Here is a 142,407-nt window from a genome sequence, read left to right as displayed (position 1 = left end):
GACTTTTTGAACACTGTCTCTAAGGGCTTATGGTCTGATTCAACGTGCACAGATTTGCCATAAAGGTACTTGTTGAACTTCTCACAGCCAAAGACAATAGCGAAAAGCTCTTTCTCTATCTGAGCGTATCTTTTCTGACACTCAGTGAGCGACCTCGATCCAAATGCTATGGGGTGTCCCTCTTGCAGTATCACTGCTCCTAATCCTTCAGAACATGCGTCTACTGACAGCGTAATGTCTTTGCTGACATCAAAGTATCTCAACACTGGGGTGTTACTCACCAGTGACTTCAGCTTTCGGAAGCTCTCTTGTTGTTCAAAGTCCCAATGCCATGCTATGTCACTTTCTAGCAGTTTTCTCACAGGTGCACTCACCTCTGCCAGATTCGGTATGAATTTCGCCAGATACTGCAGCATTCCCAGGAACCTCATCAGAGCTGCTTTATCCTCTGGTTCAGGCATGTCCTGTATCGCTCTGACCTTTTCTGGGTCGGGTTTCAATCCGTCTGCTGACAAGACATGTCCAACATAGCTGACTTCAGTCATTCTGATCTTGCACTTAGCTCGATTCAGCTTCAGTTTGATGCTTCTGATTCTGTCTAACAGCTGTCTCAGTCTTTTGTCATGCTGCTCCTTATTTTCTCCCCAAACAAGAATGTCATCAACAATGTTCACGACTCCCTCCAGGCCTTCTAGACGCTGCGCGATGCACTTTTGAAACACCTCTGGAGCGGACGAGATGCCGAAAGGTAATCTCAGGAACCGATACCTTCCATACGGAGTGTTGAAGGTACACAGTTTGGAGCTTTCGTCGTCGAGTTGCACTTGCCAGAAGCCATGGTTGGCATCCAGTACAGAGAACACTTTGGCATTTGGCATTTCTGCGACTATCTCTTCAACTGTGCGTAATGGATAATGCTCTCGGCGTATCGCTTTGTTGAGATCTTGTGGGTCAATACAAATCCTGAGTTTGTTTGGTTTGACTACAGTCACCATGCTATTTACCCAGTCAGTGGGCTCTGTTTGTCTCTCAATGACCCCAATGTCTTCCATTCTGTCTAATTCTTCTTTAACTCTGTTTTTCAATGCTACAGGTATTTTGCGCGGTGCATGGATGACTGGTGGAACCTCTTTGTCCAGTTGGATATGGTTGATCCTGGAACACATCCTAAGCCTTTGAATAAATCTTCATATTCACCTAAGATGTCGTCATTTTCTTCATTTCCTATTTTGAACACTCTTTTGATCAGGCCTAGCTCTGTGCATGCATCTCTGCCAATAATTGCAGGTGAATTGCCATCAACAACTTGGAATTCAAGCTCATATTCCTTGTCTTTGTGGTAGCACTTCAGCTTTGCCTTGCCTTTTGGCTCCATCGTGTGGCCAGAATAGGTAACAAGCCTACAATTGGATTTCAGCAGTGCTTTCTTGTTAACTACTCTCTCATATTCTTTGTACGGCAATACATTGCACTCTGCTCCTGTGTCTAGCTTAAATGTCAATGCATGGTTATTTATTTTCAGTGCTTGTGTCCATTTCTGATTTTCTTTTTCATTTGCAGAGACTGTATCCAGACGCTTGATTGGTACATTTTCTTCCATCTCAATGCAACCTAGAAACATTTCAGCATTTTGTTCCTGTTCTAATTCATGAACTTTTCTCTCTGTTTTCTTTACGTATCCCTTTCGTTTCGGTGTTTTGCACATCCGACCAAAGTGATTCTTCCCTGAACACTCGTTGCAAACTTTCCCGAATGCAGGACATTTCTTTGGCTCGTGTGTGTATCCACATCTAGTGCATTCCTCACCGTCTTTCCTGTCACGTTGCACACGCATGCTATCTTGCTTAGCTCTGGGCTTTGTTCTGGTTATTTTATTCACGGCAATGTCTGATTCCTCTTGCAGAGCCTTCATGTGACTTTGTGTAATTTCATTAGCTCGACAAATGTCTAATGCTTTTTTCAAATCCAACTCATCTTCTCGCAAGAGTCTTGCCCTCACTGTGTCATTGTTAACTCCACACACTATGCGGTCTTTTATCAGTTCATCATTCAACGCTCCAAATCCACAATCCTTAGCTTTATTTTTCAGATCTGTCACGTATGCGTCAATGGTTTCATTTTTTCCTTGCGCTCTCATGAAGAAGATATGTCTCAGGTAAGTTACATTCTTCTTTGGTTCACAGTATTTCCTAAAGCTTTCTTTCAATACAGTCATATCCAATTCTCCCTCACCAAACTCCATTGTGTAATATACCTTCAAGGCTTCATCTCCCGCCACATGTAGAAACGTTGCACACTGTCTTTCTTCACTCTTCTCCGCCAACCCAGATGCGATGAGATAGAGGTCGAATTTCTGAACCCATGTTCTCCAGTTTTCAGCGACGTTCCCCTCGAAGCTCAGACTATTTGGAGGTTTCAGTTGCTCCATTTCTTCTAGTTCACTTATGACACCATGTAATATTAATAAATCACGGAGACCGATGTAGCATGACTGTCTGTTTACTGGTAGTCTTCAACACAACACAGATTCACTTGTACAACTGTACTTGACTTAGGTTTCAACTGACACGGACGCCACCCAGTGGTAAGGAGGTGAACTACAACTAATGTACAATACATCACACTTTTATGACCAAAGAATGAATTATGATTTTTTTTAACTAAAAAAACATTTTTTTTATATATATATCAAGGCACCGTATATATATATTTATACACCGGTATGGCGGTGTATACAAAATATCATAACGAAAATGCACACCGTTATTCGGTTTTGAACCGGTATACCGTCCAGCACTAACGCAAGTTGACGCCGCAACACCATGGGGCGGGGCAGGGGGCGCACCGTTATGAGGCACCGAAATGTGGGTTCTTATTCAATCTCGTTACTACCGTTTACGTCGGAACCGGTGCCCTACTGGAACCAAGTTTCGGTGCTCAACCCTACTCGCCATCTGACCAATTTCGGAACACATCCCAAGAGGGCGTCAGGCGAACAGAAACCATGCGTGAATTACATTCGGACATTAACCATGTCAACAAATAATCTGGGGTTTTAAGAAAACTGCCAAATCCTTTAAGTAGTCAAAATACAAAATGACCACGGATTAGCTCGGCTAAAGTAGCAATTAAAAAAATACCCAAAAGTAATCAAAATGCGTATTTCAAATAGATGTAGCTGTGATCATGCTAATCTCTGTCAATTATTAACACAATCAATTGCCCAATGACAGTTGTGCAATCAAAGCAGGGAAAGGAAAGAGATATAAAAATCAGAACCAACAGAACACAGAGAGTAAACACTGCCGTAAGATTTCAGGAGAAGCAATGGCAGCTGACATGCTTGTAGACAAGGTATTCTTTTGTTTATTGGTTTTATGCGTAAGAAAATACAGAAAAGTTTTGAATTCTCCCAAAATGTTATCTTTAAAAATAGTTTAATGTTATCTAAAAGGTAACAGATCTAACGATAGTTATTGCTGGTTTATTCAAAAGTCAAGTTAAAATGAACCTCCTCCGTTTATTTCGCTCATCTTTTCCTCAGACAACGATGCTGCATCGGCCGAGTCTATTTGATTTCCACGGAGTCTCAATGACTCATTTTTTCACGGACAACTGGGAGAAAGTTCAAAACTTCGAAGCCAGACCAGATGATATCCTCATCGCAACGTACCCAAAAGCAGGTTTGTGAGCCCAACAATCGAAGTTGAGGAGATTTTGACTGTATAATTGTACATTTTAGTAATGTTTGTCATCGTTACTTGTGCAACAGTGTTAAAGTGTCAATCTTTTGCAGTATTATTACAATATTGGTGTCAGCTGGAAAACGTTGTATCTTCGGGAAAGATAACAGTACTGGCCAAAGGTATTGCCTTGGAGAATGAAACCGAAATCTTCTAAGACTCTCTCTCTCTCTCTCTCTCTCTCTCTCTCTCTCTCTCTCTCTCTCTCTCTCTCTCTCTCTCTCTCTCTCTCTCTCTCTCTCTCTCTCTCTCTCTCTCTCAGGAACTACATGGGTCTCCTACATTCTTGACCTCCTGTATTTTTCCCAAACACAGCCAGATCGTCAGCCATCCACCCCTATTCATGATAGAGTACCTTTCCTTGAGATGGTGATCCCAAACCATCCTTCTGGTTAGATTGTGAATATGTTCATGTCGGTCTTTTAATGAAAAATAAAATCGTTTAACATTTTTCTATTTCCCTATAATATTTTGGTAACTCACATTCATTATGGAAAACTTCTTTAAAATAGCATAGGTTGGCCACATGATACTGATATTTTTTAATGATATGGTCAAAAGTAGATAATGCCTTTTGTGAGCAAACTATCCCAAAAGTGAACAGTACAAAGTACACAGATGAGTTAATGGTTCATCTTCCCATTCAGGAACCGATCTGGCAGACAGTCTGGATACTTCTCCTCGTCTCATAAAAACTCACCTGCCGGTCCAGATGGTTCCCAAGTCCTTTTGGGAACAGAAATGCAGGGTGCAGTATTCATTTTAAGTATAAAAGCTGAAGGTCGGCGTTAGGTACATTTTTACACCCTATTTTAAGCAAATTGTACACAATTGTAGAGCTGTACTGTTTATTCTGAATATGTATTTTTTTTTATGACATTTCAATCGAAATCTGTGATAGTTACTTTGAGATTTATATCATATGTATATTGGTATATCTTTGTAGTTATTTACAAAGGATGCCTTGCCAATAAAGACCTAACAAAAATTGTTTCACAGATAGCGATGTAAATGCAGAAGTCCTAATGGGGGTTCTGTCTGTGCAGGTAGTGTATGTGGCCCGTAATGCTAAAGACAATGCAGTGTCTTTTTTCCACTTTGACCGCATGGACTTATGCCAACCAGAGCCAGGAGACTGGAACAGCTACCTACAGAGATTTATGGACGGAAAGAGTCTGTAGCAAAATATACATAATCAACCGAATACAGGCCTACATTTTTCTCTGCTTTACCTTCATTAGAAGTTTCTGATGGATTCCTCTCTGGGTTTAGTGTTATTTGGATCCTGGTATGACCATGTGACTGGCTGGTGGGAGAGGAAACAGTCCCATCCTGAAATCCACTACATGTTCTTTGAAGATATGGTTGAGGTAAGTAGGGTTTGTGTAAAGGTACGGCCACACTGAACGCGTTACGCGCGTAAGATTACACGAGTAACGCGCCTAACCTGACGCTTGATCGTGTGTCACAAAAATGGTTCAACGCGCCTAACGCGCCTACGCAGCTAGATGAGCCCGCCCAGCGGCGGTGTCTTGCCGCTGGTCTATTTCTTTTAACTTTTTACAATTTATTCGTTACCAGCATTCGTAGTGTTGATTAGCCGAGAAATAGTCAGCAAAAGATGTTGACGTCGCTTAGCAACCGAAGACGCTGGGGTTGACAAGTTTCCGGACTACTACCCATGCAAGTGAACGGAGCGTAGGCATCCTCGGGCTCGGGCAGAGAATCTAACCTCTTTCACCAACTCCTCATCGTTTCAGCACACACTGAAACAGTGACTTGGTCGTCCATGTTCTTTCTGCTTCTGTGCGTCCTCCGTCTCTCTGCCAGTGACATCGGGTCAAGCTCAACGCTGATTGGCTATCGCGGCTAAGCGTCACGCGTAGGCGCGTCAAAAGTTCAATTTTTTGAACTCCGCGCATTGGTGCGTTGGGCGCGTTGGTGCGTTGGGCGCGTTATTTAGGTGCGTAAATCGCGTCTAACGCGCCTAACCCGCTGCTTTAGCGCATGTAACGCATCTACGCGCCTAAACCAATGGTTCCCTATGCAAAAAAATTTAACGCCTCTAACACGCGTAACGCGTTCAGTGTGGCCGTACCTTAAGAGCAGCAGTTCTTAACCAGGGGTATGTGTTCCCAAGATGAAAAAATAGAACCTTGAAAAAATGTGGTCATGGTGTAGGGTTAAAGTGTGTGTGTGTGTGTGTGTGTGTGTGTGTGTGTGTGTGTGTGTGTGTGTGTGTGTGTGTGTGTGTGCGTGTGCGTGCGTGTGTGCGTGCGTGTGTAGGACACTGGACGAGAGATAGACAGGTTGAGTTCCTTTCTTGGTTCAAATTCGACAGACGCAGAGAAGGAACAGATCAGACATCTCGTGCAGTTTGATAACATGAAGAAGAACGACATGACCAACTACTCATCATTTGACGATATGGACTTTAATATCTCTCCCTTCATGAGAAAAGGTAAGACTTATAATAACTTTAAAGGGCTCATGTCATGCCACCAGGTGTGGTGTGATTAACTAATCACACCCACACCTGGTGGCATGACATGAGCCCTTTAAAGGTTAAAGTTCACAACACCTGTGTTCAAAATCGTTCCCTATCACGGAAATAGTGCACTATATATGGTGCTTGCCATTTTGTAGTGGTGTGCGAATTCTCAGTGGTTAATTTCATGCACTATATATTGGACTTAAAATACCCGAAAACTCATACATTTAATGATGGAGTCTCTGGCTTTCGTTTAGAACTGTCAACAATTTATTTGGGATTTAAAATAGAAAATGTAACATTCAAAATTAATTAAAAAAACCTTGATCAAGGAAATGTAACATTCAACATCAATACAACCTCCAGCCTTCCTCGTGAGTGCCCGGTGTGGGTACCAGATTGACTCGGCTGCCAGATCGACTCGGGGTCCTGCGCTTATAGAAAACAAAAGGAGATTGTTAATACTTGGGAATAAAATGGGAATGAATGAAACGCTTGTGCGCATTTAAAAGACAGCGTTTACAGGAAGTGCGTCATTATTGCGCATCTAGGACCCCGAGTCGATCTGGCAGCCGAGTCAATCCGGTACCCACACCTGTTTGTTTACATGATGTGGGCACATCTCTCTGCGTCACGCAAATACCCGGCGCATTTTCTGAAGCAAATGATGTTGAGAAATGTTCAGCGTAGTGTCAGAATTCTCGTTTGTTCGTTCCCTATATAGTGCACTGTATCATGAATACTTTATAGGGAATAGTGAGTGAGTGAATAGGGAACGATTTCAACACAGCTATTGCCCTCACTTTTGACACATTAGCTGTGTTCGAAATCGTTCCCTATCACAGATATAGTGCACTATATAGGGTGCTCGCCATTTTGTAGTGGTGTTTGAATTCTCAGTGGTTAATTTCATGCACTATATAGTGGACTTAAAATATCCAAAATTTGAGTGTACATACGATGTTCCCTACATGTTACTTCCGTAAACCACAATGCAATGCGGTCGTGTTTTTCCGGAGGAGAAGAAGAAGCTGAATAACCGCGAAAACGAATACATTTAATGATGGAGTCTCCGGCTTTCATTTAGAAATCTCAACAATTTATTTGGGATTCAACATAGAAATTGTAACATTCAAAATTAATGAAAAAAACCTTGATCAAGGAAATGTAACATTCAACATCAATACAACCTCCAACTTTCCTTGTGAGTGCCCGGTTTGTTTACATGATGTGGGCGCATCTGTCAGCGTCACACAAATACCCGGCGCATTTACTGACGCAAATTATGTTTAGAAATGTTCAGCGTAGTGTCCGAATTCTCGTTTGTTCGTTCCCTATATAGTGCACTATATCATGAACACTATATAGGGAATAGTGAGTGAGTGAATAGGGAACGATTTTGAACAAAGCTAGTGTATTTCACAGGGAAGGTTGGTGACTGGAAAAACCACTTCACCATATCCCAGAATGAACAGTTCGATGAAGACTATAAGAAGAAGATGAAGAATACATCACTGCAGTTCCGCACTGTAGTCTGAAGTCTGGCCAGGCTAATCTGGCATCATGATTAAACCTGAGTGGCTGATGAGGATATGTATGATCTTTCTACAAGGACATAGTTTACAGTGTCTTGTTGGCCTTTATATATTCCTAGTCATAATCATCAATCGAAAGTAAGTGCGTTTTCAAAAATAAAAACATCCCCACTCAACAATAAAAATATGTCTCATTGTTTTTAATTATATAATGTGTTCTTCCTGTGTACAAAAAAATAAATATAAATTACATTATACTCAGAAAAAAGCCTACAATACTCTGTAGCAATTTCGGTGGCTACACTCCATAGGTGGCGGCAGCACACCTTGGTGGCTTTTCTGAGCACCTCCAACGACAAGGATGTAGGGCGGTGTTGTTGAAAGACGTTTTATTGTTATTTTGTTTGTGACCTCTCCCTGAGTGTCTATGGAGACGGCTGGTTTAACAGGTATTCAGCCTTACCCAGCCAAATTACCCCGTCCAATCACACTCTGGAGAAAAAGAGGAAGAATGCCAAGTTCTGCACAAAAGTTTGAAGACCATGCAGGCTACTCCGGCATCATGATTGACGTGATGGACACAGAAGACACAGATGATCTCTACATGTTGGTAGATAAACAGTGTCTGGATGGCCTTTCTTGGGTCTTAAGAAACGGGCCAACACCTTTAAGTAATCAAAATACAAAATGACCTGGATTAACTTGGCTCAAATAGCAATTCCAAAATACCAACAAGTTATCAAACTACGTATTTCAAATAGATGTAGCTGTGATCATGCCAATCTCTGTCAATGATTAACAGAATCACTTGCATAATGACTGTTGTGAAATCAAAAAAGGGAAAGGGAAGAGATATAAAGATCAGAACCCACAGACCACAGAGGGAGTAAACTCTACCGAGAAGCAATGGCAGCCGACATGCCTGCAGACAAGGTATCTTTTTGATTATTGGTTTTATGCCTAACAAATTACTTCAACAGAAATGTTTTGAATCCTCCCAAAATGTTATCTTTAAAAATAGTTTCATGTTATCTAAAGGGCAACAAAGATCTAACGATAGTTTTTGCATGTTTGGTCTAAAGTCAAGTTAAAATGAGTAACCTGTAGGGTATATCAAACTTTTTTCAAATAAGAAAAGATCACTTATGCATCCATCCAATGCATTTATCAATGTATTTAATTTGCTAATCTTTTCCCAAGAAAACGACGCCGCCTCGGCCAAATCTATTTGATTTCCATGGAGTCTCAATGACTCATTATTTCACAGACAACTGGGAGAAAATTCAAAACTTCCAAGCCAGACCAGATGATATCCTCATTGCAACGTACCCAAAAGCAGGTTTGTGAGCCCAATGAGGTTTGTCATTGTTACTTGTGTAACTTGTGTCACTCTGACTCTGACTCTCTCTCTCTCTCTCTCTCTCTCTCTCTCTCTCTCTCTCTCTCTCTCTCTCTCTCTCTCTCTCTCTCTCTCTCTCTCTCTCTCTCTCTCTCTCTCTCTCTCTCTCTCTCTCAGGAACTACATGGGTCTCCTACATTCTTGATCTCCTGTATTTTTCTCAGAAAAAGCCAGATCGTCAGACATCCACCCCTATTCATGAGAGAGTACCTTTCCTGGAGATTATGATCCCAAACCATCCTTCTGGTTAGATTTTGATTATTTTCATGTCAGTCTTTAAGGAAAAATAAAACTTATTTATATTTTTCTATTTCATTATGTTTTGGTAACTCACATTCATAATGGTGAAAAAAAAAAAATAGTGACGGTTAGTCAGAAGTAGATTATGCCTATTGTTCCGAATACATCCCAGAAGTGTAATTCACAGAAATTTTAACTGTGAAAACTCTCAGTGAGTTAAAGATTTGTAAATGTTTCATCTTCCCATTCAGGAACCGATCTGGCAGACAGTCTGGATTCTTCTCCTCGTCTCATCAAAACCCACCTCCCCATCCAGATGATTCCTAAGTCCTTTTGGGAAAAGAAATGCAGGGTACAGTATTCATTTCAAGTATAAAAGGGCACACATGAATCAATATACCAAACACTTAAAGCTAATGGTCTGAGCTAAGATAATTGCCAAATTTTGACATTATTGTACAACATTTTCTACAACAGATGTATTGACTAAGATGAATATTTTGAGCTTGTTGTTGACATTTCCATCAAAATCTGTTACTTTGACAGATTATCTTTGATTTATATATTGATTTATCTTTGTGGTTATTTACAACAGATACCATTGCAAATAAATACATAACAAAAACTGATAGCGATGAATATTGTTTAACAGATAGCGATGTAAATGCAGAAGTCCTAATGGGGGTACTCTCTGTGCAGGTAGTGTATGTGGCCCGTAATGCTAAAGACAATGCAGTGTCTTTTTTTCACTTTGACCGCATGACCTTCATCCAACCAGAGCCAGGAGACTGGAACAGCTTCCTACAGAGATTCATGGACGGAAAGAGTTTGTACATAACATATTTAAGCCAAATATACGTAATCAACAGGATATAAGCCGACAGTTACCTCTGCTTCACCTTCACTATAAGTTGTCTGATTAATTCCTCTCTGGTTTTAGTGTTATTTGGATCCTGGTATGACCATGTGACTGGCTGGTGGGAGAGGACACAGTCCCATCCTGAAATCCACTACATGTTCTTTGAAGATATGGTTGAGGTATGTGGGGCTTGTGTAAGAGCAGCAGTTCTTTACCAGGGGTATGTGTTCCATACACATTTTCTGAAGGTTATATCTTTTCATCTTGGAACACAGGGGGTGTTCCAAGATGAAAAGATATATCCTTCAGAAAATGTGGTTAATGTTTGTTGTGTTAAAAGTGTGTGTGTGTGTGTGTGTGTGTGTGTGTGTGTGTGTGTGTGTGTGTGTGTGTAGGACACTGGACGCGAGATAGACAAGTTGAGCTTATTTCTCGGTTCAAATTCGACAGCCGCAGAGAAGGAACGGATCAGACATCTAGTGCAGTTCGATAACATGAAGAAAAATGACATGGCCAACTACTCAACATTTGAAACAATGGACTTTAGGATCTCTCCCTTCATGAGAAAAGGTAAAACTTATTATAACTTTAAAGATTAAAGTTTATGATGTCCTTACTTTCGACTGACATTGTATACATACATTGTATTTCACAGGGAAGGTTGGCGACTGGAAAAACCACTTCACCGTAACCCAGAATGAACAGTTTGATGAAGACTATAAGAAGAAGATGAAGAATACCACGCTGCAGTTCCGCACTGTAGTCTGAAGTCTGGCCAGGCTAATCTGGCATCATGATTAAACCTGAGTGACTGAAGAGGATATGTATGATCTTTCTACAAGGACATAGTTTACAGTGTCTTGTTGGCCTTATATATTCCTAGTCATAATCATCAATCGAAAGTAAGTGTGTTTGTCAACAATAAAAACATCCCCACTCAACAATAAAAATATGTCTCAATGTTTTTAATTATATACTGTGTTCTTTCTGTGTACAAAAAATAAATATAAATGACATTATACTGAAAAGGTCAGAAAAGGTGGCTTTGAAAGTGTCTTGATGGCCTTTATATATTCCTAATCATAATCTTCTTTCACACTGTTTGTCAAAAATGAAAACATCCCCACTCAGCAATAATGTTTGTCATAATTAATACATCTAAAAATATGTGACATTGTTACTAATTATATACTGTGCTCTTTCTGTGTACAAAAAAATAAATATAAATTAAATTATACTGAAAAGGTCAGAAAAGGTGGCTTTTCTGACCTCCTCCAACTACAAGGACGCAGGGCGGTGTTGTTGAAAGCCGGTTTATGTACGGTTTGCAGATAATCAGAAATGACACTGGTGCTCCATGTTGTCATGCAGGAGATCTTTCCTTGAGTGTCTATGGAGATGTCTGATTTAACATGTATTCAGCCTTACCCAGCCTCAAAGTCAAATCACACTCAGGCCAGGTGAGTCCAACGTCTATATTTGTTTATACATTATTGATCCTGGTATATTATTCAACCGGTAGGGAGGTAGATGTCCTTTTCTCAAAGGCAGAAGATAATATAATGACCATTAATTTTGTTAAACCTACATTTTGATACATCTTTACCGTACTGATAAGCTGTCTAAACAATGTTGAAGTCTTTACCGTACTGATAAGCTCTGTCTAAACAATGTTGAAGTCTTTACTGTACTGATAAGCTCTGTCTAAACAATGTTGAAGTAAAAAGTTTCCAAGAACAAATCATCCATCAATAAGTTCATTCATGATTTTTTTTTTTCTGTAAATATAAATCGATTGTTGGTAACAGCTTCAAAGATAAACGACGTGGACTGGGACGTCGTTTCCCCTCTCACCCCCATCTTTCCCCGCAACCTTACACACTAGATTTTGTTTAACCCTTTTAAAATACTCTTATACTTCTCCTGTAAACTTTAAAATGTCAGCTGTTCTGAACACTTTATATACAGTATACCCATACACATGAAATAAAGTAAAATTTGCAATTTGTTTACATTTGTTTGTTCATTTATGTATTGCTTATATTTACATTATAGGTTTATCATCCGTCCATCATATTTACTATTTTTAAAAAAGATTTAACTGTACTTGGCATCTCTATTTTCGCGAGTCTTCCTGCTGCTGTTAAACATCACAACTGCCCTGTCTGGGATCAATAAAGTCTTATCTGAACTTATGAAGTTGAATTTACAGTTCTGTGTGACCACATTTGTCTGCATTCATCCTTCCATGAAAAAATGTTTCATGTATTGTATAAAAATAAAACATTAGTTTATGATCAGTGGTTTAACAGCAGTATTGTACTAGTGCAGGGGTCAGGGGCCCAATGTTTTTTTTCTTGGAGCCCTTACCGTGTGGCTCCTGGGTATGCCAAACAAATATTTTTATTAATGAATATATTTTTTGCTTCATCCCCGAAAGGTGCCCCTGGGCACTAGCAGTGGCCAAATGGTTAATCCGGCCATGGGAGACATATAGTTCTATAGATAGGCCTAGCTGTAGACTGGTAAAAAAAAAGTTAAGTGAAATGTATTAACCTTTAGGCTATGTCAAACATTTATGATCAACTTTATGTAACTAACCGTAAACTGAAAACAAATAGCCTATATTGGCATATGTTACTGTAACGGGTCCACAGAAAGGCGAGCAGGCAGGTGTCGTCCCTCAGCGGGAGATCGCTTTTATTGTTTTTAAACCGAGAACACAAAAACTCTAAGGACAACGTAAAGGGGTCCGTCCCAACAACGTCTCTCAGGCTTCGGGTGGGTTTCCCTCGTTCGGGATCTCAGGGGTCCGTGCTCCGGGGTTTTCCTTCCTTTACTACAACACAAAGCAGGCACATAAGTACACCCTCCCTGATTGGCCTGAGTGCAGACACCTGCCAGTGTTGCCAACTCTCGCGAGACAAATAAGCAACTCTCACATCAAAAAGAAGCACAAAAGAAGCCCAATGCCTAAAAAGGCGCCCAAAGCCGCTGTAACCTGTCACAGCCTTAACAGCATAGCCTATTTGTATAATGAGTGAAATAATTACTTTTCCAAAGCCAAAACTTACTTTATTTTTCAAGTTTTACAAAAAAGAAATCTAAACATCATTGTACAAGACACACATTTGTGTGTGTGTGTGTGTGTACGGGGGGGGGGGGGGGGGGGAGAGAGAGAGACAGAGAGAGAGAGAGATCCTCCTGTGCTACTGAGAATCCAATATCCGTTAATCTTGATGATGACAATGGTTTAGCATTCCTTCTACGCTTCTCTGTGCTAGCATGCTGCTTAAGGTCTGCATGGTGTGCTCGAATTTCTGCCTTACAGAACCTGCAAAGAGCCTTACTGTTATCCCCTGTAACGGGACGAATCCAATCCTTGAGCTCTCTCTCCCTCTCCCAGTCAGGATTGTATTTTTTTCCATACTTCGACCACTTTGTGGGCATTACGCCAATTCTCACTATGAACCACTATCGCTAAAACACACTCGGTAACTTGCATGCTATGCCAGCCAGCTTGACTTTGTTTGTTGTTGAAATTTACCCGCGTCGCGTTAGTTATCATGCACGAGCGAGTTTGCGTGCGCAGTAACGCGCGAATGAGAACTGGATGGATGGATGGATGGATAGATGGATAGATGGATAGATAGATAGATACTTTATTGATCACCAAGGGATTAAATCCTAACCTAATAAATATGCCTACTGTTCACCAGCCTACAAAAATGTGACGCACCGAGTCGCGTATTATTTTTGGCTTTAAGCAACCAAGTTTCTAAAAATAAGCCCAAACTACTGCAACCCGCGACTCCACATTTTTCCAAGCGACTTCTTGTAAATACAAGCCCAAAGTCGCGTATTATTAGCGGACTTGGCAACTATGACACCTGCTCGCAATCAGATCCACCCCCCGAGCCAATCCCGTGCGCTCCAGGTTAGCCAGGTGCTTATCCACACAATCAATCATCAGCGATGAGAATAAATGAATAGACACATAGAATACTAATATATCCTCACTAAATGTACCGAAATAAATTACTAATTTCTTGTGTGAGCAAATGTATTTGTATTTAAAAAACGTAGGTAAACTGACATTAACTGTAATCATCTCTGTCACTGAGACAATCAAGCATAAGCTGTTAATGTAGCTGCCGCTTGAAATACGGCAATGTGTTACTATGGCAACACCGGAAGTAAGTGTACAATTATTTGATTTCTAACTGTTATTTTATTGTTTTTTATTTTATTACGTTATATAAGTTAATAATGAAAACTAAATGCAGTGTAGTTCATGGTTCTGCTGTTAAAATTGAAATGTTCAAAACAAATTGATGGAGAGGTCACTTCCTGGTCAAAGTTAGACATGAACAGGAAATAGTCAGTGAGAGCGGGAGAGGGAGACGAGAGAGGGCTGTGTACTACTGGCTAAGCAGGCGTATACGGTAATTATTCTCAATATTGTGACTTATGTACCCATGTATTGGAAACCAATCTGTGAAAATAATGTATGTGAAATGTGTTTTATTTTGCAGCAGTCACGGTGTTCCGTAACTTTTGAGAGAATAAAGTGGTTGTGGACATGTATGTATGTATGTATGTATGTATGTATGTATGTATGTATGTATGTATGTATGTATGTATGTATGTATGTATGTATGTATGTATGTATGTTGAATGCTCTGATAACTGCAATTGTTTGTTGTTTCGCTAAATTGCATTAGTTGATGAAATTTAATCTCAAGTGCTAATTAGGTATTAAGGGTGTCATTATGTATTAGGTGTTATTTGGTTAATAAATGCTAATTAGAGTCATCATAATTTACCTTACTTACCTTGCTTTCTCCATACGCTAATTCTAGAAGGTTCAAAATGTCTAAAAATGGTGATAATCAGTCTAAAGTCATGTCACAAGGGCAAGATGCAGGGGAGCTAGATGAGGGACAAATTAGAAAATCCTCTCGTGAAAGACGATTAACACCTAAAATGCAAGAACTGAAAGAACAAGAGTTAATTCAAAAGGAGAAGAAATTTAAAGCAACATATGAAAATTGGGGAAATAATGTCAGACATTCGTACAAGGTTGAAGCAAGACTGCTCTGAAAGCGACATGTATGACATGATGGATGAAGCTGAGAAGCTTGACTCAGAGCTAAAGGAGCTGTATGATGGCATCCAACTCCAAGTCGCACCAAGTCAAGGAATTCGGAGAAAAGTTGATGCATGCGCAGCTGTGACAGCAGACTTACTGCAATTGATGAGAGTGCGCCTCACTGAAGGAGGAGGTGAGTTTGATGCTGAGGTAGAGAGATCAAGGTTACACATGCTACTTGATAATGAATATGCTAGGTCCATATATGGATCCGAAGCCTCCTGAGTTACTGCACGCAGCTGCCACCATTCAGAGCATCTCTCAGAATCACCTAGCATTTCGGCTAAGAGGGCTGAAACAGCAGCTCAGCTGGCTGCAAAGAGAGCTGAAATTGACATGGAAGCTGCTATTGAAGCTCAGCGTTGGCAGTTGAAAAAACTTGGAAATCAGAGAGATATTGATGTTATTCAAGCAAAGCTAAATGTTTACACTGAAGAAGAAACAAAAGGAAAGGATGGATCATGCAGTCCTGTATGCAGCAAAGTTGATGATGCAAACTCATTCACTCACTGCATCTCAAGTCAAGAACGGCAAGCTGTAAAAAATGAGACATCCTTAGTCCAGGCATTACAGGAATCATTAGCTCTCACTCGCCTTCCAACCCCAGAACCTACCGTATTCTCAGGTGATCCTCTGAAGTTCATTGAATGGAGCACAAGCTTTGAGGCTCTTATAGAGAGACGATGCTCCAACCCTGCAGACAGGCTGTTATACCTGCAAAGGTACATAGCAGGGGAGGCTGAGTCCTTTCTAGAAGGCAGCTTCTACAGGAAAGATGAGGAAGCCTATCAACAAGCATGGGATAGGTTGAACGCAAGATATGGTCATTCCTTTGTAGTGCAACGAGCTTTCAGAGAGAAATTAAATACGTGGCCAAGGATTGGTGGAAAAGAGTTTGTCAAACTGAGAGAATTCAGTGATTTCCTGCAAACATGTAGTAGCGCCATGTCTCACATAAAGGGCCTACAAGTTCTGAATGATTGTGAGGAGAACCAGAAAATGCTAGCCAAGCTTCCCGAATGGGTGACGTCCAGGTGGAACCGCTACGTCATGGAGCAGCTGGATCGAGGCCAGGACTATCCGAGCTTTCATGAGTTTGCTTCATACATCGCTAAAGAGGCACGTATTGCATGTAATCCAGTGTCATCCTTGCATGCTTTAAGGCACTCCACAGAGACACCAGTAAGAGAGGTGAAGCGCTCAAAAGCAAACACGTTTGCCACAAATATGAAAGCTCCAGTTCTGTCAAGCTTCACATCCAAACCAGTCCTTGGTGAAATCCAGTTGAGAGACACAGAGGAATCAAAGAAATGGAGCACACCAGTACAAAACTCAAACATGACCAAGTGTATTTGTTGTGGAGAAAACCACTCCATACATAGATGCAGAAAGCTAACCGAAATGTCTTTAGAAGAAAAGAAAACATGCATACACGAAAATAAACTGTGTTTTGCATGTCTAAGAAAAGGTCACAGCTCTAAAGACTGTAGAAACAGAGCCATGTGTGGCATATGCAGAAAGAATCACCCAACTCCACTGCATGAGGATCGTTTCTCAGCAGACTCAAGGCGAAGTGCAGTTGAGGAAAGTACATCCTCATTATCGTGCTGCGTGAATGGAGAAGGTGGGAGCACATCTATGATTGTGCCAGTGTGGATTTCAGCACCTAACACTCCTAATAATGAAACCCTAGCATATGCCCTACTTGACACTCAAAGCAGTCACACATTTGTGGATCAAGAGGTGTGTGAAAAGCTTCAGGCAGCGATGGAACCTGTGAAGCTGAAGCTCTCCACCATGATGGGGAAAGATTCAGTTGTGAAGAGTCAAAGAGTATGTGATCTCAAAGTTAGAGGTCTCTCCTCAAACATTTCCATCAGCTTACCTCCAGCCTACACAAGAGACTTCATTCCTCTTGAACGCACACATATCCCCACTTGTCAAACAGCCCAAAAATGGAAACACCTTGTCAACATGGCCAAGGAGATACCCCCATTAATGGACTGTGTTGTGGGATTATTGATTGGCTATGACTGCTCCAGAGCGCTAATACCAAGAAGGGTCATCACTGGGGGTGACTATGAGCCCTACGCCATCAAAACCGACCTCGGTTGGAGCATTGTGGGAAGCGTGCAACAGAGTGTGAATGCTAAAGATGTGACTGGACTTTGCCATCGGGTATCTGTAAGAGAGCTACCACCTGTAATGCCATCTTCTATCATCAAGGCTCTTGAGTCCGACTTTGCAGACACCAAATCAGGCGACAAAGCATTTCTCAAGAAGATATTTGCTTCCTGCAGATCTTAAAGGGAGGAATCCAGCAAAACGAGCTTGGCCACCTGGAGATGCCTCGTCCCTTTTAAAGTACGTCCTAATCTACCAGATAACAAGAAGCTGGCTTTGGCTCGGTTGAAGCACCTCAAAAGGAAGCTGGACGGAGCAAAAATCAATCCTCACGTAGTCAAAAATGACTACGTGAGGTTTATGGAAGGTGTTTTCAAAGATGGTGATGCAGAGAAAGTAGACATCCAACCAGAGCCTGGGAAAGTCTGGTACATCCCAAATCAAGGAGTTTACCACCCCAGGAAACCAGAGAAGATTCGGGTGGTTTTTGACTGCTCTGCAAAGTACGAAGGCACCTCATTAAATGATCATCTGCTAACAGGACCCGACCTTACAAATGGTCTCACAGCTGTACTGTGTCGCTTCCCTAAACATCCCATTGCAGTCATGTGCGATGTGGAAAAAATGTTCCACAGGTTTCATGTCACCAAAGAAGACAGAGACTATTTGCGGTTTCTCTGGTGGGAAAATGGGGACACAAACTCAGAACCCTCAGAGCACCGCATGAAGGTGCACCTGTTTGGAGCATCGTCTTACCCTGGCTGTGCCAACTATGGCATGAAACACCTCGCCAGTCAAAATAAGAAAGAATGCCCCTCTGCAGCTAGCTTCATCAGGAGGCATTTCTACGTTGATGATGGCCTCATAAGCCTGAAATCAGTTGGTGAGGCAATTTAGTTAGTAAAGGAAGCTCAAGCTCTGTGTGCCAAGGGAGGGTTGCAGCTTCACAAATTCCTTTCCAATAACCGAAAGGTACTGGACTCCATCAACCTTGAAGAACGCGCTGTAGAGGTGAAAAATGTCGATCTCAACCATGATGAATTACCAGTGCAAAGAGTGCTTGGTGTAAGATGGAACATTGAAAGCGACAGCTTCTCCTTTTAAGGTGACACTCGATGAGAAGCCAGCAACACGACGAGGGATTCTTTCAATCGTGGCCTCTCTATACAACCCTTTAGGGTTTTTAGCGCCATTCATCCTTGAGGGTAAAAGAGTGCTGCATGAGATGTGTCAGAGAGGTACGGGGTGGGACGAATCACTGCCCAGGGCTTTGAAAGTAAGGTGGGAGACTTGGATGAAGGATTTGGAAAACCTTAAGAGGATCGAGATACCAAGATGCTTCACAACTGACGGCTTTGGTGAGGTCCAGAGAGCTGAACTGCATCATTTTTCTGATGCGAGCAGTCAAGGGTATGGCCAGTCCTCTTACATCAGGCTGCTGAGCAAAGATAAAGTGCATTGCTCCTTGGTCATGGGCAAAGCAAGAGTCGCGCCAACCAAAATAGTCACCATACCGAGGTTGGAGCTAACTGCTGCAGTAACCTCAGCAGCAGTGAGCAACATGTTGAGGGAGTAGCTAAAGCTCAAGATTGATGAAGAATATTATTGGACTGATTCTCAAGTGGTTCTCGGCTACATCAACAATGAAGCGCTAAGGTTTCATGTTTTTGTCGCAAACCGCGTCCAGAGAATTCGAGAAACCACTGACGCAAGACAATGGCACTACGTCGACACAGGAGAAAATCCCACCGACCATGCCTCTAGAGGCCTCAAGGTGGCCGACCTCATCAATTCAAATTGGCTCTCTGGTCCTAAGTTTTTATGGGAAAGAGAGATAGCCACAAATCAGGTTACATCAGATCTACTGGTGGGAGATCCAGAGGTTAGGATTACACAGGTGCTAAAAACTGAGGCTGCGAGGCAATTTGACATCCAGGGACACCTGTTACGGTTCTCAAGATGGACCATCGCAGTCAATATTATTGCTCGTATCCAACGGTTGGCTAAGAGAATCAAGACCACAGAACCTTTAAACATCGAAGAGAGAAGGCAAGCTGCACTGACTCTTATCAAGACTCTTATCACGCTAGCTTCCAAGAGGAGATGAACATGCTCAGCCAGAAATCGGGAAACCTGCCTTGCAACCATCAACTCTATCCGCTTGACCCGTTCCTCCAAGATGGAATAATGAGGGTGGGAGGAAGACTGAGGAAGGCATCTGCGCCTCTGGAGTTGAAACACCCAGTAATCCTGCCTAAAGATGGCGCTGTCACAAAGCTCATCATTGCTCATCATCATGACAAAATACAACACCAAGTTAGAGGACAAACTCTCAATGGATTAAGAGCCAATGGTTACTGGATAGTTGGTGGAAGTAAAGCGGTAGCCCAACACATCAGGCAGTGTGTACGGTGCAGGAGGGTGCGTGCACCGCCAGAGGAACAACGGATGGCAGACTTACCGAGTGACAGTGTTGAGCCTACACCACCGTTCACTTACTGCGGCATGGACTGCTTCGGTCCCTTTCACACCAAGCGGGGTCGTTAAGAACAAAAACGGTATGGCCTCCTCTTCACATGTCTTTGTTCCAGGGCAGTGCACATCGAGATGTTAGAGGATATGACGACCGACGCGTTCATCAATGCCTTACAATGCTTTGTCGCCTTACGATGCTTCCTTAAGAACATTCTTTTACGAGGCTATGGCCATTGTAAATAATCGTCCACTCACTGTCGACACCATCAAGTGATCCCACAAGTTTGGAGCCACTCACGCCGAATCATTTGATTATAAGGAAATCTTCGGTTCCACTTCCTCCGCCAGGAAAGTTTGTCAAGGAAGACCTGTATGCTAAAAAACGGTGGAGAAGGGTCCAATATCTGTCCGAGCAATTTTGGCACAGATGGAGGAAGGAATACCTGTCAAATATTACTCTGCGTCAGCGATGGCATGCGCCAAGGCGTAACGTGGATGTGGGTGACATTGTGATCATCAAGGAGGAGGACGTCGCTCGCAATGAATGGAATCTTGCCAAGGTTGTCGAAGCACATGAGGACGATGATGGACTGGTACGGAAAGTGACAGTGCAAGTTGGAGAACGGAAGTTAGGAAAAAAGGGTGAACGTCTCAATCAACCATCCATCGTTCAAAGACCTATTCAGAAGTTAGTGGTTCTAGTGAAGAGTAGCGAATAAGGGAAGAAAGGTCAGATATTGATTAGATGTGTCCTTTCTAAGTTAAAGGTAGTCGTTATACTGTGGTTCATTTTCAAATGAGTATTCTTAAGTGTTGGGAGGTGAATTATATTGATTATCTGTGTTGTTGAATTGTTGTAACATTGAATTGTTGTTGAAAACAGTGATTATGGTCACATGGTTCATTTTCAAATGTCAGAATGTTATGGGAATAACAGACCAGAGCTTGGAAATTACCATTAATGAAGAGTGTAAATGTATTTCACATCTCCATTTGTGTTATTGAAGGTAATTTGGTGGGAGTGTAGCTGCCGCTCGAAATACGGCAATGTGTTACTATGGCAACACCGGAAGTTAGTGTACAATTATTTGATTTCTAACTGTTATTTTATTATTTTTATTTTATTACGTTATATAAGTTAATAATGAAAACTAAATGCAGTGTAGTTCATGGTTCTGCTGTTAAAATTGAAATGTTCAAAACAAATTGATGGAGAGGTCACTTCCTGGTCAAAGTTAGATATGAACAGGAAATAGTCAGTGAGAGCGGGAGAGGGAGAGCGGGAGAGAGAGAGGGAGACGAGAGAGGACTGTGTACTACTGGCTAAGCAGGCGTGTACGGTAATTATTCTCAATATTGTGACTTATGTACCCATGTATTGGAAACCAATCTGTGAAAATAATGTATGTGAAATGTGTTTTTATTTTGCTGCAGTTTTCACGGTGGTCCGTAACTTTTGAGAGAATAAAGTGGTTGTGGACATCAGTAAGAGGCGAACATCGTTTTTAACCAGGATAGATACAGTTAACAAAGCCCATTTTGTAGTTAAATTGGATATTTATCACACAACTTGATGCATGTCAAGACTTGAATGTGTCAGCAGGCTTTTATTAGTGCTTATCACTCAAGGCTAAAGTACAGGGTGTGTTTTTTAACTGATTGTATTGTAAAGTTAAGCATTCTGTGTTTACACGCCACCTTGTATCCTCCTTGTGTGAGGCAAGCAGTTGGAATTCTTGAATGTTAAATGTCCTGGTTGCTTCGGCCCACCATTTGCAATGACCTGGCTCAGTGGGGAAAATGGGACATATTTAAATGTTTCTATGCAGTAAGATTTCAGAATTATCAGACTGCCTATCACAGCCACTATCCTCGCAAAGAATTTGAACAGCCTTCCTCAGTTTCTTAGTCTGTGAGCATGCGCAGTGGCAATTTAACACAGAACCATAACTTGTAGATTGTTCCTTAAGGAAAAAAACAAGGCCATAATTGACCATCATAAAATGACCCCCTGGGATACCAAAGTGTATTAAGAAGCTGGTTCTCCGTCTGTGGTACACCCTTTGTAAGGAATATTATGTTTTTTGAAGCCTTATTGATAACATTAATAATAATAATAACTATAGAAATGTTTTATTTTAATCTTTATTTTAGCTTTGCTTTGATTTGGTTGGTTTATCTAGCTATTTGTTAACCAGTGTTATCTGTCCACCCCATTTATTATCATAAAGCCTGGCATGAAGGGAACAGTAGGGGCAGTCGACTCAACATCTGCTGCTTGTCTCCTGGAAGTCGCGACCCCCTGATGCATAGATCTGCTTGGGGAATATGCAGGAAGGTTTGGACAATAGACAAAAGTCTTCTGGAGAGGGGTGGAAACCGTTTGGCCCAAAAGTAATAGAAAGACGTATTTCATGTTATGGTCATAATTCCTATCTCTATCAGCCTGTCAAACGTTAATGCAGTTATTGTGGTCACATGACAGTTGTGTAACCCAAAGAGAGGAAGGAAGGGATTTCAACGGGACATAGAAGTGGAAAACAAGGGGCTTGCAACACTGCCAGAAAAGTTAGGGGGAAGAAATGGCAGCTGACAAGGTAATGTTTGGATTGAATGTTTCAGGTCTTTTCCGAATCCTCCCAGAGAGTTGTCTTTAACAAAAGTATCATGTTCAAAATGCATTTATCCATTTATTTGTTTTGTTGATCTTTATTTCAGACAATGATGCCGACTAGGCCAAATCTATTTGATTTCCATGGAGTCTCAATGACTCATTATTTCACGGACAACTGGGAGAAAATTCAAAACTTCCAAGCCAGACCAGATGATATCCTGATTGCAACATACCCCAAAGCAGGTTTGTGGACTAGAAATCGAGATCTGAGATTTTGAGAGTGGTAATTACAAGGTTTAGTAATGTTTTTTTTCGTTTTTTTCAGGAACTACATGGGTCTCCTACATTCTTGATCTTCTGTATTTTTCTCAGACACAGCCAGATCGTCAGACATCCACCCCTATTCATGATAGAGTACCTTTCCTGGAGATTACGTCGATTCCAAACCATCCTTCTGGTTAGATTGTGAATATTTTCCAGTTCACTCATTTAATGAAAAATGAAATGCATTTAAACATTTCACACACGTCTTACCATTCAGGAACCGATCTGGCAGACAATCTTGATACTTCTCCTCGTCTCATCAAAACTCACCTGCCGGTCCAGATGGTTCCCAAGTCCTTTTGGGAACAGAAATGCAGGGTACAGTACTCATTTAAAATATAAATGGGCACACATGAAACAACATGCAAAAACAGTTTATAGTGCTGCACAAATTGGGGAACATGACTTAAGTAATTTTTTTTTACTTAAATAGCAGTATTGTGTAATATGAATATAAGTAGTTTTATTATTTAAATCTGCAATACTTACTTTTACATTTACGTCACGTGTATATGTATCTTTGTATTTAGTTTTGAAAGATACCTTTGCCAATAAATACTGAACAAATACTGATAGCGTTCTTAGTGCACAGTCCTAATGGGGGTTCTCTCTGTGCAGGTAGTGTATGTGGCCCGTAATGCTAAAGACAATGCAGTGTCTTATTTCCACTTTGACCGCATGAATGTTGTCCAAGCCGAGCCAGGAGACTGGAACAGCTACCTACAGAGATTCATGGACGGAAAGAGTCTGTGCCTCAAAATAAACCTAATCAACAGAATAGGCCTTATTATTCCTCTGCTTCACCCTCACTATAAGTTATCTGATGGATTCCTCTCTGGTTTTAGTGGTTTTTGGATCCTGGTTTGATCATGTGACTGGCTGGTGGAAGAAGAAACAGTCCCATCCTGAAATCCACTACATGTTCTTTGAAGATATGGTTGAGGTAAGTAGTGTTTGTGTAAGAGCAGCAGTTCTTAACCAGGGGTCTGTGTTACCAAGGGGTACTTGGAAAGATGAAGCATACACTAATATGACCAATACACCCAGGGTTTATAGGGTTAAAGTGTGTGTGTGTGTGTGTGTGTGTGTGTTTGATTGTTTCTGCACAGGACACTGGACGAGAGATAAACAAGCTGTGCTCCTTTCTTGGTTTGACCTCGACAACCAAAGAGAAGGATCAAATCAATAATCTAGTGCAGTTTGATAATATGAAGAAGAACGACATGGCCAACTATTCAACTGTGAAAGCTATGGACTTTAAGATCTCTCCCTTCATGAGAAAAGGTAATTTAGATAACGGAAATGATGAAAGTTTATGTCCTTACTTTTGTCTGACACATTGTATTTCACAGGGAAGGTTGGTGACTGGAAAAACCACTTCACCGTAGCCCAGAATGAACAGTTTGATGAAGACTATAAGAAGAAGATGAAGAATACCACGCTGCAGTTCCGCACTGTAGTCTGAAGTCTGGCCAGGCTAATCTGGCATCATGATTAAACCTGAGTGGCTGAGGGAATATGTAGGATCTCTCTACAAGGACGTAGATTTAGTGTTTTGCTGGTCTTTTTCCCTAATGCTATCCATAAACCAAATAATAGTCTTTATTATTAATAATAGTTTTTATTATGACGGAAGTCATGTAATTTGAAATAGTAATTAATCGTGAAATTATGATTTGAGTTAAATCAGCAGGTGTATATTTTTATGTTAGAATTTAAATGTATTACATAGAATACATATTTTCAAAATGAATGGGATATCTCTGCAAACCGAAGTGGAAAACCAACCGATGTAATGAGATGTTTCTTGGAAAATGGTTGCATGTGGCACCTTTGTGTTACTTCTGTAATTACAGACTAGCTCAGTTTCAAAAGTATCGAACTAGAAAGTTTCTCAAGAGTGGAACATATCCATCAATAATTTCATTCATGTTTCTTTTTTACTTTCTGTAAGTAGAAAGTGATTCTTGTTAACGGCATCAAAAATAAAGGCTGAAATACATGCCTATTCCCCTGCCACCCCCACCATCTTATTTGACCCTCTTCTACGTCACATAAACACATTTAGTTTAATTTGGACCCTTTAAAAACATAAACCCATAAACTTGGAAAACCGCTCATTCTGCAGTTACTTTTTTTTTTTTGCGCGTCTTTTTTTGTTACTTCTTTTGTTAACAGCCAACTGTCCCTGCCTGGGGTCAATACAGTTGTATCTTATCTTATCTAATCTTATGAAGTTGAATTTACAGTTGTGTTCATCACATTTGCAAAGATCCAACCTCAGAGCCACTCACGACAGACCACGGATCCTAGCAGAGCTGCCTTCCTTTATTTATCATTCAACCTAAAATATTTAATATGTTCTAAAAAAGAACGTTATTTTATGATCGGTGGTATAACAACGTTATTGTACTAGTGCAGGGGTCAGGAGCCCGAGGTTCTCGAGCTGGAGGCCCCTCCCCTGTGGCTCCTTGATACGCCAGTGTAATATTTTTAAAACTAATGTTTAATGAATGTATCCTTCTATATTCTTCAATCTAAAAATTTGTTTGAAAAAAATAAAATAATTATGAATTAATAAACAATGAATTTCTCAACTGTATCTGAAGGTTGTTATGGCAACTAGGTGCTGGCTTGCGCACGACAGTCATCCAGGTCTTATGGATACTTTAATAACATAAGCCCATACACTTGGAATACAGCTCATTTTGCACTTTTCCTCCCTTTATTTTTGTATATATATTATGCACTGTATATAATACTTATTTACAATATGTAGGCCTATGTAAATATATAGGAAAGAATTGATCAACTGTTCAAATGTATCTGACGGTTGCTATGGCTACTAGGTGCTGGCTCGCTCATGCCTGACAATAACAGTTATAGCTTTGTCACAATACACGACAAAGTAATCAGATTACTGTACTGTTCACACAACAAGTTCAAATAAACTTGGTGAGGCCACTGCAGAACTTTGTTTAAATGCAACCATACATTAAGGGAATGTATGAGCAGCAACACCGGACAAGAAACAGAGACACAGAAACATCTTTGTCATCGAAAGACAAACCGCTAGCTTTCCTGTTATTTTTCCAACACTCCTATTAGAGAAGAATTTAACATGTACAACAACCAGGTTGGCTGTGATAGCCCATTTGCACACATTACATTCTTAAGTATATTCTACATGGGGAGGGGTTCCTCTTTCACGGACGCCGCCATGGTTCTACAGTAGCCAAGAATGGACAAACGGCTTGAGATCGAACGAGTAAAAGAAAAAATAATCAGGCTTAGAGTTTTAGGGGTGCGGCGTGCTATCCCCATGACTATAAATACCCTTTGTGATTATCTTTAGGAATTTCATGAATCTATCAAATATTTTCATCACTAGACACTTGGCTACTTGATGCTGTCGTAGGCAATTACACCATTTTGTGATTTATATATAAATTACTCTCTTCTCACAAATACATTTCAATGCACAAACAAATGGATATCGGTATGTATAAATGTAAAATAAATCCATTAACAAAAATAACTTTCACAAACACATTTCTGATCCACACACATATGTGTCTTGTTTTAAATAAATGTAATATAAATCCATAAATATATGAATTACAAAACTATTTGCAATTTTCATCGAATATGTATTTGGATGTTGTAACATTTATCTACAAACTGTTAAACTTGAATTAACAAGGCACTTTCCATTAGTGAACTTGTTTGCATTTGCGTGTGAACTGGTGGATTTTTGAGACTCTCCTGACGTGGCTGGATTCACAAATGCATTTTTTTCAACAAGGAACTCTCTGTAGCCAATCAGATGCCTCCGCCGTTTTCAGCCAATCACATGACTGCAGTCCCGACCCCTGAAGAATAGAGTGGCGAAGTCATGCCCCTTCCGGTAGAGCCCATGGGACCTATGAGATCGAAAAATGTGAATGGGCTTCAATGGAGAGAGAGTAATTATTTTCTGGTCCCAGTCTTTATATGCCCTGGATTACACATATGTTGTTTGGGCAAAAGAGGTAGCTATTTAATCAATTTATCCCTGGAGATACCTTCACAGCTTGCAAAGTCAAGCTAACAAACCAGCAGGCAACCGGTCGTCTACTAAGATAAATATACGGTATATATAATTACGCTGTGCATATACAAATACATTTCAGGTTATAATAATAATAATTATAATAATAATAATAGATCAGTTTTTTATAGAGCTTTTCTAAGTAATCAAAGACACTTTACAAATAAGAAAGGAATACATACAGACAGTACAGACAATCAAACAAAAGGGAAAAAAATAAACACTACAACAATAGGCAACACATTAAGAGAGCGGGAGAGAGTGGAAGATGGTGGAGGATGATTTGTCAAATGTTGTAGGTGGTCTTGAAGAGATAGGTTTTAAGTTGACACTCGAATGAACAGAGTGTATCAGAGTTTCGGATGGCCAGAGGGAGGGAGTTCCAGAGGTGAGGGGAGATACTTGGTCTTGGTGATGGAGGTGAGACAGTTGGCATCAGCGGAGCGTAGGTGGCGAGTGGGGGAGTGGCGATGGAGGAGATCTGCTATGTACGAGGGTGCAAAGCTGTTTAGCACTTTGTAGGTGGTGAGGAGAATCTTGAAATTGATGCGTTGTTTTATTGGAAGCCAATGAAGTTGACGGAGGATGGGAGTAATGTGTTCTCTGGAGGGGGAGTTAGTAAGCAGTCGGGCAGCAGAGTTTTGAACACGTTGCAATTGTTGAAGAATAGTGGAGGGGAGGCCATACAGAATGCTATTGCAATAGTCGAGTCTGCAAGTGATGAAGGCATGGATTAGTGTTTCGTGATGATGTGACCTAGTGGGAGCATGTAGAGGATGAAGAGGATGGGGCCAAGCATCGAGCCTTGTGAGACAGGGATGGTGTGGGATTTGTGGTTGTTGATGGAGATAATCTTTCAGACAGGTAGGAGGTGAACCAGGAGAGGGTGGAGTCAGTGATGCCAATGGATTGCAGACGGCTGAGGAGGATGGAGTGATTGACGGTGTCAAAGGCAGCACTGAGGTCGAGGAGGAGGAGAATGGTGAGGGAGCTGGAGTCAGAGGAGAGCAGGAGGTCGTTGGTGACTTTAAGTAGGGCTGTTTCAGTACTGTGGTGGGTTCAGAAGCCGGATTGGAATGTTTCGTATAGGTTATTGGAGAGGAGGTATTGCTTGAGTTGTGTTGCGACGGCTCTTTCCAGTAGTTTTGAGAGGAATGTGAGGTTGGAGATGGGTCTGAAGTTGTTGGGGTCGTCGGAGTCAAGGCCAGGTTTTTTTTAAGGAGGGGGTTGAGAACAGCAAGCTTAAGAGGTGGGTCCGTGTACTTTGCGGCCAATGGATTTTCGTTTTGAAATGAGAAAACCAAAATCGGGAAACGAGCTGTTTCCCGATTACCATATAGAGATAGGAAAACAAAAATCCGAAAATGACCCATTTTCCGAATTTTGTTTTGATAATAGAAAACGGAAAACGGTAAAACGACCAGTTATCTGATTTTCTTTGATGTGCTTATACATGGACATCGGGAATTAAAATACTGCGTGGAAATCTTCTTTCTCAATTTTGCGAAGATTTTTGTGTTGTGACCCGGAAGCTATCAGTAGTTGGCGGTGTATTTAATTTGGAGCCAAGCTATCAGTAGTTGGCGGTGTATTTAATTTGGAGCCAGACATCCTTGAGACGCACCTCAAAATGGCATTGCACGAATATGCAGGTTTTATTTCAGAACACCGAAATAATGGAATGTCCTGTGGGGATATCGCCACTGCGTTATGCACCCAGTTTGGAACTACACGGGGGTTTTCCGAGAGGAATGTGCGGAGGTGGTGTGCTGAGCAGGGGCTTGTCAGGGACTTCTGCCCTGATAGTCAACTTGAAGTTGAAGTCGCTGAAGGTATTCTCGAGGTAGGTTTTTTTTTATCATCCACCTTTCACGATTACCGCTTTTGTTAAACATACAAAGGAATGCTACTCTTACATAAAAAGCTGACCACAGTTATATGCAAAGTCGGGCATCTGACTGGTGCTAATGCAATTTTTGGATTTAATTCATAAACACGTTGGTTGTTAATCAACAGAAAATATTTCTGTATTTTTAAAAAATGCACGTCTTAATCACATTATTATCAAATGTAACATTTAGTATAAAATTTACATTTAAACTAAGATGATTTATTATTTATAATTAAATATATATATTTAAGCAATATAGTAGGCTGCGAGTGGGGTAGGTAAGGGATATTCCCACGGGTGGTGTTTGGCCGTAGGTAACAGCAGGTAACAATATCCCTTACCTACCCCACTCGCACGAGTACTATATTGCTTTTATAAAACAATTTTATATTCAACCAATTAACATTTCAACACGAAGTTATGATTTAAAAAATGTTAATTTCACCATTGTTTCTCCGCAACAAAAAATAGTTCCAGTCAACGTCTTGGTTTGGAATTACAAGAACTAACAGTTATCATCAACGCGCTTTAGAATGTTTCATCGCAGAGTGATTTATTATTAGCTGTGAAAGTCCGAGTTGGGATGTCCTGGGATATTCCAACTCATGGAACGTCTCTCGTCCAATCAGAAACAGCTTAATAACTCGATAGAACCCAATTGTTTTATAATATGTATATATATTATATATGCTAAACATCATACCTACCCCCCCCCCCCCCCCCCCCCCAGACTGGATCGTCTTTTGGTCGAAAAATGATGACTGGATATCTATCCGCAAAAGGGGTTAAAGCTTCTGAAGGCAGAGTGGGCAATGTGTTGAGAAGTATTCATCAACCCTACCACATTGCAAGACAGCAGGTAAGGTCAAATAGCATTGTGTTTTCTACATTTCAATAGAACATACGTGTTGAGATTCTAATCATACGAATGAAAGATTATTGAGTTTTTATTATAATGTAATTCTTATATTTTAGGGTGCCCGGAATCTGAACCCCATACCCTACAATGCAGAATACATGGGTCACAAGCTGCACGTAGATCAGAATGAGAAGCTTGTTATGTTTGGAGTGACTCATGTTATGGCTATCGATGGTTTCAGCAAGAAGGTGGTCGGTCACTCCACCATGCCAATAAAGAACAACATCGTGATTTATGAGGAAGTGTACCGGTAAATTAACTTCACAGACTTTGTAAGGTGGAACCCAAAGTTGTCTCCTTAGGAGGACCCAGACTTGAACAAGTACATTAAAAAAGGTTAAAACCTAGATTTGTAATATGGAAATAATTAATTTGGAAAAAACAAAAAACTTTTTCCCTCTTCCAGTTTCTTAGTTCATTTTCCAGTTTTACTATGATTGATATCATTCCATTTTTGACAAAAAAATGTAATTGTCACTTTAGCTGGCCATGGCTAAGAGACTGATGCTGTTTATGTATATTTTATGTTTGTCGGTGATTTATCTTCAGGCCTGCTGTTCTTTCCTATGGACTATGGGACCAGGTCAGAGTTGACTGTGGGAAAGAATTCTATCTGGCTTTATTCATCCAGGAAAAACTGGCAGAACATCGACACAATACTCAAAGGCAGCCCTACCTTCAGACACCTTCTACAAGGGTAAAATAAATGTGTTGTTAAAAATGAATCCTGGTTTCTTGCCATTGAGGCGTATTTCTATTGAGGGCAGGCAGACTGACACTATCCTTATAACCTGCACAGAACCATGTGATAGAGAGAATGTGGTCGGAGGTGAATGCTCGAGTCAACTACCCTTTGAAGACAGCTCTGGTACAGCTGGTGGACCAGGAGGAACTGGACATGGAGGACAACACATCCAGGTATTGTGTGTCAAACCTGACATGCCAGCTGGCTAGGATTGGCATCACAAATGTCGTACAGGCATGGAATGCACACAGGATCCCAGGTATGATTAATTTCATTTTACTGGCTGTATTACAGGCATAACTTGCTAATAAAGCAGTGTAAATTAATTTTGATGTTCTATTGTAGAGTTCAATCTGAAATGGATTCACAAATGTGTAGCTCAAATTGCAACACTGCAAATCCAGTACTTACTGTAGAGGGGCAGATTCAATTAGTAAAACATGTTATTAGTTAGAATCAAGTTTTTTGGACGTTGACCATGTTCTTGCTATTTTAGATGACTTCTACAGGTTTGGAGTTGAATGTAAATGAATACATGCTCAAAGCACAGACATTCATCTTTAATTTGAGGGCATTTACATTGGGTGAATTTTGTAGGAATGACCCCAATCTGAATGAAGCTTAGTCATTATTGTCAACTCCAATATGCTGTGAAAGACAACTAAAATTACAAGTCAAAACATCATTGGCAAAATGATTACCTCCCCACAAGTGTAACCCCTTTAATCTCACTACTCACTTTACTGTCTTGCAGGAAGGGGAATACCAAACGAACTGGCTAAAGAAGGGTGTCCTGCAAAACTTTGAGGACCTTCTGCCAGTCGGTGCAGTTGCAGCTGACCTGTATCAGCAGGAAATGGGATCAGCCTTGAAAAGAGAATCCATTTTTTGAAGTGATCCTTTCCCCTCTGAAGAAGCCCAACAATGGACTGAAACTGAGTTTGGTTCTCTCTTTGATTTGCTATCCCTCTACCAAAATGTGGTTAACCATAACTATGGCCCTTTTAAAAATGCAGTGAGGTCTCTGATTGATATCACCTCAAGACATGTGCGACCTGTTACACAGTGACCTGCAATGGTCAATGAAGAAGCAGTATACCAAAAATAACATTTTATTACAACAATGATAAAGTGGAGGTGTCTTTTTTTTCTTCTTTTTTAAAACGGTCACACACAATATAAACATTACAACAAACATCTTTCTGGTCATGTACCCATAATAACATCCAACAAACAAACTGAGGTAGTTCCAGTAATGTAAACATAACAAACAATAACAAACAATTATCTATCAAATCTATTCAATTATTCTCTCCTTGAAAACTGACAAGGCAGCAGAGAGACCCTTCACTTCATGTATTTTATTTTCAAAGTCTCCTGCCCTGCATTTCAAGCAGTGGTCTGATGTGACTAACCACAGCTCCACACAGGTACGACATCCAATTATCGATCCACAGCATGTGGCGAACATGGGATCTGCCATTACAGCTGCAAGGTTAAAAAAATATATATTATAAATTGATGCAGAAAATAACATTTAATTGTTAGTTGCAATATAGAAGGAAATTAACTGTAAGCAATCAGAAGTGTGTTCTATCGCCGAGTGAATGTTGAAGATGGCGATGAACACCCGTGACAGCTGGTCAGCGCAGCGCTTGAGGGTGGCAGGCGGCTATGTTTTGTACTGTAGAATGGCCTACTGTTACATATCTTACACGTACCTTTACACACAAGACATGCAAAGGCTTCCTTTAAGGGCTGCAAACCGACATTTGCCATGATCTCCTCCTTTTGAGACTTGGCCAGCTGAGACAGCTGGTTGATTGAATTAGTGACCTCTTGGAGACTCCCAGCGGCTTGCTTCAGCTGGTCAACACGTCCAAGGACCTCCTGCAGGCTTGAATCTCCATCCCTTCGACTTAAATGTATGAACAGAAAAGAGGATTAAAGATTTTTTTCAAATGGTGCATATGAACAAATGTTTGAATATCTTTCTGAATATTTTATAAATCTTTATTTTACTCTGTAAAAGCGTCAACCTATGAGACATTGTTGTCATATAATTGAATCATAATGACTTCATTCATGATCATCACTCAAAAAAGCAGACCAAATTAAGTTCAAATAATAATTATTCTTCCACTCTACTTTCTTTTCTTTTTCCTTTCTTAACTTTTGCATTACACTGGTATTTCCTTCAGGAAGTTTTAGTTCATATGAATTTGCCTACAGATCAAATGTTGTATTACCTTGTTTTAGCTCTTCTCCAATTCTGAAACTCCACAAAGTCACTTTCAGGCACAGCATATATTTTTCTTGAGTTCTGTTTCCAGAACTGGGAACCTAAGAAGTCAGAAAACATTAACTTTACTTCTGTTTTTAAAAGGGGTCATTGACTTTTTGGGGTATTTCACACGGTTCCTTACGGTCACCGAATAGGGTATGTAACATTGGTTGGGCTGTAAACAAACACGTGTTATTTATTTGAATGAAACACAGTCAGGGACATGAAATAACGTTAGCCACATTGCCAATAAACTAAACCATCACATCTACCGATAATAGAAACAGGGAGGATACGTTAGCAACAACATAATACTACAGCTTGCGGTTTTAATGAACAAAGGGTCAGAACAGCACCTTTTCAGCTACATCTTCTTAGCAAATCCTGCTTTACATACCTACCGGTTTTTAATTATGAGATTTGCATATGAAAGAAGTGTCAATGGACTTTAAGGGTTCATTGTATGTACATTTTACCCACTGAACTGTCGTTCACTCAACTGTGACAAGGTAAATTTGTTTTTTGCAATCAATGACTCCTTTAAAATCAACATTAAGGTTTATTAGAAACCACAAATTAGAAGCAAGTTTCTGATCATACAACTTACTTCTTGTGCCCTCAGAGTCCATTATTTCGTTTCCTTGGGTGTCCGTCAAGATAATAGGCTCATCAGAGCCCACGGCATCTTGAACTTTGGCTGAAATTCGTTCAACGCAGGCCTCAGCTTCCAAAAAGCGCACAACTACTGTCCTGGAAGGACTGAGTTTCTCATTAACAATTTCTGCCAGATGGATTGACCTGGGGATAAATCAGACCGTCTTAAAATCACACCTATGGGCCTAAAATGATATTTATATATTAAAGGACGAGATTTTAGCAGCAGAGATCAGTTACATATTTAACAAGTAACCTTTGGAATGATCTTCCCTGGAACAAGCTAGCTCCACTAGCTCCTGGACGTCCAGCTCGTGGTGGTGGTGTTTCAGTGGAAAAACCAGACGCAGAAAAAGATGTGGCAGAAGCAGAAGCCGGTGAGGGTCGGCACATGAACCCAAAAGCAGGAGCACCAGCAGCGGGTGGAAGGTGCTCTGCATCGCCGTGGACCTCATAATGACTGCGATTAGTTAGATTAATTATTGAAAAATGGCCTGCTGGCTCTGGAAATATTGCCGTGTTGGAGTCGTCCGTGATATAAAGACTGCTGCAACTGACCTGTTTAATAGAATTAAATGAAAAATACCATAAAGGATTAAAAAACATTGTAATTAAATAGTACAAAGACTAATGCTAATCCCGTGTTTCCATAACAAATATACATCACAGGTCAACATACTTAAAACAATTCATATATATATATATATTAGGGCTGGGAAATGATTAAAAAAAAAAGTGTGGATTAATCTGTGGATTAATCATGATTTATCACATATTACCGATTTTCTCTGTATATTAATTATGACAAAAGACGGATATATACATTTAACATGTTTTCTTTTTTCATTAATGAAAAACTAAAACAATGGTGCTGCAACTCAGCAGTTCTTTAATAATAATTATAATAATAATTTTATTTGTAACGCACTCTTCATTAGTTTGTTCAGAAGAATCTCAGAGCGCCAAGTCTTTAGCAGTTCTCTTTGCTTTTCCATATGGAACATTAATATATCATCATCCCAAAAAGAATTCGGGATTTTTAGCTATTGTTTGGTTGAATACAAATGTTTCTTATCTTTTCAAATCAAACAGAAATGATTTGGGCTTCTTAGCCATTGTTTTAGTGGATGGTTGAAAATGTCTCTTTATTGTCAAACAACCATTGACCACACCATGACACAATCTAGTCTTCCTTTCGCCAGCTGGTGTGGCAAACTACCTTGTTCACATTCCCTGACAGTAAAGCTGACGGCTTCTTTAGCACCATGTGTCCTGTGACTGACAAGTGACAACAACGTCTTTCACACGGCATCGTGGATGAAGGAGTGGCTAGATATTTGCCAGCCCTGGCAGTTAGATATTTAGCGAACTATGCTAACTAATCAATCTAGTTGAGAGAACATCCCTAAACAGTTATGTCATGTCAACTATTATTATTACCACTACTAGTACATCACTAGTCTCTCCAACAAATGAGTTAATGTTAAAATCAAAATGTTAATGTTACCGTTTGTAAAATTGCATGTGGGAAGTCAAAAAACTATTTTGCGCTCAAAAAATAGCCGCGGCTATGCTAACATTAACTCATTCTACCTGTCGTAGAATGACATGCCACCAAGCTAAGGCGCTGTGAACTGTGTGAGCATTTTTTTTGCAATGGATAAAAGTGTCAATTATAAGTTGAAAAGTAACATCACCTGAAAAATCCTGCAAATTTTGTCTGCAGACATGTCCTCTTGCTTCATAGTCAGCCGTTTGGGTCCGCGAAACAATATGAAGCTCTCCATTTCCATTCCTTGCTTAATTAAATGTAACGGTTAAGCTTGTGAGAGCAACTTCCGGGTCACAACACAAAATCTTCGCAAAATTGAGAAAGAAGATTTCCACGCAGTATTTTAATTCCCGATGTCCATGTTTAAGCACATCAAAGAAAATCAGATAACTGGTCGTTTTACCGTTTTCCGTTTTCTATTATCAAAACAAAATTCGGAAAATGGGTCATTTTCGGATTTTTGTTTTCTTATCTCTATATGGTAATCGGGAAACAGCTCGTTTCCCGATTTTGGTTTTCTCATTTCAAAACGAAAATCCATTGGCCGCAAAGTACACGGACCGAGGTGAATGAATCCTTATGGATCATAAAGGGCCTCTGATAAAATATAGACAGTTGAAAATTCAAAAGAGGTAGCTATTTAATCAACTTACCTCAGAAGTAACTCGGCGGCCAGCAATGGAAATGAATGATGTCCAACGCCTTAGAATGGATGTTTGGAACTATGTGAGGCTCCATACCCCGGAAGTACGCGCTACAACAGAGTCCAATAGAAGTGGTTAAAGGCTGTAGAGAAAACAAAAAAGCTGTGTTCGAAATCGTTCCCTATTCACTCACTCACTATTCCCTATATAGTGTTCATAATATAGTGTACTATATAGGGCGTTCCAATTCAGATCGGGCGAAAATAAGTGTACAGAAAGGACCCGGATGGTGTGCACAAAACAGTCAAATCGCGAAGTGTGAATCGATGTACACTTTTCGTACTCAACGGCAGTCACATTAACTACGTAGCGGAAGAGGGCGGAGCCAAGCTGGGCCAAAGTCGGCGCATTTTCCACATAGCCTGCATTAATAAAGTCATTTTGTAGTTTATATAGCTTTTATAGCTTTTTTATATATCGCTAGGCGTAAAGAGTTCACTGTTCAAGGCGGGATGTTAATTGCGGGGGAGGAGCCGCGGCGGCAGTCGTGATCGTAATTTCCGGTTAGTGCACCACGGAGTATTCGATTTGGAACAACACTGACGTCTGCAAATTAGCGCACTTAGTGAGTGCGGATAGTGTGCTACGTTTAAGTGTACTCATAGAAGAATCACGAGGAATGCTGGAGGTTGTATTGATGTTGAATGTTACGTTTCCTTGATCAAGGTTTTTTTTTAAATTAATTTTGAATGTTACATTTTCTATGTTAAATCCCAAATAAATTTTGACATTTCTAAACGAAAGCCGGAGGCTCCATCATTAAATGTATTCGGTTTCGCGGTTATTCAGCTTCTTCTCCGGAAAAACACGACTGCATTGCATTGTGGTATACGGGAGTAACACATAGGAAACATCGTACTACACTCAAATTTTGGGTAGTTTAAGTCCACTATAGAGTGCATGAAATAAACCACTGAGAATTGGACCACTACAAAATGGCAAAAATTATAGTGCACTATATCCGTGATAGGGAACGATTTCGAACACAGCAAAAGGCTACATGTCTCGTATGTGATGTCACGCTCCCTGCAACTGGCGTGGACAAGACCAACAATCTCCCCATCAGCATAACTGAAACTCTCCACATGTCCCGACTTATAATGATTTTCACCTCTTTCGATGCTTTTATCCTCTTGGAAAAAAGCGGTGAAGTGGAGCAGAGAGATCGCCATGTCTGTAGTACCGGAGTTCCGAGTGCGGGCAGTGACGTATATCATTCGCGTTGGGAGCAGCGAAGAGCTGTAGTTCACAAAGCGGCCTCACACAGAACCTAACATTATCAAACTTCTTCACGAAAATGTTTAGTTTTCTTTGCATGAAAAATGATCATTTAAATCTACAAACAACATTTGTGTAATCCAGGGCATATAAAGACTGGGACCAGAAAATAATTACTTTCTCTCAATTGAAACCCATTTATATTTTTCGATCTCATAGGTCCCATGGGCTCTACCGGAAAGGGCGTGACTTCGCCACTCTATTATGGAATAAATAGGGCATTAAATAAATGTGGAATTATTAAATAAATGCGGCATTTAATAAATAAATGTGGCATTATGAAAAAAAGGTTACCTGAAACAAATAAAATAAGTCATTTTGAAAAACGTCCTTGTGAAAATAAAAATGAATCTCGCTAGAAAGGTTATGAAAACGCATTTTAATGCAAAGAAATCATTTTAAATATAGCATTTTCAACTTGGAATAAAACCAATATACACGTTTTTAGGGGCAGATAGAACCATGCGTGACTTTTTGCTGTTTCTCCGACCACTCGATAGAGGGCGCTGTTCCAGCAAAGGCTCATATGGACAAACAACCTATTTAGTGGGGGGAATTAAGCACATTTTCGCGCAAATTTTTTTAAAAGGGCCAAATTTGGCAAAGACGTAGCTCAGGTCATACTGAAATGATTCAGTTAGGGCGACGGAGCCAGTGACCCTTGGGGCCAAGATGGCGGCCAAATCAAATATGGCCGCTGCCTGAAAAGGGTTCCGGTGTGAGTACCAAATGTGTTCGGCTGCCAGATCGGTTCGGGGGTCCTGGATGCGCAATAATGACGCACTTCCTGTAAACGCTGTCATTAAATGCGCATGCGCATACTAAACATGTCAGCGTTACTAGTACTGTACTGTATTAACGATCTCCTTTTCTTTTCTAATCTATGAATAAAAGAGGCGTTTTTATGTGACTAAACACGCCACAAACTATTCGAAGCAGCATACTTGAGAAATAAAACAAAATAACTACAGCCAACTTATAATAAAGCAAAAACAATATAAATAAAATATAGAAATTTTAAAAATGAACTAAATTTGTATGAAGTTGTGTGTGTGTGGGGGGGGGGGGCTTTTGTAGGTGATAATTACCCTTAACCTAATACCATTGAATTAATTGTTTTCTGGCCTTAATTCTGAAAACTGCCTTTGTCTTTGTTTATTTCATTTATTTTCACAGAAATGGAAGGGGATACAAATCCTTGACGAGACTAATTGTATGAAGTTGAAGGTCTCAAGATAAATACATCTGCACACCTCTGCTTCTTTCAGATGGCATTTCCACCCCCCCCCCCCCCCCCCCCCCCCCCCCCCCCCCCCTTCCCGTCGAGAGGAGTGGAGATATGGCTTGATGACTGTTGTTTTCAGAGCCTGTGGGAATACACCTGTGCGATATCGCCACTGCAGGCCACATGAATAAAAAAAATAATAATAATATACAAACATGTCAGTGTGTGTGCCCGTGTGTGTATCCAAACACATACACTGCAATTCACATACAGCTCAATGTAAATCCATAAAAAACTGCATGTTTTGATCCCACGGCCAATTGAGGATATATTCATGAATTATATACATTCTTATAGGCCTACCTTGAATTTTTTACTATTTTACAGATGTTTGTTAAATTGTAGAGCAAAGATACCCCTAGTGGAAACGAGGAAAATGTTACATTTTATATTGTTATTAGTTGTATAGACAAGTCAGTGAACATCTGGAAAATCATTTAAAAAAAAATCAATTTTCAAGGACTAGGATGAATATCTAATATGAACACATTCATGAATTCATCCTCAATTCAACATGGGATCTAAACATGCCGTTTTATTATGGATTTACATTTAGCTGTTCCTCAGTTGTATGTATTGTCTTATTTATTCTGTTTTGTATGAGCAAATAAAATCTCATCAATCATATGACTGTGCAAGCTCTTCATTTTCAGTAAATAGAAACTATAAAATGTATATAGAAAATATTAATTCTGTACTTTTGTCATTACAGAAAATACTGTCTTAATATCTAACTTTAACAATGGCAATCCTTACTTTAACATATGTGAAAATAAAAATATGCATTCATCAGCGCTTATAGACTTATTTCCAATGGCTTTGTGAGAGAACGGGCTCCATTCAATGAATTCAAAACCAAAACTGATTGAGCACCGTTTATAAACAACCCTTCCGAGTTTTGTCCGTTGGCTTGTGTCGATACGTCATCTGTAAGCGCAAGACCCCGAACCGATCTGGCAGCCGAACACATTTGGTACTCACACCGGCCATAACTTTTGAACCACATGAGTAACAAATTAGGGCTGTCAAGCGATTAAAATATTTAATCGCATTAATGTCACAGTTAACTCGCGATTAATCACACTTTTTTTTCTACTCAAAATATCCCTTGATTTCGTGCTGCTAGCCTTTTAGTGAGATCAGAGAGTGTTGAGGACAGTAAGTGTTAGGCCTACCGTAAAACTTCAATGGCCCAGGCTTTTATTCTTTTCGATCACTGAACTTTCGAACAAAACTCTTGCTCAGCAAAGATGGGAAATACTATAAAATTTATTATTTAAACCAGTATGAATATTCCTACCGTATGTAGGCCTATACACATTACCAAGCTATCAAATAACGCCTACACACACACATACACACACGGTGGCGGAGTGGTAATCAGGAGAGTCGGGAGAATTCCTGGTGGGCCGTTAACGTTTCGGGGCTGTCGGGCTGATTACTGCGAGATAACAATGTTGCGTTTATAAAAGTTCCTTGCAGCGCTGTCCTTTAGCCTGAGCTGTGTGCCCGCAACCTCTCACTCACTCAACAGACGCGCACTCACAAACTGTCAACATCGCAACCAAGTCGATTTTGTCTAGAGGGGAGTAACTGGGCGGCCCCTCCCGAAGGGGTACAGCCCAGGTGGGCCTTGAACTGCGATTGGTCGGAAAGACGTTACAGCTAATGACAACATTGAACTCTCGTGCAGGCTCGAACAGAGTGACACACAACACACACACACACACACACACACACACACACACACACACACACACACACACACACACACACACACACACACTTTTAAGGAGTTTTTCACCCGCTCCGTATCCTTGCTTGCCCCAAGAAGTTTGTGCGGCGTGCTTGTTGTTTTGTTTCCGGTGTAGATCCGGTATGGTGTTGTTGTTTTTCTAACATGACTAGTTGTTGCTAGACAGCAGGTGAAAAAACTACAACTGTTCGCCAAGCCAAAGAGCGTTAATCGCGCAAATTTACGCCGTTAAAATTGGTTTGCGTTAACGCCGTTAATAACGTGTTAAACTGACAGCACTATAACAAATACAAACTTTATATCTTTTTCAGCTTAATTGGTCATGGGAAACACATAGGAATGTTAATATTTATGACCTGGTGCATCGTGACCCCTTATTCCTCCAATTCCAATATGACCGCTGTCCAAAAAAGCAGTTTTGGCTGTAGTATGGGGCCTTGCATCCCATTGTTCGAGCAAATTCATCTACATGCACCAAATTTGGCACAGATGTAGCTGAGGGCATACTGAAATGATTTAGCCAGGGCGCCCGAGCCAATGGTCCCTGAGACCAAGACGGCTGTCAAATCCAATACGGCCGCCGCCTGAAAGGGATTCGTCCATAGCTTTTGAACCAGATGAGATACAAATACAAAATTGATGTCTATTTTACCTTTTTTGACCATAGGAAACCAATTGGAATACTTACATTTATGATTGGATATATCAGGAACCCCCAAATTCCCTAAATTCAATATGTCCGAAAAAGGGTTTTGGCTAGAAATTTTGAACCAAATGCGCTACAAATGAGGATGTGGTGTCTATTTTATGTATATTGACCACAGGAAGTCCATTGGCATTTTTACATTTATGCTTGTGTAAGTCTGTCACCTGTATTCTTTCAAGACTGTGGTTGAAAACCCTTTTTTACCACAACTTTGAAGGTTATTCTCAGTGTTGATTAATTTCCTTATAAAAGTGAAATGCTTTCAGTGTACCAAAGGTGAATACATTCAAAGTGTAATCCTATATGAAAGAATAAGACACAACTATTATTGCAAGGCAATATCTATATTATGTCAAATTGTTAAAAGAATAATATAGTAAATTTGTCCAAAACTCTTAAAGGTTTGCTTACCATAACAAAAAAACAGCCATAACATAAAAAAAACAGTGAATTCTCATGGTCTCTCACATGAATTAACATTATCACTCACAATCACCGGATCACTCATCGTCTCTACCATCATTGTTTGTACAAGCACCCTCACATGCTCATATAGATGTGCAACGAACTCCGGCTTTACAGCACTTGCAGTGCCCTCTACATGCTTTCTTGCAGCCACAGTGGGGGAGAATGGTGCAGGCTTTACTGGCGTCTCTGTGATTAGTCCAGTAAGGTTCCCAAGTCTTGCTCGTAGATTCCCGATACCGGCCCCATGCATTGAACTCTGGGATATCTTGCTGGACAGCAGTTGGCTGATTCCAGTAGAAGCTTGCCCACAGCAGTGCTCTTTTAATGTGCTGAATCAGTGCAGCTTGGGTGGGAGGCAAGTTCTCGAGAGACTTGGTACCATTCGAGAAAAGGTGTTGTCTAGCTTCATCTATGCGGATGGAGCTCTTGCTGTACATGATGACAACCATACGCTCCAGTCTTTGGACATGGACATCATTGTTGATCTGTTCAGGGTCCAAGGTGAGGGTAACCAGGGATTCTGTGAGATCTGGTGTTGCCTCCCAAGCTGCCCATGCACTCTTTTTCCCATGGCCCAGGAATGCTGAGGTCGTGTCACAGCCTGTTAAAGCATGGAAGAGTGGTAAGGCCAGTGACTTCTGGGGACCAAGATTCCTACTGATTTCATGAGCAGGAATGTCCTTATAGTTTTTTCCACCTGCAAAGCCGATCCAGAGCTCTGTGAGGCCGAGTGTGTTGAAGAAGAGGATGGCAAGGATGACAACATCGCTGTCGACAGTCCGGACAAATACCTTTTTATGGCCATTGGCCCCAGCATGTGCAAGATGCAGGAATATTCTTGTATCTGCTTCGCGATGATTAGAAGGCTGAAGGGCAGACATGTCATACCCTGGTCTGTTGGAGAGTACAGCATCTTTCTTGGTGGAGAGGAGGAATTTACCTGACATGCCATGCTTGGTTATATCTTCACTGATATATACAAATAGTTCTTCCCTGTTGTCCTCATTTTTCAGGAAGTCACTGTTCCAGTTACGTTTTGGAATTGGAGTTCTCCCATTTACTTTAGTTCTTGACCTGGTTCATCTGCGTTGGTGAGTTTGTGCTTTGAGGTTCTCTTCTGGATATGTATCAAACACAATATCCAATCGCTTGACAGATTCATTGCTCATGTGTGACCTCAGAAACCCAGCAATATTGGTGTTAACATAGTCATGGAATGTTTTTGCAGTAGTTGGCCGGACCATTACAGCACCATCAAGCACTACAGTTGCATCTCTAGCTAATGCTACATGTTTTATTTTCACCTTCACGCATTCAAGAATGTCTGACTTTGTACCACTGCGTAAACGCCCCTGGTTGGAAATGCTGGGTGACATAAAGCAGGATATTTTTTTCTATTTTGCAATTGTAGTCAGATTAAGAACAAAAGACTTGCAGAAAAAAGTACATCAGGTTACTTACACGAGGAAGGAAGTTGGTAGGAAAGGAAGTAATTGCTTAAACACTGTTGTTGGTCATCTTCCTCTTTCACCGTTGTTGTCCATCTTGCTCACAAGCATGGAGTAGCACAAAACAGCTGCTCCACCACAGTCCATACAGTCAACTAGTATTCTCAATATTTGCTCAACATTGCCCAAATCTATGCTGGAATTCTAACAATCCCTCATATATGCCTTTCCTACATCCTCAATTAGAAAATTGGTGGGAATATTAGGAAAGTATGAATTATCAGGTAGTTGTTCTCTTGTAAATGCAAATGTGGGGTCTAAACATAGGCAATCACAAATGTAAGCATTCCTGTGTGTGTCATCGTAAATAAAATTAAATAGACATTAAGTTTTCATCTGTAGCTTATTTGGTTCACAATTTGTAGTCAAAACCCTTTTTCATACAGTAGCCAGATTGGATTTGGGGGTCCACATATACCCAATCATAAATATAAATATTGTTTTGTGTTTCCCATAGCCAGAAAAGGTGAAATATATATCAACTTTACATTTGTATCTCATCTGGTTCAAAATATGCAGCCGAAACCCTTTTCAGGTGGCGGCCATATTGGATTTGGAGGATTAAGGGGTCCAAATATACTGGATCATAAATATAAACATTCCTATGTGTTTCCCATGATCAATTAAGCTAAAAAAAGACTTGTATTTGTGGGTCATGTGGTTCAAAAGCTATAGTCTGAACCCTTTTCGGGCAGCAGCCATATTGGATTTGCCCACCATCTTGGCACTGAGGGTCGCTGGCTCCGGCGCCCTAGCTCAATCATGTCAGTGTGACCTGAGCTACATTTGTGCCAAAATTGGTGCTTTTAGATGAATTTTCGCGAAATGACATATTCATGTGCTTAATTCCCCCAACTAATTCTGTCGTTTATGGCGCTTTTCCACCGGACCCAGCACGCCTCAGCCCAGTAGTGAGGGTGCGGTATAGCCCAGCTCAGTTGATTGGAGCAGAGTGGAAGACCACGTTGACTTGGCAGCGAAAGCCTGGCTCCCTTGGTATACATATCATTCATGTCAGACCTATTCAGATTGAGATACAGTAAGTAAATAATAAAAGTAAATGATAAGCGACATTAGAGTCATAGAATTATGTTCAGAAAGTTAGGTCAAACATTGATAGGGCGATAATGCAATAGGCTCTGCCCACCTCTGCGAACCAATGGTTTGGGTCATCGAATGTTACCTAATCCAAGTGGGGGAAACTCAGGGATTCCAGCAACAAAACCCATCGAACGCAGAGGAAGAAAACAAGTGGACTAAAAACTTCAGGAGAAGCAAAACTAGGCTGCCGACATGCCCGTAGACGAGGTAATTTGGGATTGTTGGTTTTTAAGCAATAGATGACTAATAGGCTGCAGAGATGCTGTGCAATCACCCACTATTTAGCATAAATAGCATGTTATTTTAGGGTAACATAGATCTAGTAGATCACATTTTAGTTGATTAGTTGAGTTACATTACATACATACATTACTTTTCAAAATTGGGGTCAAAGTTATTAACTGTATAGCCAATAATGGTCAACTCGATGTAATAGGACGGAGGTCAACAGAAGCCTTTATAGGCCTAAAAAATATTAAAATATGGTTTGAAGAAAAGAAGAAGAGAAAATTTATGCTTTTGGCATCCTCACAATTTTTTCTTTGTCTTTACTTAGACAACAATGCCGCCTCGGCCAAATTTGATTGATTTCCATGGAGTTTCAATGGTCCATTATTTCACGGACAACTGGGAGAAAATTCAAAACTTCAAAGCCAGACCAGATGATATCCTGATTGCAACATACCCAAAAGCAGGTTTGTGTATAAAAATCAAGGAGCTTTTGAGTGTGGTATTACTATAAGTTTTAATTATGTAATGTTTGTTGTTTTTTCAGGAACTACATGGGTCTCCTACATTCTTGATCTTCTGTATTTTTCTCAGACACAATCAGATCGCCAGACATCCATCCCTCTTAATGATAGAGTACCTTTCCTGGAGGTTACGAGCCCAAACCAATCTTCTGGTAAGATTGTGATGTTTTGATGGGCAAAAATATGACGTAAACAATTCACTTTTTCACATTCATTATAGAAACTTCTTCAAATTATTAAAGGTTGGCCATGTGTTAACCTGATAATATTTCTTAATGATATAGTCAGAAGTAGATATGCCTTTCTTGTACAGTATATTTCAATTGCGTTATTTCATTCACAGTAGTATCAACTGTGAATAATGTAAATAGGTGAAAGAGCAGTTTGGTTTTCATCTTTCCATTCAGGAACTGATCTGGCAGATAGTCTTGACACTTGTCCTCGTCTCATCAAAACTCACCTGCCAGTCCAGTTGATTCCAAAGTCCTTTTGGGAACAGAAATGCAGGGTACAGTATGTTTGCATCCAATGTTATCTTCAAAGACACCCATGGCACAATATGCAAAACACTGGAAGCTGAAGGTGAATTTCCTGAGCATCTTAAATTACCACATATTTGGGCAAATGTATTAATTAACTGTTAACTCAGATTTACGCAATTGACTGTACTACTTTTTTGTGCATTTAAAAACACTACATATTTAAATCAACATTGGTAATAATAACTTTTACATTTATGTAAAGTGAATATGGTTTTATCTATGTAGCTATTGACAAATTATACCTTTTTCAATAAATACAAATAACAAACATTGTTTCATATTCTCTCCGTGCAGGTAGTGTATGTGGCCCGTAATGCTAAAGACAATGCAGTGTCTTATTTCCACTTTGACCGCATGATCTGCGTCCAACCCGAGCCAGGAGACTGGAACAGCTACCTACAGAGATTCATTGATGGAAAGAGTCAGTGTAAAACATAATAAAGCAAAAATAGACACCCAAAATAGAATAGGCAAACATTTTCCTCTGCTTCACCTTCACTTTAAGTTCTTTGATGGATTCCTCTCTGGGTTTAGTGGTATTTGGATCCTGGTATGACCATGTGACTGGCTGGTGGGAGAAGAAACAGTCCCATCCTGAAATCCACTACATGTTCTTTGAAGATATGGTTGAGGTAAGTAGGGTTTGTGTAAGAGCAGCAGTTCTTAACCAGGGGTCTGTGTTACCAAGGGGTACTTGGAAAGATGAAGCATACACTAATATGACCAATACACCCAGGGTTTATAGGGTTAAAGTTTTTGTGTGTGTGCGTGTGCGTGCGTGCGTGCTTGCGTGCGGTTGTTTCTGCACAGGACACTGGACGAGAGATAAACAAGCTATGCTCCTTTCTTGGTTTGACCTCGACAACCAAAGAGAAGGATCAAATCAATAATCTAGTGCAGTTTGACAATATGAGGAAGAACGACATGGCCAACTATTCAACTGTGAAAGCTATGGACTTTAAGATCTCTCCCTTCATGAGAAAAGGTAATTTAGATTACGTGAAAGATTAAAGTTTATAACGTCCTTACTTTTGATTGACACGTTGTATTTCACAGGGAAGGTTGGCGACTGGAAAAACCACTTCACCGTAGCCCAGAATGAACAGTTTGATGAAGACTATAAGAAGAAGATGAAGAATACCACGCTGCATTTCCGCACTGTAGTCTGAAGTCTGGCCAGGCTAATCTGGCATCATGATTAAACCTGAGTGGCTGAGGGAATATGTAGGATCTCTCTACAAGGACGTAGATTTATAATGTTTTGCTGGTCTTTAAAACATTTGTATGTATAAATATATATATATATATATATATATATATATATATATATATATATATTTTGTAAGACCATAAGTCGTCCTAGACAAGCCAGGGGTCCCTAATAGTGCTCTCTATAAACCAAATAATAGTCAGATATAATGCTTGACCAACATAGCCTCTATTTTGGAAGCATAGGAGCATTCAAATGTTGGGTTTTATTATGTTGGAAGTCATGTATTTTGTAATAGTAATTAATCGTGAAATTATGAGATTATCTTTTGTAATTATCGTAAGAGTGGAACATATCCATCAATGATTTCATTCATGTTTTTTTTTCTTTCTGTAAATAGAAAGTTGTTCTTGTTAAAGGCATCAAAACTAAAGGCTGTGGCAATGCAATACATGCCTATTCCTGCCAGCCCCACTATTTTATTAAACACTCTTCTACTTCACATAAACACATTTAGTTTAATTGATCAACTTTGGACACTTTAAATACATAAACCCATACACTTGGAATACAGCTCATTTTGCACTTCCTGTGATTTTGTCCTCCCTTTAATTTTGCACGTCTTCCTTCTTTTGTAAACAGCCAAATGTCCCTGCCTGGGGTCAATACAGTTGTATCTTATCTTATCTAATCTTATGAAGTTGAATTTACAGTTCTGCATTCATCACATTTGCAAAGATCCAGCCTCAGAGCCACTCAGACAGACCACGGATCCTCGCAGAGCTTCCTTCCTTTATTTATCATTCAACCTAAAATGTTTAATATGTTATATAAAATAAAACATTATTTGATGATCGGTTGTTTAACAATGGTATTGTACTAGTGCAGGGGTAAGGAGCCCGAGGTTCTTGAGCTGGAGGCCCCTCCCCTGTGGCTCCTTGATACGCCAAAGTAATATTTTTAAAACTAATGTTTAATGAATGTATCCTTCTTCTATATTCTTCAATCTAAAAATATGTTAGAACAAAAATAAAACAATAAATATGTATTAATAAACAAAGAATTTCTCAACTGTTCAAATGTATCTGAAGGTTGCTATGGCTACTAGGCGATGGCTCGCTCACGCCTGACGATAACGACAAAGTCATCAGATCGCTGTACTGTTCACACTACAAGTTCAAATAAATTTGGTGATGGCACTGCAGAACTTTCTGTTTAAACACAACCATACATTAAGGAAATGTATAAGCAGCAACACCGGACAATGAAGAAACAATCTGAGCAGCTTTGTCATGGAAAGACAAATCGCTAGCTTTCCTCTGTTATTTTTCCAACACTCCTATTAGACGATAATATAACATGTAGATCTGTGATAGCCCTTCGCACACATTACATTCTTAACTATTGTAGCGCCGGGCCTATGTTTGTTGTATTGTTTTATACCACTGCTATTGGTTGCTTATGTGTTCCCATCATGTTTTCCTTTAAGAGGACAGTTGAAGACGGTTAAGAAGACAGGAAGACAGTTAGTGAGGAGAGTTAGTGAAGACGGTTAGTAAATGTTAAGCTCTCGGTTAAGTTAGGTCTTGGTGTACTCTTGGAACGTTACAATAAAGTCACCGAAAGAATATCAAACCTCTGCTTTTTGATATTCGCCACATTGGTGTCAGAAGTGGGATTTAATAAAAAGAATAACCCATACGAAGATGGCGATGTCAAGAAGCTATCTCGTGAAGAAACTTTTCAAAATTGAAGAACTTACCAGCGTCGAGAGGGCGTTGCTGATCGTCGCCGCTGATCATCGCCGCTGATCGTTGGCGTTGAGGGGACGTCGCTGAACACCACGAGAGGGCGCTACCGACCGCCTCACCGCGGGCCGCTTCTGCGTGAATTCCCATCGCTAGCCCGGACCACATTCAAGCTCCCACGATACGCCGGCATCACAACCCTGGAGCCGTACCTAGCGCAAGTTCGGCTGGCTGCAGCGAATAACAATTGGAGCAACCAAGACACTGCTGCCCACGTTGCTCTAGCAATGGAGGGGAAGGCGCTGCAGGTGTTGCTCAACCTAACGCCCACCGAGAGGCTAGACTATGTGACGCTGGCGGCTGCATTGGAACGACGCTTTGGCCAACTGGTTTCAATGGACAACATGCGGGACCAGCTGATCCGCCGGCGCCGCCAAGAGGGTGAGACGCTGGGTACTTATGCCGCAGATGTGCGCTTCTATGCATGTCGTGGCTACCCCATGTTTGAGAAAGCAGCCCATGAGGAGCCCTTGGCGCCTTCATCTCTAACCTCACACCAGAGAGACTGAGAGAACACCTCTGCATCAAGGCACTGACCAGCCTCAGTACCATTCTGGAGGAGGCAGAGAGGGTGGAGGCCGTTATGACCCCATGCAAACAACCAGGTCCCCGGGTGTGCCAGGCCAACGTCAGCGATGAGGAAGGGGACGTCGAGGGAAGGGTCGTCTGCCAGGCTCGTCCGTCACCAACTCGACCAGACCAACATCGATCAACCCACGGGTCCTGGGAATGCCGTTTCAACGACCCATGCTGGCGCTGTGGAGAAGCGGGGAACTGGTCCCCGAACTGCCTCGCCCCCGCCCCTGCACCAAAACACAACAGAGCCCCACAGTCGGGAAACTAGTTCAATCGACCATAGACCCCATTGAGAACAATGAAAAGATTGGTATGCTACGTATTTTAAGAACATAAGCTGCCCCCACATAGCCACAAGGAAGCAGGATCAAACATATAAGCTGTAATTACTATACATAGCCACAAGGGGAGCAGGACCAACATATAAGCTGCAATAACTACTCCAGCCACAGATGGCAGCAGCTTTAGACAGGTGAGGAAGCCGGAGCCAATACGTCACATAGGCCACGCCTACTTCACATAGGCCACGCCTACTTGATACAAACGGGGAGCGGGAGTCAGATGAGGTCAGAGACATATGGCAGACCCGTTGAGAGCCCCGGGGAAAGCCCCCCAGGGCTGGAAGATAGCTTTGCGGTATTTCTCTCCACGAGTGTTAAATACAATTCCCTCCTTTTGCTTCATAGTTACCATACCGAAATACTAAATATAATAAATATAACAAATTAAGTGAGTTAAAAGCGACCCGGATTGAACTACTTTCTTCAAGAACACGACAGGTAGAGTAGGCCACGCACACTGCCTCTACCTCCTCTGTTCCATCAAGGGACACCCCTGCTGGGCCCTCGTGGACACGGGTTCCACCATCTCCATTGTGCGCCCAGGGGTGCTTCCAGAGACAGGATGGACGGCCACCGACTGTAAGATCCGAACAGTGACCGGAGAACTAACTGGGATGCTGGGGAAACTCCTGCTGCCAGTGAAGGTGGGGAACACCGAAACCACCCACGAGTTTTGGTTGGCCGAAATTCTAGACCCCTGCATCATCGGGCTGGATCTGCTGACTCATTGGGGGGATAGGGTGGATGTGTCGAGGAACGCCATTCACCTCAGCATGAAGACGCTGACCCTCCAGCGCCGTCAAGGGGGGAAGGTAGGGTGTACACAAGCCCAGCTGTGTCCACCAGGCGCCGCACCACCTCCGTCTCCGCCGCCTTGTCCGTCTACGACAACAGCATCCTCCGTGGGGACTAGGACTCCCCAGCCCCATCGTCAGATGTTGACAAAGCTATCCAGGAACTATCCAGCGGAGCAGCGAAGGACTCGATACTCAGCCGAGCCAGGGTCTCTTCAATGCTCCCGCCACGTTCGAGAGACTTATGGAGGGGGTTCTGGCTCACATTCACAGAAAACAGTGCGTGGTCTACCTTGATGACCTTCTGGTCCATGCGAAGGACTTCGAGCTGGCCCTGGAGAACCTCTGCCAGGTCTTCCAAGCCATTCGGGGCGCAGGCGTCTTTTTGGGGTGTAGCCTGCGTCAGAACCCCAAAAAATGCAACCTGCTGCAGCGCGAGACTAGGTTCCTGGGCCATGTGGTGGGGCCAGAAGGCGTGGCTACGGACCCTGCCAAGGTGGAGGCGATAAGGAACTGGCCCATCCCCCGAAATGTCAGTGAGGTGCGCAGCTTCCTGGGGCTCGCCTCATACTATCGACGGTTCATCCGCGACTTCGCATCAATGGCCACCCCTCTACACCGTCTCACGGACAAAGGGAGAGAGTTCAGCTGGGAGGACGACTGTGCCGCGGCCTTTGTCCAGCTCCGTGCTACTCTGACAACCGCACCCATCCTGGCCCTTCCTGACTCTGGCCGCAGCTGCATAGTGGACATTGATGCCAGTGATGTGGGACTGGGGGCAGTCCTGTCACAGGAGGGAGCAGGGGGCGAGAGGGTGGTGGCTTACTACAGTTGCTCCTTGTCTCGCCCCGAGCACAACTACTGCGTCACCCGACGTGAGCTCCTGGCAGTGGTTGTGGCGTTCAGACACTTTCGCCCCTACCTCTACAGTCAGCGGTTCCTTCTGCGGACGGACCACGCTTCCCTGACCTGGTTGCTCAGCTTCAAGGAGCCTTGAGGGTCAGGTGGCCCTGTGGTTCGATCGATTTTGAGATCCAACACCGAGCTGGGCGTCTGCACAGCAATGCAGATGCCCTGTCCCGATGCCCCTGTGAGGACTGCAGACACTGTGAACGCCAAGAGGAGCGAGACGGAGCTACTCTCCAGGTAGCTGCCACAGGACTGGTCGGGCCAGATGAAGGTTGGTGACTGCCATGGAAGACCAGGAGTGGCAGGCAGCACAGGACAGTAACCCCACTCTGGCCAGGGTGGGACAGTGGGTTGACAACCAGGCACGCCCCCCCACCCCCCCCAGCAAGCTGTCTCTGCCTTGTCCGTGGAAACCAAGACCTGCTTTTCCTAGTGTGTGCCACCTTGGCACGGTGGGATGGACTGCTCTACAGGGTCTGGTGTGCACCAGGCTGGGGGAGTGATGTGTGGCAGTTACTAGTGCCCAAGGACTCGCACCAACGGGTGCTACATGCAGTCCACAGTTTGGTGGGGGCAGGACACTACAGGGTTCACTGCTGTGACCCCTGCACTGCTAAGAAGGGGCCGACTGGACATTCCCATGCCCCTTTGCAGCAATACCGTGGGGGGGGGGGGGGGGGGGGGGGGTTGGACAGCAGGAACCGCTACGTCCTCGTGGCCATGGACTATTTCACTAAGTGGCCAGAGGCGTATGCGGTCCCCGATCAGAGTGCATTGACCACAGCCGAGCGCCTGGTGTGTGAGATGTTCTGTCGGTTCAGGGCACCTCAGGAACTGCATAGCGATCAGGGGCGGAACTTTAAGGCTCAAGTCTTTGCTGAGGTGTGCAAACGCATGGGGGTAAGCGAGACCAGGACGACGCCCCTCCACCCCCAGTGTGACGGGCTAGTGGAGAGGTTCAACCGGATGCTTGCCACACAACTGGCTATCTTCACCTCACGACACCAGCGAGACTGGGACCGCCACTACCCCTTGTCCTGTGGGCTTATTGCTCAGCAGTGCAAGAGAGCACGGGGTGCACACCAGCCACACTTATGTGTGGAAGAGAGCTGCGGACACCTGTGGACATAGCCTTCGGCGCCCCTCCCCCCACCCCGACACTGATCTCCCCAAGATACCGGGCTTCGAGTACCTGCGGGACATTCAGCAGCGTCTGGCAGAGTCCCACGAGTTTGCCAGGCAGCGTCAGTAACAGGCGGGGGCACGACAAAAGCGGGGGTATGACCTCCGTTGCCAGGCCCGCTCCTTCGTGCCTGGGGAGAGGGTGTGGGTCTACAATCCAACCCAGAAAAAGGGGGTCTCTCCCAAACTGACCAGCCAGTGGGTGCGGCCCTGTGAGGTGCTGGAACAGCTTTCTGATGTTGTGTATCGTGTGTCCGTGGACGGATGGTGGAGGGAGACCTCTTGGCACCCTACCGGCCCCGGGCGGCCGGATGTCCCGACACACCCAGCTCACCCAGCACGGCTCCACTCACACCAACGAGTCCTCCGACTCAAACAGACAGTGGGGGGTTGGGGCATGCGACCCCACGGTCCCACAGGCGGAGGCGGCAGCCTCCCCGTCGCTTTCAGGACTTTGTTATCGGCTGAGGACAGGCAACATGCTGGTTAGGGCAATGTAGCGCCGGGGCTATGTTTGTTGTGTTGTTTTATACCACTGCTATTGGTTGCTGAGGTGTTCCCATCATGCTTTGCTTTAAGAGGACAGTTGAAGAAGGTTAAGAAGACAGGAAGACAGTTAGTGAGGAGAGTTAGTGAAGACGGTTAGTAAATGTTAAGCTCTCGGTTAAGTTAGGTCTTGGTGTACTCTTGGAAAGTTACAATAAAGTCACCAAAAGAATATCACGCCTCTGCTTTTTGATATTCGCCACAGTATGTTCTACATGGGGATATATATGTTCCTACATATGTTCCTCTTTCATGGAGGCCGCTATGTCGTACCGCCATGGTTCTACAGTAGCCAAGAACGGACAAACAGCTTGAGATAGAACCAAAGGAATGGACTTAGAGATTTAGGAGTGCGGCGTGCTATCCCCATGACTAAGACCCCTTTGTGATTATCTTTTAGCAGGCCTACTGTGGTTGTGTAGGAGCATTATCATAGTCGATGTTGTATAGGAATTTCATAAATCTGTCAGAGTTGGGGATCGAGCCCGGATCTGCAAACCCACAGTTCTACTCTAAACCCAGTGAACAAAAGGGAAGGGTATAGACTCAAGTGCAGAGAGGGTTAACTGAAGTGTTGTTTATTATAGCGAAGTCTTTGGGCAAAAACACAGAAGACTACAAAATTCCAAAGCGAGGGCAAAATCCAAAAAGGGCAAAAGTTCCAACAGAGAAGGCAAAAGGTAAACTCAAAAACAGGTAAATCTTCATCAAAAAGACAAAAGTTCAAAACGTCATACCAGAGGGGCAAATCCAAGTGGGTAGTCCAGGGATCAAAACAAAACACAGAGAATCAATAGTAATGTCCTATACAAGACTTAGCTTGGGTCAGCGTACAAACGTGGCACACCAAAGACTAAGCACTGAACATAGGCAAAAGCGGGGCTTAAATACATGGCTTAATTGGTCATGTGACAGGAGCAAAACAGACACAGGTGACAGGAGTAATTGGCAATGCCAGGAAACAGAAAATACTTAAATAACACATGCACGGCCACTAAATGCCGCCAAAATGCAAAAACCATTATTCAAAACCATGACAAAATCGATCAAAGATTCTTATCACTTGGCTTCTTGATGCTGTCGTAGGTGATTACATAATTTTGGAAGTACCTACTTGCACCTTACACAATACAGGCTAGTACAGTCCACCTTAGTCGTGGAAAGGGAGGGTTGAGTTGATTCAGGTTGTTGCAATCTGCAGCCTCACCTCTAGTGGCCACCTGAATTAAACATTGTTGCGATAACACACCAAATTATTTGTTAAAAAACAAGTTCAACACGTTCTTTCAACGTTTATTGAAAGAACATCCTTAAACCAAGGAGTTTGTCCTGAATATCGTGTTAAACAAAACTTCTGTGGTACTTAAATAAAAGGTAAAGTGAACACAAAGAAAATGGTTCTCGGAGGAGAGTTCTAAGGACTCCCCATGTGTTATCCCCATGGTTAGGACCCGGCCCATTTTTTAATGGGTCGGGTTAGGACCCGACCCAGGCTACAGTAGCTGTGGACTGAGCTTACAGACGCGGAAAACAAAATAAGCCGCTGAATAGATGGAGTTCCACACATACCGGGGCGTTCAACACTGACACGGGCTCGATATTAGTCTCAAACTACTTTAGACTTTGTCATCCATGTCAATATCTTGACAAGTATTTATCCGCCCAGGCATTTCTAAAAAGTCTTCAATACGAGCCCGAATAGTAGGCTGATAAACCATGTTCATTAATTGGATCTGTAAAGAATAGCATGGTAGGCAATCTCGGAGCCCATTGATGTATTGAATTTTGTCCTCACAACACCATGTCCTGACTTATTTTTATAGGCCCTGTGTCCTTTCATCCGCCAGAAATGTTGTGAATTCTCTTACATTGAGTTCTACCCTAATGAGTGATTCAGTCCTGTTCTGGTCCTGTTGGTTTTGTCTGAGATGACCTCATTATGAAATGATGTGGCTTTAAGTAAATAAATGTAGCATTATGAAATAAATGTGGCATTTAATGAATAAATGTGGCATTATGAAATAAAGGTTACCTGAAACAATTTGTAAAATCCTTCTCGCTAGAAGGGTAAAAAAAACCTGCATTTTAATGCCGACAATTATTTAAAATGTAGCATTTTCCACTGATAATAAAACCAATGTCCACATTTCTGTTTTGGCAGATAGAACCATGCGTTACATTGTGATGTTACTCCGACCACTCGATGGAGGGCGCTGTTCTAGCAAGGGCTCATATAGGTCGTTTCAGGTCATAATGACAAACAACCTCAGTCAGTCGTTTAGATTGGAGCGGAGTGGTAGGACACGTTGAGTGGGCAGCGAAAGCCACTCCCTTGGTCTACACATCATTCATGTCAGACCTATTCAGAGAATGAGATACGGTAAGTAGGCCTAAATAATAAAATGTAATAATAAGTGACATTACAGTCATAGAATTATGTTCAGAAAGTTAGGTCAAACATTGATAGGGCGATAATGCAATAGGCTCTGCCCACCAAGGGCTGGGTCATCAAATGTTATCGAATACAATTAAGTAGGGGAAAGGGATTCCAGCAACAAAACCCACAGAACGCAGAGGAAGAAAACATCTGGACTTGAGACTTCAGGGGAAGCAAAACTACGCTGCCGACATGCCCGTAGACAAGGTAATTATTTTTATTTTTTTGCAATATATGACTAATAGGCTACAGAGATGTTGTGCAATCACCAACTATTTAGCATAAATGGCATGTTATTTAAGGGTAACAGATCTAGTAGATCACATTTTAGTTAGGCCTAATTAATTGAGTTACATTACTTTACGACTACAAGACAAAATTCGGGTCAAAGTTGTTACCTGTAGCCTATCTCATACAATAATGGTTAACTCGGTGTAAAAGGCCGGACGTCAACAGTAGGCCTTTATAGGCCTCGGTGAAATATTGTTTGAAATTCCTTTAAAGAAGAAAATATATGCTTTTGGCATCCTCATGATTAATTTTTCCAATTAATATATTCTTCGTCTTTACTTAGACAACGACGCCGCCTCGGCCAAATTTGATTGATTTCCATGGAGTTTCAATGGTCCATTATTTCACGGACAACTGGGAGAAAATTCAAAACTTCAAAGCCAGACCAGATGATATCCTGATTGCAACATACCCAAAAGCAGGTTTGTGTATAGAAATCAAGGAGATTTTGAGTGTGGTAATTACAAGTTTTAGTTATGTAATGTTTGTTCTGTTTTTTCAGGAACTACATGGGTCTCCTACATTCTTGATCTTCTGTATTTTTCTCAGACAGAAACAAATCGTCAGACATCCATCCCTCTTAATGATAGAGTACCTTTCCTGGAGATTGCGAGCCCAAACCAATCTTCTGGTAAGATTGTGATGTTTTGAACTTCAGTCCTTCAATGGGCAAAATAAGATGTAAACAATTCTCTTTTTCACATTCATTATGGAAACTTCTTCAAATTATTAAAGGTTGGCCATGTGTTTACCTGATAATATTTCTTAATGATATAGTCAGAAGTAGATTTTGCTTTGTTGTGCAATATATTTCAAGAGTCATTTAATTCACAGTAGTATCAACTGTGAATACTGTAAATAGGTGAGAGAGCAGTTTGGTTTTCATCTTTCAATTCAGGAACTGATCTGGCTGACAGTCTGGATACTTCTCCTCGTCTCATTAAAACTCACCTGCCAGTCCAGTTGCTTCCAAAGTCCTTTTGGGAACAGAAATGCAGGGTACTGTATGTTTGCATTCAATGTTTAAGGTAAAATCTTAAAAGACACCCATAGCACAATTTTCCAAAAACTGAAAGCTGAAGGTAAATCACCTGAGCTCGGTTATTTGGCCACACAATTTGACAAATGTATTAATTGACTTAGATTTACTCCATTTACTATACTACTCATGTAATTTGTATTTAAAAACAATACATATTTGAATCAACATCTGTAATAATAACTTTTACATTGATGTAACGGGAATATTGTTTTATCTTTGTAGCTTTTTGCAAAATATACCTTTTTCAATTTAATACAAATAACAAATATTGTTTCATATTATCTCTGGTCAGGTAGTGTATGTGGCCCGTAATGCTAAAGACAATGCGGTGTCCTATTTCCACTTTGACCGGATGAACTATGGCCACCCAGAGCCAGGAGACTGGAACAGCTACCTACAGAGATTCATTGATGGAAAGAGTCAGTGTAAAACATAACAAAGCAAATATAGATATCCAAAATATGATAGGCCAACATTTTCCTCTGCTTCAGCTTCACTTTAAGTTCTTTGATTGATTCCTCTCTTTGTTTAGTGGTTTTTGGATCCTGGTTTGATCATGTGACTGGCTGGTGGGAGAGGAAACAGTCCCATCCTGAAATCCACTACATGTTCTTTGAAGATATGGTTGAGGTAAGTGGTGTTACTGTAAGGGTAGCAATTCTTAACCAGGGGTCTGTGTTCCCAAGGGGTACGTGGAATGATGAAGCTTACACAAATATGACTAATAGACCCGGGGTTTGTAGGGTTAAAGTTTGTGTGTGTGTGTGTGTGTGTGTGTGTGTGTGTGTGTGTGTGTTTTTGTTTGTTTGGGCACAGGACACAGGACGGGAGATAAATAAGTTGTGCTCCTTTCTTGGTTTGACCTCGACAACCAAAGAGAAGGAACAAATCAGACATCTATCGCAGTTTGATAATATGAAGAAAGATGACATGGCCAACTATTCAACTGTGGAAGTCATGGACTTTAAGATCTCTCCCTTCATGAGGAAAGGTAATTCAGATAACTTGAAAAATGAATGATGTGCTTACTTTTGATTGACACATTGTATTTCACAGGGAAGGTTGGTGACTGGAAAAATCACTTCACCGTGGCCCAGAATGAACAGTTTGATGAAGACTATGAGAAGAAGATGAAGAATACCATGCTGAAGTTCCGCACTGTAGTCTGAAGTCTGAAGTTTGGCCGGTCTACTCTGGCATCATGATTAAACCTGAGTGACTGAGGAGGATATGTTTGAGCTACAGGCCTAGGTTTACAATGTCTGGTTGGCCTTTATTTGACATTTTTTATAGATTCATATTCTCTTTTTATAGTCATATTCTATTGCCTTCAATAAAACTTTGAGATTTAGTTGAACAAATATAAAAACCAGCCCCACACATAAATATAGTGGGTTGTATGAAAAACAGTTCCCTGTAAAAGGAATATACATTCACAAGATTTATTTGAATAGTATACTGTGTTGTTTCTGTGTACGATACGATAACAGATCAATTTAATCATATATTTCTAAAAGAAAAAAATACAGTTCTCTTATTTAATAGTGATTAGCTTCAAGCAGGCTAAACTCCATGTAATGGTTGAAGGAGATTGTAGATAGAGATCAGTGGTCCAACATGCTTGTTTCCACGTTATTGTTCCTGGAATATTATCTAACAACTGACTAGCCATTATTCGCTAGAGAGGAAAAATACTTTAAAAACCACACTTGAGGCCCTTACAGCCCGTTACAGAAGATACAGGTATTTTGAAATTAAAAAAGTACAAGAATTTATTTTCAAACCCGCAGTCCAGATAAATATTATTAATGACCTTGCTTTAACTGCACAATACCATGAACACAAAAAGAAAACCATAATATGATGTAAACCATTATACATAGTGCTATTACAATTACAATACTCCATACCAATCTTCTTTGGCTTCAAGAACAAATCAGTGGTCAGGACAGTGGGATCTGCCTATTAGCACAGAGTTATGCTGTTGTTCACCATCAGGATAGACTGTCAGCCTATGAGGGATATCACCTTGAGAATGTTCCTGATGATGTAAAAGGAAGGGATTTGAGGTTGGTTGGCAACCATGTCATATATCTTTAACCCTTAAGTAACTCATTGGATCTCTCGACGTCAAGGTTCAGAGGAAAGCTAAGCATCAAAGTGTCAAAATAGCTTCAAAGGTCAATTTTAAAAGCACAAAATATTATCGAATTCCCATACATTTTCTTCCCGATTTATGAAGTCTATTGTGAATTGTAATGGTATTCATCATGTTTATTCATTCTACTTTTTAAATGTGTTCTTTTTCATACAAGTTAGTTTAAATGACCAAATTCATGCAAATTCTCTGGTCGTTACCACACTACTTGATCAATAAAATAGTTAAGTTACTTGATTCAGGAAATAGTGACGTTACCGCCAAGCTACTGAGAAGTGTATTTAGTTACTAGCGATGCTACTGCCCAACACTGAATAATACTATCACCTGAATCCACTATACTCTGTAACAATACTATCAGCTTGAAGCCAGGCACCTGGTCGAAGGAGTCTTGGACCTGGAGGTGGAAAGAAGGTTTGGGACCAAAGAACTAGGCTGGAATAGTACCTCCTCAGATGAGACGAGACTAGGAGGAGAGTAGGAGAGTAGAGAGGAGGAGAGAGGAGTTCCTCACCTTGTGTGTGAACAGTCTGGAGAGCAGGGAGTGCTGGGAGCTGCTGGGGTCCCTCAGGACATTGGCGAAGGTCTCTCCTCTCAGCCTGATGCTCCACCACCTGCTCCTTCTGGGGCCGTGATCTTGTTACCAATCTGAACACAACAAACGCCCCAACATGAAGACTACACCTGAACAAAACAAACGCCCCAACATGAAATATTCTAAACTCTCAACCCTCCTCACTCTCCTCACCGTGTTCGGCGGCTCCTCCTCAAGGCCGAAGCCGTTGTTCCCCAGAAGGTCCTGGTTTTCTTCCTGCGGTTCCATCATCGGTTTTGAGAAGTTCCTGTGGTTGTACTCAACAATGTACCTGGTCGTGGCCTCTAGCGTCGTGACCTCTGGTGTCTGGAGGTGACGTCCGTCGAGGAGATTGAGGTGAGGTGGGTGGGCGGTGTGTCAGGGCTGACCACCTCGTCCCTCTCTGTCTCTGTACGGCCGAGCATGTTGGCCAGCGTGAGGACGGAGGGGGGGCCTGGGGCTGCAGCGGTACGATGACCACACTGTCGTCGGAGATGCTAGACAGCGAGATCTCCACGTCCTCCGCCTCCTCGCAGTCGTAGCACACGAACACGGGCCGCAGGGCCTCGGGGGGGGCACTCGGGGCCGGGCAGGGCCTGCAGCCCCAGGGACAGGTGGTAGTCCATGGGGCCCAGCAGGGCCTGCCGCCCCAGGGACCGGTGGTAGTCCACGGGGCCCAGCAGTGCCTGCCGCCCCAGGGACAGGTGGTAGTTTACGTGTCACTATGCATGTCCGTGGTAAAGAGAGAACAAGTGTTTGTCTATGCATGCTATTACTTTCCATTGGTTTACTACTAGAAGTTTTGATTATGGTATTGAATGGATTCTAGCAAAGCTGAATAAATGCACAACAAAAACAGAAGATAGGCTGCTACGCGCTTATGCGTGCTCCCGACAGTATTGAATGGCACGTGCCTGGAGTACACCGTCTTCCATGATCTTTGGTTCAATCCAGTCGTTGCCCTCAGGTCTGGCCAGTGTCTGTTCCACATGTCTGCGCACAATGCTGACATCTCCCGGCAGGACTTATAGGTGACAGGACCTGTGATTTTGGTTATGACCCCGGGAATCCAGTTAGGTTCATGACTGAAGTTTTTTGTGATCACTGCGTCTCCGACTGGAATCCCTTACTTTCCCCGGTAGGCAAACATTAGATGACCCACCCCTAGGTGCTGTATGGATCTGCAGCACAATGTTTGAATTAATTTGTTGTCTGAGTCTGGCCATTTACATTAAGTTGAACATAAGTGTTTTCTTGATAGCCCTACAGGTTATTACATTTGACTCTTTATTTCTGTGAACACACATTTTGGAGGATGCAGAACATTTCTGTTGCATATGGCGACATATATGTGACCACGGTGCTACACCAAACCCAGAATCAAGTGGAACCAGAGACTGCTATACTTATTTACTTATAGTGTAAATGTATTATATCAGTGCCTGTAACTATAGGCACAGATGCATGTTTATACGATCTACCCTCAACTGAGGTTCGTTTTTATGTGGGCATGAAAATTGATATAAGCAATGTAATTTCCATTGTTATGGATGCAATAAACTTGACTTTGATGGGTAACGCTTTCGATGACCTTTATTACAGTGTAGGCACTGTAATAGAAAAGATGCCCAGTATCAATTCTTTGTAAGATCCCGAATTGTTACCCCTTTATTCCGTAACTTCACATCTTGTTCCCCAGTACCTACACATGAGCATTGGCAATAAGGGAATCGGTACACCATTAGCACAAAAGATTACACCTTGACTCCAGAGTAATTACACGTAAGGCAGGCAGTAATCTAAAGCGTTAACGCTATATCAAAAATATTAGCTTTAATGACTTAAGGCCAGTGGTGTAGTCCAGGGGTTTTCAAAGTATGAGAGAGTGAGCCCCCCCTCAGAGAACAAATTTCAGCTGAGCCCCCCCCCCCCAATTTCTTTTTCTAAATCCCTGTGTTTTGAAAGATCTTTTAATTATTTTACACATTTTAAACATCTCTGATCATATTTTTTTGAAACATTTTAAACATATTTTTGAAACATTCTAAACATCTTTGTGTGTTTTTAAACACATTTCTTAACACATTTTAACATCTTTATCTAAGCATCTTTAACGTTTTTGAAATACATTTGAACATCTTAATCTGTGAACTGCCAGTTTAGCCTCCTTTTTAGCTCACCTCAACTTTAGTGGGAGCAATGAGTTTGCGTAGCTGTGTTCGAAATTGTTCCCTATCACGGATATAGTGCACTATATAGGGTGCTCGCCATTTTGTAGTGGTGCTCGAATTCTCAGTGGTAAATTTCACGCACTAAATTTGAGTGAACATATGATGTTCCCTACATGCTACTCCCGTATACCACAATGTAATGCAGTCGTGTTTTTCCGGAGGAGAAGAAGCTGAATAATAACGAAAACGAATATATTTAATGATGGAGTCTCCGGCTTCGTTTAGAAATGTCAACAATTTATTTGAGATTTAACATAGAAAATGTAACATTCAAAATGAATTTAAAAAACCTTGATCAACGTCAATTCAACATCAATACAACCTCCAACTTTCCTCGTGGGTGCCAGGTTTGTTTGTTTACATGATGTGGGCGCATCTGTCTGCGTCACAAAAATACCCGGCGCATTTACTGACGCGAATGACGTTTAGAAATGTTCAGCGTAGTGTCCGAATTCTCGTTTGTTCGTTCCCTATATAGTGCACTATATCATAAACACTATATAGGGAATAGTGAGTGAGTGAATAGGGAACGATTTCGAACACAGCACGTCTTCGTGTTTGAGTTTTTCCTGGTTTATTTTTTTCTCAAGTCGTGCCCCCCCAGAAGAACTCTGGCGCCTCCCAGGGGAGGCGGGCCTCACAGTTTGAAAACCACTGGTGTAGTCTATTTTATTGTAGTGGGTATACCGTGATGATTCCCTCCCAGCCGCGTACACACCCGTCCCGCCGGTACGTGTACGTGTATGGCGCTTGTGGGGTGTCGCACCACACTCACTAACGCAGGGGTCTACAACCCGCCGCATGGATTTAAGAGTGCAACGATTATCAACAATCATGGAAAGCTCAATAGACTTATCAGTTTTAATAACAGTATAAACAAATAGAACACAAAAATGACAAGTTGTCCTTTTGTGTATCTATAGTAGCAATAGCACCTGCTAAACAAGGTCAAAATCTACTCAAAATAATTAGATGAACTGTTTACAACGATGGCTAACCAATGCATGAGAAGGAGATGAAAGGAGATTAATGTTCCACTCTATTAATTGCTCTAATTATAACTTTAACTGTTGTTATCTAACATACCATAGAGTAATTGAATTGTGTAAAAGTCGGAAATTACTGCACCTTAAAAATGACTATACTAGCTATCATGGGCGTTGGAACCGGGGGGGACGGAGGGGACGTGTCCCCTCCAATATTGGAGACGCATTTGTCCCACCTAAAAATGATACCGGAGGAGAAAAATATTTTATTTTATTTTGAAAGCGCAACACAGCGTCTTGCCACCGCTTCTTATTCTAAAAAACTGGATGATTGAGCGTGCAATTAAATAATTGATTTGATATTTATCAGTTCATCACCGCCATTCAAAATGTATTTTCCTTTACATTTACAAATGTATCCTTTTAGTAGAATAAAATATATTTGTGAATTTTTTCAGTGTAGTTAATTTATTACATATTTCTGTTCAAACCATTAACGGATCTGTCAGGTTTCCGATATGTGTCCCCCCCAATTTTAAACTCATTCCTACACCCCTGCTAGCTATACTCTCATTTGCATAGTAATTAACTTTAGGAATTTCAATAGTGCATACCAACTGCATGTTGGCTGGCATTTAGCTAACTTTCTTTCGCTCCACTCTAACCAAGGATGCCTGTTTTTAAATTCCCTAGCCTGACACTCAGTCCGAAAGGCTTGTCAGGGGTTCTCATCTAAAAGTTACAAGGGGATATACAGTGGGATTAAAACATTGTCTTCTGTTGACTACTTGTTATGTGGTATACACATTAATATGGGAGGAATGGACACACACACACACACACACACACACACACACACACACACACACACACACACACACACACACACACTTTTCTGTTGTGTCTTTGCTAGTCTCCGTAGCTCTGGTAGTGGCGAGAGAAGATGGTGTGTTCCTGAATCCTCGAACGCCAGACTTCCGAGTCGGCGTATACCTGCGTAGACTACACCACTGCTTAAGACATTAATTAAATCAATAATGAATAGACTGACACAGAAAGTAAAAAATGTAGGGCTAGACTGCACTCAGGGAGGTTGGTCTAGAAAATAGATAATCTTACGAATTTATTTACTTATGAATACAACACTACTACACACACACAGTAACTCAAACCATAAACCAAACACATACAATATGGCTATTCTACAACCCCCTTACTGAGCAGAAAGCCCCACAAGAAAGATAACATAGAAATGGCCCCTTTCAATTGATTAAATAAAGACTCACTAACATCTAAAGCAGTGGTATTCACTATTTTTTTCAGGAGAGCCGCACTGACAGGACGACGTCAACAGGAGAGCCATTTTTACCGCAAAGTATCAAAAGCTATAAATCCAGTCATAAATAAGTACGCCTGCTTAATAATATGTCCTCCCTGAAGCAGTGTTTCCCACAGAATTTTGTGAAGCTGTGGAGGGAACCCGGTCCTTAGCGGGGTCCGGGGGCATGCTCCCCCGGAAGAAAATTTGGTACCTTTTAACCTGGAATGCATCAATCTGGTGCACTTTGAGAGGAAAATTAAGACTTGTGTGACTGTGTGCTATTTTCTGGAATAATGTGGAGACACTGGGTCACATAACATTGAAGCTATTGAAGAATAAGTTAATAAGAATAAGTCCATCCAAAGAGCACATTCTCTCTTGTTATGCAGGAAAACCGCCAATCTGGCAACCCCGCTGTCAGCGTAGAGCCGAGCAAGTTTAAAAATATTTTCTAGACAAGGCTATATTTCCACCTTTTAATGCCGCTGTTGATTTATTTTTTAAATAATTGTTTGTATTGTTTTTTTTAAATATCTGTATTCACTGCATGATCATATCACTATATTTTTACCGCCATGCGAGCCGCAAAAGAGGCTTGGCGAGCCGCATATGGCTTGCGAGCCGCGCAATGAGTAATGCTGATCTAAAGGATATCTGGTTTGCTCCTCTTTCAGTGTCTTTGTTTAAAAACTAAACATTGTTTGATTGAATTTCCCATCAAGAGAATCCTTATTGTGTGTAAGATGCAGTGTTCTTTGTGTACAGTTTGACTGTTCTCCCACATTTACTAACAAATTAATAGCAAAGAACTGGGTGACTGTGTGTCCGAAGGTAAGATCAGTGCTTGAATTGGAATCAATTCAAGCATTTGTGTGTACTTAGATAAAGGACAAACCAATACGGTTTCAATTTACACATCTTTCTTATTTGTTCTTGGTCTTCCGTTAATTATCTCAAAATGCTATTAATACATATAATATAAGATCTCTTATGTCTATAACTCTAGTAATCCTTCAGGAAGCATTGTATTGTATTATTATATTATATTGCTTCCCTTTACTAATTACTCTTCCTTGTCTATTGGTAAAAAAGGGCTAAATCAGTGTTTAAATGTATTAATATATGTTGTATGTGGCTGTTTATTGTATGTGTTTAACAGCAATATGCATATATAGTCTACCTCCTAACTTAATATGTCACTCTGGTTTAATCGTGATGCAAGACTAGCCTGGCCAGACTTCAAACTTCAGTGCGGAAATGCAGAGTTGTATTGTTCATCTTCTTGTGATACTCTACGTCAAACTGTTCATTCTGGGCTACGGTGAAGTGGTTTTTCCAGTCGCCAACTTTCCCTGTGAAATAAGATGTGTCAGTCAAAAGTAAGGACATCATAAACTTTAATTTTTTAAGTGATCTGAAATACCTTTTCTCATGAAGGGAGAGATCTTAAAGTCCATAACTATCGCACTTGAATAGTTAGCCATGTCGTCTTTCTTCATATTATCAAACTGCGACTGATGTCTGATTTGTTCCTTCTCTGCGGCTGTCGAGGTCAGACCAAGAAAGGAGCACAACTTGTCTATTTCTCGCCCAGTGTCCTGAAGGCACAGACACACACATACACAGACAAACACACACATTAACCCTAAAAACGTGGCATGAAATTTTGGCCCATTTTCTAAAGGTCACATTTGTGAATGATTCTTAAATCACTGTATCCCTTGGATACACATACTCTGGTTAACAACTGCTGCTCTTGCTGCACACTACTTACCTCAACCATATCTTCAAAGAGCATGTAGTGTAGTTTAGGATGGGTCTGTTTCCTCTCCCACCAGCCAGTCACATGATCAAACCAGGATCCAAATGCCACTAAAACCAGAGAGGAATCCATCTGATACTTTAAGTGAAAATTTGAAAAATGTTGGCACATTGTATTCTTTGGTCTTTTTGTGTTTGGCATGTTCACTGACTCTGTCCTTCCATGTAATTCTGTAGGAAGCTGTTCCAGTCTCCTGGCTCTGGTTGAACGCTGTCCATGCGGTTGAAGTGGAAATAAGACACTGCATTGTCTTTAGCATTGCGGGCCACATAGACTACCTGCATAGACAGAATTCCCAATATGACTTCAGCATTTACATCACTATTTGTGTAACAATATTTGGTCTTTATTGGCAAAGGTATCTTTTGTAAATAACAGCAAAGATAAATCAATATTCACATTGCACAAATGTAAAAGTTACTATTTCAGATATTGTTCAACATTGATTGTGTTTAAGTACACAATAAGCTATAGTAGCAAATTGAGCCCAATTAAGTTACATTTCACAAATTGTGTAGCACCATCAATCTATTTCAGACCTTCGGCTGTCAGTGTACGGTATATTGTGCACTGTGTGACCTACTTTAAATTAAGTTTAACCTAATGTACCCTGCATTTGTGTTCCCAAAAAGACTTGGGAATCAACTGGACAGGCAGGTGAGTTTTGATGAGACGAGGTGAAGTATCTAGACCGTTGGCCAAATCGGTTCCTACATGAAAAGATGGAAACCAAACAGCTCTTTTACTTATTCACAATATTCACAGTTGATACTACTGTGAATGACATGATATTATTGGAATATATTGCATAACAAAATACAAAATTTTCTTCTGAATATTTCATGAAGAAAGATGTGTTCATGATCAGTGTCAGATGCTGCCAACCTATTTTAAATATGTTTTCCCATAATGACAAGTGACTGGAACATAACAGTGAAATAGAAATAGGCATAATGCATTACATTTCCTTCATCAAAGGACTGAACCTCAAAATAATCACAATCTAACCGGAAGGATGGTTTGGTTTCTTATTCTCCAGGAAAGGTACTCTCTCATAAATAGGCACGGAAGTCTGACGATCTGGCCTTGTCTGAGAAAAATACAGAAGATCAAGAATGTAGGAGACCCATGTTGTTCCTGAAAAAACGATGTAGAGAGAGATAGAGAGATGTCAATGAGAGCTAACACTATTAAAGAGATAGAAGTAATGATGTGAATTTTATAGAAGTTGTTAATGAAGACCAATACTCAAATAAAAATCTTCAAAATGTCACAATTTCAACTGTCAGGTTACACAAACCTGCTTTTGGGTATGTTGCGATGAGGATATCATCTGGTCTGGCTTGGAAGTGTTCAATATTCTCCCAGTCGTCAGTGAAAATATGGGTCATTGGAACTCCATGGAAATCAAATAAAGTTGGACGAGGCGGCTTCATTGTCTAAGATGAGAGAATACATAATCTGGAGGATGGTAAAGTGATATATTTTCTTCTTTGAAAAAGTTTCAAACAATATTTGACTGAGGCCTATAAAGGCTACTGTTGAAGTCCAGCCTTTTACATCGAGATGAACATTATTTTGTGAGATAGACTACAGGTTAATAACTTTGATATGATTTTTTGACTTCTCAACTAACTAAAATTAGATCTATGTTATACATAAAGAACATGGCATTTATGTTAAAGAGTGGGAGATTGCACAAGATTTCTGTAGCCTATTAGTCATTTATTTTTGTATTAAAAAATTAATAATCCTATATTACCTTGTCTACGGACATGTTGGCAGCGTAGTTGTGTTTCTCCTTAAGTCTTTAGTCCAGTGGTTTTCTTCCTCTGTGTTCGATGGGTTTTGTTGCTGGAATCCCTTACTTTCCCCTACTTGTATTCGGTAACATTCGATGACCAGAGGCGGAGCCAGACTAAGCCCCGGATGTATGCGATTTCCTGCATTCTAGTCCATTTTAGGGTGACCTGCTGGACATTGACAAATCCTAAATCTCTGAAATATCATTGCATTATCATTATCAATTTTATTTTATTTTAATTTAAAATAATAATGATAATGCACTTAAGTATTATACATATGCACACAAATAAGTACTACATTGTTTTAGAGGTTTGTTCGCATCTATCACTCTGGTAGAACTCATTTAAAAGGGGTCAAAGCTGAAAGTCAACGAGACAGTCTTGCGCCAGCCAACATGTTGGCTGCTGGTCGAACAGAGAATGCAGCAACGCGATATCTGTACATTTCTTATCTGAATCGTTAATAAAGTTTGAGTTTAAAACAACTGATATGTCAGACATGGATATTTTTTACCTCTTCATGATATTCAGTGGACCTCAACATTTAATTTAAGGTAACATTTGGTAACACACAACACTGTACAATATTGTCTGAGGCAGAATCGCCATCAGAAAAACGGATTTCTGACATTTTAAACAACGCTGGTAATCTATTTTGTGTGAAAGAAGTAATTATCATAGCAGCCTAGCTAGCCGAGGCAGGCTATTTAGCACTAGCACCAGCACTACTGCTCCCGGCCAGCGCGCATCAAGGTAATTTCACTGAGCTGAAACATTTGACAGGTCATTGGCAGGGGCTGCTGCTGCTACGTTATCACTGGATGTTGGTTTAGAAAAATAATTTCTAATGTCCATGGTAATGTTTGTTCCACACCCTGAGGCTACTTTAACAAGACTGCTGAGAGACGTGAATGGTTAGAAAACGTCACGTTGTCCTGGCAACCGTTCTAAACAACAGAACGAGACATGGCATTTTCCATTGCTTCCATGTGTTGTTGCTTTCAAAATGAAAATAAATCAATTTCAAGAGGTGAAAATCACTACCAGTTGAAACATGAGGGAACATGTCAGGGTTGTCATAACTTCAAAAGCTTAAAAAAGATCCGGGGCTTTGGACGTGAGATTCGGGGCTTCAGTCCCGAAAGCCACCCCCAAGCTCCGCGCATGTCGATGACCCACCCCAGTTGTGAAGAAGTGGGCAGAGCCTATTGCATTCTCGCCCTATCAATGTTTTAATTAATTCGTTTTTTTGGCATCTGGCAATTTACATTGTGTTGAACATAAATGTTTGAGATAGCATGGAATCAAAAAATGCTATAGGCCTACCGGTAACGCTTCAGATAACAGCCCGCAATGTAGGCTACAGTGTAATTACTCTGGAGTCAGTGTAGAATTTCTTCTAGCAGTCAGTGTTGGGCAAGTTACTTCAAAAGAGTAATGCATTATTTATGAATTGTTACTGTCATTTCAAAGTAATTACTGACATTACAATATTACTGTCTTTGAATTGTGAGGCATTACACTACTTTTACATTACTTTTGCATTACTTTCACCAAAATAAAAGGAGCCATGGATTTGGTGTTCTCAATAGATCTTGTGTTCAATGCAGCTCATTACACAGCAGGATGGGTATGGCAAGTGGTATGGCATAATCAGTGAGCTAGGTTTAACAACAACTCTGCCTCTTCCTCCTTTTCCTTCTTGCCTCAGAGGCCTCGAGTCCCTGAGGAACATTGTTTGAGTTAATATCCAATCAAGATAATCCTTATTTTGTGAAAGTTGCAAATGAATAGCCAAGAGCTGTTGACATTGTGTATAAAGGTAGGCTCAGTGTTTGAATTGGAATCAATTCAAGTTTTTGTGTTTACTTAGATAAATGACCATCCAGAACGGTTAGGCAACCCTAGTTGATTTTCTAAACATGTTTCTCTCTCTCTCTATAAAAAACTGTTTATACTTAAAGAGAATATCTAAAAGGTTTCTTTCAATCATTAATGATACTCACTGCTTGCTCGTTGTCCCAAACAGCAAACTCTGATCAGTAGAGCATATCTACAATCACACACACACACGCACGCATGCACGCACACAACCCAATGGATTTTCATTTATGCGACCGTCAGCGGTACCTTTTCGAAATTGATTTTAACCACTTGTGACCGCTTTCTACAGGTGTTTTAAACCATGCTGAGAGGTCTGCAAAAACACACCGGCACTTTGTTTGAATGCATTATTATAGATATCCACTAAATGAACTACAACATGCGTACCTAGATTCCCCATTAAGTGGCGGTATGCAGTAATAAGGAATGGTACGCAGGCTAGGTACGTCCAGGTCCAGTTAGATATAAGTAAATGCAGTGCTGGTACTACCTGTCGAGATGCTTTGTGTTTGCGTTCGCACAAGCATGGCCAACCATCCTGAACTGTTTCAGCTCATTTCATACTTCCGACTGTTTTCTCTCCTTTACTAAAAAATCACTACGTAAATCCTGGAATTTTTTTTTTCCATGGAACGCTGTCGTAGTATTGTTTTTGGCCATGAAAGTCTAATATATTGGCCAGATGTCAAAACATTCCGCTTGGACTGAATACTGCATAACAGTCCAAAACGACTCACCTCTTGCTTGTGACTTTATTCATGGGGTAGACCACATTTAAGATTAAAGACATTCAAAAAAAATGAGACAATGTAATCAGAATTAGATTTGGTATTCTGAGAGGAAAAGACTGGTTCCTTATTGAGAGAGATCTGTAACAGTTCCTTGTAAAGAGCAGACGGAGTCAGGGTTGTGCTTGGCAAAAGGCGGTTTTAATCTTAGAAAATAATAACAGTGCCAGTCAAGGGCGTAGGAACCGGGGGGGACGGAGGGGACGTGTCCCCTCCAATATCGGAAACAGGCGCATTTGTCCCACCTAAAAATTATACCGGATATGTCAGGTTTCCGATATGTTTCCCCCCCAATGTTAAACTCATTCCTACGCCCCTGGTGCCAGTAAATAATATCAGCATGCCACAGCGGTAGACCGGAATGTGGCTTGGTTGCTGCAGCGATTGTCCGTGCAAAAGCTCCTGCTCACACTGGCCTCCCTTCTCCACTGCAAGACAAAAGCAGGCACATTAGCAGCAGGGCTCCAGCGGGAGACAATCGCGGCGACCCATGTCGCAGTTCAAGTACTTCAGGGAGTCAAAGCCAAAGAAAGCAAGGCAGCAGCATACGCAGCGTGGGGCCGCAGTACGCGGTCCATCAGGCGCTGAAACGTGGCCGGGGCCCCGAACAACCCGAAAGGAAGCAGCTTGAATTGGTACAGACCGAGAGGAGTGGAGAACGTTGTTTTTTCCCCGGCTGCTGGAGACAACGGAATCTGCCAGTAACCCGTCGTGCAGTCTAGGGTCATATAGTATGTGCCAATGACAAGTCGGTCCACAAGCTCGTAGATCCTGGGTATATTGGGAAGGCATTGAACTTCAAAACGACATTCACCCTACGGTAATCCACACAGAACCGGACAGACCACTCCGGCTTTCCCACAAGCACGATGGGGCTTCACCAGTCACTGTGGGACTCCTCCACCATGCCCAACTCTAGCATTGCTGCCAATTCGCGCCGGACAACGTCCTGTTTATGGACAGGCAGCCTATAGGGGTGTGTCCGCACTGTTAACCCGGGCTGCGTCTGTGTTATGTTATGAGTAATTAATGGGGTGCAACTGGGCAGGGACGAAAACACGTTGGTGAACTGGAGTTGCAACCCCGCAATGTTCGCCGCCTGGCTCACAGAGAGATGCTCGCTTAAACCGACCGGAGGGGTGGGACCTGGAACAAGGACCTCTGGCCCAAACTCATATCTCTCAAGTAGCGTCGTCACCAGCACGATAGGGACAACATCTACTTCGTAATCCACGTCCCGACTCGCCGTGGGACCACAAAGGGCCCTTGCCACTTAGCGAGTAATTTGGTGCTAGAGGTGGGCAACAGTACAAGAACCTTGTCCCCTGGTGTGAGATTGCGTAATCTAGCCACTCTGTCGTACAGGCGTCTCTGTACGACAGAGTGCTCACATGACAATACCCCTAGTGAGTGAAACTTTGCATGCAAGTCCATGATGTACTGTATTTCATTTTTGCTGTCGCTGGACCCCTCCTCCCAGTTTTCTTTAATGAGGTCCAGGACGACACTGGGCTTGCGCCCATAGAGCAATTCAAATGGAGAAAATCCCGTGGAAGCCTGAGGCACTTTCCGCACTGCAAACAACAGAGGGTCTAGCCATTGATGCCAAGCATGCGTGACATGAAATTGGTGCTCTGGTGGGTGAGAATCTCTTTTGGGATTCCCACCCGTGATATGACATGAAACAGGACTAACACAAATCAATACCCCTGTGCGAAACGTTGTAATGGCCCGACAATGTCCATGCCAATGAGGTCGAAGGGGGCCTCTACCAGGGGGAGGGGCCGCAAGGGAGCCCTGGGGACGGCCAGGGGATTTACCAACTGACATTCGGGAAAGGAGGCGCACCACCTGCGCACCAACGCCCGAATCCCAGGCCAATAGAACCAAGCCATTATCCGGTTAAAGGTCCCATGGCATGGAGATTTCCGGTTGGGGATCGGAATGTAGTGGTCGCATTAGCTTTGCTCTCCCATTACTTTTTCAAAAAATAATAGTTTTAACCACCCCAAACCTCTTCAAATACGCACAAACAAGCAATTAACTTGGTATCTATGTAAACCTGGCAAAATGTCCTCGAAACCAGGCAAACAATCAAAGAAAGACGACGTCAAAAAGGTAGCAGCCCATGGCACGTGCGGTGGCCCCTTTGTTGCTGGCATAGCTGAGCTGCTAGAGGAGCACAGAGTGGCCCTCTCATCAGAGTTTAAAATGTCCTTTTCATCTCTGGAAGAGAAGCTGACCCAAACCCAAGCCACAGTAGAAGGTCACAACCAGCGCATCTTCTCGGTGGAGTCAAACGCTATCCTGCTGGAAGAGCTTGTGTGTTTGCTCGAGGAGAGGTGCACCACGCCAGCTGATAGCAACGCTAGACTAGGAGCTAAGACAGTAGACTTGGAGTCAGAGCCGGAGGAATAATATCAGGATAATCGGGCTGCCAGAGTCTATTAAGGGCCCCCGGCTGACAACTTTTTTTCGGACATGCTTGTGGAACTACTCGGCAGCCAAATACTACCTATTACTACCTACTACCTACCGGTTGTCATTGTGCGCTTCCACCGCTACCAAGTGCGGGATTTGGTCGTTCGAGAGGCCCGAAAACAGAGAGGTAAACTACAGTACAGGGGGAAACCGGTACTGATTTTCGAGGATTATACACCAGAAGTCCTGGAGCAGGGAACCAGATATCGAGAAGTCATGGCTGAGCTGTACAACTTGGGTCTGAAGCCATCCTTGCTCTTTCCGGCGAGGCTAATGATTGTGCTGAAAGACGGGGCCAGGAGAGGCTTTTCCTCGTTCCTCCTCCTTCGTTTTATGTTTGGCTGTCGAGGCTGAATATAGCCTACTGTATTTGGGACACTACTGCTGCTTGATATTCTCTACACTGAAATCCGCTTCGTGGATTTGTTGTGATATGTCCCGGGTGGACTTAACTGATCTACTAATTCTGCGGGTTACCCTTCATTTTATTCCATTTTGGCTTGCGCTTGTTTTTTATTAACTTCATTTATTTTCTTTACTATTCATCTAACTTTTTATTATTTATTTTTTTCTTTCTTGATACTACTTTACCACTACTTTAACCTAAATTCTCTCTCTTACCTCACCAAACACCATTTATTTTATGGTGTTTGAAAAAAAGAAAGAAAAATGTATTTGTTTTTATCAATATTTTTTATTTAATTTTTTCAATTGTCAACAAGCAAGCACTAGATGGTCAGTGTTCACTCACCTTCCCAAAACCTGTTGCTGTTAAAGAGGATGGAGAATATAATTAGTCATGCAAATAGCTAATTATACTACGGACCATACTTATAACCACAATACAAGTTTTTGGAATATTTCTTTGTTCTATTGTTCGTTTGACCTTTATAATGGGGACACTGTTACACGTTTTGGGAATTGAAGCTAAGCATTAGAGTGAAAGTTAGCAAAGGTTGAATAGTGTGCGCCAATGCAATTGGCGAAGAGGTATGATAACCAAAGGGTTAGGGAAGCTGTGGGGTCTGGGGAGGGGGGATGGGTATGGCTGGGGTAAGTAAGCCAACTTCCTTTTTTGTGTATTTTGTTATTTTAGTTTTATGTCCCATTAGTCTCACTATGTATTTCAATTTTGCATTTATTTACCTTTTCTTTTTCTCATTTCCTCTGGAACCATTCACAGACTGCAGTGCTGATATGTTACACTTAATACCTATCTTTGTACTATGGCTGACATAGCCCATTCACAGAGGGGTGGTGGACAGGTGGTAAGAATACTCTCATTTAATGTTGGTGGACTCAATGCCACAGTCAAGCGCGCCAAGATATTTTCACACATTCAAAACCTTAGAGCTGACATAATGTTTCTCCAAGAGACGCACTTAATTAATATTGATCACCAGAAATTGTGCAGACCTTGGATAGGGCAAATCTTTCATTCTAAATTTAACCTGAAAACGAGAGGCGTGGCCATACTTGTTAAGAAAAACGTGCATTTCACCCCGGACAGAATAATTGCAGACCCTAACGGCCGCTATCTGATTGTTCCCGGTACACTGTACCAGAAACCAGTTATCCTCGTATCTGTCTATGTTCCTAATTGGGATGATTATAACTTTATGAAAAACTTATTGTCTTCTCTTCCTAACCTTAATTCCCATGTGCTGATAGCGGGAGGAGATATGAATTGTGTCATTAACCCTCTACTGGATAGGTCTAGCCCCAGAACTTCAACACCATCTAAAATGTCTCAGACCCTTTCAGCCTTCATGGAACAATACGGATATGTTGATCCCTACAGACTTCTCCATCCCACTATTAAGCAGTACTCTTTCTTCTCACACGTACATCGCACCTTTTCACGCATAGATTACTTTCTCATTGACAAAACACTAATTCCCTCTGTAGTATCCGCACAATACTCACCCATAGTCATATCTGACCATTCCGCAGTAACTCTTGACCTTCACTTTGACCATAGGCCTAAGGATTATAGGACATGGTGCTTAGACCCCCTGTTGCTGGCTGATGGGAATTTCTGCACACAGATCTCCGAAGCTATTGACCTCTTTTTGGAAACCAATAACATGGCGGCATCTGCCCTATGCTATTATGGGAAGCCCTAAAGGCATTAATTAGGGGTACAATTATTTCATATACATCCTATATTAATAAAAAGCGTGGAGTGTGCCAAAAAGAACTGGAAGGATCCATTGCCACTTTAGACCATCGCTACTTAAGCAAACAATCACCTGACCTTTACAAGGAAAGGTTGAAATTTAGGACTGAACTTGATCTTTTTCTTTTGACAACAAGAGAGCCTAAACAACCTTGCTCCGTTCCAGAGGCACTCAGTATGAATTTGGAAATAAGGCGAGTCGGTTATTAGCCCACCAGCTGAAAACTAAGACTGCTTCCAACCAGATTACTCAGATCAGTACTAACACCGGTGCACTTACATCTGACCCTGTAGAAATTAATGACGTTTTTAAAGAATTCTATTCTCAGCTTTATACGTCGGAGTCTTCCAATAAGGAAGCTCATATGTCTGAATTTTTCACAGCACTAGACGTACCCGCGATTTCGGAGGATAACAGACAGATGCTTTAAAAGACAGCCCTTTGCAACTTAACGAGGTTACCAAGGAAATAACACTGATGAATAATAATAAATCACCTGGACCGGATGGTTTTCCGGTGGAATTCTTTAAAACATTTATTGATTAGCTCCATTACTACTGAGGATATTTACACAGTCGCTCCAGCAGGGCTGCTTGCTGCCCACCCTAACCCAGGCCTCAATTTCTCTAATATTAAAGATGACAAAGATCCCTTAAACTGCGCGTCTTTCCGTCGAATATCGTTACTGTCTGTTGATGTCAAAATACTTGCAAAGGCCCTTTCACGTCGGTTGGAGTCCGCGATGACCTCCATCGTGTCAGAAGATCAGACGGGATTCATCAGACAACGGCACTCATTCACCAACATTAGAAGGCTTCTCGGCATAATCCACCGCTCTGCAACGTTTCGGCGTTGGAGACAATTTCGTATCTTGGATTCGATTGCTTTACACCTCCCCTTAAGCATCGGTATGCACAAATACTTCTCGGTCTAAGACTTTTCCCCTTTCACGTGGAACGCGCCAGGGCTGCCCGCTTTCCCCTCTTCTGTTCGCCATCGCTATAGAGCCACTCTCGATAGCACTTAAAATGGAAAGAGGCAATCTGGGCATCCAGCATTGGGGAACAGAACACAAAGTCTCCCTTTACGCAGATGACCTGCTTTTGTACATACGGAACCCGTCATCTAGTATTCCTCGGATCTTATCAATCCTTGACTCCTTCAGCACTTTTTCGGGATACAAATTAAATGTTCAAAAAAGCGAGTGTTTCCCAGTTAATCAGCCAGCCTTGGACATCCCAGCACCGTCTACCCCGTTCCAGTTTTCGAGCTCAGGGTTTAAATACTTAGGTGTCGTCATTACATGATCTATAAGGTCCCTGCGGGAGCAAAACTTTGCAGCTCTCCCGTCAAAAGTTAAGTTGGACTTCCAAAGGTGGAGCCATTTACCCCTCTCACTAGCAGAGAGAGTACAATTAGTCAAGATGAATGTTTTACCTCGTTAACTATACCTCTTCCAAAGCCTTCCCATCTTTTTTTAAATCTATCGACTTTGTTGACTTCCAATTCATATGGGCGGGTAAAAATCCTAGGATCTGCAAAGCTGCCATGCAGCGAAGCAGATCTTCAGGTGGGCTTGGCTTACCAAACTTTCTATCCTATTACTGGGCAGCAAACGCGCACAAACTCTTACTCTGGTTCACATCCCCACAGAGCAGCTGGTGCCAATTGGAGTCTGATTCATGTACGTCTTCATCACCACAGGCTTTGGCATGCGGTACCCTGCCCTTACCTTACTCACAGTACACATCTAACCCCATTGTCGTTGCCTCACTGAAAGTCTGGGCTCAAATAAGGGGACATTTTAAGTGGTCTTCCCTTCCTCAATCAACACCCATCTGCAGAAATCATCTCTTTGTGCCAGCCAGAATTGATCCGCGCTTCATGTTCCTGGCCAGAAAGTGTTTGCATTCATTGAAAGATTTGTATGTGGAAGGGTAATTTGCGAGTTCCAACCAGCTACGAGCCATATTTGGATTAGCCAGTTCGGATTTCTTTCGATATTTTCAACTGCGTGAGTTTGCAAGAACTCAGTCGCCCGCATTCCCGCTTATCCCAACCACTACTGATATGGACCACGTTCTCTTAGCTAACACCACCACTAAAGGTCATGTCTCCTATCTATATGACCTATTGTTGCCGGCAAATGAATTAACTATCGAAAAAATTAAATCGAACTGGGAGAACGAGCTGCGAGTGACCCTTTCTGATCTGTTTTGGAGTAAAGCCCTTAAAAATATCAAACTTTCCTCTTCATGTATGCGGCTTGGCCTCATTCAATTTAAAGTGCTCCACAGGATTCATTATAGCAAGTCCAAGCTCTCTAAAATTTACCCAGATACAGTTGAGGATAAGTGTAATAGATGCTCGCTCTCACCGTGTGACCTAACCCATATGTTTTGGACATGCCCAAAGTTATTTGCCTTCTGGGAAGACTTCCAGATAGTAATGCTGCAACAAATACTCAATCGAATGTAATTGCTTTTTCCTCCCTGATCGCTCGAAGGTGCATTTTGCTCTTATGGAAATCCTGCCTTCCCCCATCACCTAAATCTTGGCTTCGTGACATCCTGTCCTATCTAAAATTGGAAAAAATAAAATTTGCTTTGAGAGGCTGCTCTGATAAATTCTATTGTCACTGGCAACCGTTGACTGGCTATTTTGACCGTCTGCCTGCGAGTGAAATTGCACAGTAGAAACCAATACATACTTTAAATTTATACGTTACGTTAAATTATTTATACTTTAAATTATTATTTGTCCACTGCTGCCTGTCCACCACCCTGTTCTCTCCTGTAGGAGTGACGTACATGTAGACGCTGGTTCTGTCATGGTCTGTCTGTTTCCTTTTCTTGTTTTAGTGTGTTTCCTGTTTTACTTTGGTATCTGTCTTGTTTCTCCCCATGTCCTGTCAAGTTTCCCTCCTGTGTGATTACTGCTTCCTCCCCTAATGTGTTTCAGCTGTTACTCGTTGCGTGTCCTGTGTTTGGTATTTAAGCCCTTGTCTTTCCTTTGTTCCTTGTCGGATCATTGTGGTTGGTGGTGAGTTGTGTCCTGTGTGTTACCTGTGTTCTCTGTGTTACCCGCGTCACCTGTGTTCTCAGTGTTCCTTGCCTTTTGCGTTAATAAATTATCCTTTGTAACTGTCTGCTATTCGTTCCTACCTGCCTGTCTGCCACCCGCCAACCGTGACAGGTTCTAAAACACGTTCTGACTGCTCTGCCTGTTATAGCTGTTTAATCCAGATGTAAAGTACTGCAACACCTTTTATTTATATATATATATATATATATATATATATATGTGTATATATATGTGTGTGTATATATATATATATATATTTATATGTATGTGTATATGTGTATATATATATGTGTATATATATATATATATATATATATATTTATATGTATGTGTGTGTATATATATATATATATATATATATATATATATATATGTGTATATATATATATATATATATATATATATACACATACATATATGTTTATTTTTTATATATCTTAATGTTTATTTATTTATTTTTGCTTTTTGTTTTATGTCCTTGTCATTTATTTGCTTAACTATTTGTGTAGCATCGGTTTTGTATTGGCCTTTTCTGTTTGCTCTTATGTCTTTTTGTTTATGTTTTGTTGAGGAAGCCTGTAAGGGGAAGGGGGTCATAATAATTTGGAAAAACTGAAAATGCCTTCTGCTGTACCTGTTTGTTATGTACATCATACTGCATCATTTTCTTTAATAAAATGTTCAAACAAAAAGGTCCAATGGCATGCTACTTAATGGATGCTTTAATATAGATATTAGTGGGCCCCTAACACAGTATTTGAAGACGTTCCACCGTGGTGCAGAATTACAGCCACTACAAGCCAGTCGCACATTGAGCTTACCCCAAACGCGTCGTTTCGTTGTCTGTAGCTTTAATGCAAATGAGGAGGAGAGAGGCGGGTTAAGGAGGAGGGTGGGGGTATGGCCCTGAGCGGAGGACCATACCCCCACTCAAGCGGAGACAATCGCGGGCAACAATCCCTTTCTCCTCCATGTCATGGTTCATGTACTTCAGGGAGTCAAAGCCAAAGTTCCTTTCCCCCAATCCCTTCTCAACCATGGCTGAGATAACCCCCACTACGAGTCTCATTGTGGAAATACCGGAGACGAGAGCCTGACGTGTTATGCGCCATAACACCAACAGCAGAAAGGATATCCAAATAACATAGAAGTGTACAACCCTTGTGTTACAGTCCTGGAGCTCTATATGTAAATAATATAATTCATAGATATCTACAGTGGGGCAAAAAAGTATTTAGTCAGCCACCAATTGTGCAAGTTCTCCCACTTAAAAAGACGAGAGAGGCCTGCAATTTCATCATAGGTAAACCTCAGCTATGAGAGACAAAGTGAAAAAAAAAATCCAGAAAATCACATTGTCTGATTTTTTAAGAATTTATTTGCAAATTATGGTGGAAAATAAGTATTTGGTCAATAACAAAAGGTAATCTCAATACTTTGTTACATGCCCTTTGTTGGCAATGACAGAGGTCAAACGTTTTCTGTAAATCTTTACAAGGTTTTCACACACTGCTGCTGGTATTTTGGCCCATTCCTCCATGCAGATCTCCTCTAGAGCAGTGATGTTTTTGGGCCTTCGCTGGGCAACACGGACTTTCAACTCCCTCCAAAGATTTTCTATGGGGTTGAGATCTGGAGACTGGCTAGGCCACTCCAGGACCTTGAAATGCTTCTTACGAAGCCACTCCTTCGTTGCCCGGGCGGTGTGTTTGGGGTCATTGTCATGCTGAAAGACCCAGCCACGTTTCATCTTCAGTGCCCTTGCTGATGGTAGGAGATTTTCACTCAAAATCTCACGATACATGGCCCCATTCATTCTTTCCGTCACACGGATCAGACGTCCTGGTCCCTTGGCAGAAAAACAGCCCCAAAGCATGATGTTTCCACCCCCATGCTTCACTGTAGGTATGGTGTTCTTCGGATGCAACTCAGCATTCTTTCTCCTCCAAACACGACGAGTTGAGTTTTTACCAAAAAGTTATATTTTGGTTTCATCTGACCATATGACATTCTCCCAATCCTGTTCTGGATCATCCAAATGCTCTCTAGCAAACTTCAAACGGGCCCGGACATGCACTGGCTTTAGCAGGGGGACACGTCTGGCACTGCAGGATTTGAGTCCCTGGCGGCGTAGTGTGTTAGTGATGGTAGCCTTTGTTACTTTGGTCCCAGCTCTCTGGAGGTCATTCACTAGGTCCCCCCATGTGGTTCTGGGATTTTTGTTCACCGTTCTTGTGATCATTTTGACCCAACAGGGTGAGATCTTGCGTGGAGCCCCAGATCGAGAGAGATTATCAGTGGTCTTGTATGTATTCCATTTCCTAATAATTGCTCCCACAGTTGATTTCTTCACACCAAGCTGCTTACCTATTGCAGATTCAGACTTCCCAGCCTGGTGCAGGTCTACAATTGTGTTTCTGGTGTCCTTTGACAGCTCTTTGGTCTTGGCCATAGTGGAGTTTGGAGTGTGACTGTTTGAGGTTGTGGACAGGTGTCTTTTATACTGATAAGGAGTTCAAACAGGTGCCATTAATACAGGTAAACAGCCTCTTAAAGAAGAAGAAGTTACAGGTCTGTGACAGCCAGAAATCTTGCTGGTTTGTAGGTGACCAAATACTTATTTTCCACCATAATTTGCAAATAAATTCTTAAAAAATCAGACAATGTGATTTTCTGGATTTTTTTTTTTCATTTTGTCTCTCATAGCTGAGGTTTACCTATGATGAAAATTACAGGCCTCTCTCGTCTTTTTAAGTGGGAGAACTTGCACAATTGGTGGCTGACTAAATACTTTTTTGCCCCACTGTATATCATATAATACATACATACATCACGGCCAAAAGCTGTGTGCGCTCCAGACAATATTATGAACCACAAACGACTGCGTCGGTTTCTCCGATGTCTCTGGTTCTTCCACTTCCTCGTCATCTGAAGTAGACTGAACCGCGCGCTGCCCGCTGCCAGCAATTTGGTGACGTCCTCCTCACTCTGGGTGTCACGACACACCCGATAAAGCCTATCCCTAACCACCACAAAGTGTGGGTAATTGAGCACTGCGTCTGGCTGTACCCAGGTACCATCAATAGCTATTACTTGGTCGTAGGCTGAGCGTAGGGTAGCGTCCCGAGGCTGCTCGAGGGGTGAATCCTGTCTGTCGTTTACGCACCCCCGTATCCCCCTAACAGCCTGTGGACAGCACAGGACAGCCCAATCTAACCCTAGATTCAGGGGACTAACTGCCGCCTTGTCTCTGTGCGTTTTACCCTCATAACGAAATTCGATAGGGAACAAGGGATACTCATGAACATCCCCATGGATACACCTCATATAATGCTAGATGCCTCTACCCAGGGGCGCTGCCTGGCGGGGAAAGTGGTACTGATTCTAAGGGCCCAGCCCAATGCAGCACGGCCCACGGCCCGCGGATGGCAATTAATAATATAATATATTATTGCCTTTTTTTTTTTTTTTTGAAATGTCTTGAAATGTTTTTTGTTTTGAAAAAACAGTCGATAGATGTTGGGTGGGGGGGCCCAAAATTAGAATCTTTCATAGGGCCCAAAATTCCTGGCAGCGCCCCTGCCTCTACCAATGCCTCAGATCGCACCAGCCCGAATCCAGAAGCACTTGGTACGTACCCCGCCGGGATACGGTACGCCTCGCCTGGACCGTGGGGAGGAGACGGGGCGGCGGAGACGCGGACGACCTGGCCCAACTCCATCATAGGGCACTCCCGCCGGAAGTGGCCAGGCCGCCTGTATCGCCAACACCCCTCCCCTGCCGTCTGAGCTGCCGTCGGCGGGGTGGGGGGAGGTGATTTGCGTGCTCGCTCTGGAATGGTGATGCCCCAAATCGCCCTCTGCGCTGGGGTCGGCCTCTCTCGCCGCAGGACGGCTGGGCCGCCGGCGCGCGGGGCTGGTGGTGGCAGTCACTGGCCCGACGGAGGGGGGGACAGGTGGCTCTCAGCAAGGTTGATGGCGGCCGAGAGGCTCTCGGGGCGGTGGTACTGCACCCAGGCGGCGGTTCCGGCCGGGAGCCCCTCGACAAACCTTTCGTGCCCCCCCCCCCCCCCCCCCCCAATTGTGTTCTGGTCCCGGACCAGCCACCTCCTGGCTCGGTCCCGCAGCTGCTGGGCGAAGGCGAAGGGTCGGTCCCCCTCTGTGAGCACCAACGCTCGGAAGCGGTGCCGATGCTCCTACGGGTTAGGGCCAAGCCGGTCCCGGATGGCCCTGGCGACTGCGGCATAGTCTTGCTGGCTCACGGACGGCAGACTGTGGGCTGCGAGCTGGGCCTCACCTGTCAGCAGAGGCAGGAGATGGTTAGCCCACTCCTGACGCGGCCACCTGGAGACCTCGTCCACGTCCTTGAGGGTCTCCAGGAATTCCTCTGCGTCGTCCCACTCCCCCGTTTTCTTGAGGTGGATCTGGGGCACGGCTCCAGCCACTCTGTGCCCGTCTCTGCCTCCACCCAGAGGTGACGAGTTCCCGGAGGATAGCCCGATCTGCCGGCAGGGACTGGGCTATTTCTTCAAACTCATTCTGGACCTGCTGCAGCTGGCCCTGTCGCTCCGACATCAGGGCCAGGTGTCCCAGCACGTTTGCCAACGGCAACTGATCCATCCTTTATGCTCAGCCCCACATTGCGCTCCACTGTAACAGTTCCCTGTACAGAACGGACGGAGTCAGGGTTGTGCTTGGTTGTTTTAATAGAAAATAATTACAGTGTGCCACAGTGGAAGCACGGAATAGGGCTTGGTTGCTACAGCGATTGTCCGTGTAAAAGCTCCTGCTCACACTGGCCTCCCTTCTCCACTGCAATACAAAAGCAGGCACATAAATACACACTCCCTGGCAGGTCTGATTGCAAGCAGGTGCCCGCAATCAGACCCAATAAACCAGACCGCTCTGGTCGGCTCCAAACATGACCCCCCCAGCCCCACCTGCAGGCCAAACGCCGTACGTCCCCCCACAAGAGCCTATCGAATATTGTATTTTGCTGAAAACAGATTTTTATCCCAAGCTTAAAAAGAATTCAAATTCTGGCTTCAGGGAATGTGAACTGATGTACACAGCTCATAGGGAGAAGATAACGAAAATGTTGTTATATTACAGTAAAGAGAGAGAGAAAAAATATATAACATGGGCTATCAGGTTTTAAAATAGGGTAATCTCCCTATCTGGTCAAAATAGAGTACAAAAAATATTGCTTATCACATGTTTATTTCAATCCAAACATTAAGTTGAAGAACATAAATACAAGTTCAATGTGCAAAATGAACAAAACAAGACTTGTAGCTCCACACTAGGTGGCTCACTTCTGACTAGAGAGGGGCAATGGTCGACAGTATTTACTATGGCACATCCTGTTTTGTTGGTGGAGACAACTGTAAATGACCCTAAGGTTTCAGATGCTAAGTACTACCCTGGTCATAAAGTACATTAAGTCACAGCATGTACCAATACAGCAAAATTGAATGGAGACACTGGAATGTTGACATCACAGGGCCGTAATACATACTAACACATTTAGAAGTGACATCACAAGGAGGGACAGCAAGCCCCCTCGACTTACCAGAAACCCCACTCACTCTGCAATTGCTTTCATCAGGAGCACAGGAACAATTGTTGTTGTAGTTGTTGTAAAGTCTATATTTGTATTTTTATTTTAAGAAAACATGGTAACACTTTACAATATGGGTACATTAATAAACCATTGATTAGTATAACAATGGTTAATGCAGTTATAAGCATTAACTAACAAAATTAAGTAATCTAGTAATCATTTACTAATGGTGTTCATGTTTAATAATAGTGTTCTTGTTGACTAAGGTAATGGTGTTCATTTTAGTAAGGTTTTATTTTATGTTGTTGGTTAACTGTGCTAATGCTATACAACAATGCTTATTACTGCATTTACTAATGTAAATTAATAATTAATGGATTTACCCTTATTAAAGTGTTACCTAAAACATACAGAAACAGATACACAAACAGATATCAATCATCAACATTTAAAATATGCAGAAGATGACTACAAATCACTTTGTATGAGTCAAGCATTGGTCCTTCTCGTAATTAATTACTTCATTGTATGCACTCCTCAGAGATCTGTTGAAATGTAGAACAGAGTTTCAGCTGGTTGGTCAATGTTCCAACCGATCCAAAAGCAACAGTCCAAAAAGATCATTACACAGTACGCGCTCAGTGTTTAACCATTCAACAGTTCATTGTAGCAAAAATAAACAAAGAAAGACCATCACATTTTCAGACGTAGATATAGTCTTTTGAAAAAATAGGACTCCTTGGAACGGTCGACATTGGCCACATTAGATTGTCTTTCACGTACCAATATTATACTTTATATTCTAGTCTTATCAATCTACATCAAAAATACTATTTATTGTCTCTGTATAGGTGGGGTTCTGTACACAAACACATATTTACATATATATATATATATATATGTATATATATATATATATTACATCAGTCCTAGTTCCTTCTTTCATCATAAAACACTAGATCTGTAATGAGCTTCAATACAGGAGTTCTGAACGCCATGCTAAGCCTCTTGTGTGGTACAGCCCATCATTCAGCTGCAGTCACTCAAATCAGATATACCACTGAATGAATGTTTCAATCGATTAGACGTAACTCAAGAGGAAAGCGGAACTTGCAATTGTTAATCAGTGAATAAATGAATGTGTATAACATAATCAAAATGCTGTCATAGGCTTAAATATATTGCAATAGCTTTCCCAAAGGCAAAATGCATAAATCCTAATGTTAACTGCCTTCTAATTAGTATTGTTATTCCTTTATTATTTTAAAGGAGAAACAGGTTAAGCTAATAACCTCACAAAGAGTTGGAAATGTCAACATGCTTCCTTCAATACTACATGAAGCATATAAGGGTGACAGACAGCAACAGTGCATATTTAGTTATCTCTATCATTATGTTACGATTAACCGACTGTGGAAAATGAGTGTTAAGACCAGGTTATGGTTGTGTAGTTTAGAATAAAAGTTAATGCAAGTTTCCTCACATATCGTCAAACAGCCTCATTTAAATTTAAATCACGCTGTCCAAACATGAAGGTCCAAAGTCTGAACATACAGTGTGCATTTTAGTTTGGGCAAGTCACGTTTGATCGCACACACACACGCACACACACACAAACAGTCACACACACACACACACACACACGCACATGCACAGACACACACAAACACACACACACACACACACACACACACACACACACACACCAGGTCAGGCCTAGCTCTAATAGGACTGAAACGACAACGTTGGATCAGAGGAAGGGAGATAGAGAGAGTAGGAGCAACAGAACAAAGGTTCGGTTTATTTGCCGGTCTACGCAATATTCACACGCATTTTTTTACACATCCGTTATTAACTATTAGAATCTGTCTTTTGCTAAAAGGCAAAAAGAGACGTTGACAGTGTTGTTTGGGGGTCAATGTCCATTTGATGTGATTCCCAAATAAAATAATTACTCTTTAGAACAGACAAACAATAAAACCCCCTCTGTGTCGAATTATTTGTGTTGTCCTCAACCAACGACAGTACTTCTTCATGATGGCGGTCCTGTGCGGTCGCCTGAAGGTTAGAGGTCAATAATTTCACTGCTGACGCTGGCTGAGTCATCCAGTCGGCTCACCTCCAGGTAACTCCGCGACGCCCCCTGCCCCCCGGGCCTCCCGGGCCGGCCGCGCACGCCGCGCACGCCCTCCGAGTCTGGTGTGATGAAGGGCCGCGTGTCATCGCCGCCCTCCTCCCCCAGGTGCCCCGTGGAGGTCCTGGAGGGACGCAGTGACACCGGACAGGACACTGAGGAGGGCACGCTCCCCCCTGCCCCCCACCGGTGACCCTGGTGGGACGGGGTGGGCGGGGCCGTCACCTGCCTGCTGGGGACGCTGCTGATGGTGCTGCCCCCGAGCGGCATGGAAGACTCTGCATCGCTGCTCTCGGACAGCGTCTGGGGATCGCTGTTCCTGCGGAGCCAGGGGCCCTGGCTGTTCCCCGAGCCTGGGGAAGGGGCCGGGGAGGGCGTGGCGAAGGGCAGGAAAAGGCTCCCTCCTCCCAGCAGGTGCTCCCTGTGCAGGGCCGCGTCGATGCTGCGGGTCAGATCGATGGGGGAGGGCGGCCTCAGGTCAAACTCGTACAGGGAGACCCCCGTGTCCTTGTCCGTGTCCAGGCTGCCGCTGAGGGAGCGCTGGGGGGGGCGGCCCAGCGCCTGCAGTCTCAGCAGGGATCCCGTGGAGCCGTCGGACACGCCCCGCTCCGCAGGAACACCCCGCTGGTTGCGCCCGCGGTTGCTGTCTTTGACGCAGCGCTGCTGAGCACTGGCTAGCTCGTGGTTCTGGTTCCGGATCAGACTCTTGCTGATGTCAGCGCCAGGCCGCTCCTGTCCAGCCCAATTATTAGGCAATTCCCCAGGCCCTCCCCCTCCACCACCTCCTCCTCCTCTCCCAACCCCATTACTGTCAGATTTCTTATAGGGCTTTCCCTTCAGGCTCTGCACGATCTTGGACCAGCAGGTGTGCTTGTTAGTGGTGGCTGCAGAATGGCAAGGGGATGTCTGTTCCCCGGCTGTTCCATCTCCAGCTCCTCCTTCGTCCCTTCCCTGAGCGCCCTCGGGCTTCCAGAACACCCAGGAGGCCAGCAGCAGCAGAGAGAACCCCCAGGCCAGCTCCAGCAGCCGGGCCCAGAAATGCACGAGCCACCAGCACCAAGTGAAGTGCTTCGAGTTCCTCAGGAGTCCGTAGAGCCAAACGGTGGCATAGACATGTAGACCACAGCACAGTGCTCCCAAGAGGGCGCACACGGCCAGCACTCTGCCCAGTATCAGCCCTGTCCTCCTGCTTCTAGTCCAGGCCGTCCTCCCGGCTTCCTCCACACCTCCCGGAATAGGTGGAGCCGGGCAGCGAATACGTGGGAAGACATAGCAGAGGAAGCCCAGGCAGACGATGAGGCCCCAGCCAAGGGAGAGGACCTGCAGGGTGACAGGCACCACGGGGGACAGAGCAGGGGAGAGCAGGTCAGCGGCCAGCAGCAGGGTGCACTGCAGCACAGCCAGCACGGCCACCAGAGGAGGGCGCTCCAAGGTCGCGGGTAACACGCTCACTCCCGCCACCCTCAGGGCGAGCAGAGCCATCGCGGCCTGCGCCCACACCAGCATGTGCAGCGGCAGGTTGTACAGGGCGATCACCGCCGCGCGAGGCAGCGAGTGACGCGTGCCGTACGGATCGAGGAGAAAGAAAGCCGCCCGGATCCCTCCCACCAGGAGGAGGAGGGCGTTGGCCAGAACCAGGGCCCCCCGGTGAGGGCAGTCCGTGCCGGGGGAGAGCATGAGGCCCAGGGCGGCTCCAGCTAAAAGAAGGAGGAAGAGGCTGGCGGAGCCGTAGACGTGGAGGTCCCAGGCGAAGGCCAGCGTACGCTTCAGGTCGTCCCAGTGGAGACGCGTGCTGTTAGGGGAGGAAATGATGCTGGGAGATGGGGTGGGATTGGCAGGTGGAGCAGTGGGAGCTTGATGGCGATGCACAGGTGCCATAGAGCGATTCCTCTGAACGATACCAGGCCGGTGGATGGGGTCAAAGCTTCCTCGGCCAACCGTCCCGAAAGTGGTAGCAGTGATGGAAGTCGTCACTAGAAAAAAGGAGAAGATATTTTACGTTTGTTATTAAAAGTATAATGCCATAATAATGCAATTATATATAAAGCATACAGTACAAGCAATTAAAGCATTTGCAATAGAAATGCAAGTGAAATCTTTGGATTGCAATGAAAATAAAGGGCCACTAGAGGGAAATAGGCAACAGGTACTAAAAAGTGTTAGCAGGTAACTGTGGCAAATTGTAGAACAAATTAGTAAAAAACACACACACAGCTGTTAATGTAAACATATAGCATGACACCCGAATCGCCTTCTATATCTGTAAAAATAATCAAATTGGTATATTTTATGATTTTATTTTCTTAATATTTTTTTTTACCTAAGGAAAAGGTAAACAGATATCTTTATTTAATAAAATTCATCCATAGTCTTCTTGACAACCTCATATTCCCCAAAAAGACAGCATAACCTCTCGTTTATAATAGTGTGAAATAATTGTCTCAAATGATGAGGAATGAGGCTGTCTTTATTATATAAACACAGTGACATACTATATAGCTATAAATAGACATTAGTACCATATGGGGCATTTCACACTGAAATAAAACAATGTGATGCGTGCCACATGGAGTAAAGCAAGCAGAAGAGCAATTGTCTAAAGCACTCCACCTTATCCTTGGCTATAAAGTTGATGGAGCGGCACTACACTGTAATCACAAGGCTATTCATCACTAACCCCATAGCCCGACGGCTAATGTGACATAACAGGTAAGAGATCTATAACAAACTTAAACAAAAGTATCATCAGTGAGGATGACCATAATCTATGGTGATTTATCAGGGCAAGGCACAAATCCAAAATAATTAGCATGAGTAACACAGGGAACATGGATGCTGCCAGCTCCAATCCAAAGCTCTTAAATCTACTACTACTACTACTACTACTACAACCTTTTAGTGCGTTGAATGGCCTTTTAAGCCGTCACATGGACATATGCCACATTCCAGCATGGCCAAGACTTCCTGGTTGGATCCCACACCCAAAACCTTTTCTAGTGTCACCCCTTTAATGGGGAAATAAGTTCTCCTTTTGAGCATTTCTGTTTATTAAATCTCTATGACCCGGTTCTTTCCATATAGGGGTAAAATGTTTGATTTAAAAGTATATTGTTTATGTTAATTAAGTGTGATTAGCAGTTTATAGTTGATCAAAATTATACATTTGGAAGCCGATTTTGCTGTTATTCCGTTCACTTTTACTCCTTCCCGACACCGCAATTCAAACAAATGTGTTCCTGCAATAACGTTAAGCCCCACATAGGCCCAGAGAGTGCTGCCATGACCCACGCCCATGCACACATTGATATACAACATTCCCACGTCTCATAACTCCTCACCACCACCAGACTTTATAGAGCAACACAGAAACACAGAAACGGCCCAGATGTCCTGATCACATTTCACAGCTGTGCACACTTACCCCTACCCTTGAGCTTTTACTTTTTAAGGAATACATGGCCATGTGCAAAAGGCATGTGTATATGCACACTATCACGTGCACACACAAACACACACACACACACACACACACACACACACACACACACACACACACACACACACACACACACACACACAGCTTTAAATGTACTAACACTCAAACAGACATATAAACCAGAGAGGTAACGCAAAAAACACATGTGTGTCATTGATGTTGGTCATTAACAGGACAACCTCCCAAATTGCCCTACAGTCTGTAAATCTTGAGTGAGCTGTGGATTGATCCAACAGGGTTGAAAGAGTTTTGTTCCTCCACAGTTTAAAGCCAACTGGCTGCATCTATTAAATGTTTCATCTTTTTACTTTCCTTCCGAACACACACTTTCTTTCACTCTATACCTCTTTTCTGCTGTCACGTTGGTTTTGTCTCTTTTGGCTTTGAATTGACTGCAGCCAAGCTCTTTCTGCATTAGCACTTCTTCTATCCCTTTCTAGCCATTCGCCTCTCCCCCTGGACTGTTTAACCCCCTCTCATGTCTCACCCACACACCTACCACCAAAGTTTCCATCCGACCCTCCCCTACTTGTCTCTGCCTTGTACTACCTTTGAGGCTTTCCAGGTTCTACTGGTGCAAAAATTCAAAAATCCAGCTGTGAAAATAAGTCCACTCCAACATATCTACAGGGAAAATCTGCCAAGATTGTGAAACCAGCCGTTGCTTAAACAACTGCTGAAAGATATCCATGAGGTATTACCTGTCTTGACTGTTGTCAGGGCTGTGCGTGTTGATTCTGTTGTTGCTTTTGTTGGAGGCAGACTAGTTGTTTTGGAGGATGTCTGCGTTGCTTCCTGGATAATATCATTCGTTTTTGATGTAGTTATGGTCGTTTCCTCCTGTGTGATGGCCTCGGGTGTTGGATTGGTCTGGCTGTGGGCAGGAACCAGAGTCCCTACTGCCACTGGGTGCTTAAAGAGAGGGGTTCTTGCTGGTCTGACTGTCCCATAATCTTTTGTGGTCCCTTTAGTTCTGTTTTGGGTTGGAATGTTCAATGCTGTGAGATCACATAAGAGAAGGAAGAGATGGCATGGTTATGACATTGTTTATTACAGTGAAACCCATATCTAATTATTAGAGCTGATATGCACTTTGATTCACCATAAAATAAACGTTTGAATCACCTGATAACGTCCCAGTCTGAGGACTGGTTGGCTTCATTGTGGGTGGGAACGTCACCCGGATCTTCGGTGATGGAGTGGTGGAGATGCTAGTCCTGGTTGTCAGGGGCAACAGGCGGGGTTCCTCAGTCTGGTTGGTGTCCGGCAGCGGCTTTACGCCAGCATTTTCAGGCGACAAACCTCCAACGGCCGTAGACTGCGCCTCCGGCCAGAACCTGGTTACTTCATTGCCAACGGTCGCCGAAGAAACTAGTGGCACCCCTCTCAAGAGTAGCGTTGTTGGTGAACTGACTGAGCCTACCTCCTGCCCATCATTATTCCTCCCCTGTGGGCCTCTTCCGGTCCTGTTCCCCACTCTGCCATCCTTGACCAGCTCCGACCCTGCAGAGTCAATCACTTCATGTAAGGGCGTGGAGATCACAGTCGGGCGGGGCCCTTTTGTCCACGCCTCCCTCGTCGAGGAAACTCTGCTGAGGCCCATGCTGGCGGTGTCGGTCCTTGGTCTGGAGCCAGTTGGCCGAGCACGGACCGGCCTGCTGCTGAGGTTCATGCTTGATAGGGTAGATATGGAAAAAGTGTCTGGGTGTATGGTGGGCTCTGGCAATCTTTGCCCTTCTGATAAGTCCTTGGTGCTCTCCGACATCGCTGCTGTGTGTGGCATTTGAGGGGTCGCCGACTTTTCCCGCATCGGACGTCTGACAGGCACATCACTGCGACCCCTGGGAGGGAAGGAGAGCCGCACGGTCTGGTTCAGGGGAAGCGGCGAGGGGTCGCCCGCCGGGGGGTCGAGGAGACCAAAGGACCCGGTGAAGACTTGGGCAGGTAAAGGGTGTAGGAAGAGGAGGAGGAGGAGGGTGAGGGACGTGAAGGTAACAAAAACAGCCATGGCCTGCGTGTGGACGTCTGGTCCTCTAAAAGGTCCCTCTGGCTGGCTCTTCTATCCGACACATCATCTTCCCACTGGACCCCTGGTGAGAAACACAATAAAGCACAGGTTATAACGTGAGTCAACGGGTAACATTTTCTATTAACAGTTAAGTCACGAGCAGCAAAGGGTAAAGTACATGAAGTAGTCCAGGTGAATTGGGTTATGTTCCCCTTAAATCCCCCCATTTACAATCCTTTCTGCTATCTGTAGTGACATCCAATTGCGGGTGTATTTACATCCTACATCACTCCATACGGTTATGTATAGCATGAATCAGCGGCGGTGTTGATATGGGGTTGGGCGGGAATAGGCTGTGGGCTTATTCCGGACCTGCAGTGCTGCTGAGTCAGAGGGCAGGTCACCGATACTCCTCAAGGCCTCGGCAGCACAGTACCAGACACGCTGGGTGTGGTGGGGTGTATGGTTACACACACACGTACGCGCTTCCTTCTCGGCTGCTCAACACTCAGGACCTCTAAACGGACCACGGCTACAGATGGTTTCAATCAGCCATGGCAGATGGTGTACTGCGTTCCTTCCGTACCTCTGTCTGTAATAGAGTGCACTTTTGATGACCATCAGTTTCACTCCCTCTCTGTTTTCCTTTATCTTAAGCTACTTCATTCCAAGCAGTCTGCCAGTTTTCCCCTCCGAGTTATCTTCCAGCTGTATGAATCTGACAGCTGCAACATTAAAGTGTTTGGAAAACCTGTTTTCACAGACACAGCATTAGCCACAAGGCTTTGAGTATTACACAACCCCCATGAGTCACGCAACAAAAACTGCAGGCGGAATGACCCACGCACCTTGCATGGCCTTCCTGTGAATAAGACCCCCAACTCATCCACTGACCCATTTAACATTTGCCATCCCCACCTCAGGCCTTGTTTGTGAGTCAACAGGTGGAGAGAGACGGCCCTGAGCGCCAGGACGAATGGCTCACACCATGTATCGAAACCTCAGCCTGAAACATGAGGAGGATGAGGAACCAAGAAGGATATCGTCAACACTCAACCTATGGGACAGTTCATTCTACCGCTGGCGACTCACCTGAGACGCAACGCAGTTTTACGTAAACGGCTACATCTATTGACTACAGCCGAATGCGTTTTAATGTTTGTGTCCCACTAGTTCAACCTGACCGGGCGTGTGAGTTTGCATACGGGAACAATGTGTACAAAAGGGGTGGGAGCACAAAGGAAAAGGTCACGGCGCATGTGTTAGCAATTCAATTGAGATGTTCAGCATCAAACACACAGCCTATGTTTTCTTGTGGTTGCCCAGCACTTATTAAAATTATATTTTAACTGTGCTTCATCTTGTTACATTAATTATATTGGGGCTCATTAAAACAAAGCTCTTTCAACATGCAACCTATTTTCAGACAAACGGACGGTTTGTTCCTATTAGTACAGAGATACTGCAACCAATGGAGGAGAGAGATATGATCAGCGGAGACATCCCAGTGATTTAGTGGAGAAGAGTGTAGCGGGATACGCGATTGGGCAAGGAATCCGGCGGCGAGGGAGGGGTCGAAGAAAGGTACGACAATATGACTGACACTGGAGCACTGAAGAAGAGAATGCGATAAGAAAAACATGGACAAGACCCTGGAAGGTTTGCAGCAGAAACGCTGGAAGATGGAATGCGTGCAGTGGCAAGTCGCTGGAGAGGCTGACTCATCATAATCACAATCCGCGTCATGCAAGGAGGAGGAAAGAGCTGGAGGGAAAGAACACGCTTTCATAGCGTGGTTTTTATTATCTCTTCCCTGATACGGTGGTCTCCCAAGTCAAACCAGAGCTACTTAAACCCAGCCCGCCCCTCTTATCAGCAAATGTTAACTAGCAGGTGCATCTGTGTTCTGTCATAACAATGGGGCTGTTGGGAAACGTTTCTTGGCAAACAGAATGTTTCTCAAACTGATCCCTTCTCAGCATGTGTTTCTGTGTGTGTGTGTGTGTGTGTGTGTGTGTGTGTGTGTGTGTGTGTGTGTGTGTGTGTGTGTGTTTGTGCGTGTACATGTCTGTGGAGAATCTCTGTTTGTTTAACATTAATGAGACTCAACGGCTGTTTGGCCACAAACCGCTTGTGAGAATAAAGGAGTACCTCACTGCTTGTTTTGAATACCCGTCAACACTAATCTCATCGCTCCCCTCTGTAAACCCACCCACACACACACACATACATACACACACACACACACACACACACACACACACACACACACCCACACCCACCAAACACACTCATTCTGATTTTGGGATTAAGGTCGAGAAGCCTCTTTAATGACCACACTCATGTTGTTGTGAGACAAACATGAATACACAACTAAAGGTTAGCTTCAGTGTAATGGTAATCTAAGGAGACCATAGTGAAGCTTCATCGTTTCCCTTTGTCACTCTGGGCTCTAACTGGAGTCAGAGCATCTCTAGAGCGGGCTACAGAGAGCAGATGGGTGCACACAGTGTGTATTTTTATCATGTTCGACCCTTGGGGGCAAAACGGACACATCCCTTTGTGTATTAGATTTCAATTGGGGTGTGCGTGTGTATGTGTGTGTGTGTGTGTGTGTGTGTGTGTGTGTGTGTGTGTGTGTGTGTGTGTGTGTGTGTGTGTGTGTGTGTGTGTCTGTGAGTTGGATGGGTGGATGTCGTCACTTTCTCACTTACAAGAAGTCCTTTATCCACAGCAGGAAATGCCTGAGGGGAAAACCTCCACCAGTGTGCAGCAGACGTCCATCTAGAGATTAGCCACTATAGATATGGTCACATGACGCACTACTACTACTGCAGCATCTGCTGCTGAACCATTAATCAGTGCCCTGGTGATGTCATGTCTCAACTAGTGTATTACCATGACCAGCTTATTCAGACTCACATATTCCGATCATTCACCCCACTGGAGGGGGCTTACCCAACAGACGGTAACAGGGGAGCGTTAACGTTTTGCAAGACACTTTTTTCCCTCCCTTTTTTTGCCCCCATTTGCTGCCAGATTCCGGGTAGTCTGGCAGTCTGAAGTTTCCATACATTTACGGGAATATTTTTCAGGGACAGACGTACGCCTGTTTGAAGCTAGAGGGCTCTGTGAGATCCGTCCATGACAAAGAGCAAACTACATGATCATAGTCTGACCGTTTCAAGCAATGGTGTGTTTGTCAGCATTATGTATACCGTGAGTATACAGTACACGAGTACAGAGTTGTAATTTCCTGTTTACATTGGAAATGTACCCGTGTAAATTTCACTCTTGTTGACTGTTTAGCATGCGGTGCAATAACATGCACAATGTCAAAGTGGACGTGCATGGAGGGAGATCTTGAATGTCAGATGAAGTCATGGCAGAACAGAACAGCAGAGCCGCTCCTAAGGGAACCGAGACACTGGCCAAGGGTAGGCACAGAGCATGCCATGCAGAACCGGTGCCAAGGGGAAAAACACTAATGACTTTTAAATGTGGGAGTAAAGGTAAAACCAGTGGGAATAAAAGCAGAACAAAAGAAGTGGTGTAAGGGGCTCTCTTCCAAGGAGAGACAAGGGATGGGATTGCTGCAGCGACAGCAAAGAGAGCGGCATACAAGAATAGATAGTTATAGAGAGAGAGAGAGAGAGAGAGAGAGAGAGAGAGAGAGAGAGAGAGAGAGAGAGAGAGAGAGAGAAAGATGGGGGACTGAAATAGCCAAGTAGAGAAGTGTGCGTCATGACGAAGGAGTACTGCACAACCCACTTCATGAATCCATAGTCCAGCAGAGCTGTTTAACTATTACTGCGTTCTCCTTCGCACACAAACCACCCAAATCTGCTGTAGCATAGACTGCCGTTGGACTGCACCCTGCAAGAGAGAGGGAACACTGTGTGGTAGAGATGGATGTGTGTGACTCTTGTCTGCCTGGGAGCGAGTGTGTGCTTGTGGTCGTGTTGGTATTTGTGCAGTCTGGGCGTTGAGTCGGGGGGCTGGCGGGGTGGCAAGGGAGGGGGGCGTTCGGGTATGACTGTTGAACATTCCAATCCACACCATTTAAAAATCGACCATGCAGCATTCATTGGCCCATTTCAAATGATGAGCCCTCATTAAAATCACAACTGGAACATTAGCTTACAACCACAAATTCATACAATGCTTAGATCAGGTGATACTTATGTAAATACATGCCAATAAATGTTATTCCAATGTGGCTAACACATTGAGCTCTCTTCTGGGGGTCTTCATACACCAGACTTATTAGTCCTCAGGTCAAACCAACGCCTGTTGTAGACCACTTCTCTCAGAAGGTCCGACCCCCAGGGGGTCATAACTCTGACTGGTGCAATAGCTGACCACACAGCGTGGTCAGCTGACCCGAGGAGAGACCAATCAGAGGCCTTGTTGATCTCCAAGGGAGGCTGGATGTCCGTTGTGGAGGCTTTATGACTAACATCTTTATCTGATTGTCTGTGTTAAGGCAGTTCAAAGATCAAGAGCCAGAGTTCTGCTTCTAAGTCATCTTGAGGGATTTTAATCATCGTCAATGGAATCTTGGCTTCCAAAATCAGAAAACACACACACACACACACACACACACACACACACACACACACACACACACACACACAAAATCATTCCTTGATCGGTAGGCTATGAAAATTAAAATAAAACTCAGGTCTCTCAGCTGAGATGTGGAAATGTATAGGCTACACTATATAAGACTGAATAAATTACATTCACAATATATTTTGCTAGCGTTAAGAGGCTAACAGGCTGTTGGTGGCGATGACGACAGGTCTTTTTGCTGCAGGTGTTACAATGTTTTGATTCAAAACCGAACCACTAACATGATAACTCTCTGTGGTTGTGACAATCGCGCTAATTTGTGCATTTCTACACTGCAAATGCTGTTAAATGGTATTGTGAAACTTCGTTTTCCCATTTTTCCATTAGCCAAGGACTGTTTGTTCCGCCGGAGGTGTTGACTCTACTGTACACTCAAGGAAGGCCTCACTTAATCTTTCTGCTGTTTCACAATGTTTGAACCTGAAAGGTCCTTAGAGTTTAACCCATATCTTGGCTGTCTTTTCATAGAAAATCCAAGCAGGTTTTTGTTTTTTAAACCTATCCACACAGGAATGCCATCTGTTTAGGTCCTAAGAGCATTTTCAGATGGCTGAATAAGCACCCAAATATATTGTATTTACGTAAGCTTAATTGAATGCCTAAATATGCGACAGTTGTGGAACTAATTAACTGGCACAGGAGATAATCCCTGGTATTTCCTCCTTTTTACTAAATCTCCTGGAATTTAAAGTGCCTGTGCCTGTGGTTTGAGAAGTGATGATGAGAAACAGGTGAAAACTAATTGTCTACGCCCCCCACACACCCTCTACCCTGAGGCAGAGGCCTTCAGGGCAATCTCATAAAAATGCAATAAACAGAAACGTTACCCACGTGCTAAGATTACAGACAATGGGGCAACATTAGTGGGTAATGGACCCTGGGAACAACTTGTTGCTCTTTTATAGACTCCGCAACCCCACACCAGTATTAACACCCATCCCGTCTGGCGCATAGCCTCTCTCTGGAGAATGCATTTGTCCAACATCACACTATGTGTGACCGGACCATAAAACACTAACAGCAGTGTGGCCGCATCTTGGCTTTGTCTTTATCATGCCGCAGTTCTGAGCGGCGGTTGATCGTTATCAGCCGATATGAAAACCCCTCCGTAGCAAGCTATTCCATGCAGATGAATGCCCCAAACCGCAAATATGTCACAAATGAATAGAAAATCGCCAACGGATAAAACATAACCACACAGTGCATTTCAATTGTGCAGAACAATTAGATAGCTATCAGCTAAATATTATGCAATCCACAGCGAACAGTGCAGGTAAACGAGACGTTGTTCATCGCACGTTGGGCTGGTATTCCCCACAGTTCCATCTCTATTATTGATTATGATAAACTATTAACGACTTACCTCCAGTTATATCTTTTCTCAGGTGATGTCGTCTGCGTCATGGAAGAGGTGTTAGGACATATCTCATCGACTGTGAAGATGAATGGGATTTGTTCAGATGTGAAGGCATCGCAGAATACCGTGGACCTTGAATGCACCTCGCAGGGTTCTGACGACATCGACTACCAGCAAGGTCCTCCTGTTACTTGGCAACTCTCTTAAAACAGAATCACATTTGGAGACGCATGCCTCTCCTCACTGCTCAGCCATCTACCTCACTATCCCTCCCACTCCCTCTTCCCCAACCTCTCTGTGCGTCTCTCTCTCTCCCGTTCTATCGCTCTTTCTCTCTCCCTCCCACTCTCACGCTCTCTCTCTTTCTCTCTCCCTCTCTCTCCTCCCCTTCTTGCTTTCTCTCTCTCTCTCTCTCTCAAACACAAACAAACACACACACACACACACACACACACACACACACACACACACACACACACACACACACACGTGCAGATCAACACGATTGCCTGCTACATGGCATGTCTCATACACGATTATGAGATAGAGACCTATGATAGGGACAATACAGCCAAAAAGCCAAAGTGATGGTTTGGACTGATGGTGCCACCCCATCACTGGTGACTGCTTATGACAAGGACACGCTCTGAAGGATGTTGAGTGACACTTTTAGAAGGTAGACCTAGCATTGGAAAATAAATTATTAAAATATGCTTGAATTCATTATTTTAATAATATTTGCCATAGGTTTATCCCACTCTTCAGAGGATTTTTTATTAAATGCACATGGTCAATCTACTGCTGCATAAAGGCTTACATTTTGTTGTCTTTACAGGTTGGATTTCAACATCATCCGCGTTCTCCTTTTTCAGTTCATCTAGCCGATCTAGTGTACACTATACCGTTAAGATCAAGTGCCTGAAATAACCCAACAAGCTCATAGGATTTCCCCTAATACCATTACATTGCTACTGAGCCTGCAGGGCACACGCAACGAATTAGACAGTAGCAGTGGCAAGTCTGATAACAAACATTTGACAAAGATTATGATAAGCATAGTGTACCAAACAATTTTTTTTTGTCACTATGAGATACTGTTAAGTAAATGATAATAATAACGATAATAACGAATACAAAATAAAAACACATCAATGGCAGCTATTTATTCAGCAGCAAACCGTTGCAAGGTGTAAACTACGTGAACACGATAATTTATCATTCCATCTGCACCACTGTCTCCATCCTGCTACACAGCCAGTCCGCCTGGGGCAGGTGCATGTGTGTTTGTGTGCCCACCTGCCCGGTCACATGGGTTTGTATGCATTACAACTACACTATTTATAGTATAGTGTGCTATGGATGTATTATTCATCCAGGTTTGTTTGTAGTCTGGCGGATTGGTGGTTCTGTCTAACATCAAACTATTTTGAAAACAACCCATATCCATTACCTCACACCGGATTCCTGTAATATGGGGGCACCTGTCTGTGATCAGATGGATAGGGGAGGATAAGAGAACAGAGAGAGAGAGACGGAAAGATGCAAACATTGATTTACAATGCAAACGGGGCTAAGGCAAAACTATGGAATTGAATGGAATATGGATTTACAACAGTCTTACAAAGAAATGAAATTCATTCTAAATAAAGATAAGTTAAATGTGCAAATGACCTATACATTGGCATCCACCGGGGTGGATGCCAATCAGCTCATGGCAGGGCAGGAATGTCTTGAATAGTTAGCTGAAATGTAACACTGGGGCAAAGGAAACCTCCGCCCAGGCGGGATACATGAAACAATAATCACCGCTAGTGGAGCAAGGCCCTGGTTAGCTGGGCGGCATTACAATCGCGTATGAAATAAGCCTCTTTCATTAAGTAGGAGAGGTCATTGTATGCAAATGTACTTAGATGACTGAGTAAAGCTGTAGCACGTAGAAATGCCCCCACCCACATGTTCACACGCACACACACATACACACACACCACCCATATGGGACAACCAATATCAACACCCCTTTCCTCGTCTAGACATAAAGAATAATCTCCCCAATTTGGGGCCCCAAAGGAAAAGTTCAAATTATGAAGGTCTCCTTCAGTGCCTGAGTCCCCTGCCAGCCCCCCTTCTTTGGTCTTCACTGTGACTTGTTTAAGGTAATATGTACCATCTCTGTCTATGAATTCAGTCTAGGTCCAGCGTCGGGTAGAATTGTGTTTTTGTAATCTATTCTTGTTGAGGAATGATAAAATTCATTACTTTGGATTGGTGGATGAGGGGTGTGGAATTAAACAAGACCATATTTGGTCTGTTGACTGAGCAAAGGAGGGGGATCCTGTGAGAGTCCATTAAAGGTGAAGAACACATTCCCTTTGCATAAGACAAACCAGTCTTATGCAAGAGAGTAGAAAGAGAGAGAGAGAGAGAGAGAGAGAGAGAGAGAGAGAGAGAGAGAGAGAGAGAGAGAGAGAGAGAGAGAGAGAGAATGCCACCGTTTTGCTAACCTCCCACCAAACTGACCCTCAGATTGGGCCACCCAGAACGACGGACAACTAAAGCAACACTCATGCACATCTGCTTGTTGACGTAGGCCTCTTTCAGGTGCAGTGATTCTGTCAGGAGTGCCCTCTGGTGCATTTAAAGGAGGCATACAACTACAAAAGATAACATCAGGCTGCTGCTTTAGAGAGAGGGAGAGAGGGAGAGAGAGAGCGAGAGAGAGAGAGAGAGAGAGAGAGAGAGAGAGAGAGAGAAAAAAAAGAAAAAAGAGAGATAGAGATAGAGAGGGATATCCTTTCAATAGAAACATCCCAGAGGACCCATCCTGGGCAGAAACTCATCGCTTACATAATTGGTCACAATGAGGTTATTTTTTTCTTATATTTTGGGGTTCTTTGTGTTTTGTTCTGAATTTCACCATGCTGCGTTATCCAGCAACATTTTCTTCCTCCAACCAACACACTGTTGTTTACCAGCTTTATTTTGGTCTGCCTGTGTGCTGCTTTCTCCCTGGACTCTGCCCACAGGCTTGGGCCGGCGTCTCATCTTCCACTCGGAAATGGACATGAAAGCTGACTCACATACAAATGAACACACATGGCTGCACAGACAATTGAATAACTATTTATGGAAAGATTTTGCACGTGTTTATGCCAATGGCACTGGCACAAATGCCGTTACCATTGGTATGTGGAACCTATATTGTAGGCAATTGATTTGACCCACTTTTATAAAACAGTGAAGGGTGAGAAAGACATCCTTGCGCTCTTCCCAATGAGAGGAAAGGCCATACTTACTACAAAAGACAAAATGGTCCATTGCCACAACTTTAGCCTAAAGCTAAGAAAGACTAGCTGACACTGCCTACTGAAACTTGCAGAATTTTAGATCATACAGAAGTCTGCATTTACATCTACCATATATTGCCATATTTGGATGCAGGATATGTCCTGTGCTTATATAAGACACAAATAAAAAACTGTTCTGTGCAATGACACGACTGGGACCCATGAGAAGTGATAGATTTACTCATCTCTTTTTAAGTCAGAGAGACAGAGGCATAATGAGTGCGCATGCGCATGTCAAAGATGCAATTAAATGCATTAACCTTGGACACTGCAATTCTCCAAATCTATGTAGCCATCTAGTGGCTATTAATGGAAACATGAAAAACATTTATGCTAAAGTTTAAGCTATAGTGATGCGGAAAACTAATACAATTATACATATTTATTTTATTAATATAGGTGTTATAGGTTTAAAGGTTTTTCGAAACAAAGACAATTCAACAGATTTTTTTTGGCAGTAAAATAATGGATACAAAAATAATCTGTGTGTAAAAACAAATTCTGTTATAATAAATTAATCAATCTTGTGGTGCAAGCTTTCTTTCTTGTGGCACACTGACATTGGTTTTTCAATTTGATCTAGTTTCTTGTTTTTCATCTTCAACTTTGCCTTCTTAAGGGGCAGGCTAGCCTTCTTGTCATCTTCCAGCTTTACTGACGGCATTTCTTTCAGCTTCTGAAACTTTTTTAGGTCAGCGCAGAATAAAACCTAATAAAAAACAATCCATGTTATCATTTACAATTAAAGACATATGATACATTTAAATAAACCACCATAAAAAATACCTACCGATTGTGCCCAGCCAGCATAAGGACCCCATAGCTGCCTGAAAAAATCCCCTGTATGAAATAAATGCATTTGATATTTATAGCATTTGTTTGCTCACTGGAAACTTTTTGAAACTGTTGAAATAGGTGAATTTATGCTGACCAATGTCTCTGTTAACTTTGTCAGTAAGGGTCTTTTGTGTACTGCCGGCGGCACATTTGTAGTCCCGTTTAGCGATCTGCCAAACGTGTGTATCCACGGGAACAGCGTCCGCCTTGTCAAGGGACATGAGACAGGCACAGTCGGCCACCTCAACAACGGGAGACACAAAGGAGAGATTCAGAGACATTTTAAGTACATTACGAACATCAAAGAGACATACAAGGCGATTGATGATTGACCAGAAATTGTTTAATTACAATTAAGACAACAATTAAATTGGTCAATTAGAAATAGACCAATAAAGTAATGGAATAAATGCAAATGTTGGACAATTTAGAGCTCAGAAACACTAGAAAATGTGGGGTCCTAGGAGCAGTTGGGGAGAAGAATTCTTCCACCAAAGTCTACTCTAAATAAGACCAGCTCCTTCCCTCGTACCTTGAGGCCCACACCAGGGAGAGACCGCAGAGAGTCCCGCGCCTGAAGATATGGAGCCCTCCTCAGACCCTGGAGCCAGTCAGGCCCGTGCTCCTCCAGGATTTGTTTGGCACTCTGCTGCAAGAACCGAGCCCTGTATCCAAAGCCTAGATCCCTCAGCAGCGCCTCTACGCTGTCATCTGCCAGTCAAAAGAAGGAAGACCGACTTTAAATTTGTGTTTACACACACATATATATATATATATATATATATACATACACACACACACACACACACATATACATACATACACACACAAACACATATATATATATATATATATATATATATATATATATTTATTGGATATTCATTTTAAGAGAAGAGAAGCTGTTTGAAGAAAGTTGTGCAATATATGTAATAACTCCCCTTACTTTACAAACTACAAATAAATAATATTTATAAATGTTTAACATTATTTATATTGTAATTCTACTATTTTGTGCAGCTCTTCATCTGCATTAATAGGCAATAGATCTATTTTTAACCATAATTCACATTGTCCAGTTAGAAAAACTAGAAATGTACCAGCAAGGGCCAAGAGGGACGGGAAGTCGTAATAGGTGGTCCCATCCAGCTCACACAGTGGCATGCCCAGGGACCTGCACAGGTTATCCACCATGCCCTGGATGCGGGAAATGTGGTTGTTGGAGGTACAAATGAAGGAAAACAAACACTCAGTTGGGTTCTGGCGCAGCATTCGAATACCTAGGGGAAAGAAAATAAATTCATCACTTCACTACACACACTACCTCATATCATTTGTGCCTATGGGAAAATATATAAGCTACTTACCTGTGAAAATGTTGGATATATGCTTGAAGTGGGGGTCTGCCAGTCCCCATTCTCTATATAACTCTTCCAGGTTTACATTTAATTGGAAGTAATCCACAAGCATTTCTTCCTCTCCTTCTTTCTTAACGATCACCGGTATATCATTCTCTTCCTCCTTTATGTTTACTTTCCGTCTTTTTTCTGACTTGTTCAGCTGCTGTGCAGAACCGTCTGCTTTTCTTTTCCTGTTATCGACCTCTTTATGAGCATCTTTATTATTATTATAGACGTGATACCACAGTCGATCATCTGTTTGTGTCAGCGTCCAGACTCTTCCTCCCATCACGCCCGTCCAGTGTCCATCTCCAGTCTCTCTCCAGCTGTGAGTTGAGAAGACAATTAAGTGTGTTGTTCTTTTGAAATACTGTGTAACACTGTGCTATGCAGCTATGCTTCGTAGGCTGAAACCTAACCGAACAAACCAAGAATGACAAACCTACCGGAAAGTTTGTCCACAACCCAAAGTAAGGTCCAACCTGAGTTGAGACCTAGTACAAGCCATGGATGCCCAGGCTGCTCCCCCTACAGAGAGCCGTGCGTGTTTGGCCATGGTCGCGATGATGCTCATTCAACGATTCATACGCATTCCAGACTAGATAACTGTGTAATTATAGGTAATTATAGGTAATACAATTTTTGAAGGTTGGTTGGAAGTTCTTGGTCAATCATTTAAGTACATCAGACAATCTAGCATAGTCAATACATTTTGTTTACAGTCGGGTTAAAGGAAACATAAATGATGGACTCAAAAATGTTTCGCGGTGTCATAAGCGTTGATATTGATGGCCAACCAAAACCTTGCAACGGGTTTGTGTATTTTTGACTGAAGTGTAACTCCTTGTAACGATGTTCATTGTACGACTGATTTTAGAAATTACATTCAGTGGAAATGTTCCTTGTAAAAATGTTCTATGGATAAGACGCAATGTTTGGATGGCTCTTGTAACATCTCTGGATCTGACGCAACATTGCACACGTTATGATTTGGTCCCTCCCCTACTGATGTCAACACAATTTTTGATTGGCTCCTTCAGTAAAACTGCAATACCCAGTTCTTTGGCTATTGGTAGATGCATTACCAAAAACCACCATGATTGGTCACTTTACTTGCATCGTCGTCTTTCCCCTAGTGGTGGAGGAAGTGACCCAACTGGCCGGTAAAGGGCTTTAGCGGCGTGTTGGTCTAACTGTAGTGTGGTAGGTGTGTGCGCTGAAAAATGGCGGATATAGTGACACTTTTCACTTCCATTGGGCTCAGTGAACAAAAAGCAAAAGAAACATTGAAAAATGAAGCACTTACTTCTGCTCTTAAGGATGCAATTGCCCAGGTAATCCATACTTGCGAACTGTCAGACATGGATTTGATGTTCTCTCCACCGCACGTTTCTGGTCAGATACAACGTTACCCTATGCTCTTCTGGTTTTACGTTTTGATTTAAATTGCATGTCATGGAATGTTGTTGCGGTTCAGGCAATATGATAGTATCATTTTAATCAGATTTGCTTTTAAAGCAAAATCCATATCACAGAGCATATTTCCACTTTCATTTTGGCCGTTGTTCCTGTAGATCCACGACCTTTGTGTCGACACTTTCTGAGCAACTATAACAGCTACATATTTTCCCATTTGTCTAAAGTAACTTCTCCTATTTTTGTCATACTATGTATACTATGACAAGAGTATAGTGACTGTTTACTCTTATACACTGGCAGCTAAACATGTGTTTTACTACTTTTTCTATTATTTCTCCCCTTGAATCAACTTTTTCCTTTTCACAACTCATCAATTCCAATAGGCCCAGGTTGTCAATGGAGCCACAGGAGTGGACAAAGCCATGGGAACAATGCTGTACAGCATGGCATCCCGTCTCAAAGATACCAAACGCCTGACATTTCTCGCAGACCACATTGCCCGGCACAAACTATCCACAGAACTTCAACTAGCTGGTAATTACAATGACATTGTCATCATAACGAAAAAGCCCATTGGGTATTCCCACTTGTGTTTTTCACATTTTGATTTGTCAGACTAGAAGATTTTTACAAAACATACTTATTATAAAAAAAGACATGGGCATCACAGAATAAAGTGATGCCCAATGACAATCCCACTTGTCGGTACGACTGCTGACATTATCCAGTAACCGCTTTCCAAACTTCAGTATCATGTTCAGGAATCGTTAGGTATTACTCGTAAATGTCTCAAATGTTTGTGGCAAATCTGGGTATAAGTCTTCTAGTGTGTTCCCTTGGTGATAATAAGGAACATTTTATAGCTTGATAGGTCTTCGGTCCAGATAAGGTATTGTATACAGAACGTTGACTCACTTTAATGTTTGCTTAGTTATAAACTCGCAGACAACTAACCTGCTCTGGTCGTGTCCTAGCTGCTCTTGAGTTTGTGAAGAACCATCCTCAGGACCCCATCAACCAGGCAGAGTTTGAGAATGTCTGCGGCGTGGGTGTGGTGATCACCCCCGAGCAGATCGAGGAAGCGGTAAATAGCCAGGCACACCAGACATTTGCGTAACAGACTTCCAGGGAAACCCAGGTATTTATTAGCCTTGCTCTGTGATTTAACGCTGCATTCTTCTCAGGTGGAAGTGGTGATCAACAAACACAAGGAACTACTGCTAAAGGAGCGGTACCGCTACAACATGGGGCTGCTCATGGGTATGCTTTCAGACTCATTCTAGATTAAAAAAAAGTGTATGTTTAAATTACTTGTAAATCACTTAAAAAAGAGGCGGCATCAACGATCTTTGTACCTCCCTTCAGGAGAAGCACGCGCTGCTCTTAAGTGGGCAGATGGAAAGATCATCAAGAATGAGGTGGACGTGCAGGTGTGTTTCAGAAAGGATTGTTCACCAGTAGCAATGTGGGAACTTTAATTCAGTATGTGACTAAATTCGGTGCTTGTGTAAACCTTAATAAATACATCTCTTGTTCTGGTAGGTTCTACACTTATTGGGCGCCAAAACAGAGGCTGACCTAGAAAAGAAGACTAAGGTTAGCCCACGCATTATGAACTGTAGGATGATGAAAACCCTTTTTCACTGTCACCCGTGGGTAACCTCTCGTCTTTCTCATGCAGCCTCAGAAAGCAAAAACCTCGGAGAGTGAGGTGAAGGCAAAGAAAGAAGAGGTGGCAGTCAATGGTGAGGTTTCCTCACCATTGACTTAAGGAAGTTTTCCTTAAGGACAAATAAATGTGTTGCTTGTATGTGAAGAAGAGAGTTTAATCTGTCATTCGTCATTAGGCGAGGTCCAGTCTGAAGGGAAATCTCTAATGGAGCAACTGAGGGGAGAGGCGCTGAAGTTCCATAAAACTGGTTAACCTTTTCAACTTCATTACTTTTAAATTACAACTCTGACTCTGTTGTCTATTGTTCCCCAGACCCCTTCGTTGGGGTCCGGGTTGGTCCATATGTTAACCTCTCACTCCAATCTTGTTCCTGCAGGAGAGAACTATAAGACGGAGGGCTATGTGGTTACGCCAAATACCATGGACCTGCTTAAAAAGCACATGGAGATTACCGGTGGACAGGTGAAACTGACAACTTTTTGTAATGTTTAGAAAATGTCATTTTATTCTAGGTGACAGGAGTACTTGGTTATTATTTTGTGCTAGGTCTTATCCAATCTGTTTGTGAAATATATTAATTTATGGATTTTTATCACGTGTATCATATTTTTCATTTTGTTTGATTTCAAGATTCGTACCCGCTTCCCTCCTGAGCCTAACGGTATCCTGCACATCGGACACGCTAAAGCCATCAACTTCAATTTTGGTTATGCAAAGGTACCACGTTCTGCCTAGACCCGGTTTGCTGGCATGCTATGTTTGTCGTCTTGTGTCTATAATGTAATTTCTCTCCTTTTGCAGGCCAACGACGGGATTTGTTTCCTGAGGTATGATGACACAAACCCAGAGAAGGAGGAAGAGAAGTACTTCACTGCCATCAAGGACATGGTGGGGTGGCTCGGTGAGTCTGTGTGAGCTCTTTTTCAAATTGTTATATATGCCATGCCATTAAAAAAAATAAAAACAGTGACCATTAATGTTGCGTGTCTCGTAGGTTACGAACCATACCAAATCACCCATGCATCGGACAACTTCCAGCGCCTGTATGACCTCGCGGTGGACCTGGTCCGTAGGTAGGTCAAACAGTGGTGGTGGTGGTGTACCAGTGTGGGATGCTCTTCAGGTATACTGGTGGAATAGGTCAGCATCCTTCCTCTGTACTCCTTCAGAGGTCACGCCTATGTGTGCCACCAGCGGGGGGAGGAGCTGAAGGGCCACAACGCCCCCCCATCCCCATGGAGAGAGCGGCCCAAGGAGGAGTCGCTGGTCTTGTTCCAGAGGATGAAGAAAGGGCTGTTCGCCGAGGGCGAGGCGACACTGAGGATGAAGATGGTCATGGAAGATGGGAAGATGGATCCTGTTGCCTACCGTATTAAATACACCCCACATCATCGGACAGGAGATGCATGGTACATATATTGTTCTTGTTTAACGATCATCTTTTCGGTTTATCTTCTGTGCTACAAAACCTAATTTGCAAATTCTGCCAATAACTTTCCTTTCACACTCCTCCAGGTGTATCTACCCAACCTACGACTACACTCATTGCTTGTGTGACTCTATTGAGAATATCACACATTCACTCTGTACCAAGGAGTTCCAGGCAAGGTATGCAATGTGACTCTTGTAAGGTTGGCGAGTGACCATCCATTTATTCATGATTCCATTTTTTTGTCTGATCCATTGTTTGTTGTTCATTTTTAGACGGTCCTCGTATTTCTGGCTATGCAATGCTCTGGATGTTTACTGCCCAGTGCAGTGGGAATACGGACGGTTGAACCTCACCTACACTGTCGTATCCAAGAGGAAAATCATCAAGTTGGTAGAGACAGGAGTTGTCAGGTAAGATGCCTGTCAACCCTTATAAACTCTTAATAAATACATATATAAATATCCAAACACACCTTATATCTGCATGACTAGTTTTTAATTATTACTCATGACTTAGTTCACCCCTTCTATACCTATGGTTGCACATTGTTTTACACAATGTATTTCAGTGTGGGTATTGAATGTGTGGGAAAGGTGTTGAATTGTGATTGGTCCACTCTTCATGTTCGTCCATGCTTTTTACTCTAGAGACTGGGATGATCCTCGCCTCTTCACACTTACCGCACTGAGGAGGAGAGGTTTTCCGTCTGTGGCCATCAACAACTTCTGTGCCAGGGTATGCAGATAGAAAGCACCATGGGGAAACAAATGGGGTCCTCACAAATGAATTGCCACGGTCCTTAACCAGTTTATATTGCAGGTGGGAGTAACGGTTGCCCAGGTCACCATGGAGCCCCACCTGCTCGAGGCCTGTGTGAGAGATGTCCTGAACGACACGGCACCGCGGGCCATGGCCGTCCTGGAACCCCTGAAAGTCACCATCACCAACCGCTCCGCAGACTTAAAGGTATGGATGGACTGAGGAATACCTTCCTACCGATTTTCTTTTTTTTCTTTGGCTTTACCTGGCTATTTTGGCAGGAAAACTGAACGTAAAATGACATGTAATGTTCAGTTAACCAGTTACAAATAGTTGGATGATTAATCTCCCTTTTTTTCAGTCCGATGTCCAAGTTCCAAACTTCCCTGCCGATGAGGCTAAAGGCAGCCATGTGGTTCCATTTACAAACATTGTCTTCATTGAACAGAGTGACTTCAGAGAGGTCAGAGAAAAACTGTGTTGTGTACACTTCAAACTCACTACAATTACTATTTTATTTGTGTTACTAGGATTTTGATGGATGACTTGCACCTCTTGCATTTAGGTAATGGAAAAGGGCTACAAGCGTTTGACTCCAGACCAGCCAGTAGGCCTGAGACATGCTGGCTATGTCATCACTGTGCAAAAGGTCATCAAGGTGAGTCTTTTGGTTAGCCTTTATCACGATTACAGTCTCAATGGGCTTCACATGCCCACATTTGACCACCATCCAACTGCAAAAAGCAGGAACAAAAGAGAGAAAGACTTTCAAGGGATGGTTAGGAGGCATTGATTAGGGTGATACTAATTATAATGAAGCTAAACAACAAACAAAAATATATTTAACTATAAATAAAAAAAATGGCTAAATCTAAATGGTTAAACCTTTTGACAAAGCCAAAAAAAAAATAACTGTAGAATTGTTCGTTTCCTTTTTGTTGTCTTTTTGCTGTGCCACTATTTTATTCTAACCCTACCAATTATGCACCACTCTTGCTAGGATGCTCAAGGTAAAGTGGTCGAGTTGGAGGTGAGCTGCTGTGTTTCAACTGAAGCTAAAGAGAAACCCAAGGCTTTCATCCATTGGGTCAGCCTGCCACTCAAGTGTGAAGTGCGCCTCTATGAAAGGCTGTAAGTCCTATAAATGACACAACAACACACACGCACACACACACATGTGCAGGTTTGAATAACTGGTGGCGCCTATCTTGTAGGTTCTTGCACAAAAATCCAGAGGATCCGTCTGAAGTTCCTGGGGGATTCCTGAGTGACATCAACCCTGTAAGTTTGGTTATTGTGTTGCAGAAAAGGGGACATATTTGTTAAAATCGGATTCTGTAACCTTTTCTATTAACATTATTTTGCTTTCACTCAGCATTCTATGGAGGTGATCGACAGTGCCTTGGTTGACCGCTCAGTTGCAGGAGCAAAGGTTTTAGACAGATTCCAGTTTGAGAGGATGGGATACTTCTCCCTGGACCCTGACAGCACAGCTGACAAGGTATTGTGGGAATTCCTGTTTGATATTCAAGGACTTCATATTCAAGTGTTAAATCTTTGCTGTTCTGGTTTGCTGTTCATTTTTACTATTTTTTTACTTTTAAAATCAGTGTTTACCACCAAGACATCTGATCGTAACATGTACATGAACTGTGAGTAATGTAAAGATGTGTGTTGGTTCCAGCTGGTGTTCAACCGAACGGTCACCCTGAAGGAAGATCCTGGGAAGATCTGATGGACTGAGATCTTGTTTCACATCCTGCTTCCTGTCGGCCCACAAAAACCTCTCCTTTCTTGGCTTGTTTGCATCATTCATTTTGGAATCAATCAACGGAAACTTAATTATATGTCATATGACCAGCCTAATTCCAACTAAATATTGTTGTATTTATAAGTGGGTATATTTCTTGACTGTTTCAAAAGTGACATAATACAATTTTAAATTTTACTTTCCTGACTGGAAAAGCATTATACATTTGGAAGTTAGCCTCACACAAGTGACCAGAAGCATATTTCCATCTGCTGCAAGGATATTTAATTTATTTTTCTGTTTTTGTTAAATGAATCTACCTTTTCATCATAGGAAGGGTATCCTTCAAGTTTCAAGATGCTAAATCATGTTGGTGCACTTGAATGCGTTATGGTTTTCTAACTAGGGTGCTGTCAAATGGCCTGTGCTTTTGTAGCCTTTGAGAGGTGGCACAAGTGTCAATTTCAAAGAAGACGTCAAATAAAAGAAGCTAAAGTATGCATTAACTATTTTAATAGTCTCAGCATTATTATTTCTTAAGTTAATTAATACACACTCATGGGTTGACTACTCAGTGAAGTGCCCAACAGTGAAGCGCGTGCGATTTAACCAGTCTATAGTCACATAAACGCCACTGAAATGGCCACATCTCCTCTGGACGACCTTAAAGACTCATAAGCCAGTGAGTATCCATTCTTCCACTTCTTCTGTTTTAAGGCAGACTGAAGTCTTCGTTCATCGTTGACAACATTACTACGGGTTTGCTGTATATTACCCCTTTTAAACACACAACCGAAGTGCTGGTTGTCGCGATAGAAACATGGGGTAAAATCGCGACAACAACACTGAGCTCTGAAACGCATCCCCATTGGTCTAAATATACTGTCAGACACAGTAAGATGGCGCTGAGCGAAATATGAGTGTCCAAGACAAGAAAATATAGGCTATTTTCTAATTCAACGATTAAAAAAAAGGCATCAACAACCAAATACGCATACGTTTGTGATTATTTATACCCTTGCTTTCTGGAAAAAGAAGAAAGACTTCAAGGAGAGAAGCAGGCAGCCCGGTTCAGGAAGAGAGGTAGCTAACGTTAGCTCCCCAGCAACCGACGCTACTGGGACTTGATTAGCTCTTTAGTTCAGTCCCTCCTCTGAACCGCACACTGAAACGCATTGTATGTTGCAGTGAACACATGCTTCTCGTGTTGCATTCACTATCTAGATGTTGTTTGCATTCAACAGCACGTGGCTACTTAGTTAGCCATCTACCTTTCATTAGCTTGTTCTGCAGCTGTCAAACAGTGAGCAAGCAAAGTCTGCCTTTCACCATATCATTATGTCGTGCATGTAACGACGATCCCTCTCGTAGTGTTGACGAACCCGCGTTGACATGTCCTTACGGTCTGAAGCCCATTCTGTTCCTGGAATACGGTTGTCCCATTCAGAAGGGAACCGCGCTTTTGCTCAAGCTCATATACGGATAACTAAATTTAACCCCTTCCTAATGCTCTTGGTGTTACATTGTAGATGGATGAAGTTCAATAAGTAAACACGCAGCCGTTACCCGATCACTTAGTTATTGTAAAAAATAATGGCCGTATTTTAGCATCTTTCATTACTTGCTTTGCTTTTCCAATCACATTACTGGATATTATTTGAAACATCGTTAGACTGAATCTACATTCTCTTTGTATATGTTATTTTGCAGTTGGTTTGTCGGTAAACTTGCTGAGCAGTGATGAATAACTCTCTCGATGGCTCCGGCTCCTATGAGGAGCTGGTGAGGCAGAAAGCTCGCAGTGTTCCCCAACACCGTATGAAAGAGTTTCTGGAGTCTTTGGCCAACAAGGGACCGGATGCACTGCAGGAGTTCAGCCAGCAAGGGGGCGATGCCACGACCACCACAGCCACCATGGTCTACCAGCCAGAAACAAACTGCATTTACACCGACAGTACAGAGGTGGCAGGTTCCTTGCTGGAACTGGCTTGCCCGGTAAAAAAATCCCATTTGTTTTACTTTGTGTGCAGGCACTTATATTTTGAATTGCATGGGAGCTTTCTGACAGTTTGTGACAATGCAGGTTCAAGTGCAGGTCCAGCCCCAGCAACAGCTGATTCAGGAGTCTGCAGTACAGCAGCAGTCTGTACAGGTGAATGCTGAGCATCAGATAGTTCAAGTAAGTGTCTTCCTTATCCTTTCCTTTTTTGTAAACCAATGTCTCTTAATGTGCATTTATATACTTTCAAACTCACTCCAGTGCTCCTCCTCTCAGGTGCAGATTCAGGGTCAACAGCAGCAGATGCTTGGCCAGGTTCTTCAGGTTCCCTCAGGCTCCCATCAACAGCTACAGGGACTGACCACTGCTCAGCTCATTCAGCCTGGAGACCTTACAGAAGAACAGCACCAGCAGGTATCATCAACCCCGTACTAATGGCTCTGCAATGTTAACTCATGATTTTACAGCTTTCTATAACAAAACATGTGGGACATCAGGGAATTATTTAAACCTTATTTGAGGGTCTAACGTAAAGAAGCTGAAATGCTTCATGCGATATTAATGCAGTAAATTCTTCCTTCCTTGTTTGTTTGTCTCATGCTTCAGCTTCAAGCTCAGCTGGTGGCAGCCGTGGCAGGAGGGCAGCAGATCCAGATTCAGACAGTGGGGGCGCTATCTCCCTCCCAGCTGGACAATACTGAGAGGAGAGTGCTTGGAACCGCTGCTGCCCACGGAGTCGGAGTGCTGCAGCCAGCCAAAAAGCGCAAGGTGGACATGCCCATAACAGTGTCCTATGCCCTGCCCGGTCAGCAGTTAGCCACCGTCTTGGCTATCCCACAGGGCCAGGGCCAGCAGCAGAGCTACGTGTCCCTGCGGCCAGACCTCCTAACCGTGGACAGCTCCCACCTCTACAGCGCCACCGGCACCATCACTAGTCCGACGGGGGAGACTTGGACCATCCCTGTCTACTCGGCCCCTTCTGGCCCCGGGGGCCGGGATCAAGTCACGCACATCGCCATTCCCCAGGAGGCCTATGGAACCGTGCAGGTCACGGGAGCAAACACTACTACGATGGCCACAATGCCAACACAAATCACAATTGAAAATGACAAGCTCAAGCTGTCGGCCAATCAGAGCCAAACGGCGCAGGCGGTCTCCAGCATAACGACATCTGGGATTATGGGGAGCCAGGAGGAGGTGGTGCATACGCTGTCTGCCAACACGCTGTTCCCTGCCCAGTTGATGAATGGCAACATCCACATCCCGGTAGCGGTGCAGGGCTACCCCAACACCACACAGTCCCTTATCTGGGACCCGCAGCAGCAAGTGTTGCACACACAGGGACTGCCGGGCCAGGACACGCAACAACTACAGGCAAGGAAACGCTCAGTCTTCTACTCATGTGGGTCTGGCAGCCACACATGTCACTCCTGTCTTCTTCGCTGTAGTATTTCACTACAGATCTCCTGGAATTGTTGGCTAAGATGCAACCTTTCTTGCTGGGATATGGTAGAAAAGTGCTGTGTGTTTTTCTTCAGGGTCAGACAATCTCAGTCACAGAGGTGGACGGCCAAGGGCAGCATCAGGTGCAGGTCCAAGAGCTGCTGCTCCCCGCCTCTCTGAAGCCAGAAGAGGGCTGGGAGGTGTGGCGGCTCTGGGCTCAGAGAAAAAACGCAGAGATGGACAAAGCGGAGGCAAATAAGCTTGCACCTATTGGGCGTGAGTGACCATGCATAGATATTAATTACCATGCATATAGACTATTGAATACCAGGGTTATAGGCTAAACATCGACAGAACGGTTGGCTTCCTTTCACGTTGTCTATTTGTGTAATAAGCACACATGCACATTGTTCCTGTAAATAGATGAAGGATGGTTCTTGTAGGTGGCCCATTACCTAACTAAGAGGAATGGCTGATGGTCCTGTCGATGTGTAGGTCGCCAGGCGCTGCGCTTCCAGGTGGACTTGGTGTCTTCTGCGGTGGCCGAGCTCAGCATGGCTCTGTCGCTGATGACGCAGGAGACCCGCGGGCTTGAGGGAGAGACGTACGAAGCCGACGTCCTCTACTACGTCTTCCTCTGCATACAGAAAGTGAGTTCCTTAGTCGTGCACACAGTTGTTGGCTATAGTTAACATATATTTATATATATATATTTATAATATTGAAATAAATATATTTCTATATTTATATTTAACACACTGATCCCTTTTTCTCTCCAATCCTTCTTTTTGAATATTGTGGCATAGATGGTTAAAGGACAGGTCTTGTATACAGGAGACCCTGCAGTCAAAACACATTACCGGTTTGCAACAACAAGTAAACAGTAATAGCAAAAGGCCTGTCCAATACAATGTCGTAGGTAGCTTAGTTAACTTTAGTGGCTGCACACATTTGTTTTTCAAACTTCTCAGTATTTCTTTCCATGTTGTTATGTTATATTGTATTTTAGGATGAGATGATCATACACCAAAGGGTATAGTAAGCGACAAGATACAATGTCCTGTCCAGATTTGCCTGGTGTCTGTGCTGCTGGTACAACCTCTGGATGAACCCACACAGACCCTCCAGCTCATTACTCTTCCTGGTTTTGTTCTGTCTTCCCAGTATTTGTTTGATAATGGTCGTGTGGATGACGTTTTCTCAGACTCGTACTACACTCGCTTCGCTCAAAGTCTGCACCAGATACTCGAGCCATGGAGACCGACGGTGCACCCATTAGGTGAGGGAGCCCAAGGATCTATGAAAGGATCATAGATGAGCCACAAACCGGGCACTGCATCCCACTACCATCTCCTTAGCCCATTTGTGCCGGCTGCTGCGCGGCGCAACATTGTATCTAGTAGATACAATGTTGCGCCGCGCAGCAGCCAGCACAAATGGGTTAAATCATTCATTTAAGTAGCAAGCAGTGGTTCTACAGATCCCTTCAAACATCTTGATTCATGAGTATTGATCACAAATATCTAATCAGGAGTGTTTGGCACAAAGACCTAATTGTCCCTGCGTTCTATAAGGTATTGCAGCATTTCCATACCAAGGTCCTTGACTCGCACACTATTATCACTTCCCAATGGTGCTAATGGAAAGCATTATGTCCCACTCTTCATATCTGCAAGCCTATTCGCAAATCAATAGCTTCATCTTACATTCATCTTACATCTATTATTTTAATTACAGCCAGAGACATGCTGATTGAATCTGTGGGGTTATTTAGCAGCTGCTGTTAGCAACTACTGCGACCAAAGTTCATTTAATTTGAACTGATCACTTGACAACATATTCATTTCATTAGTTCATTAGTTTGATCGATGTCTGTCTTATCATGCCTGCCTCTTTCAGGCTACGTCATCCCCAGTCATGTAACGGAGGAGATGCTGTGGGAGTGTAAACAACTAGGAGCCCATTCTCCCTCGACATTACTCACAACGCTAATGTTCTTTAACACTAAGTAAGTCTCACACACAAACACACACACACACACACACACACACACACACACACACACACACACACATACACACGCTCTTGGGGTTTCACAGAACAATCTGTCATCTAATCGATCATCTTTTGTCTTAGCACAGTGCAGTAATAAACGGTGGCAATGCGTCTCCAGCCTATCGTCTACCTCTCCATGTCCAACACTTTTGCTTTCCCCCAGCCACCCAATCATAGATTACAGATCAGAGAACTATCAAACAACAAACATTAAGTACATTAAAGAGAAGGTTGATACAAATAAATGATAGAACCTAAAAGTCAGCTACTTTCACCAATCATCAATTTAATGTTTGACTGCAGCCGCGGCTTATCAATCACGGATGCGTAAGTTGGAGTCAGCGCCACACTGTTAAGCTAGGAGCGAAGGTGGGCATCACTTTGGTTGTTGTTTGTTTGAACAATCATACTTTTTTACATTATGTTAAATAAACCGAAGAAAAGACTCCAGCTATCCCTTTTAGAAAGCAGGAGCTTTGTTACTGCAGTCAAGCAGTGGCTTCAGCTCAGACAAGCTTGCTGGAGGTTATTAGATACTAACTCTTTTTTGTAAACTGCTTCTATTTCCACTTCCCCCAGGTTGGTCCTGCCTACATTAGTGAACACTATTGGTTTTATTGTAGACCTTCTTTGAGAATGTATCATTCTCACACTTTTTGGGTAGTTGAAGACTACTCAAATGCAGCAGTTGTGAATGCCCTAAGAACCACACACACACTACTCTATGCTTTCTAAACCATTTTGTTTTACCCCGTCACCATCTCGGCCCAGGTATTTCCACCTGACGACAGTGGAACAGCATCTTAAGGTGGCCTTCTCCAAGGTGCTGAGGCACACCCGAAAGAGTCCCAACAACCCCAAAGACAAGAGCACCAGCATCCGATACCTGAAGGCCACCGAGAGGTCAATCGGGCAGAAAGGTGAGCCTCCACCCAGTCGAGGCTGTGTGCAGCCCTAAGTAGAGGGGGCCCTGACATCACCTGCTGTGGCGGCTGACCACACGCCTCAATGTCTGTGTTGCAGTGACGGATGACATGTACTCTGAGCAGCTGGAGGACCCAGAGAGCCCGCTGCGCTGTCCCATCAAGCTGTATGACTTCTACCTCTTCAAATGGTGATTATGTGGACTAAAAGGACACAATGTAACCGGGGCCGGAGTCCTCCATTCGACGGTGTGAATGTCGTTCTGATCTGAATCTCTTCTTTCCTTTCTTGCTGTCTCTCTCCAGTCCACAAAGCGCTAAGGGCCGCAACGACACTTTCTACCTGACGCCTGAGCCCGTGGTGGCGCCCAACAGCCCCATCTGGTACTCCACCCAGCCCATCGTCAGAGAGCAGCTGGAGCACATGCTCGCTCGCATCCTGGTCGTCCGGGAGATCCAGGAAGCCATCACAATGATCGTCAACTTGCAATAAGGAAACGTGGCCATCACACTACACCACTGACTCATGAACATGGACATCGTTTGCAATCACCCTGTCTGCATATCCTGATGCACTTGTGGACCATGCACAGGCGGAGAACGCAGCTTGCAGGTTCTGCCTTTCTTTTGGGCGTAACCCTGCAGACCCGATTCCTCCTGTTTTTTCTTTGCCAAAGGATGCAGTATTGCTAATCTTCATTTAATATTTTTTTTATTGGACCTGAACTCATTAATTTAAATCCATAATAACTGTTGGTTACCAATAGTCATGAATTATTGTTTTCTTAGTTTTTTATCTGTAATATATTGCGTATATAATTTCACTTGTTTGCCTGTTCCATGCTGCTTTTGATCTATTCATCCACTTCTACATGTTCTATCCTTTTTTAATTGTTCAGTTTGTTCACACCCCTGCCTTGCTCATCGTTCTGTCACAGCAAATGCCTCAGCCGTGTATGGGCTGAACCAAGTAGCCATGTGTAGGCTGTACGCCCGCTCGAGGATGCCCTGATTCTCCGTTAGCCGACTCGGCCTGCAAACCTTAAACTGTCCCGACATCCAGAAGGGTTGAACTCTGCCGACTTGTTCCCTCGGATCAATTCCCCCGAGGCCATAGCACTACTTGGCATCTAATGTCTCCCAAGACATGGACTTCCTTGCAACAACCTGCACTTACGTAGCGCTGCCACAGTGAGGACCTCCAGCACAGCAGGGAACAGACAGACTCTTTCTGTATGTCCTGCCTCAAGACCCAAGACTTTTTCTGTCAGAGGGATCCATTGTATCATAACGGTTGATAACTCTGCAAGTGAAAAAAAAGACTCAGACTTCAAATAAGTTGGCGCTCATTGTTCTATAATGTATAATATTCAAACAACCTTTGTGTACTGTAATAAGTCATCTAAGGAGAATGGTAGTGCCTGTGTGTTTTGAAACATGACCTTTTTGTACAGCCGCTATACTGGGAGTTTCTATTTTGTTGTATTTTGTCCGTTATGTACTTTATGATAGTGATAACCATAATTACGATACAAACATGAACAAAGGGAGCAAGATTTTTAAAAAAATGGTAATCACGTTTATATCTGGCAAAGGACAATAATTATAAAAATATAAGTTTTAGAATAGTATAGCAGTCAGAGCTTTCCCACAGTTCTGGTAGTATATCCACACATCAGAAACCAGTTTGACAGGATAAACAGGTTCTACCTCCATACACAATGCTGTAGCTCTGTGGGTATTAGCTGACTCTCGCCCTTGGGACTCCTATCCGGCCCATATAGAACATCCTCTCAAATGACAACATTCGCTCAGTAAAGAAAAAGTACAAAGGTTTTATTTAGGTACCAATCTGAAATGTGTCTTTCGACTAAGGCTTGAAGGGAACATTTTCAAAGTTCTGGTTTGTTGGTTTGGGTTCCGTCGACGTTGGTGGAAGCTGAAGAGAAGCAGGCAGTAATCTCCTCAGTAGGTTCCTGGGGTCCAGCAGCTGTTGAACGATGCTCGGTGTTTGGTCTGGCTGAGCTCTTGGTGGTTGATGCTGATGGCTCCTCCTCGCTCTGTTTCCCTGACCCGATGAGCCCCGGATGCGGACCTGACTCCGGCTGCTGTTGGGTGGCACTCCTTTACTCTGTGGACCGCTGGGGTGATAGGGAGAGATGCGTGACACACTGGGTTCAAACACTTTCGTGACGTATGAAATTGTGTGTAATTGCTCTTGTCGTTTGGTTGGATGAAGACGCATCGCTGGAATGTGTACAGAGGTTTCAGAGGGAAGCATTTTTTAATTCTCACCTGTCAAGATTGGCTACCGTGCCTCTGCTCAGCCAGTTGAGCAGACATTGATGAACCAGTACATACTGCTCCTTCAAAATAAACGGGTGATAAAGGAAAGCTTTTCTTTGCAGTTCACACATACTTTCACGGCCTCTCACTAATCTGACAGTTTACCGGTCAAAAGAAAGGATTCACAACATGCCACGTGACATTTTTTAAATTGTTTTCTAAACAGTTTGTTTCCCCCCTGTTATGTTAATAAACACATACTGATACCTTAGTGATAATTATATCCTAGCAGTTGATCAAAGCATACCAACCACGTTCTGGATCATCCACAGCCGGTGCATCCGCAGGTCCTCCACAGCCGCCCGGATGTCCGGACTCACACCCCGCTCACACAGCTGCATCAGCCACAGCAGCGTTACAAAGGCCCCCGATCTGCCAACGCCAGCACTGAAATGTGTCAAAATAATTGTGAACTTAAAGAAATTAAGCCTTTTTTGGTTAACAGACGGACTTGGGTGAATGATGTGATACGTCCACCTATTCTAAGTCCCATCACTTTGGTATTATCTGATGCTGTATTGGTCATTCATTTTCATTCATTTTATATTTTAGATGGGCTGATAATGACTTTTGTGATATCTTGCCTGCTGCCATATGTCAAATATGAATTCCCTTTTGGATGGCCCCTGGTTTTAAACGTTATTGACAAACGTTTATACATTATACAAACTGAGTACCTAATGATTCATAGCCAGGACCACACTACTACTTATCTCTTTAGTGTATAGTAGAGCAATGGGATTAAGTTCACCGGGACATTGATATATCAGGCAGATGTTGATTGGGTAAAAAAAAATAATCTACCAAAATTTTTTGTGTACAAATGTTCAAGTAGGGGTAGGGTCACGGGCCAAAAAGGGTTTGGGAGCCCTGTCTGGATGGTCGTACCTGCAATGCACTACGGCAGGCCCCAGACGCGGCGTTGCTTCTATATGCTGCCGCACATGCTCAGCTAGACCACAGAGGGCTGAGGTGTCTCTAGGAACCCCCCGGTCGGGCCAGGAAGGGTAGTAGTAGTGTGTAATTACTTTTTCTGTTGGACATCCTCTCTGAAATACATTTTGTGTAAATATTAATGGTTCATTTGCTACACTACATGACAAGTCCAGACACATTTTTGCCAATATAATCCATCATGCAGCAAAATGCAACATTGATTAATCAACCTTGTTTATATCTGTACTATTTAACAGATGCTTTCCTCCGTAATGACGTTGTAAGTGAGCAGGCAGGGGTAATTTTCCAATAACTTCCATCCGGGGGATTCATTTTTTATCGAAAGGCATCTTGCTCACGGACATTGGAATCTTTCAGCTTGGAAACTGACCCACTATATCATGCCCAAACGTTTTGATCGATATTTCATGTCAGTATGAACAATTGCTTGGACAGATGGAAGATGATAAATGTGCCATATTATGTTACCTGCTTCAGAATAATGGTGGTGATGGAAACATGTGGACCCTGGTTGCAGGACACCGTGTTGACTTGGAAAGACCCATGATAAACGGTTCCTCTGGCCATAGACCAGTATTGATCGCATAGCACCTAGAGAAGTAAAGAAAACATTTTGGCGTGTCAGTCAGAACTTTATCACGGTAATTCATCAATAAGGAGCAGGGTGGGAAGAAGCCTCCCTGAAATTAGAGATGTACAGGAGGTTCCAATGGGAAGAAGAAACCCAAGGGAAAGAGAAACAGGGAAAGCGTAGAAAAAAAAAAAAAGAAGATTTTTATTAAACAGAGCTATCCCACTCAGTCCAGAGAGAGTGTAGTGTTGTTTTCTCACCACGTCCTTGTGCCGCAGGGCGGTCACCATGACAATTATACTGACGTTCTGCTCCCAGACCATCCTCCAGAAGTCAGCCATGGTGCTGCGTAAAGGGCCCTGGGTGCAGATGAAGTCTCTCTCTGAGCTGCCGCCCTGCACACAGTTGACAATGGTTCAACAGGATAAACACAATGGCTCACAGAAGCTCCAAGAAGAAACACATGAAGCCAGACAACAAGGTGATATTGGTCACATTTGATTGCCTAGATGCAGTGGCAGGTGTCCTACTGCACGGCGAGGGATGGCAGCGAGAAGCCATCATTCGATTGAATGTCATTGGAGGATTTCTTACAGGCACAAAGTTTGCGTTGATATAGTCGCCATTTGGCTGGGCGTCCTGCAGGGACAGCCTCACCCGACAGTGGTCATCTGTTAACCCAGAGACATGATAGAGATGGCGAGTGTTTCAATAGCAATTCATCAAGCAATGGTTGAATGCCCCCCAACACACACACTTGGTACTCACATGGCAGGATGTAGGGGTAGCGGTTCTTCTCCTTATTAACCTCCAGTTCCCCTGCCCTAGTGGGCAGTTCTTTGCCAACATCATTTAGCTCCTTCATGAAAATGAGGTGAAGGATACAATTATTACCCAGACTTTCAGTGTGTTCACATTTTTCCTGGTGGTTTTACTGTACTGCAGTACCTCAAATTCCTGCTTAAAGCCCCTGTTGTCGTTGACAGCGAGTGATTGACATCGTAGCTGGAATTCCTGTCTAATGTGGGCTTTTGAGAAAGTTCGAATTCTGTGAAATACATAAATGCTGTATTACAGTGTTGTTAAACACAAGGAAACAAAATCATCTAGTCATTTGGAAAATGAATTGTCAGGTCTTACCTCATGTCTCTCTGAAAGGACCTCCAACTTTATATAGAACTGAAGTTAAGAAAGAGAGAGGATGTTTCGTGGCACTTTTCTCAAACTGTAATTCGCGTGGTCCTAGCCGTGTCGTGTCGTATTTTACCCTCTGCTGTGCTGCCCTCTTGGCCTCAGGTCACCCCTGAAAAGGAGATTTTTAATCTCAATATATTCAACCTGGATGAATAAAGGTCAAATGAAATATACCAGTTCTAACCAATAGTGTTTGTTGTCATTGTAAAACCATTGTTAGATGGTGTGACTGAAAAACTGAAAAAGCCCTCAGGTAGCAGGTATATTCCCTCCCCCGGTATGGAATTTTTACTTAAAAAAATAATAATCATAAAACATATAAAAAACAAAAAAATGGGAATTAACTTGCAAATGAGTTTTGCATGAAACAACAACAGATGAATACATGCATACAATTATATACAATATTCAATAGCCTTCTAACTCCCAACACGGCCCTCGTGTTGGGAGATAGAAACTGTACAGAAACTGCTCAAACAGGTTCTAAAAAACAAACAATGGTAGCTTGAGTATTGCCTGTCTGTTGCAAGCTGTTGTTACCTTCAGATTGGAGGCTTGGTTGTTGTTTTTAGCTATCTCTGAGGCCATATGGGAAATAAATAGGACTACACCTTTCCATGGTATCTCAACAGTGTCTGGTTCCAATATTACTTCCTTCACAGGGATATTCTCTTTCTCTCTGTCTCCCTCCCTCCTCTTCCTTCATGCAAAAAAAGGGGGATGGGTGGAGGGTGGAGACAGATAAAGAGGTGGAGAAAGTTCTGAAATAGGTTATAGTAGTATAACCTATACAGGTCTTCAGGTGTATATGTAGCTTATTATATAAGTATGTGATGCCTCTTCTGAATCAAAATCCATATTATGAAATAAACTATTGTTAACATAGTCAGTACATTTGAAAACATGGAAATTACAATTCATACGACACACACACACACACACACACACACACACACACACACACACACACACACACACACACACACACACACACATATATATATTATGGAATACGGTTCAGACGCACAGGTTTGCTGTGCATCTTCCCTGTTTGATTGTAAGCATGTTGACCATCTGGTGAACTTAATGTTCCCATTTCTGTCAGTTAAATGGAGGACTATGTACTGTGTGTGCTGGACCAACGATACGTCCCTGCCATTTTTATCAGGCTTATGGAGCACCATGAATTGCAGCGTTATCCCGGTCTACCACAGCGCAATATCCGGTCTCTAACTTGGAAGTAAACGGGTGTACACAGCCTGTGTACACCCGTTAACATTTCCCGGAGCGAGAAGAATAAGAACATGACAACAACAAAAACACAACAACAACAAATAGAGTAAATATGACGTTTTATGAGCAAATTGACCAAGGAATATCCACAATATGTAACGGAAACTGATATCCCTCCATAGGTAGTACCTCCATCTCTCGCTCCTCTCGCCACTAAACCATAACACAGACCTGAAAGTACCGCCCACTTTCTCACAAACAATAACGCTCATGTAGGGCCCCTTCCCAGGCGTTACGGTTCGCCTTGGAAGGAGACGCGTTTATAATCATGTTCAACACACACACACACACACACACACACACACACACACACACACACACACACACACACACACACACACGCACACACAAAGGCTTTACTGTCGTTTGCGCGCATGCGCATTCAAGAAGCAAGGAATCGAAACTGAAATGCAACACGGAAGAAGGCATGAGACGCAGCAGAAGAAAGTATGCCTTTGCTTTTTGTTGATTACCTGCTAAAATTTTGTCATTGAATGTTGAAATCCTTATCACTAGGCCTAGGTGGATTTATGGGGGACAAAAACAATCAGTTCGTAACCCTCAACCATTGTCCCTGTTTGAAAGTGTCTACTATCGTGTGTGTGTGTGTGTGTGTGTGTGTGTGTGTGTGTGTGTGTGTGTGTGTGTGTGTGTGTGTGTGTGTGTGTGTGTGTGTGATTGTGGTTTAACATATCTGCTCATGCCAGGATCGAGGTTAACCGACACTAATATATCCCACGTTGGTTATTCGTTATGTTTTTACTCCCAGTGTTGTGGCAAGGCAAATACTGAGACATCTTTGGATAGGATTAAATACTCCCTGTTTACTTGCTGGATAAGCTTTGCTAAATTGGCCCTTGCTCCCAATGGAATCTATCTCAGTGTATGCTTTCTTCACTCTGGACACTTCTGTCACCTGTTGTTCAAGGATCTGAAGCGACCCGTGACCAGGTCCAGTCCGACAACCACACACAGTTCAAGGATGTCAAGGGGGCACAATTCGAGTGCTCAAAGTCCATTCAGGCGAAGGTAAGTTTAAAGGTCCCATGGCATTCTACTGTATGGATGCTTTAATATAGATATTATTGGGCCCCTAACACAGTATTTGAAGACGTTCCCGAATTGCAGCCTTGGTGCAGAATTACAGCCACTACGAGCCAGTCGCACATTGAGCAAATGAGGAGGAGAGAGGCGGGTCAAGGAGGAGGGTTGGGGTGTCTCCCTGAGCAGCTTGCGGCCACGGTACCATGCGCTCTGTTTACAGTGGATGTATCGCAATGGTGAGGCGCACACAGCCTTTGGCCGTGTTCTGTAAATATTCTAGAACACTCCGGGTGCTCCGGTGGGAGACCTGGAGCTCTATAACTAAATAATATCATATTATACATAGATATCTATATCATATAATGTATATTATCACGGCCAATAGCTGTGTGCACCTCCATTCAGGTTCTCAGATGTCACTGGTTCTTCCACGTCCACATCAATCTGAAGTAGACTGAACCATTACATGGAGGAGAAAGGGATTGTTGCACGCGATTGTTGACTGCGATTGTCTCCCGCCGGAGCCTCGCTGCCGAGGGACCATTGCCTCGGCAGCGAGGCATCGGGCAGCGGGCAGCGCTTAGGCCCCACCGCCTCCTGCAGCGGGCAGCGCCAAGGCGGTGGTCCATCGGCAGCGGGCAGCGCCAAGGCGGTGGTCCATCGGCAGCGGGCAGCGCCAAGGCGGTGGTCCATCGGCAGTGGGCAGCAGGAAGCGGGGCTCAAGCAGGAGACAATCGAGAGCAACTATCCCTTTCTCCTCCATGTCGTGGTTCATGTACTTCAGGGAGTCAAAGCCAAAGATCCTTTCCCCCAATTCCTTCTCCACCATGGCTGAGATAATCCACAACTACAGTCTTGTTGTGGAAATACCAGAGACGGCAAAGAACCGACGTGTTATGCGCCATAGCACCAACAGCAGAATGGTTATCAAAATAACAAAGAAGTGTGCAACACTTGCGTTACAGTGTGTGTAATCACACACACACACACACACACACACACACACACACACACACACACACACACACACGTGGCGCTTGCACGGTCGTAGCTCATTGTCTCATTGGTGGGCCAAATTCTCTGGACGGGCAAGGCAGAGAAAGGGGAGGTAACTTGGCCCCTTATGACGACATATCGGGCCACATTCCAAATCAGTGTGCCTGAGCTTCCATTTTTTCAAAGGCGAGCAGGATGCCTATTCCTCGTTTTACACCAAACGCAAGTTTTAGCCACTTATAGGGCGATAGGCAGGCTAGGGGACGGGTGATGATTTGGAGAACGGAGCCAAGTAGGGTGTTCTCTGACCTTTTTTTCTCTGTCTTTTTTTAAGGAATGAGCATGCTATTTGGAAGACTCCATCCAATTTTGGAGCCCGAGGGACACTCCCCTTCGGCTCCAAATCTCGTCAGAGAACCGGGACAAAAAAGCAAATTAGCCTTGCTGAATGGAAGCAGGTGGAAAAGATGAAGATAATAAAAAAGATTGCGGAAAAACAAGACGTGACAAAGAACCCCATACATCGAGTCTGTTCACAGCCTTTTGAAAAACCTGGTAAGATTGGTTATATATTTTAACAGCCACAAGAATTGCAAAACACATGCATGTACACCCTACCACCACCGAGTGGCAGTGTGGACTATCATTGGGTACCAAATGTTTTCAAATTATGTCACGTCAATGTTACCTCATTTGGATAATTCCTGACCGTTTGTGGATTGGGCAATTTGGTCATTTCTGTATTGGTAGTGGCACATGACACAATACTCATCATGCCTATAACAGCCCTAACTCTATATTGTGTAATAAACATCATATTATTTATATGGTAACTGTGTTATGTGAAATCCCTTCAGAAGAAGAAGGTATGTGCTGATGATTAGAGATGAATTATTGCTACAAAAAAGTGATGCAGACAAGAGGAAGCAACCCTTCTTTTAGCTTTGTTATCAGAAAAGCGTTGCATGTATTAATTATTTATTGATTCTTGGTCGAAGACTGGGTGCCCATCCTTATTGCAGGAGCGGAGATTCAAGTATTGGCATGCTTTTTCTTCTTCCCTCACACTCCACTGTATTTCTGCGCATACTGCAGCACTGTGGAGGTGTATGTGTGTGTGTGTGTGTGTGTGTGTGTGTGTGTGTGTGTGTGTGTGTGTGTGTGTGTGAGGAACAGGTTTCTCGGTGTGCATGAGAGATGGTGCGATGATGGTGACTCATCCATGGTTTGTGTGTGTGTTTGTGTGTGTGTGTGTGTGTGTGTGTGTGTGTGTGTGTGTGTGACTGACTATACCTGTGTGAGAGAGTGAGAGAGGGAAGGCAGCCAATGGTATAAATGAGCCATAACAAAGCCTTTGCTTCACATCGGAACACTGCAGTCCAATGTTGCGAGGCAGATTTCTCAAATACACCTAACGCAATCTGCTCAAAGAAACATTGATTTCAGCACCTGCTGGCTGCAAACAATAACCATCCCTTTAAGCCAGAGGTCGATGACATTCAGTTTGATGAGGTGAAGTAACATCCTAATGGTGGCCTTAAGACACAGTTATAGATAGTTGAGCAACACGAGACAAAATCGATCCGGTCAAATAAAATTGTTGATTGTTCAGCTTCCACCTTGCGGTTGTCAATTTGAATCATGTTGCTGGGATAATGAAACAGGTTTTTTTTCCCAACCACCTCAGGATCTTTAACTTCTCGGACCTTTCCCAGCAATAAGAAAGATAAAGCAGTGAGTACAACAACTGACGCTTGTGTTTTTAATTGCTCTTTGTGATAATGAGAGTGGAACCGATTGGAGAGACACAGTGTGTACCGTGTCGAACACACAATACAAAGCAAGATTACCTTTAAAATTACCATTTAGATGATTTTTGTAATTAATCGTGTTTCACCTTCTTTAAGCTCTCCCCCATTCGTTGACTACACAGCTATTCATCAACGTTATTGTTACTCGACATCAGTGTAGAATAGTGGGAGGATAAAGGGCGAGGCCTTGAAGCTGAATGAGATCATTGGTTGCAGGTTTAAGAAAGGAAATTGATTAGGGTGTGAGTTGTCTAATACATAGGAAGACACAGGTGGTTCAGGGCTGTGCCATGCACCTTTGTAGTTTAATATAGGCATTGAATCATGCAGGATCAGCAGTTTACCCTCAGACCTCGGAGCCACATGAAAATGAGCATAGGCCAGGAGTGGATTTATATGTAACCATGCACATATGTACATAACAGTGTTATGCTGTTTCAGAAAACCTTCGGGCTTTAAGCATTCTGGTGCCGTATGGGTTTTCAACAGTCTGTGCACTGTATACGATTTGGAATGTTTATTTTTTTTAGTTTACTGAAAGGGCACAATGCTTGGTCAAAATGAAAAATAACATCATTATCATGACATAATAAAGGCCTACCTGTCAGATAGAGCATACTAAGCATCTCTTTGGAAGGCCTCGTCCTCCGAAACCCTTTTTTTGTGTGGTGGGCCACAAGGTTCTGTTTTGGCTCCACCATTATTCTCTATCTCCATGCTGCCTCTTGGACACATCATTCAGAAACACAATGTCCCTTTCTACTGCTAAGCAGCTGACACACAGTTATACCTCCCATTGAGACCTGGTGAACCTAATTGCCTAGCTGTCCTAGCAGACTGCAATAATGACATTCAATGCTAAAAGTTACAACATTTCCTCCAGCTCCGTCTGAAAGCCGCTGGTTAATATGAATGGCCCTAGCCTTGGCTATCTGTCTGCCAATAATTATCCCGACTGTATGAAACCTTGCTGTGACTTTTGACCCAGACCTAACGTTCAAGCTACATTTCCAAAAAGGAGTCTAGTCATGTTTTCTACAGATAAGAACCATCTCCAAAGCTAACCTCTTCTTCCTTCACACTGATGTTGAAGAAGCTAATGCGCGCCTTGGTCTTTTCTCGACCAGACTACTTCAACTTGTGTCTTGCTGGCCTCAGCCAAAAGGCCCTTTCTCCCTTTCAGTTAGTCCAGAATGCAGCAACTGCAATAGAAGACAGCACATTACCCCATTCTTTGCTGCCCTCCCTTGGCTCCCCATTAAGTACAGAATTCATTTTAGGATTCTACTAATTACTTTGAAACCTCATGAGGTATGTCCCCAAGCCACATTTTTGTCCTGTTCGATCCCTGTGAGCCAGGACAAAGCCTTTAGGTCCTCAGGTGGAGCAAACTGTTTCACAATATAGGTAAAAACCAAAAGATGAGCGGGCGTTTGCCGTTAGGGCTCCCAAGCTTTGGAACACAGTGCCAGCAACCATATTGCCAGCAATACCTTCTGAAAACACAACATACTGTGGTGTCGTCCTTTTTGCTGCCATACATCATACATTTTTATGATATTTTTTACTTAATTATTATTGTATCATTTATTCATATTTAGTCTAGTTTACTGATAAGATGTTTTTTGAATGTTTTTGGACATTTTTTTTATCCTTCAAAAAAATGTTACACTCTTTGTGTTTGTTGACTTATCCGCTTGTTTTACCATACAAACACAGTGTAATGGCAGTTTTATTGAGGTGCTATATAAATAGAGTTATTATTATAACTATAATGACTATAAATTACCCTTTAGACAGAGCACTATAGATCTTCTCAGTGTTGCCACAGGCTCACTATTACATTTGATGAGATCATTCTACCATCTTCTGCTAATGTTATTCCATTGTACCATTAGCACTCTTCGTCATTATTGTTGTGTTGCTTCAGTCTATTTGTTTATATTTCATTTAAATTCAGCATTTTACACAAGACCAAAGTCAGACTGAAAAAATAAGACCAGTGGAGCACCAATCACTTGTAAGCCCGGCCATGGCAAAGAGCAGAGCCATCGAAGAAAAAAGGAAAGAAATAGAAAAGGTACAACACACACACACACACACACACACACACACACACACACACACACACACACACACACACACACACACACACACACACACACACACACACACACACACACACACACACACACTAGCTCTGTGGGATAAATAAAACATTGGCCTGGAATAATAGTTCTCTTACTAGAGGGGTGCTGTCTGCTACACCAGAGTCCATATGCCTACTATCTTCTTGATCAGTCTGAATTGATCTGTTTACTGCTTTACTTTTACTACACTAGCCAGAAGACATTTGTTTTCAATGAATTTATCTGAACTAAGAAGGATGAAGAAAAAACTATGAACAAAATGTTTAACGGAAAATAAAACTTAAACTTAACATGTTTGACACAAAGGTTACGGACCAGAACTGTTACACCAGTTTATTCAGGGTTGATGTTGACATAACAGGTTGATTTAACAGGTCTACTACTGAAGCTTCAGAGCAGTACGAGAACGGCTTTTATTCACACCAGAGTCCATATTTTAAATGGGTTAAAATTGAAGTTAAATGAAAAGTAGGTTAAGAAGAATATAAAGACACATTGATGAACATCCAAATAAAAATTGTCAACAGAACGGATGTAGTTGAAAAACCGCGTCCAAATGGTGGCGTGGGGGATCTCACACACGTGCTTGAAAAGCAAGCTTCCAGGTGACGGCACATCACATGAGGCCCGGTGCGTAGTGTGTGAGCGAGTGTTTCTCTCAATCCACTTCAAATTAAGAGAAGGTCTCTTATTTTCCTATCTCCATGGTTACAGCAGAAAGTAGGCTCTTTCAGAAAGCAGACTGGATACAGGTCGCCTCACACAGCCTGGCATGTGCACGGTGCACGCGAGTGGGCACACGTGCACACACACGCCTAAAAAAAGAAACCTGCAAATGATCACGCACATCGTCCCTGTGTGATGAACCGACACTGTGAGGAAAGATGAAATGGATGCTAATCTATCCGTGCTATCTCAAGCCTTAGCGCTGTGCAGTTCAAAGGCCCGCCTCCGAGCAAAACAAAAGAAGGCCAACGAGACGTTGTGTTTGTGTGTGCGTTTGTGTGTGTTTTTTCCAGGTTTATCAACGGGACTGTGGCACGTTCAGCCGGGTGGTGAAGAAGCTGGTCTCCAAGGACCCCTCATTAGTGCCTCCCATCCGCTTCGCTGTGCAGGAAAATCTCAAGGAGATAGGCCTGCGCTGTGCTGCAGCCATGGACCAGTTTATAACCCAGTATGACCTGAGTGCAGCCTCCCAAGAGATGCAAACACACACACACACATAATCACATATGCCCCTCGGTTTTATTTTTATTGTTAGTCTGTGTGTGTGTGTGCGTGTGTGTGTGCGTGTGTGTGTGTGTGTGTGTCTGAGATGAGTTAGTTATTTTCTTGCTGTCTGTCACAGTTACTCATGAAGCTCAACCTTGTGCTGGCATATAGAGTGGGGAAGTCCGCCCCTTCCGGTAGAGCCCATGGGACCTATGAGATCGAAAAATATGAATGGGTTTCAATGGAGAGAAAGTAATTATTTTCTGGTCCCAGTCTTTATATGCCCTGGATAACACATATGTTCTTTGTGGATTTAAATGATAATTTTGTCATGTCAAGAATTTGACCATTTATTGTGAAATTGTTCAGTTAAAGGCTGTAGAGAAAACACAATGAGAAAGGCTACATGTCTTGTATGTGACATCACGCTCCCTGCGACTGGCGTGGACAAGACCGACAATCTCCCAATCGGCATAACTGAAACTCTCCACATGCCCCGACTTATAATCGTTTTCACCTCTTTTGATGCTTTTATCCTCCCCTTGGAAAAAAGCAGTGAAGTGGAGCAGAGAGATTGCCATGTCTGTACCAGAGTGGTGGTGACGTATATCATTCGCGTCGAGAGCAGCGAGGAGCTGTAGTTCACAGAACGGCCTCACACAAAACCTAACATAATCTAACTTCGTCGCAATTTTTTTTAGTTTTCTTTGCATGAAAAATTATCATTTAAATCCAAAAACAATATATGTGTAATCCAGGGCATATAAAGACTGGGACCAGAAAATAATAACTTTCTCTCTATTGAAACCCCAGGTCACATTGGCTCTACCGGAAGGGGCGTGACTTCACCACTCTATTGTGACCCACATGTGATGCTGTGAATAGTATCAATTCATCTGATATATTCATGTAAATAAGGTTTTAATAATAAAATTAATTTTGTAGAGCCCAGTGTAATGTCCAGATCTTAGTTGTGTCTCTGTGTTTTATAAAGAAGATGCACCAAAAATGGCATTTTGTATATCTTTATAGTATTAGTGAATCACATTCACCATAGATGGTTTATTCAATTTCAGAAGGTAAATGCTTATGCTAGAAACCATGGTTTATGCGCAACATGTGATGATCCATTTTATTTTCATGTGAGTTGAGCTGAGCAGGAAGTTGATGAAGAGAGGGTAGACACCGGACATTGAAAAGGGTCTTTCGATCACTTTACCAACCGCTGTTCACAACAACCACATACCAGTAAGCTTGGACATTAACTGGCACCCTTCTGGTTATTCATTGTAATACACTTTATTTCCATATAGGACGACAACATTAAAAGGTACATGCAAATCCTCCTATCTCTACCCTGTCTTATACAAATAAGGATTCTTAAGTTACAAAATATATTTATATATAAATATGTAAGACAATATGTACATAACATTTACATTACCACATCCAATACTTTAAAGACATTTTTATTTCTATTTTTGTTTACTTTATATACATTAAACAGGTATTGATAATTTATTGTCACTATTAATTTGTCCTTTATTTATCCAACTAAAAATAATAAGTATTAAAAAAAGAAGTATGTTGAAGAAAAGAAGACAGGACCGTACCTGACGTTACTTTGCCTGATAGAACAAGAAGTTGAGGCCTATCTAGCGACCTGCCATTGGTAAAGCATGGAGAGCAGTCTATGTAGAGCACATGGTGTAACGGACTATTTACATAAGGTGATAACTTGGTCTGCGAGCCAACACTTTTCCAGCAGCTTTTGGATTCCACTGGGGCAAACTAAGCCGCAGCTCAGAACCTACCCCACAGTTTTCTCCATTCATATCGCACAGCTTTCACTATTCCAACACACTATCTCTCGATGTGTTCTCCTCTCAGTAGGTTTACGCCAATGTGTTCAGAGCACTGGCCTGTGAGCAGAGGCTGGCCAACACAGCCCAGTTTCTACAGTGATACAAAAAACTCCCCTTTTGACATGTTAAAAGGACTCTCTGGTGCAAACTCTCACACATACACACACACACACACACACACACACACACACACACACACACACAGACACACGCACACGCACACACATTAGCCAGTTATTTGAGACCAGACCAGACTATATGCACGATTACCGATCAAACAGATCCTTATTTAGCCGTCCCTTGGTTTGAGTCTGCTGTGTAACCCCTCTTCCCGCGATAACGTCATACTTTGTAGGTGTACACAAACATGAGTTGTGCTAGATCACAAACAGCAGGAATCTGCCATTTCCTTTCTTCATCATCCGCTCCACGCTCAGTTTCTCTCCATTTTACTGTACACGCAGTCCCTGTCCACTGTCTCTCTTACACATCCCACTCCCTGCTCCCTCCCACACATCCTTCTCTCTCCCGCTCTCCAGTCCCCGTATCCTCTCCCTCACATCTAGGAGATGGCACAGTTCTTGCTCTTTCTCCTTTGGCGGGTGTGCATCTGCCCGTGGAGGGGTCCGTGCAGGGGCGCGTGGTGGCCCGGCATCCCGGAGGGGCTGTAGCGGTGCCGGAGCTCCTCGTTGTTGATGTAGCGCAGCTGCACTGGCCGCGGGATGGGCTCCCCCTGGAAGTAGGCGTCGTCCTCCTCCGACTCGGAGCTGGAGGAGCAGCTCGAGCACCAGGGGTCCGCCCCCTCTCGGTAGCCCTCGGCCCAGAGCGGCCCGCCCTGGCCCGGGCCCTGCGGCTGCCAGCCTGCGTTCTGCAGGGTGAGGTCCGAGGTGGTGCGGGGGCAGGGCCGGTACTGCTGCTGCTGCCTGTAGGCGCCCGGCGCCAGGCCCAGCAGCAGCTCCCTGGCGGCGTGGCCGCTGGGGAAGCGGTCGTAGTCCTCCTGCACGCGGCGGTGCGGCGGCTCCGCCACGTGGGCGGGCCGGTCGGCCACCAGGTGCAGGGCGTTGTCAGAGCGGGAGCGGCGGGAGCGCTTGTGGTGCCGTCCGCTGCGGTGCTGGCTGTTACCGTGGTTACCGCGACGGTGCTTGCGGCTCCTCGGTTGCGGTTGCTGTTGCTGGGATACGGGTTCCTGCCCGTTAGGGTGCCGGCGTGGGGTTCTCTCGCTCATGGATGACATGCGTATGTTTCCGCTGCTGCCCATCAGACCGGCGTGACCGTTGGCGTTAAAGGCCAAGGGCCGGGAGGGGTCCCAGTACTGCAGGGGGTAGCCCACCCTCAGTGCAGCGTCCATGTTCCCATACAGGCGGGAGGAGGAGAGGGACTCTGTGCTGTGGAACTGCATGGAGGAGCTGAGAGTGCCCATGTGGCTCTTCTCAGACACATTCACGCCCGAGTCCTTACTCAGATCAGGCATAGAGAACCTGGACAGATGCTCCTGACGCTTGCTGACCCCGTCCAGAGAGTTACCTGTGAAGAAAACACGGGACATTCTGCATCAAATATTGCATCCGAAGATGTGTGTCATTACATACACGATTCCTGTCTATTCTTTCCTTTACATAAAATACTACTTCACCTGCGGCGTTGGATGTGATCAGGGAATCCATGGATCCGCGAGGAGTCTGTTCAAGAGGAGTAAGGGTTTCTTGGAAACTCATGCCATTGATGGGGTTCCTCCGAATCAGTGGGGGCCGGTTCGCCCTCTGGAAGCCATGCAGGCTGATGCTCCTCTTGTCTGAGATGCCCTGGCCCTGGCTGGACACCTCGTTGAAGCTCATCTGGGTGCGGAGCTTGGTGGGCCGGAACTCGTCCTGGCTGTGATGGATCCAGTTTTCATTGAAGGATTGGCCTCTCAGGGCGGCCATAGGGGTTCTCTTGGTGTTGCCTTGTTCCTTACCCCAGGAATCAGGCCTCTTCCCTGGGTTGACGGGGCTCTGGGTGGGTGGGTGAGGGTTTGAGTTGGGGTTGTAACCCTGTCTGGGATTACATTGGCCCAGCATCTGTATGGGTGTGGGAGTGGGAGAGGGTTCCCGCTTGGTGCTCTCATAGGCAGCAGAAGGGTAGGCCTCATCCCTGCTCATCCACACCTGGTTGAGGCTGGGGGCGCGGCTGGGAGTGCGGCTCGGGGTTCGGCAAGGGGTCCTGCTGGGCGTCGGCCCGGAGGACACGCTCAAGCGGTCCATCTGGACGGAGAGGGGGTCTATCTCGGCAGACATGCGGTCAGGCATGGGCGCGGAGGCCGGCTGCCGGGCCTCAGCATTCCGTCGTTCCTGGCTCGCATTCCGACGTTCCTTTTTCCCAACCTTGGTGCTGTGGCGGGACTCCCGGGACCGGGCGCTCTGGAAGGCAGAGTCCGAAGAGTCCGATTCGTTCGGTTCCTGATTGGTTCACACACAAGAAAGCACTATGTTAGGGTCATTGGCTCAACAATGTGAAAAAACACGAGTGGTCGAGAGTAATTCCTGGTGCACTATGCATTCATTGCATTTTTTTAATGTACATGATTGGTTACCTGTCCGGCACTACAGGAGCGTGAGCAGAAGATCTGGCCCTGCTTGGGAAGGAAGGGGCGGCCCAGCAGGGAGCGCTTACAGCGGGCGCAGCAGAAGCACTCCTCTGTCGCGTGCCAGTGCTGTCCATCATAGGTCATCTGACCTTGGTCAATCCCTGAAAGTCAAGCCATAAAACACAACTTAGATGCAGATATATGAATGGAAACTATTAGACGATATGGTCAATGAGATCCCGATTTTATTTTATTTTACATGCTGAAGGGTTGATCGAATCTGAAATATTATATACTGAATAAGGTTGTATATACATGGTTTCATCAATCTGAAACAAGACTGGAACCGTACCTTTGATGGTGTGTATTTAGTCTGTAGATGAAACTAATCAGAAATATGTGCGTGTGGTTATTCTTGTGACATAAATAAATACAAATATATCATGAATAAATGAGCTTTGGCGCTACCTGGGTTTATGTCCCTGAGGGAAAATAATATTTGTTCGGTTACACTCAAATGCCTGATTATGCGGTTGGTAAAATAACACAACACATTTCATTGGACGCGATCCAGAGCTAGGGGAACTAATCATCTTTCCTTCCTTCCATCTGGATGCAACATGGCATCATCTGAAACAAGCAGAACCCTCCACTGTTGCTGGAGCCAGAGAGGATAATAAGCATCCACCTCTCACTGCGCAGACTACGCCTCTCTGCAGCTGTGTCGCGCACAGGGCCGGGGGTGCATATGTTACCCATTGTTAAATGTGTTCCCTAACGTCCTCCCTGGAGCTTTCCTTCACAGTGAGCACACGCCGTATCCTTCCTTGTTTTCTGACATTCTCACGAGCATTTCTGCATCCTTGTACCGTATCAGCAGTTCAGAGGATCTTAATTATGTCTAGGGCAGTGGTTGACAACCTTGGGGTTGCCTGATATGGCGATGAGGCCGTGGGAGAATGCTGACTTATAAGCTATGGATATTGTTTGATTGCATTTAAAGAAAAGGTAGACAATATGGAGAAACAAGCAATGGTAGGCTAGCTTTGGAAAGTACCCACCCAGGAAAGTCCCATCCCTCCCCCGAGGCCTCCCTCCTAATCCACTCCCCCAAAATACGTGACTAGTAGCTAGCTTCAGTAATATGTCTGCCTAGCCTTGTGGAAGTCGCTGGACATGATTGGACAGGGTTATTAAAGGCCTGCAACAGCCACAATCAATCAAATTATTGAGTGTTGTTGCAACGAACATAGGGTCATTGGGGTTAAGATCATATGTGGTGAAGCCACAGATCTGACACTTTTGTAAACATATTGTGGTTGGAAGGAGTTTCTACCCCCAAAGTATTCGGGGTTCTGTCTGGGCCAAAAATGGTTGGCAAACACGGCGTAGGCAGAAGTGTAGTCACCTATGTGGTCGCCGCAGGCGTCGCAGTACTCGGCGTAGAGGGACTCGAAGCAGTTGCAGCAGTGCGGGCGGCCGTCCTTCATGATGTAGCGCTGCCCCCCCAGCACCGTCTCACACTCGAAGCAGCAGAAGTGCTTCATGTGCCAGTGCCGGCCCTCCGCCTCGGTGCATTCGTCAGCAAAGATGATCTGCATCAAGTACAATATAATGTTTATTAACGATGATTCACTCAAAGCCAGAGATAGCAAATCCGTCTGACGGCTAAAATCCATCCAAAAGGCTTTCGGGATGGAAGGTGGCCGTGGTAAAAGACGAACCAAGCCAGAGACGGCGGGGCCAAACATTGACTAATAAAGAGACATCTCCTTTAGTACTAATGTGAGCCTGTCAGCGGTTGATACAATCGGCGTCCCACCAACGATTCTGCTGGCGCGTCTGGGCTCAGACCGGCCGTTGTTACTCTTTAAAGGTATGTATTTGGTATTATTAATTCAGAGCGAGTTGAAAGGATCTTTGACCTAAATCAACCGTTTCATTGCCTCTGAAGCGTTCGAAGGCTTTGGGTGGGGGCGGGCGGACGCACCTCATCGCAGGCACAGCAGCGGGGCTTCAACCGCTCAGCGTGGTGCCGGCCACAGAAGATTTTTCCGTCCTGGTAGAAGTAGATGAGGTCCACCAGCAGTTCCTCGCACATGTTGCACACAAAGCACTGGGGATGCCAGCATTGGCCATGGCCGGTCCGGGCAGCAAACACTACGATTTCCCCTCCGTTGATTTGGCCACCGCACTATAGAGGGGAGGATATAGAGGGGCAATGCAGGGCGTGATCAGTGGACAGAGGCCTGCATGACGTTCTAATGACACAGTGTTAGAGAAGCTATGACAAAGAGCCAAAAGTAGGTACAAGATACAAGAAGATTTAAATGAATCAGTGCCTCATGTTATATGTCTTAAACGGTACAAATAAGGAATTATTATGGCAATACTGTAATACTAATAATAATAACATGAACTAGATATTCAATGGCCTCAAATGAAATAACAAAGGTTAATAGTTTGGGGCATTTCAAAAGCACAAACTAAAACATAGCGTCTGGAGAGCGTAGAAAATGTAAGCCCGCTACCTGCTCACAGCCGGCCCCGGTGATATTGAGGGGGAAAGGACGCACACTGCCCCTCCCCAGGTTGTCCATCTTCCGCTGGTTACTGAAGAGCTTCAGCTCCCGTTTCTCCTCCTCGTCTAGAGTGTTGCAGTAGCGCACCTGACCCGGGAAGAAACACGTAAAAAAAATCGTCATCCATCTCATGTGTATTCAAACTCCAAGACTGCCATTGGTAAAAACAAACATGTTTGTTTTTACCTCATTGTCATGTGGGGGCAACTGCTGAAGAAGTTGTTTGATGCGATATTTCTCTCCTGGGCTATTAACATAGGGGACCTTGTCCTCCGGTAAGCAGCTGTAGTACTGATGCACCTGAAACAAGTATACAACACAAGGCAGTTGATGACCCAAAATAGAATCACACTTATGTTTGATCAATAGTTAACGTTATGGTGAAAGTGCTTTTCTCCCGGGTCATATTGTAACCATGGTAACACACTAGCGCATCTGTCCAGAAATCTATTGAGCCAAGGATCAATTTAACTATCTGATTTAAATATTTGCAATGCCAATATTTTGACATCAGTGTTCTTAGATTTGGCCAGCCAAGGTCAGCCTTTATGCGCATCAAGGTTTGTGTTTTTCGGTCTGCTTTTATCTATCAGCACAGCCCTTGAAACCAGAATTTGGAAAGGAACTTTATTTTTCTACAGATGACATTCAGAATGCTGTGGCAACCGTTGCTTGTCTATTATATGCGAGACAGGAAAAATGACAACATATGAATGGTAAATGAAGGACAGCATAATTTATTGTAATTACGAAAAATCAAAACATTATATTGCAGCATAACAACAGTACTGCCACTAGTCTACTTATATGTATGGTAATGATGATAACGACCATGAGAAGGGGGAGGAAGATGACAACTAATATGATGCTAGAAATTATAATGATACGAAAACCTTGTTTAGTCAAATGGTTGCAAGGCTAGTTTCTGTTATTTATTTATTTTCACATATCTATAGCAGACTATTTATGTACAGAGACATATATGTATATACAGTATACGCTAAACGAAGGGCATATATATATACATATATATATATATATATACATATATATATATATATATATATATATATATATATATATATATATACATACATATATGTATACAGGGTGCGATTTGTGAAAAAAACCAGAGGGGGGGATAATTTTGAGAAACATTTTAAAATGTTTCAAAATGAAGACGGACCCTGTGTATTTTGGTTGTTAATTATTACGATGTAATGGTGAAAATACTTTGGGTGGGGGGGATCATTTTTATCCCCACCGAGGATAAAAATAATTCAGCAGAGGGTAGGACGTGTAAACCAGAGGGGGGGATAATCCCCACCATCCCCACCGGCAAATCGCACCCTGTATGTATATGCTTTGTTCATTCATTCAAAATAGTAATGAATGAATGATAATGAAACAAAAGATACCTTTTGTTTCTTTAAAAATCATTCATCATTATTTTTAGCATCTTCTTTATATATACATTGGACGTCAAACAAGGGGCCGCTCTGACTGCGTTGTATCTCCTGTGGCATGAGAGAGGCCGGGACATCCTCCCTGCATTCTGTCAAGACGGCTGACTGGAGAAATGACTATTATCAGGCATGCTTCTCCTCTATTAGTGCAGCGCTGGGAGGTCCGCTGCCACACACTGCTAGACTTACTTTAAAATTACACAGGATTCAGTTCAAGCCTTCTTTTTGTCTCCACTGACATTTTGAGCCCTTCAGAGCTTTATTGACATCCTTAAATAATGTGTGATGATATGAAAAAAATATATATAGATGAATAGATGAGGATCCAATGTGGTAAAAAAGAATGCACCAAACATTCTGGGAAATAATAATTCTAAATCATCACCACATGCTAACATATTTTCTTGATAATAATAACATCACGTGTAAAGGATGGCGTTGCAGCATCAGCGATGAGAAGAGAAGCTGTTAGGAGGAGAAGGGTGTGGGTTTGTATCTGGTTTGGTGTATCTCTGTCTGCCTCACCTGTTCTGGGCTGAGGCCAGGTGGGGCCCAGGCGTATTCCTCCAGAGCACAGCCAGAGTCGTCGTCCGAGGTGGAGTTCCTCTGGAAGTCATACATGAGCTCGGTGACGGGTGTCTTCTCCATCTCCAGTGGCATCTCTGTCAGAACATACTCCTCCCCTGGACCCTCTCAGCAGCACACTACTACAGCAGGTCTATAGGGCGGTGGGGGGAGGAGAGGGGGTGGGAGAGGGGTGGAGGTAACAGGAAGTGGTACCGTTTTAAACAAGCACAAGAGAATAGGAGAGCGATTATACGCTGATAATAAGCGGGCCATTAAAAGGAAACAAATGATAGGGGAGGAGATTAGCATGGCAGAGGAGGTGAGAGGAGAGAAGTGTAGCCTCTTTAGTATTCCGGGCTAAATCTGGATACTGCAGCTTTAGTTTTCCCAGTGGTACATACCAGGTGCATCAAGACCAAAGCACAGATGAATTACAGAGTTTTAAGCAGGGCTGTACAAAACACAACACACATATACGTCACATGTTAGTGCAACAGGAAAAAGGCGACAAATAAATGACATCTATGATACTCGCTATTAAGAAACATTGGTTTGTGCATTTAGCGGTATTTGGATGAAACAATTCATTGATAGTGTGAACGCTGTAATTTGGCGTTTTTAAAGATTGTAACAATTTGATGTACGTTTTATTGTGTGGCTAGCCAATTGACAGTTCTAATTTAGTTGACAAATGTTCAACACACAATCAAAGAGTTCATTGATGAACAATTGAAATGCCTGCACACACACACACACACACACACACACACACACACACACACACACACACACACACAGACACACGCACGCACACACACACACACACAAACAACACATGTACATTTATATTTGTTCTACAAGGACACAGACAATAGAGGCAATAGACAGAACAAAAATGTTTCCATTTAGTGCAGAAGGACGAAGAAACAGAGAGAGACAAATCCTCATTCTACATCCAAGGGGAAAGAGAGAGAGAGATAAAATGGGAGAGACACAAAAGGGAGAGAGACTAAAAGGGAGAGAGTGAAAGAGAGAGAGAGAGAGAGAGAGAGAGAGAGAGAGAGAGAGGGAGAGAGCGAGAGAGAGAGAGAGAGGACGGAGTTATCGGGAGAGGAAAATAGGGAGAGATAGTGAGAGAGAAGGAGAGAGAGAGAGCCTCTTTGGATTGAGAGCATAACAGCTGCACTCATTACTAATACATGAATGATTAGCAAGGGAAAGTATTTATGCCATTAACAGAAACATGTAATAGAAGCACAATTAATTTAGTAAGTAAGTGGAAGATTTATTGGATCCAGCACACATTAATATTTAGCTGCGAAAAAATGTGTATAAGTGGAGTGACGAGAAATCCATCTCACTACATGGTTTTCTAGTTAAATGTCGTTTGTGGCATAATGGCTGTGTGTGACCAACAGAGCCATTAGCACATTCCAAAGCAGGCACAGGTCGACCTGTCTGTGTGCAGAAGCAAAGTCACAGATTGATGTCATAGCAATGCCTGAATACATTTCCAGTGGCAATGGGCACGCGTCACGTGGTTTGTATGTCGCCCCCCCACTCTACTGGTATATTGCGACTGTGGATTTACCAGAGTTAAACAAGCAAGAAATCAACCCAGAAGTGAACGGACCCATTTGGCAGCTTTTGACTTCTCCAATGACCGGATGCGGGTGACTAATGCCAGAGTAGTGTTGGTCTATAGATGGACTCTGCGCATTCCTTTATAAAAGAACGGTTGAACGTAGGTGTGAGCAAGAACTAACCTAGCCTCTAGCTGGAAGAAGAGAGCAATAGGGTCTCTTTGGTAAACCTTGTGTGTGTGTGTGTGTGTGTGTGTGTGTGTGTGTGTGTGTGTGTGTGTGTGCGCGTGCGTGTGTGTGTGTGTGTGTGTGTTTGCACACATTTGTTAGTGTGTCTATGATTTTTGACGTAATATAACACGCCATCGCCAGCCTGAGTGATTAGTCATAACAGGCATTCCTGTTTTTCTTCCCCAGCAACACAAGAAGAGCTAAGTGCTACTTTGAGCTGTGAACTTCTGTTTCCTGGAGGGAGAGAGAGAGAGAGAGAGAGAGAGAGAGAGAGAGAGAGAGAGAGAGAGAAAGGGAGAGAGAGGGAGCTAGAGACAGAGACAGAGATGTTACTTTTGGTTTGCGGTCGGGTGTCATAGCCGTTCAATTGGCATTTCTTTTGATTTGCGTTCACCACCTCATACTGCTTAGTCTAATCTACTTGACAGTATTGACAAATGAACTGTTTTATGACTGTATTATTCTTCTTCTACTTGATTTGAAGACTTCTTAGTCTCCGTAATTGATGGATGATATTAACATGTATATGCATTTAGTCTTCAGATTGGATTTTCTCATTTATTTTTACTATCTAGCAATTTAGCTTTAGATGCTATGATCCAAAGCGACTTACAGAGTGAAATCAGATACAGGTGGCTAATTAGCAGAGAGGGGTTAGCTGTCATACCCAGTACCTTTCAGCTGGGAGTCCAACACTAGCACCTCTCCACAATCCACCTCTACCCCTTCACCCAGACACAAATAAAGACAGACCGAGAGGAACGGTCACTCTCTGTAACGTCCAGCAGGAGACAAAGACATGCCAGTGGACCCCCTATGTATAGAACCCCAGGAAGAGAAGATGGGGATAGAGAGCGGAGAGATGAAGGAAAGACGAGTGGATGCAGTGTTAAGAGCAACGCTTCTCCTTTTCCACGTGTCATGCTTCACCCACCTCCCTCCATCCTCCTCCCATCCTCGTGCGCTTCTGACAGGCTCTGTGTGGGCGTGCATGAGGGAGAGAAAGAGAAGCAGAGGGAGTGATGGAGAGAGAGAGAGAGAGAGAGAGAGAGAAAGAGATAAAAAAGGCTCTTATTTATGTAAAAGCTGACATGAGAGGTGGTGCTTGGCTTGAGCATGTTGCCCGAACCCTGCTTCTCGGTTAACTCTTTGCAGTGAAAAACTGCAGAATGCAACCGTACGGAATAGGAAAATGGGCTGTTTGCTCTCTGTGACTGAGAAGAAGATGAACTGCTCACAGAGGATCTCTTTGTATGTGTTGTCACTTGTGTGGCCGGAGGTCGCCAGGAGAGGATTGGGGGTTCGGTTGGATGGCTTTGTCTATTTCAAAGCGATATCAGTTTTAACACCCATCGCCCCATGCAATCCCAGCATACTATCCATCTGGTTGTCTGACGCATCTTCGGACTAAAATTGTAATATAGTTCTATATAAAGGTCTGCAAGGAAATCAAAATTGAGCTTCTATTCCTTTAAAACAACAACGATCAACAACAACAAAAAAAACAGCTGGCTGTATCTGTTGCTCCAAGCTATTGCCAAAGTCAATCTGTGCTCTGAAGTTTATTTTCTAGATGAAACATAATGACTTGCTGATTGCAGACAGAAACAGATTCTCAGTCCTATCCTATCTCTAAAAAGATGAAATGCCTTCCTTTATCAAACCTTCCTAGGACGAACCAAAGGTTCAGCCCAACCAATGAAATATTAAAGCCTCACGGTAGAGGGAGGTTTGCAGCTATATGTAATATAGATATTTTAGTTGCCAGGTAGTTTTACTGTGTGTGGTTTGGGTATGTGTTAGTGCTTGTGTGTGTGTGTGTGTGTGTGTGTGTGTGTGTGTGTGTGTGTGTGTGTGTGTGTGTGTGTGTGTGTGTGTGTGTGTGGTCTGTGTGTGGTTTGGGCTACGCATATGTTGCCATTTATAGACAACAGAGGGAAGGTGAAATTGATTGTGATTCTTCTGCTGGCCGGTTGTGTCGCTGTCCACCATGTAATGCTGTAGAACATCGACTGCGTTCCTACTCTGCCAACAGGACAGGAGCAGAACCATAGTAGATGGCTGTGGAAACCACTGAACTGTATAAAGGTCAATTACAGATAAATTGATG

The 142,407-nt window shown here is 43.2% G+C and overlaps 13 protein-coding genes and 1 long non-coding RNA gene across 16 annotated transcripts; 9 read left to right on the top strand and 5 right to left on the bottom strand.

Annotated features, from left to right (window-relative positions):
* Positions 1-3,327: 3,327 nt before the first annotated feature.
* Positions 3,328-7,772, top strand: LOC307079715 (cytosolic sulfotransferase 3-like; the record flags this gene model as incomplete). The annotated part of the gene is made up of 8 exons (XM_079742207.1): positions 3,328-3,354; positions 3,545-3,683; positions 4,006-4,134; positions 4,391-4,491; positions 4,790-4,916; positions 5,016-5,113; positions 6,030-6,204; positions 7,660-7,772. 8 exons carry the CDS (start codon positions 3,328-3,330, stop codon positions 7,770-7,772), a joined length of 909 nt encoding a protein of 302 aa, XP_079598333.1.
* Positions 7,773-8,675: 903 nt separating this feature from the next.
* LOC307079716 (cytosolic sulfotransferase 3-like) lies at positions 8,676-11,035 on the top strand (the record flags this gene model as incomplete). The annotated part of the gene is made up of 8 exons (XM_079742208.1): positions 8,676-8,702; positions 8,970-9,108; positions 9,286-9,414; positions 9,660-9,760; positions 10,108-10,234; positions 10,349-10,446; positions 10,663-10,837; positions 10,923-11,035. The coding sequence occupies 8 exons, from the start codon at positions 8,676-8,678 to the stop codon at positions 11,033-11,035; spliced, it is 909 nt and encodes a 302-aa protein (XP_079598334.1).
* Positions 11,036-22,388: 11,353 nt separating this feature from the next.
* On the top strand, positions 22,389-25,465 carry LOC307079026 (cytosolic sulfotransferase 3-like). The gene is made up of 9 exons (XM_079741083.1): positions 22,389-22,412; positions 22,504-22,615; positions 22,737-22,875; positions 22,958-23,089; positions 23,174-23,274; positions 23,575-23,701; positions 23,802-23,899; positions 24,066-24,240; positions 24,309-25,465. Exons 2-9 carry the CDS (start codon positions 22,601-22,603, stop codon positions 24,419-24,421), a joined length of 900 nt encoding a protein of 299 aa, XP_079597209.1. The 5' UTR covers positions 22,389-22,412; positions 22,504-22,600; the 3' UTR covers positions 24,422-25,465.
* A 3,215-nt stretch (positions 25,466-28,680) lies between these two features.
* LOC307079626 (uncharacterized protein) lies at positions 28,681-31,472 on the top strand. Its single transcript, XM_079742066.1, has 6 exons — positions 28,681-28,889; positions 29,668-29,796; positions 29,913-30,106; positions 30,406-30,553; positions 30,656-30,860; positions 31,356-31,472. The coding sequence occupies exons 1-6, from the start codon at positions 28,728-28,730 to the stop codon at positions 31,406-31,408; spliced, it is 891 nt and encodes a 296-aa protein (XP_079598192.1). The 5' UTR covers positions 28,681-28,727; the 3' UTR covers positions 31,409-31,472.
* A 12,617-nt stretch (positions 31,473-44,089) lies between these two features.
* On the top strand, positions 44,090-46,360 carry LOC307078933 (cytosolic sulfotransferase 3-like; the record flags this gene model as incomplete). The annotated part of the gene is made up of 8 exons (XM_079740970.1): positions 44,090-44,104; positions 44,454-44,592; positions 44,673-44,801; positions 45,057-45,157; positions 45,486-45,612; positions 45,726-45,823; positions 46,002-46,176; positions 46,248-46,360. 8 exons carry the CDS (start codon positions 44,090-44,092, stop codon positions 46,358-46,360), a joined length of 897 nt encoding a protein of 298 aa, XP_079597096.1.
* Positions 46,361-55,186: 8,826 nt separating this feature from the next.
* Positions 55,187-57,496, top strand: LOC307079589 (cytosolic sulfotransferase 3-like; the record flags this gene model as incomplete). Its single annotated transcript, XM_079742023.1, has 8 exons — positions 55,187-55,201; positions 55,569-55,707; positions 55,788-55,916; positions 56,184-56,284; positions 56,620-56,746; positions 56,860-56,957; positions 57,144-57,318; positions 57,384-57,496. 8 exons carry the CDS (start codon positions 55,187-55,189, stop codon positions 57,494-57,496), a joined length of 897 nt encoding a protein of 298 aa, XP_079598149.1.
* A 7,340-nt stretch (positions 57,497-64,836) lies between these two features.
* LOC307079954 (cytosolic sulfotransferase 3-like) lies at positions 64,837-66,855 on the bottom strand (the record flags this gene model as incomplete). The annotated part of the gene is made up of 7 exons (XM_079742491.1): positions 64,837-64,949; positions 65,021-65,195; positions 65,372-65,469; positions 65,571-65,697; positions 66,029-66,129; positions 66,428-66,556; positions 66,720-66,855. The coding sequence occupies 7 exons, from the start codon at positions 66,853-66,855 to the stop codon at positions 64,837-64,839; spliced, it is 879 nt and encodes a 292-aa protein (XP_079598617.1).
* A 16,119-nt stretch (positions 66,856-82,974) lies between these two features.
* Positions 82,975-97,012, bottom strand: LOC307079917 (uncharacterized protein). Its single transcript, XM_079742437.1, has 4 exons — positions 96,840-97,012; positions 89,959-90,923; positions 89,535-89,831; positions 82,975-87,310 (listed from the first exon to the last, which is right to left on the bottom strand). Exons 2-4 carry the CDS (start codon positions 90,839-90,841, stop codon positions 85,269-85,271), a joined length of 3,222 nt encoding a protein of 1,073 aa, XP_079598563.1. The 5' UTR covers positions 90,842-90,923; positions 96,840-97,012; the 3' UTR covers positions 82,975-85,268.
* A 3,382-nt stretch (positions 97,013-100,394) lies between these two features.
* On the bottom strand, positions 100,395-103,130 carry ogg1 (8-oxoguanine DNA glycosylase). The gene is made up of 7 exons (XM_079742515.1): positions 102,861-103,130; positions 102,382-102,740; positions 102,115-102,294; positions 101,547-101,725; positions 101,109-101,256; positions 100,968-101,017; positions 100,395-100,886 (listed from the first exon to the last, which is right to left on the bottom strand). Exons 1-7 carry the CDS (start codon positions 102,986-102,988, stop codon positions 100,692-100,694), a joined length of 1,239 nt encoding a protein of 412 aa, XP_079598641.1. The 5' UTR covers positions 102,989-103,130; the 3' UTR covers positions 100,395-100,691.
* Positions 103,131-103,588: 458 nt separating this feature from the next.
* qars1 (glutaminyl-tRNA synthetase 1) lies at positions 103,589-109,955 on the top strand. Its single transcript, XM_079741477.1, has 23 exons — positions 103,589-103,748; positions 104,217-104,367; positions 104,808-104,917; positions 105,018-105,093; positions 105,199-105,263; positions 105,376-105,429; positions 105,515-105,578; positions 105,681-105,752; positions 105,882-105,967; positions 106,136-106,222; positions 106,307-106,406; positions 106,500-106,578; positions 106,675-106,914; positions 107,021-107,113; positions 107,210-107,347; positions 107,585-107,672; positions 107,757-107,903; positions 108,058-108,159; positions 108,262-108,354; positions 108,697-108,827; positions 108,911-108,977; positions 109,072-109,197; positions 109,381-109,955. The coding sequence occupies exons 1-23, from the start codon at positions 103,638-103,640 to the stop codon at positions 109,429-109,431; spliced, it is 2,331 nt and encodes a 776-aa protein (XP_079597603.1). The 5' UTR covers positions 103,589-103,637; the 3' UTR covers positions 109,432-109,955.
* Positions 109,956-110,352: 397 nt separating this feature from the next.
* LOC307079200 (transcriptional regulator QRICH1-like) lies at positions 110,353-117,562 on the top strand. Of its 2 annotated transcripts, XM_079741348.1 has the most exons (12): positions 110,353-110,529; positions 111,157-111,441; positions 111,530-111,625; positions 111,722-111,859; positions 112,052-112,819; positions 112,984-113,164; positions 113,384-113,538; positions 114,053-114,167; positions 114,788-114,896; positions 115,715-115,863; positions 115,967-116,057; positions 116,173-117,562. In XM_079741348.1, exons 2-12 carry the CDS (start codon positions 111,187-111,189, stop codon positions 116,357-116,359), a joined length of 2,244 nt encoding a protein of 747 aa, XP_079597474.1. In that variant the 5' UTR covers positions 110,353-110,529; positions 111,157-111,186; the 3' UTR covers positions 116,360-117,562. The 2 variants fall into 2 exon arrangements, with proteins under 2 accessions (XP_079597474.1, XP_079597473.1); XM_079741347.1 differs by having other exon boundaries at positions 111,530-111,859.
* A 119-nt stretch (positions 117,563-117,681) lies between these two features.
* Positions 117,682-121,606, bottom strand: LOC307079201 (receptor-type tyrosine-protein phosphatase beta-like). Of its 2 annotated transcripts, none has more exons than XM_079741349.1 (11): positions 121,475-121,606; positions 120,881-121,043; positions 120,689-120,788; positions 120,509-120,599; positions 120,335-120,411; positions 120,001-120,135; positions 119,638-119,760; positions 119,101-119,261; positions 118,464-118,599; positions 118,162-118,232; positions 117,682-118,007 (listed from the first exon to the last, which is right to left on the bottom strand). In XM_079741349.1, exons 2-11 carry the CDS (start codon positions 120,883-120,885, stop codon positions 117,737-117,739), a joined length of 1,170 nt encoding a protein of 389 aa, XP_079597475.1. In that variant the 5' UTR covers positions 120,886-121,043; positions 121,475-121,606; the 3' UTR covers positions 117,682-117,736. The 2 variants fall into 2 exon arrangements, with proteins under 2 accessions (XP_079597475.1, XP_079597476.1); XM_079741350.1 differs by having other exon boundaries at positions 117,870-118,007; positions 118,460-118,599.
* Positions 121,607-122,576: 970 nt separating this feature from the next.
* On the top strand, positions 122,577-130,392 carry LOC307079977. Its single transcript, XR_013812078.1, has 6 exons — positions 122,577-122,674; positions 123,156-123,256; positions 124,602-124,822; positions 125,955-126,001; positions 128,039-128,158; positions 129,248-130,392. It is a non-coding gene; the product is annotated as an uncharacterized lncRNA (long non-coding RNA).
* Positions 130,393-131,867: 1,475 nt separating this feature from the next.
* LOC307078817 (prickle-like protein 2) lies at positions 131,868-138,591 on the bottom strand (the record flags this gene model as incomplete). The annotated part of the gene is made up of 8 exons (XM_079740811.1): positions 138,442-138,591; positions 136,637-136,750; positions 136,400-136,537; positions 135,859-136,062; positions 135,277-135,463; positions 133,875-134,029; positions 132,939-133,740; positions 131,868-132,829 (listed from the first exon to the last, which is right to left on the bottom strand). The coding sequence occupies exons 1-8, from the start codon at positions 138,574-138,576 to the stop codon at positions 131,868-131,870; spliced, it is 2,697 nt and encodes an 898-aa protein (XP_079596937.1). The 5' UTR covers positions 138,577-138,591.
* Between the last annotated feature and the right edge of the window lie 3,816 nt (positions 138,592-142,407).

This window comes from Pollachius pollachius, assembly GCF_949987615.1.
Source record: "Pollachius pollachius genome assembly, chromosome: 8".
Lineage (NCBI taxonomy): Eukaryota > Metazoa > Chordata > Actinopteri > Gadiformes > Gadidae > Pollachius > Pollachius pollachius.
The sequence above is the reverse complement of the archived record's forward strand: the minus strand, read 5'-3'. Positions and strand labels throughout refer to the sequence as shown.

Coding starts and splice junctions, on each gene's coding strand:
- LOC307079200 (XM_079741347.1), top strand. CDS start 111,187: ATGAATAACTCTCTCGATGGCTCCGGCTCCTATGAGGAGCTGGTGAGG. Junction 114,168..114,787: donor ACCGACGGTGCACCCATTAG/GTGAGGGAGCCC, acceptor TGCCTCTTTCAG/GCTACGTCATCCCCAGTCAT. Junction 115,864..115,966: donor GAGGTCAATCGGGCAGAAAG/GTGAGCCTCCAC, acceptor TCTGTGTTGCAG/TGACGGATGACATGTACTCT.
- LOC307079917 (XM_079742437.1), bottom strand. CDS start 90,841: ATGGCTGTTTTTGTTACCTTCACGTCCCTCACCCTCCTCCTCCTCCTC. Junction 89,832..89,958: donor TCAGACTGGGACGTTATCAG/GTGATTCAAACG, acceptor GTGATCTCACAG/CATTGAACATTCCAACCCAA. Junction 87,311..89,534: donor CCTGACAACAGTCAAGACAG/GTAATACCTCAT, acceptor CCTTTTTTCTAG/TGACGACTTCCATCACTGCT.
- ogg1 (XM_079742515.1), bottom strand. CDS start 102,988: ATGAGCATCATCGCGACCATGGCCAAACACGCACGGCTCTCTGTAGGG. Junction 102,741..102,860: donor GGTTGTGGACAAACTTTCCG/GTAGGTTTGTCA, acceptor CTCAACTCACAG/CTGGAGAGAGACTGGAGATG. Junction 100,887..100,967: donor ATGCTGGCTGGGCACAATCG/GTAGGTATTTTT, acceptor GTTTTTTATTAG/GTTTTATTCTGCGCTGACCT.
- LOC307079626 (XM_079742066.1), top strand. CDS start 28,728: ATGTCCTGTGGGGATATCGCCACTGCGTTATGCACCCAGTTTGGAACT. Junction 29,797..29,912: donor ACCACATTGCAAGACAGCAG/GTAAGGTCAAAT, acceptor CTTATATTTTAG/GGTGCCCGGAATCTGAACCC. Junction 30,554..30,655: donor TTCAGACACCTTCTACAAGG/GTAAAATAAATG, acceptor TAACCTGCACAG/AACCATGTGATAGAGAGAAT.
- LOC307079026 (XM_079741083.1), top strand. Junction 23,090..23,173: donor GATTCCAAACCATCCTTCTG/GTTAGATTGTGA, acceptor CTTACCATTCAG/GAACCGATCTGGCAGACAAT. Junction 23,900..24,065: donor TCTTTGAAGATATGGTTGAG/GTAAGTAGTGTT, acceptor GTTTCTGCACAG/GACACTGGACGAGAGATAAA.
- LOC307079201 (XM_079741349.1), bottom strand. Junction 120,600..120,688: donor GCTTTAAGCAGGAATTTGAG/GTACTGCAGTAC, acceptor ATTTTCATGAAG/GAGCTAAATGATGTTGGCAA. Junction 119,761..120,000: donor CCCTGCGGCACAAGGACGTG/GTGAGAAAACAA, acceptor TTACTTCTCTAG/GTGCTATGCGATCAATACTG.
- qars1 (XM_079741477.1), top strand. CDS start 103,638: ATGGCGGATATAGTGACACTTTTCACTTCCATTGGGCTCAGTGAACAA. Junction 106,223..106,306: donor TCAATTTTGGTTATGCAAAG/GTACCACGTTCT, acceptor CTCCTTTTGCAG/GCCAACGACGGGATTTGTTT. Junction 108,828..108,910: donor GTGCGCCTCTATGAAAGGCT/GTAAGTCCTATA, acceptor CCTATCTTGTAG/GTTCTTGCACAAAAATCCAG.